Below are 135,000 nucleotides of genomic sequence, written 5' to 3' on the forward strand. Positions count from 1 at the left end.
CGTTTGATCCGCGACCCAACGACCGTTGAAATCGGCTGGGTAACCTCGTCATGTTGGCAAACCAAGACTCGCGGGGGTACTAGGCCGCAATTTGTCAACTAAACTTCTTGTTATCCTCTCAGGCCGGTCGAATTTACAATGCAAAATAACAATCGTACAGACCGCTTTCGCAAAAAGGCTTCAAAACCAAGGAAACGTAAGATCAACGGCGAAAGCTCCGTAGAAACTGAGGAGATACAATCATTTTTGAAGTGAAAGTCGTGGTAAGTTTTCTCGTTTATGTACCTTAGGTTTGTTTGTATAAAATATTCCCGAGCTGATAAACTAAATTTGCTTCTCTTAGGGTATTGTGGAATTACGAATATTGTGAGGAAACTGTAATGGAAGCCAGCAAAATTTTGTCTAGAGCATACGAAGAGAAAGAAATTGCCGTAAGCAAATTGAACTCTGTTTTGCTCGGGAGAATTTTTAATGGGGAGATGAAGTTAAATTGGTGAGGCGAGGACCAAGTAACTCAAAGGTGCGTAAACGTGAAAACTTACCATGACTTCCACTTCAAAAATGATTGTACCTCCTCCGTTTCTACGGAGCTTTCGCCGTTGATCTTACGTTTGACAAATTTGACAAATTGCGGTCTAGTACCCCCGCGAGTCTTGGTTTGCCAACATGACGAGGTTACCCAGCCGATTTCAACGGTCGTTGGGTCGCGGATCAAACGACACGGAGCTCTTCCATAGTTTTATCGTTTCACTGGGGACACGAAGAGCCGCCTGGCGTCGCTCGCAGGGCTGCGATTGTGTGGCTAGAGGACTGAAATGAAAGATCAACCTTTGCCCTTGAATTCTGCGGTGGATTTGTGGCCGTGGGTACATTTTAGCCCGGGATTTTTGACTTCGTTCAGCAGGCTGTTCCGACTGAGGTGTTTCGCCTTGTCCTCTCTTTATAAAGGGAAAATCGGAATTCAAAAAAGTCCCTTAAATCAAGTTCAATTGGTAAAATAACCACACCAGGAGCAAACAACACACGTATGGAATAAGGTAAGCCATTTTTATTGAGAATTTTTCACTTTTAACTACCTCCATGGATATCTTGTAGAAAATCCCATATAAACCCTTATAATTCGATGCCATATTGTGTTGCTTGTGTGGTTCATAGAGAGAGCTTGGGCTGCCTGTGCAGTATCAAATCGCACTTTACGAAAACGCGTATTGAACACGATAAAAGCAAACTAAAGAATCGGGATATTTTAGCACAAGAGTTCCGCTTAGATATTTACTATTCAAGTTGTTTCGTTTAGCATCCTCCTCATCCTATCGCAAGTTGTGAGAGGGTGGCAAAGGGTTTTTGCGTGACGCGTGATCGCTCCAAAATTAGCAGCGTGATGCGTGATTGAGACCAAATTAGCCGCGTGACGCGGGCCAGGACATCATAACGTGATGCGTGATTTGCTATTTTACAAGCACGTGATGCGTGATTTACCGATTAGATTTCCGTGATAAGTGAACGTTCTTTGAACTAGAAGGATAGCAGTCATTCAAAGTAAATAGTAAATAGAGTTTTAAGAAATGATCATCAAATTATGGCTGACATGACACCATTTTCTGGTCTGTTTCGTCCTTTTCTTGACCTCTGATGTCTTCGATCTTCGTGGATCTTCATGGTACTATAGGTCCAAAAAATTGTGATACAAATTATAGGAATAAGTCAATTGATAATAGTTGAACTTTGCACAAGGACTATGAACTTCAGTGTTATTTTTGTTCATTTTCTCGACCGATCATTTTTGGCAGTGCATCAGACCAGGAGAATATCCGAATCCGCCTATAATAAATAAAATATCTGAACGAATTTCGTCCAAAAGGGCTGAAACGATAACGCACGTGAGAGTTTGGGGTCATTTTATACCGCTCGAGAAGACAGTTGTGTAAGCAACGAGAGACTACACAAGGAAAACGTTTGTGTGCCACTTAATGGAGGTCGTCATAAAGACGTAACTGATTTCAAAAGCCACGTTATATCCTTTACAGACATGAAAACGTTGCCGTACAGAAAAGGATTTGCAGGTGTTAAGCTTTGACACAAATATTACCCGTATATTAGAGCATGGCAAAGGTGGCGTAGACTTCTTCTCACTTCGTATACAAGATCTCTGCCAACTTAGCCTGTGAACAGGCTCCCGATTGTGTTATAGGGGAAGGAAAAAAACAGGCGGGCAGGGATAGCCGAGAGTGGTCTGGAGAGGGGAAAATCCCACCACGCCAGGCTCGCTTCGCTCGACCCATTTTATTTTTTCGCGCTCGTCGGGAGCCTGTTCACAGACGGTGAAAACTCTTCCAGATTATCCAGGAGCCTCATGGATACAGAAAGAATCTCCCGTCTCCCGTACAGGTCACCACTTTCATTTGCGCGGGAAAATTATTGGAATAATTAATATTATGATCAATCGGGTATCAAAAGCCTTAGCGAAGTCGAGAAAAACAATTAACGGATGTGACAAGACCATTGATTGGTGGCGTCAAGCAAAGCTGTGGCGGTTGAATGTAACGATCATTTCATTAATCCCATTAATCCCCTCCATATACCTACACATCCTTTATCTCATTAATCCCCTACATATACCTACACAGCCTACATCTCATTAATCCCCCACATATACCTGCACAGCCTACATCTCATTAATCTCCCACATATACCTACACAGCCTACACTTCATTAATCCCCCACAAATACCTACACAGCCTACACTTCATTAATCCCCCACATATACCTACACAGCCTACATTTCATTAGTCCCCTACGTATACCTACACCTCATACACCTCATTAATCACCTACATATACCTACACAGCCTACATCTCATTAATCCTCTGCATATACCTATACAGCCCACATCTCACTAATCCCTCACATTTACCTTCACAGTTTGCATTTCATTAAATCGTTTCTAGAGCCATTACTCATTATATTCAGTGGTTGTCAACTCATGTAGAACCAAGTGGTCTTAAGATATCTTGGAACAAGTAAATTGACCATCGTTATTCAAATTATCCGTTCACTTGCCGTGCGTTTAGCCGTTCGAATGGATACCGTAAGGAACGTTTTCGCGTGACAGGTCGCATATTTGCCGATGCTTTTTTGTGGTTGAATCGGCAGAGTTCTTCTTTTAACGACGCTTTTAGGGTTAAGAAAGTATATTGGCGATGTACTTACTTCTTTTTCGTGACGCGTGATCGGTGAAAAAATTCTCCGTGATGCGTGATTTGATAGAAAAATTCAGCGTGATGCGTGATTGGCACCCCACCTTTGCCACCCTCTTGTGAGTTTAAACCATTTTGGTTCAAGAATGAAGCACAGCTTTTCGAGGTCTTTTTATAACTCATGGCGATTACTTTGTACATGCTAGCAGAAATTGTACGAAGTTTGTTTACTGGTCGTGGCGATCCGAGTAAATTGTGTAGCTGAACATCTTTGCCGTGTTGCGATCTTAAACCCTTTTCAAGAGTCATATCTTCTTTGGAGAGCGAATAATCCCTTTCGAGAGAGCCAAAACGAATCATGATAAACTCCATCGCGAAAACAACAGTCCTGTGACTAGGCTCAAATTGCATTGCACATAATTTGCATAAACTTTCAAGTTGTTTATTTTGCCGATAACCTCCAAGAATTTGCGACCCTTAACGCAGTTTACGAAGAAATATTCACGCTACACATTTTTATTGAATCAAGGCAAGAGTATTTTTAAAAAAGGACTCTCATTTATAACTGAAGATGCGGCATTCTGTTTTGCTACTTATTTTGGTTTCATGCTCGTCTAGTTCATGTCACGCAACATGATTTTCTTTTGCAGTCAGACACAGTTTTCTAAAAGAATTGGCGATTGCCTATTAAGACTGCTAAATATGTTTGAACTACTAGTGAAATAACTGGCTAAACTATCGTCAATACAGATTTTCCTTAGGACTTGGCAAGAACATTGGTTCGTTAATAATCCCGCACAATTGCCCGCACAATCGAAGGTTTAATTCTTCCGTACAATGTGCCTCCAAATTCACACGTTATTTTTTTTCCTGCACCCCACTTGAAAGCCAACTAACTTGGAGGTAAGATATTTTAACTCAAGCTACCGAAAGTCTTACCTTTACAACATTGGAGATCGACATATTTTGCGCGGTGCAAGAAACAAGTCACATGTTTTTAATGAGCTACGAGTCCAAAAACGTTTTCGTATCTAGCTCGTTTTATTGATTTGCTTTACTGCAATGTTCTAAATAATAACAGCAGTAGCCACATACCGTCACTGACTGCCCATTTTTTGCCAGTGTTTTCGTAGATTGAACTCATACCGCAATCGGCTCAATTAATTGTTATCTCACGAGAACGTTTCGAGCGTGAACTTTGCTTACCTGGCTGGCTTTCAAGCAATATAATTCGTGGATCGACCCTTTCTGAAAACGATCGACATCTTTGTATGTGAGATGAGCGTATAAGGCGCGATTCTTGCCAAAACTTTCTTCGCAAAACACTGCATTCTGTCACGAAGAGCGAGCAATGTCGCGTTTCTCGTCCCCAGTTTCCATGGTCTACGCATGGAACGCCTGGGACCTTGACCCCCCTTTTGGCGACCAAAACGTTAGCATTTTAAGACTCGGGCTTTCCTACGGAAGCCCGAGTAAAAACGGAGCCGAAATTTAAACCCAGACCTCACTGCCTGGGTAATAAATCCGTGTCATGGTTTGAAGTCAACCACAGGCTTACCAAGCTCAAAATACGTGGTGCATGCGACAGCTTGTGTATTGGGAAAATCACCGATAGTAAAACAAACTATGTAAATAACTATCTCATTTAAAGTAAATTTTTACTACCTCAAATGTGTCGCGTACCTGTCTCTTGAACTGATTTTAAAGCCATTCTGACGCCGTTTAGTGGAGGTATTCGAAACCGTTGTTTCTCCTTCTAAAAGAATGGAAAGGCAGACCACTTCATCGATCACTGGCCAGACGTCACTCCATAAATCGCTTTCTCTTCAAAAGGAAAAGTCCCAAATCACAATAAAACCAACAGTTCCATAAAACCCAATAAATTTCACTCCCCATACGTGTCCTTCAGCGGTCAAAAGACTCGTGAAGAACGAAAACTTTGGTTTCAAGGTAGCCTCTTGGACTTTCCTGATGTGCAGGTCCGCGCCAATGACCGTTATGCAAAGGTCAAGAAGCGGGATTCATCCTCAACTCTGATTGGTCCATTTAAACAAAGTCACGCGCTGACACACGAGGGTTCACGAGGGTCGTGTTGTCAACGTGTGACTTGGTTCAAATGGACCAATCAGAGTTGAGGATGAGACCAGCTACTTGACCTTTTTCGAATAACTTCACTAAACGGCGTCAGAATGGTTTTAAAATCGGCACAAGAGACAAGTACGCGACACATTTAAGGTAGAAAAACTTTATTTCAAATGAGATAGTTATTTACACAATTTTTTTTTTTTTATGGTCGGTGATTTTCCCATGCAATTCTTTATATACGCAAACTGTCACATACACCACGTATTTTGAGCTTGGGAAGCCTGTGAGTCAACTATTTTTTTTTTTTTTTTTGCGATAACTGCAGAATTTCTCACGCGCTCATTGGCTAATTTTCATTGTCAACAAGCGGACAGACACATGAATTTATAATTTATGCGACACATCAACGCACGAGAGCGGACGATTTGTCAATTTGTTAACGTAAAAAAACCAGTTGACGTCAGTTTTTCATGGGTCTCTCCTGTTATTGAACATGAATTTCGTCATAACATTGTCAATGTAGTCAGCTACTTTGACAATGTTATGACGAAGTGTGTGATCAATAACAGGGCAGACGCATGAAAAACTGACGTCAATTTGTTAAACATCAACAATGTGAAAATTATATATTTCTTAGTCCCTATCTATCAATCTATCTATCTATCCAAATGATTGTATTATTGTGTACGGTATCCATGGTCAAATCGTTCCGCTGTGTAGTCAGATCGTTCCCCTTACAACTAGTTTCCTGAAAGATCCTCAAAATATGTAGCTAAGAGATCGCTCCTCTTGTGAGATTTGAGTTCTGAGTACTGAACCATACATATTTCTGTAACTATGACGCATTCAGTCACTCTACATAAGCTTATATCTCCAGGTAATATTTTTAATTTTTTTTACGATAATTGCAGAATTTCTCGCGCCCTCATTGGCTAATTTTTATTGTCAATAAGTGACCAGACACATGAATTTATAATTTATGCAATGTGTCAATGAGTGAGAGCAAACTGTTATCGTAAAAAAACAAATTGAAGACAGTTTTTAATGCGTCTGTCCTGTTATTGACAATGAATTTCGTCATAACATTGACAAAGTAGTCTGCGGATCCACTCGGTGACAGCTACTTAGACAATGTTATGACGAAATTCATGATCAGTAACAGGACAGACACAAGAAAAACTGACATCAATTGTTAAACTGATGAGACCTTCATCAAGCCAGCCAAATAATCACGGAAATACCATTGTGCTCCCCATAAGTAGCCTGCGAACGCACACGTATTTCCAGCTGTCGCTTGTCTCCGCCGAAAATAACGTCTGCGAACCCGAGCCAGGAAACGATTTCTGTGACGTAATGACTTTTGTTTCTCCTTGGCCAATCAGATTCCATGATAAAATGAAACTCCAGTGCTCCTCGCAGCGAATTCCTCGCGCAGTAGTTCTGGGGCTACTTGAGCTAAACTGTGATAGGCTTAAAACTCCTACGTCAGAGAAATCGTTTCCTGGCTCGGGTTTGCAGACCTTATTTTTCGGCCGAGACGAGCGACAGCCGGAAATACTTCTGCGTTCGCAGGCTACCCATAAGTGACAGAGAGCTGTATAGGCCTTTCTCTGGTTCAAAATTTATCTGAGTATTTTTGGAAGCTGAGAAATTTTGTAACGTTACTTTCTTTCATTAGCCAGGTGATGGCCAGGGTTGTTATACTTGTGTATAATGCAATGACAGAGATTGTCAGAAATTTTGAAAAGAATGTTTAACTAAAACAAAAGGTACCACAATTTTATTTTGTGGGCATGGAGATTTTCCACATATTTGCATTTTTTAGCAAAAGTTCAACCCAAATACTTGCAAAGCACCAATTCACAGTCCGTTCATAACCTGGTGAGCAATTGAATTTCTATCAGCAAAGGGGTAGCATTGGGCCTACCTAAACAATCAAGCATTTTAGAACTGACATTAAATGTAACCTGGTAAAAAATTTATTGTTGTTAACAAAGGGTTATCTCTTGAAGTCTGTCAGTGGTAGATATATTGCTTGTGACTTTCTTAAAATCCTAAACTGGGTTTTTATATGTTTTTCCCTAATCACATGCTGTCTATTTTTTTTTCGGGAATTTCCAGAAACAGACATCAAATAGAATGACGTAGTCAATATTTAGCAAAATTTCTTGGTTGTAAATATTTAGTTACAAGTATCACAGCTTTCTGTTGTTTTTTTCTTAATTTCGAATCTTTCTTGTACTAAATTTGCATTTTTAGTAAACTTAAGCTAACGTTTTTATAGTACACTGTAATATGAAATATTGTCAGTTGTAGAAAACAACCGGCTGAATTGTGTTACTACTAGCTGGCAGTGAACAACAATAAGGTTACAAAGAAAAGCTCATTATGAAAGTTCTAGCTATCTCCATAAATGACATTCAAAGAAAAATAACTGGTTATATTTGTCCAAGCCAATTTTGCAGTATTTGTACTTCCATTGGAGCTTTAAATACTTCAAAATTAAATGTTAGCATTTTTTGGCTCAGTGGATAGAACAAATTATTCGATGAAATTAATTTGTGCATAATTATGGTTTCATGGAAGGTAGTAGTCACAGTAACCTGGATAGCAACAGTGCTTTCCAAACCACTCTGTGATGTTTCCTTAACTTGGAATTCAATGCCAGTACTAACTCAACTTAACAGTTTTCTACCTGGTTGGAAAGCTCGTTGCAAAATTTATGACTTGAGAAATAATATCCCATGAAGAAAAGAACTGGATAGTTGTGTCTAAGCCAATTTGCAGTGGTTGAACGTCCATCAGAACCTTTGATACTTAAAAACTTTATTAGCAATTTTGTGGCTGGTTTGATGGAACCATTTGTTGCAATATGCACATTTTGCCATTTGATCTCTGCTAGGGTTGTATGGGAGGCGGCAGTCACAGTAAACCCGGATGGTATCAGCCCTCTCCAAGCCATTCTTTGATGTTTCATCAAAAGGGAATATACCAATGCCATTTTGAAGGGAATTCCAAACATGTGCCCTCATTGCTCGCCTGTTGAACTTGAGGGACGTTGGGTCTAGCTTGTAGCAGAGTGCTGTGGCAAGTGCGATAGCAAATACACCACAGTCTGTTCCATTCGTTTGCTGGTCAACAGCGGGGATGAAGACTTCAATATGATCACTGTCCGGAATGAACAGGAGGGCAGCAATCTGTTCTTTGGTGAATGGCGATATTCCTCTATATAGACTGTCATAGAGTTGAACTTCATTTTTCTGCCTACAGCCAATGTTGCTAACACACACCCAATGCATACCACCAGTGTGCAGCACTTGAATAAAGTTTTTCCTCATCACGGAGAACTGTAGGGCTGTGCCACTTGCAGGTGACAGCAGTCCGTCAATGTGAGGAAATTGCTGATGCAACAGCTCCTGAGCCATTTGGATATGCTTGTATGTTAACATGGCATTTTCTCTTATGTCAACATCGTTGCCATCCAGTTGGAACTTTGGCCTTTGTATTTTAAGAATGGACTGCTGGTCCATTTTGGAACGCTTCACAAACTAAATTTCTGGATCAGCTTCTGGCCTTCTGTTTGGTGCATGTTTCTTTTTGAATTCTTTTCCTTTTCTTTTTTGCCACAGTTTTTCCAAGAACTCTCCTACTTTACTCTCGCCTCCGTTACTCAATAGATTGTCGGCCTGGTCTTATGTCATTTTCAGCTGATGACAGCACAGGGACGTGAGAGCTTCTGGGGGTAGTACCTCCATTAGGTATTTTTGCTTGATTGTTGGGAAGTGCTTTCCAATTAAATTAACCATATAATAGGTTTAACTTTCCTTGAAGTCTCCAAAACATACATTAAACTTAAGATCTTATTTCTCAGTTGGTTCTTCTCCTTCTGAAAAAATGTGACCATTGAATATTTTATGTCACCAGCTCTCCTTAGAGCCCCACAGAATTTCAGGAAGGTGGCTTTTCATCACATCATGGAAACTGGAAGTAATGTCCTCCTCTGTAATGGCCAATACCTCGTCACTTGGATCAAAGAGTGGTGGTTCTACTCGCTGCTCAGACTTTGTTGGTCTCCTGCATGGCGGTCCTGGCAGTTTGGGTGGTTTTTACTGTTTGGATGGTGCTGGCTGCTTGAGTGGTGTTGGCTGCTGCTGCCTTGTTGGCTGTTCGGATGGAGTTGGCCGTTGGGGAACTGCTGGCGGCTTGGGTGGTGCTGCCTGCTTGGTTGGTGCTGGCTGGTTGAGTGGTTCTGGTTGCCGGGGTGGTGCTTTCTCCTTGAGTGGTGCTGCCTGCTTGGTTGGTGCAGCCTGTTAGGGTGGTGGAGCTGCTCGCTGTTTGGTTAATGCTGTCTGCTGGAGCAGCGCTGCCTGCTTTGGTCGTGCTACCTGCTGGGTAGGTGCTGGCTGCCTGCATGGTGCCACCTGCTGGGTTGGTGCTGGCCGTGGAGGTGGTGCCACCTGCTGGGTTGGTGCTGGCCGTGGAGGTGGTGCTGGCAGTTTGGGTGGTGCTGGCTGCCTGCATGGTGCCACCTGCTAGGTTGGTGCTGGCCGTGGAGGTGGTGCTGGCAGTTTGGGTGGTGCTGGCTGCCTGCATGGTGCTGCCTGCTGGGTTGGTGTTGGCCACTAAGGCGTTCCTGGCTCCTAAAGTGGTGCCTCCTGTTGAGGTGGTGCTGCTTGCTGGGGAGGTGCTGGCTGCCGGGTTGGAGCTGCCATTTGGGCTGGTGTTGTCTGTAGGGGTGGTTCTGCCTGCTGGGGAGGTGCTGACTGCTTGATTTCTGCTGCCTTCTGAGGTGGTACTGCCTGCTGGGGTGGTGCTGCCTGCTGGGGTGGTGCTGCCTGCTGGGGAGGTGCTGGCTGCCGGGTTGGAGCTGCCATTTGGGCTGGTGTTGTCTGTAGGGGTGGTTCTGCCTGCTGGGGAGGTGCTGACTGCTTGATTTCTGCTGCCTTCTGAGGTGGTACTGCCTGCTGGGGTGGTGCTGCCTGCTGGGGAGGTGCTGGCTGCGGGTGTCTGTAAAACCCGAATAGCGAATAGCGAATAGTTGCCAATAGCGAACAGCGAATAGTCCCGAATAACGAATAGTACGAATAGTGCGAATAGTGGCGAACAGTCTCGAATAGTGGCGAATAGTGGCAAATAGTGGCAAATAGTGGCAAAAAGTAACAAATAGGGTACCCAGTATCTCGCAGTTAACCTCGTAGCAACTTAGGATTGGATTTTTCCGCTAAAAAGCACAGACGCTTATCAGGACAAAAGGTGTTTCTAAACGTAATTTCCTCTGTCTTAACCGCTGCAAAAGCGTAAATACGTCTTTATTAGGTTATCCTTGTGTTTTCTGTTTTCTTAATGTCGGCGATGGACAGCCTACTAGCCTGAGTCCGGAGAAGAAGAGGTAATAAATTCACTGAAATTCTGTTGCTTGTTTGGATAATTAATTAACGCTGGATATTAGATCTAAAGCGGTGACTATTGACGACTATTCGTCACTATTCGCCACTTTTCGCGACTGTTCGCCTCTATTCGCACTATTCGAGACTATTAGCACTATTCGGGACTATTCGCTATTGGCTATTCGCGACTATTCGGTATTCGCTATTCGGGTTTTCCAGACACCCGTTGACTGCTGGGGAGGCGCTGGCTGCCTGCATGGTTCTGCCTGTTGGGCTGGTGCTGGCCGCTGAGATGGTGCCGGCTGCTGGGAAGGTGCTGTCTTCTGGGGTGCTGCTGCCTTCTTTTGTGGTACTGCCTGTTGGGGTGGTGATGCCCGCTGTGGAGGTGCTGCCTGACTTTATGGTGTGGAGTGCTGGGATGATGTTGCAGGCTGCTGCAATGGTGGGTGTGCTGGCTGATGAAAGTTGGATTGGATCCTGTACATTTTGAGTTCTTTGACATCTACTCTCCTTTGAAGTAATGTACCGTGCTTTCCTCGCAGCCGGCAGGTTACCTTTTTTAAGTCTAGTTGTTCTGCAGTGTATGGTCCATTCCAGTGGCCTTCCACTTTGTGCCCGTTTTTCGTCTTTTGCAGCATATTGCGGCGAAGGACAGTATCGCCATTCTTAAAACTGTAATCGAAGCATCCTTTTCTTTTCAGGTACTGCTGTTTTTGCTTTTCCTGAGCGGCTTTAATATTTTGTTCCACCTTTGGAAAAAGTGCATCTCTTATTGCGGACATCTTTTCTATATGCTCCTGGAGAACATCCTCTGCGGTTAGGTCCCTTACCAGTGTTTCAATTTTTCCCTGATCTTCGTCAAAGTGCTCTACAAACTTTTCCACCTCGAGAGGCAAACGTGGGTGCCTACCATACATGAGGAAGAATGAGCTGCACTTGGTGGTGGTCGACCTGTTGGTGTTAAGTGCGAATAAAGTACCATCTGTGTATTCGTCCCAATCGTCTTCGTTTTCATCTATGATCGTCCTAAAAGTACTGAACAGAAGTGTTAATGTCAGGCTACGGTAATTTTACTTAACCCGTGATCCTGAAACGACGTGTAAAAGTCACACGTCGTAATGAAAAAAAGAAAGCAAGTTTACAAGCGAGTGTTAAGGTCTCATATTGTCTGGCCTATTCCAAGCACTTTGGGGCTAATCTCAATCAGGGTTCATAAATCAGTTGTGCACGCTGTAACGTCGATCGAATATTTCCAATCGATCTCGGGGTGAGATTATTTGCAATAAAATGTTTGTATTTCTTGCACTCCATACTTGACGAAACTAGTCCCCTGAACATAATATCGAAACATAAATATATAAATTGATATAAATAACGTGAACTAGCTTCTCAGAAGAACATTTTAGACAGTGCAGCTGTTCTGAAAAACGTTCAGATGCGCTCTTTCACGCAAACCGCTTCTCTAACGATGTAATTATTATTTTTGGCCATAAAATTATTGCAATGCTCACTTCCGTAATGACTGGTTTGATCTATCATCTAGGCCATTGGACTCAGCATGATATGGTGATGTGATCCTTTGCTCGACCTCAAATGTCTCCATAAGTTGCTCGCACACCTGGAAGACAAATACATTGCATCGACAGCAACTTCTTCCAACGGCTACACAGATGTCTTAGAGTGGTTCTGTTTACGACTAACCCCCTCAGACTTAACCTACCTGGTTCACGAATTCTCTTCCCTGGTCTGATATGATGTGAGCGGAGGCTCCATGGCGACAATACATCTTATAAAAGCCCTTAACCACGCTTAACACACTCTTGTCTGGCAGAGGAATAGCCTCGACGTATTTGCTTAAGTAGTCTGTCATGGTCAGGAGATAGCGTTTTCCCTTGCCAGAAACCTTGCCTGCATCAATTAAGTCGATACCGACAAGGTACCAAACTTTAGCCACCACCTTCATGGGGTGAAGCACATCGTAGCATTTGCTTTCACGCTTGTTCCGTTGACACCGGTCAAAATTTTTGATCTGTAAAGGAAAGCATGTAATAAAAGGTAGTGCTGGTATTGTAGTGGTACTCCTGTTGATTTGTCCCGTTTTGCCGCACAGTTTGCAACGTTATAATGTAATAATAATAATAATAATAATAATAATAATAACAACAACAACAATAATGATAATAATAATAATAATAATAATAATAGTAATAATAATAGTAATTGAAAATATTTGAGAGGATGCTCCCATCACTTAAAAGTGATTTCCGGGGAGGTCCTCAAACAAAAAAAGATGCTAAAAGTTTAAAATACAAGTCAAGATAGAAGTTAAAAAGTGAATAAATAAAATAGAAAATACTAAAAACTTAGGACAGATAAATTTTCACTCGTTTGTTTCACGATGGAGTCACTTTAAGATATAGACCGCGACGTTTCTACTGTTACACTGCTAGTCTTCATCAGGCGATGAGGTCAATTGTTGCGCGTCGCTATTTGTAGCACCTTGGTTCGCTGCTATTGGTGCATTTCGATCCTCATTATTATTCCGACTTTGTGACGCTGTTCCCTCATAGGTGTGCATTCTAACTGACCAGCTGTTGTGTGTGAAATAGTTTAAACAGTGACTTTGAACGTTTATTTCGTTTCTATTTGTTTAATCAGCTATTTGTTAAATTCGAGTGATTTCCGGTCAGCGGTCGTTACTGTATTTTAATCTCGTCATTGCTTACGTCACTACTCGTGAAAGTACAAAACACGTTTTCGTGCCCGCTCGCTAACTCGCTCAACATGACCGCAATCTTTGTACCGCTGTCGAACCGAAGTGAAATATAGTTGAGTTCCTATCAATGTTGTATTTCCAGCTTCCCCACATTGTGCTTTCTGATTGCAGGTATCCATGCTTCAGGAATTTCGATTCCACTATCTCTATTGATGTTATTTGGATGAAGTCTTATATGGATAGCTTCCTTGACCCTTCGTGTGTACCAGTGAGGGTCACGATCAATAAACTTGTCTTTGTCCAAATGGGTAAACGCCCCGACTCCTTGGCGTGTTCTGAAATTGCGGAGATTTGTGTACGAAACGTTTGATGCTAAAACAAATACGTTTGTTGCTAAAAACTTATTTGACGTATAAACAGGACGCTTGGTTTCTATATTTCAAGCGTCAAACTGCAAAGGTCACACCCCACCGCACCGCTCTCGCTCGAAGTATCTTCGTTAATGTGAAAATTTTTTTTTTTAAATGTGCTGGGGTGGAAAAAGAAAAAAACAGTTACAGAACTCACCCTTCCTCCCATGCTGGAGTTTTTTTGGTGAAATTTTCCCTTACCGTTTCATTTTGTATCGTCCGCACCCTCTCCCTCCCAAAGTAACATTGTAAGGCGCGAATGTTAAGCATAGTGTCACGTAACGAACTAACACCTAATCAGTATTCACAATCGCATTTACCACTCACCATTTCAACAGTTTCCTTATAGTAATCAGACCAGTAGAAGCGATCTTTAATCTTTTCGATAGTGTTGTCTCGACCAGCGTGGCCGGCGAAACTTGAAGAATGGCAATTTTTCATCTTCTTTGATTACCATGCGCTTAAACCGTGTCCATTTGACCTTAGTCCAAGTAGAATAGCGCTTGAGCTTTTTCGTCGAACTCAAATTTGTTGGCAAACCTCCTCAAAACTGATTTTTTCGGTTTTGCTTGCGCCTGCTGGGTACTCCTTATTCCTCAAATATTGAACTATAATACCATATCTTGTGGGATCCATCTAAAGAATTATCACATTGGAGACAAAACACGGGTATTGTATCTGATCGAAAGTATTGCTGGGACTTCGGAGGAGACAATAGAGATGTCACCAAATACTATGATAAGAAGTCGAACCTTTCAGGTACATTGAGAAGGGGCCGAGTTGACCGGACGTAAGGAGCAAACGGTGTTTACTGTACTATTCATACATTGTACATTTGTGTAATAAAATTTAAATATTGAGGAGTCCATTCAAGTGACACAAGAGATTTATTGACATTTCGAAGGAGTTAAGCAGTAAAGCTTTATGTAGATACAATGCACTGTAGTTGAGACTTGATGAGTGAGTAACTGACATAATAGTTACATATTGCTGTCATAGCGTGCTGAGAATGTACATATATCACTGATTGTTTATCACGTAGTTATGTGTACATCCCCATAAACACAGCCGTTATATACGCTATGTATCTATAAGAACCAAACGCCAGGTATTGTCAAATTCAATACAATATTCGCGCCCAACGGAGCAGCTTAGGATTTCTGGAGTTTAGACTGAGTTCCAACCGACTCGATTGTATATCTGACTAAACCTTCGAGCAGGGGATACACATATCACTAATTATTTCATGGCGCAGTGATATGTGTATCCCCAAACACAGCCGTTACATTGGCTACTTATCAGTCGCGATCGACCATAACTCAAAGTCAGAAAAAAGAAAGCTATGCTCATTTATTAAGTCGCCAAAGCAAATTTTTTTCTTTTATGTGGCGATGAAAAATATCGAGGTGTCCCTTACAGGCCATCGTCGTATCCCCATAAACACAACTGATATAATATAGCGCATCAACCTTGTCAAAACTGCAGGCAATATTCGCACCCGACGTTTTTACACGGCTTGGGTTTACTGGAATCTGAAACTCGATTTTTTTCACTAAAAACACGTGCACGGTTGCACGGGATAATAAGGGATACACATATGATAATTATTCGATGTTCCGGGATGTTCCGGAATGTTCCATGTTCCTGGTTTTATCGACGGCCGTTGGACAGGGCTATATGCAATATAATAGTGTCCTTAACAAACAAAAGCTAACCCCAAGCAAACATGAGTGAAACTACTAATCCCCAAGTAAAGAGTGCATTTGGCAGTTCGGCGTTCGGCGTTCTTACCCCTACCGGACGACTGAAGCAACACGATCCACGCTTCGTCAGCTCGATTCAGCTGTCGATTCAGCAAACTGCACATTGCTCCACACAAATGACTTCCCTGTACCGCTCGCTATCCACGCAAACGACACGCAAACTACCGCAAGTCAGCCTGATGGTGATGACCACTGACCAGTTACTGTGACGTCAAAAAACGTTTATACAATAACTGTCTAATTTCTAGCACGCTGATTGGCTCATTTTTATCATCAATAAGAGTACAGACGGATAAAATTTTAATTTATGCAAGCTTTCAAGTTCAACTTTCAGCTGTCAAACTGTCAACTTTTAAACCAATGAGATTTTATTGACTTTTTAAGTAGCCAATCAAAAGGCGAGAAAAGCTATTGACAATATTCGCGTCATTTTGAATAAAATTCACTTACCTTTGTTTAAGGCAACTTTACGGCGTCTTTTCCCCTCATTTATTCCCGGCATTTGACCATTTTCGGGTCTTGTTATTGTAATAACAATGTTAATGCGGAACCACTAGCCTGCGGCTCGTGTTTCCACGGCCACTTTGACAATGTTATGACGCAATTTATCATCAATAAGAGGACAGACGCATAAAAAACTGACGTTAGTTAAATTTCCACGGTGTATGGTTAGGTGTATGTTGTACAAACATCCAGCTTAATGTCATGGTGACGTTATTTAAATTTAAACTCAAGGATCAGCAAGGCAACTTTTTTATTTAACGATTTTTCGTGTTTCGTTTTCTTTCTTCTCCTTTTCTTTCGACAGAAGTAAAGCAGTGGCAAAGCATGTTTTAGAGAAAACTGTCTTAAACGAGGTGCAAATGATTATGTACCAAGTATCAATGATTGACCGACAAAGACAAATGTATTTTTTGTTAATTGTGGTTTTCAGCTGTACCGCCATTTACGTATTTCGCCATGTAGTTTTTTTTTTCCTTCTATTTCTCAACAAAGTTTTGCCAAAACAAACCTTAGTGGACTTGTTTTTCCTTCCTATCTATGCAGTGAAATAAAGTATAATTGGAATTATGTTTTAGTTTTTTACCAGGTTCAAGAAAGATTTCAAGTAGAACAAATCAACAAAACTGAGTCGGTGGACAGTTATTAACGACGCTTACTCAGCGAGAGGTAATCTTTGCAGATATAAACCACAGTTTCCTTAGTTATTCAAATTCCTGCTTGTTGCAATAGTTATCATTATCAATATAGCCAGACACCTTTGTTAAGCCATAATTGACGAGCCTTTAATGTGTTTTGCGATATTAGTTTTATATTTTGGTTCTTAAATTTGAAAAACACTAAAGTAAAAAGAAATTAAACCCGCACTCTATTCAGGCGCGATAGGTGGAAATTGGACGTACAGAGTACATTTTCGCCTCTGTGAAATAATTCCAGCAACGGAATGTCGACACCAGCTTTAGATGATCAGAGTCTTCAGGCCGAAGCAGGGATGGCCGGAATGTTTGGATTAATAGCCGTTCTGTCGTTTTTGTTGAACTCACTGTTCTGTGTGATTATGATGAAGAAGCCTGCCATGTTGAAAAGACCACACAACATTCTTCTGTTCTCTTTGGCAATCACAGATCTACTAACAGGTTTGTAGCTTTATAAGAAACGAACAGTCCCGGCTTTTGAACTGAGGCAAGTCAGTTCAGCTAGATCACGCCATGTTAGAATATTCTAGTATTAAATTCAAATCATGTCCAGCCTTGTGTAGAAAAACACATCAACAAAACAAAATAATTGTTCACTTGAGAGGAGAACAAATCGTCAAGTCTGCACAAGATTGTTATAGATTGTGCAGTTCAGTTCTTAGCTTTATGCTGCATTTAACTTTTACTATTCCGTTTGAATATATAGACGAAGCGTGTGTGTTACGGCTCAGTTCATACATGATGTTAAAAAGGAACTCATCCAATTTCTTTGGTCCGATATCAGTTACGTCAACATCAACAGCGTTTTTAAATATTTAAAATGAAGTTAAAGTTTTAGAAACTAAGGGCAGCTGGTTGATTGCGATAATTATCTCGAGAAGTGACGAGAAATAAAAGCTGTCTTTTGATGTACAATTTCCGAGATGTTCAAATAATACTCAGTTTCCTTTTCGTTATCAAATTGTTCAAATTTGCTCAGGGATATTCGTAAGAACGTTTGCTACATTAAGATGTTCGTCAGAAAAAATACGATTTTTTTGGTCATATTCCGGAATAGCAATAAACACAATAAGCCCTAATATCGGTTCCATGGTTTGAGTCACTAAAATGTTTTCCAAGCATTCTGCTCTTGGACGAAAAACACCCGGAATAATCTTGAATAATGACGTCACTGCGTTGCGTCGCCAAGCCGGTATAGTCGGAGACCTGCGATAGGGTTTTCTGCACGTACTTTAAAGGAGAATCTTGCCTGAGCTCCGATGCATGCAGACCCAGCGCTTGTTGACATGTTTATCTTGGACCCGAACGCAAGTGGGTTGATAATCGGGGCTGGCCTTTCGCAAATTCAAAATTGCATCCGGAAAGTAATTGCATACATTTCAGTAGAGCATTGAGGAGAGCAGACAGGAATTATTCACACGTCGTGAGTTACTTGTTCTGGTAGACGGGATACGCCATTTCTGATCATGGAGCTTTGCAGTGCCTGATGAGCTTCAAGGATTTGGAAGGGCAAATGGCAATATGGTAAGAAATCCTGGGTACTTATGATTGTGAAGTGGTGTATCGTTCGTGAGGTAAGCATGGAAATGCAGACGCCTTGTCTAGACGACCCTGCAGTCTTGGTGAGAGTGGATTTTGCTACAAAATTGTAGCACGGCACAAACCCGAGGATGATTCGTTCTGTGGTGCAGTCACAAGGAATGGAAATTGGGAACGTAATCTGGACAGAAAGAATAACGAGAGAAGAGCTTAACGGCTATTGGGCAAAGCTTGAGAGACTTATCCTGAAGGAAGGAGAGCAAAGCTTAAAATCAGTTCAGTATTCCTAAGAGCCTTCAAGAGAATGTGTCATTGTCTCTACATGACTCAGTTACAGTCTGACATCTGGGAGGGAAAAAGACCCTACAGCGTGTCAAGCAGCGGTACTATTGGTATGGAAACAGCCTCAAAGTTAAGGTGTGGTGCCGAAACTACCTTTAGCCCTGGCCAAAAGGACTCGCAAGTAGTAGCAAATAGCCGCGAATTGAACTTGCGTAGAGATTTGCGCTGGGTGGCAAAACGGAATCGCAAGTTTCCTCTCAAGTACATCCAAGTCGCAAAAAACCCATTTCAACAACGAATGCACGTCACTTTTCGATATTTATGTTTTTATTTTTGTACATATCCTATTATTGTGCATTCTATGTTACTGAGGCAATAGCTTCAGGGAACAGAAATGCACTACCCTGAAAATTTACTATAGATTTACTTTTAAATAAAGGGCCTATCTAACTAAACTTGTGTTGACTTGGGTGTAAGTTTGATCACGACTAAAGTGAGCACAAGTAATCGTAAGTCAAAGCAAGTGCGCACAGTGCCTGGCCAAACGGAGTCGCAAGTAGACCCAAGTTTTCAACTAGCTTCCACTTGCGAATCAGTCTGACCAGAGCTTTAAGCGCTCATCTCGAAGAAAGCCGCAGAAAAAGTTTCAAGCCCCACTAAAACTTTACAACGTGGGGCATCCCTTGAGAGGCTTGCAACCGATGTGTTGGGACCACTGCAAGAAACAAAACAGGAATTTCATGTCAATTATTGAAAACAAAAACTTCATTTAAATTATGGGAAAACGAATAAAGTGTTGTTGTTTGTTGTTTGTTTGGTGGTTATGGATTAATTTTCTTTCTCGAAATGGGTGCAGGCGTTTGTCATGCCTGAAGAATTCGCGGGTATTGTGACAGATCTCTTGCTCACTGAGGTTATTTTCAGGATTGGTGTTCCCTTGCAAATTTACACTGATCGAGGACGTAACTTCGAATCAGTGCTGTTTAAGGAAGTTTGCAGGCTACTGAGTATTGAGAAGACTCGGACAACAACCTTGCACCCACAATCAGATGGGATGGTGGAACAACTAAATCGTACATTGGAGGCTATGTTATCCAAATGTGTCCAAGAAAACCAGCGGAACTAGGATCTGCTAATACCTCTTTTTTCCATGGCTTATCGTTTAGCGATTCATGAGAGCACCGGTGCACTAATGTGCGATGCTCCTCCATTAACAGTCACACCACCAGATTACACCGAATATGCCTGGAATCTCCGGGAATAAGTGGGAACAGTACATCAGCTTGTCCGTGACCATTTGAGCATCGCAAGCCAACGACAGAAACATTTATATGCAGAAACATTTATAGGCACCATGCAAAATCCTATCGAGAGGGGGAAAAGAGCAAGAAAGACAGAAGCCCAAAGTTGTAAACTTCAGAGGACGGCCCCTGGCAGAGTCACGGAGCGAGTCAAGCGAGTCACGGACGCGGTGTATCGGATCCAGAAGAATCCCAAGTGAAAACCAAAGTTTTTGCACTATGATCGCTTTAAACCATTTCACGAACAGAACATTTCAGTGATTTTGGAAGTTGGCCAGAGCTGGTCTATAAATTAGTTAAGAGTCAGATTTTATTGAGGCTGAATGCCGTTTGTTAAGAGTCACATTTAACTTTGATTAAGACGTTTTGCATGAACGGTTCATAGTTACATTTTGAACAGTTCAAAGACACATTAGAGATATCATGGAGTGAAAGGGGAGGATTGTATAAGTTAATGGACTCTCCTTTGTTGTTGTTGTTATTGTTGTTGTTGTTGTTGTTGTTGTTGTTGTTGTGGTTGTTGTTGTGGTTGTGGTTGTTGTTGTTGAATATGTCAAACAGCGTTGTTGGTTTTAAAATGACTCTCCTTGCGAGGACGAATCACTTTTATTGGAAGGGGGAAATGTAACGAACAGATATAGTGATTGCGCGAACTAATGTATATTAAGCAATTAGATTATGAGGTCAAGATTTCTATCGCGTGATATCGAGAGCGAACCATTTAATTGTCTTACTATAAATCTACTAGTCGTTCAAAACTTTATCTATAAATCTTCTTCACAGACACTTCGAAAACGCAACGAAGCGGCCATCAGTTCGTTGACCGTGAGCGCACACTGCTACGCTACTCACTATCTATCACAGAATAGATAGTGAATAGCGTAGCCAATCAGCGAACGGCATTCGTGATAGAACGCTTGTAGATAGTCTTATTAGTGGAATTGTACTAGTATACTAATGCAAATGCTGCAATCTGATTAGCTGAGCTACTCGTATACTATCAACCATTAGAATGCAGTAGCTATCGGTCGTCCACGAAATGCGACGTTTTTATCGTTTTCCCGAAGTTTTAAAAGAACGTTTAGATGTAAATGGATAACTGAATTAAATTTCCGAGAAGACTAAAAGAAGGACATTAACGGATTCTTGACTTTAAAAACTGGAAATATTGAAAAACCGGTGCGCGCGCGTAGACAACTGCAAATTTACCGAGGGCAATTCAAAACGTGCGATTTTGTTAAATTGTAAAGTTCAAAAAATGTGTCGAAAATATTCGGAAACCATTACTTGCGTTAATTTAAGTTAGAATTCTACTAAAACAATTAGATTATTCACTCTCGATTTCTATGAGGCAATAGTTGATTCGGCCTTCGGCCTCATCAACTATCACCTCATAGAAATCTCGAGCTCATAATCTAATTGTTAATTAGATGTTTATCGCTGTATATTTTTACGAGTTGTACCGTATTTTAACGAACCCGTAGAGCGAGTCAAAATACAAACAACGAGTAAAAATATAAAGCGACATTACACACCAAAACATCTCATAAGAGATTTATTATCCAACTGCCATAGTAAACTTATCAATGAAAGAGGGAGAGTGTGACAGTTTTACGTGCACGCAAAACCTGTACGGCAAACAGGTTTTCTACTGTACAAATAACTGTACAATATCGCTGTATATTTGTACTGTTATTTGGACAGCATTCGCTGCAGTTGGATAATAAGTTCGAATATTATATTTAAATGTGCTAGCACAAGTTGTAAGAGACGGTTATATATCGAATACTGAATGCGTAATGAACTCGTGATGCGGAGTATATAAAGAAGACTCGTTTTATGTAGATGACTTTTGTGTGGGTAGACTAGTCGTGTACGAATAAGCTGTACGTTAGGAACCGATTGATTAAACTTTTGGCCGTTGAACTGTTAGTCGACCGCGTGCGTTACATTTGTAGTGGGGAGAACAGGGGGCGGGAGCCTGGGAGAATAGGGGGCTTAAGGCGGGAGAGAAAAGGGCGGGAAAAGGGCGGGAAGCAGGAGTTCTAAGAAGCGGGAATCATTTATTAAGCGTTAAAATTCTTTCAAAAACAAGAACCCAAAATGTTTTTTGACTTAAATTAAGCTTATTTTGAGACTTCTGGACCGACGGAAAAATGAAAATTTGCCCTTGGGCTGAAAATTTGAGGTCTATCTCCGATAAAATTGAAAACCCTTTTAGGGTGGTTACGTCATAGGTCATGAAATGTTGTCATTTAAGCTGACAAAAGACGTGAGTAAGAGGAGTATGGCTGAAAACAAAGGAAAATAGGAAAAGGAACGCCTAGGATTGTGCAGCTAAATGACGAGGATGTGTTTTGAGTCTTCTTGTGTTTTACCCCCAACCCCCCCTCCCCCTTTTTAATACCTCTTTTCAATAAACACCAAGAATAATAACGCAATGTTTTTGTTGTCAACAGGTATCTTCATTCCTCTTACTCCCGGCTATGTTATCAGCATCGACTCATTTCCAGTTCCTCGCGGTTTAGCCGGTGAACTCTTCTGTCGTGTTCTCAGTAGTAGGTATGTTCTTTTCACATTGGGAACAATCTCCATTTTGAAGGTCACGTGCCTGGCTATTGATAGGTGGTATTGTATTTTTCGACCCATTATGCACAAGCAGTACTTCACTCGAAAGAGAATCTTTCTTTGCATCCTGGCTATTTGGGTTTCCACTTGTCTTCTGCAAAGCTACAAATTTTTTGAGTGGAAATTGTCAGGAAGTAAATGTTCCTATGTCGAAGCGCCTTATGGAGAAAAGGGAACTCAAGCCATGATAGTTATCTACTGTCTGATTGGGTTTTATATTCCATGTTTGATTACGTGGGCCTCGTTTGCCCATATCACACTGCTGTTCAAGACATCACCAATGGCAAGATGCTATGGTGAACGACAGAGAGCGCAGCAGAAAGCGTTACTGCGCATGTGCGCTGTGACCTCAATAACCTTGACATTGTGTTGGCTTCCAGCTCAAACCATTTACGTTCTTTCTCCTTTTGGCGTCACTCAGATTGGTAGTACATTACAACGTGCAGGAGGAATTGTTGCTATGTTTAATTCGTGTGTCAATCCTTTGATTTACTGGATGACAAACAGCGAGTATAGGGCTGGTTTGAAACGTTTCAGGAAAAAAAGCTCTAAACCGCCAGTCTAAACAGGGGAGTATTTATGCATTCCCAAGCGGTTCTCTGCTTTGTGAGATTTCATTGTCAGACGCATTTCTGGTTGTGGAGAATGAATACAAAAAACTTGAAGATTCTGGACGCTTACTTGTCAGTAGCGACAAACAGTATTTTCTTTAATAATTTTAAAATAATCACGACGTGGTTGTTGTAAATATGGAATTTGTCTTTCGTACTCTACCGCTTCCTGCGTGCTTTACAACGGAACAGAGCACAGTCGAGGCTTCATTATTTGTTAATTACTCAACTTCGCGAATTATGCTCTCTTTTGAAGGCAATATTGAAGGCAAACATTTTTGTCCTTTTTCGACATAAGGGAGTATTCAAGCGATTTTTTTAAATTACACAATAAGTGCTTTAAATTAAAAGGGAAAATAATTTTAATTTTCAAACCCTTTTGCCACATTTTACTTTTGAATAATGGTGTTTTAACAGCCAAGATGACGGATCCAAGATGGCAGACGGATATTAATTGAAAAACAATTTGATCTGTCATTGGTTGCGAATCACTTATTATCTCCTGCTTCTGTTTGCCGAAAATTCTGCGAGATCAACGCATTAAAAAAGTACTTAAAAGTTTTTAGTGGTGAAATTTAAATATTTTTCAGCGTTGCCATGGAAACAAAATCCTTAAAATCCTCATGTAAGTTTTAGCTAAGTGGTTTAAAAACTCATCTGGAAGAAATCTCCATAAGTTTCACATAAAAAGTACCGTTAACGTTTGATTGATAAGCAATGTAAGACTACTTTTAAGCAGTTATTGTTTGTATTCTGAAGATTCTGTAGAAATGAGTGACGTCACTTTGTCACGTGATAAATTCTATTAAGCCACTCATTTAGCATCGCTATCATACATAATATGAAACCACTCCACTTCGATGTAGCGAAATACTTTTTTTTATATATATATTATAAATGATCGTGTAAATTCGGGCTGGCACGAGGCACGCGCGCAAACACGATAGCGAGGCTAGCGCTGACTCCACGGTTGCTATTTCGACGTCGAGGGCGACGCCTTGTAAAAAGGAATTTATATTTTACCAGCGAAATTCGCGACTGTATGCCAATGGCTCTAAAAACGTGCTTAAGCTAAATATGCAACGACGGCGTTCAATTCCAAATGGGAATACGAAAAATTAGTCGTCGTCGTCCACGTTCCGTAGACGACGCAGATATTGGTCCGTTTCACGGCCAAGAAATGTACAAAGATTTATAACGCACGTGCACAGCTATTGTTTTGCTCATTTTAAAACGTTTTGTTTGGTGACGTGGATTGCTTAAGCTTCCTAATATGGTGTCGGGCTCGGTTACTATTCCAACATGGCGTCGGGCTCCCGTCGGGCTGGGCTCGCCCAAAAAATCTTTTAGGAGGGCCTTTTTGGGGCCCGCTTTGGGACCACTTTTCGACCGAGCTTGGTAACCGTCCACAAATGTGACGGTCGAGACCTGGGTACAACTTTACTAAAAATGGCGGCGGGTTCAACTCTGAGCGGCGCGGTGAAATATGTTTATCCAGATCGACATTTTGTAGAGGGAAAGCGAACGAATGAACTTCACCGTGGCAAAAGGCGATAAAAACATGTGTGCTGAAGCAACAGATGTTACAGTTATTCTACAAGATGTGGTCCCAAAACATGTTGACAAAACAGCAAGCGATATTTTGGGACCACTTTGGAGTCAGCGATTCAATTATGGAGAAGGTAAGGACTATTGTGTCAGAACCCAGCCTTGATTTCAGTAAACTGTCCAAAGCAATTAAACCTGCCAGCTGAACATGTTACTAGCATTACTACTGATTACTAACAGATTTAATTAATATAAAACTAGTAGTAATCAAAGATTATGAACGCGTTCGTCTTCTACTTCTTGATATAAATTAAATAGCTGTTTGTTGCTGAAATCAAATCTTTGTGAACAGCTGAAGTTTTACAGACAGATGTTGCATAATGTCAAAGTCCACTATTTTTCTGTAGATTACAGTCGAACATCTATTTTAAAAGCAGCCACTCTAGACAAGACAACTGGTATAAAACAAAACAAAATCACCCTAGGGACGACAAGAAGCTGACTGCGGCTGCTTAATAGTGGTGGCCGTTGACAGAGCTCCCAAGTCAATTTATTGGCATGCAAAGAGTGAGATCTTTAATGCTGTAGCTGTTGTTTGTGACGCCGCAGGCGGCACCACGCTACGGGGGTATGGGGGCATGCTCCCCTAAGAAATTTGGAAAAATTGAAGTAGCTAACACGTGTTTTCCTTCATTCTGAGCAGAAATGTGATGCTTTAAAAGCAACTGTTTAGATCGCAGAATTTTCTTTTTATTGGACCAATATCAACTCTTTCTTAACATTCTGACTTACATGTATCTAGAAGTCAAATTAACATGTTATAACGCTTGTTCTACATGCTATCAGTCTAATCACTGACCGAACAAGAATGAAATTATATCATAAAAGAAAGTTTATCATGAACGAACTTCACTAAAGCAGCAAGGAATCTTAAATGCGTGAGAAATAATAGTTTAAGCGTGAGAGCGTAAGATTGAATTTGTTAGCGTGAGTCTCATGCCCAATGGGTGAGACTTGAGAGCTGTGCGTTGAATAGAGGTTTTTATTACAGTGTATAGCTGACAATTTTTTCCGGGATTTTGGTAGCCTGCGAACAGGCTCCTGGGGAGGACGGAAAAAAATTTCGGAGAGCAAAGCGATCGGGGCGGGAACAGGGGAGCCTGTAGACTTTGTTTTTGATCTGCCTATCTGCCCTTGGTGATAAACCTGTAACAAATCAGTCAATGAGGTAATTAGACCTGTCAAGATGCTACATTTTCGGTACTTGCAAACAGTTCTAATCGCGCTAATCAAATAGCTGGGCAGGGCATCATAATATAGAGTGCAAGTAAGCAACATGTTAACGAAATATTTCAAACTTAACTTTGTCCCTCCAGAGCCATTACTTAGAGAGCTTAAGGACAGTGCCTACTTTTGTTAGTGCGCACACGTTCTGCGCATCACGCAAGGCATGGTTGAAACGCAACGCACGCGCTGGGTTGACATGACGCAATCAACTACGCTACCAAGTACACGACTAAATTGAAAGCAAAATTTTCCTACTGTGACCAGATCAAGTTTAATGAACCTGTACTTACACCAGGAACACCAGAACAGCAGCATGTCGCTAACCACTAACTGTTAACGTCTTCCAGCTGAAAAACTAGCTGTTATCTGTCGAAAATTATACTAAAATCCATCTGTAAACATGTACCTGCAGATGGCGTAGTGCGCGCGCAAAACAAGTGCGAGATACGCAAATGTTTTACTTACTAGGAAGGTGACAGGAAAAAATGTAATGGGCACCGTAAATAGTTTCAAAAAGGATCAATAACTTTAAAAAACGCGTGGTTACCCCTATATTTTATGTTATGAAATGGAAGCGGCAAGCCTATTCAGCACGTGATTAGTTTTTGGTTGCGAGCAAAGGATATTTAGACTGTATTTTAGCTGAAACAGAGAAAGGCTCTCAGAGACGCTAATAGTGTTGTTGCAACGATTTTGTTATTAAAAACATACCAAAAATGGTTTATATGTTACCATTTACCATGTAGATCAGATCTTTATAAATGTGTTTGCTTTTCTGTATGTAAAGGCGAATTCTAAAGAAATCTGTGAAGAAATATCCTCCCCTTCTATATTCAGAAAAATGCTGATGTCAGCATTTTTGTTGAGATTCAAGGCTAATTATCTCGAAAATATGCGTGGCTACCCTCTTTTTTCTTTGTGGATTCCGATAGGCCTTACAAAGATCTATTCTTTCCGCGTGGTCCTAACCTGGTGCAAAAACCTTTGTATTTAGTAGGCACCGTCCTTAAAACATATTTTGCAATACTGAAATGAGCCTAAAGAAATTATAAGCACATGATAGAGGTGTCAAACTCTGCGAAGCGACAAGCAGATAACCGCGCAAAGTCCGGAAACCATGCACTTGACCTCTTAAAAGAATTGCTATAGCACCGCCAAACGGCTCCACTCCACTAGCTTCTACTTAAAATTTCTCCTCGTAACAGAGCATAAAGTATAATAAGAGATCGAGAGACCGAAACTTAAAAGAGAACGGCAATGCACTATTGTAACGAACCGCTGGAGTCGTATAATTTTACAAAGATCTGTCAAATATTCATCTCAAAGATGTCAACAATCAGCGATTTAACAAGTCATATCATGATACCAGGAGCTGGTATCATAGAACGGCAGCATCAATAGAATGTCTACAGGCTCCCTCCCTTCGTTCGGGCTCACCGGGAGCCTGTTCGCAGGCTAGGAGTTTGGCCGCTGGCTGCCAAATAAAAGTTGGCCGCTTAATAGAGGTTCTGCTGTCTTTTGATTTCCTTGCTTTATTATTGACATGTTGCGTGACGGCTCCAGTTTCGGTAAGTCACAAGTTTAATAGGACATTTGCCTTCAAAATTCATGCTAAAAAACTCATTTTTACTTTTACTGGTAATTTTAAGCATAAAGGCTAATTTTCAAAAGTACACCTGTGTTACATCTAGTATTCTAAGCTGGAAGCACAAATATCAGCTAGCATTTGCACTCGCGTGCCAGTTTATCTGTGGTTTAGCATAAACAAACTCTGTGCAATTGGCAACTGATTTGAATATTTCCACTGATGAATAGAAATAGTCAGCATTTACATTGCTGTTCCTTAGTTCTGGCTTGCTCTTATAGATCTTGGCTTCAGAGCACTCTTCCATTGATTCAATTTTGAGCTCTACTGGATACTGAACTATTTGTGCCCACGGGAACTAATTCAAGTCAACAAAATTTCAGTTAATGTAATCAAAATATAGCCAATGAAATATAGCTGTTCCCACGGTTAACATCCCTGTAGTGTTTCTGTTGTGACGTGTCAGTCACATGATCACTTGTCTATTATGGGATGCGGTAAAAACCGAAGCATGTGGTCGGAGAAATGGGAGCAGAAATAAATCTTGTTGTTGTTATTGCATAAGCTCTTTTGGTCTACTTGCGCCCGAACCACCACATTTGGCGACGAGGAAAACCGGATAAAAAGTGGATAACGAGTTTAAACAGTGGAAAACTCGCACAGATGGCCGTATCCTTGAGCGGACTGCCAGGTTTACAAACATTCAACGCTGTGGGCGAGCCAGCTACACTCGCACAACGATGGCTAACTTGGAAAGACGAATTCGAATTGTACGTGACTGCCTCGGGAATCAGCGACCCAACACAGAAGAAGGCGCTTCTACTTCACCTCGCCGGGCCCCAAGTCAGAGACGTTTTTAATAACTCAATTCCTGCCGACAAACGAGGCGAAGCGAAGGATTACGAGAAAGCTATGGACAGCCTATCCGAACATTTCAAACCGAGAAAAAACGCGCCGATGGCAAGACAGGCGTTTCTCGCAGCTCAACCAACCGCTGGAGAAACCATTAACAATTTCATCACACGCCTGCAGAAATTAGCCGAACATTGTGAATACGAAGGTGAAAGGGACAACCAGGTGAGAGATCGTGCGATTTCTTTCATTCAAGACAAAAACCTCAAGGCCAAGTTGTATCGCGAAGAAACATTAACATTGAGCAAACTATTGGAAATCGTTAGTCAATACCATGACAAAGAAGCCCTCGTTCTTATCCGTGATGGCCGAGTGAATAACATATCTCCAGACGCCAAACAAGGGGGAAAATGTTGGCGGTGCGATAAAGCGGGACACTTCGCGAAGGAATGTCTTCGTTCGCGTGACCACAAATGCGGGAAATGTGGCAACGTGGGTCATTTCGAAGTGTGCTGTCACTCCAAACAGAGTAAAGGGCGAGATTCTAGTCGCAGTTCGAGTCGTGGTCGTGGAAACGAATACCGTGGAAACTCTGGAAGAAAGCAAAGCCGTGGACGAAGAGGAGGAAGTTCACAGGGCCAACGTGATGTACGCCAAGTAACCGAAGACGTGACTACTGGAAACTCCGCAAGGAAGGATGATTTCTACGTGTTCTACACTGGGGAGACAGATGACGGGAACACTCTGAAGCTGGAGATTGCAGATAAGACTATTAACGTTATTATAGACTCTGGTGCTAGTTGTAATTTAATGTCCGAAGAAGTATTTAACCTTGTAACGGGGGGTAATGTTAAATTGTTGGAGTGCAACAAAAGAGTTTTTGCTTATGCATCTGAAGAGCCACTCCAAATCAAAGGAAAATGTAATCTTGATGTACGTGTGCCACAAACCCAAAAGTCCCTGAATGTTGAGTTTTATGTTATGCTTGGCAAAGCTGCGACGCTATTAGGCCGCGATGCATCTGAGTTGCTTGGTGTTTTAAGGGTAGGTGTCCCTGTTAACAGCTGTGATGTTGAATCTGATGGTGCTAGTAACAATCCAAAACAAGCAGATAGAAAGGCCTCCCTAAGGGCAAAGTTTCCCAAAGTTTTCCAGGGCCTGGGGAAGCTCAAAGGATACCAGCTCAAGTTACACATTGATGAAAAAGTACAACCAGTTGCTCAACCCCCACGCAGAATTCCTTTTAGTAGACGAGAAAAAGTCACGGAGAAATTGGAAGAGTTACTGAAGCTTGATGTTATCGAAAAAGTAGAGGGACCTACCAGCTGGGTCAACCCCTTAGTAGTGGTCGAGAAGCCTAACGGCGACATTAGAATCTGTCTAGACATGAGACAAGCGAACCAAGCCATTGTGCGGGAGAAACACCCAGTCCCCACCGTAGAGGAAACACTCCAAGAAGTCTCGAATGCCAAAGTTTTCTCTAAATTAGATTTAAATATGGCTTTTCACCAAATTGAGTTACACCCAGACTCAAGGGACATTACAACCTTTGCTGCGCCTAATGGCCTTTACAGATACAAGCGCCTGCTTTTTGGTGTAAACATGGCCACGGAAAAATTCCAGCAAATTGTTTGGCAGATCATCCAAGACTGCCCAGGGGCATACAACCTGCACGATGACCTACGAGTTGTTGGCACAAATGATGAAGAGCATGACGAAAACTTAGAGAGGGTCATGCGCAAGCTTGAAGAAAGTGGGCTTACGCTTAACTATGATAAATGTGAAATTGGTGTTGGCAGCATGATCTACATGGGTGATGTACTCTCTGGGGAAGGGCTGAAAGTGTCTAGTCAACGTGTGAAAGCTATTGTTGAGGCACCAGCACCCCAAAACCCATCGGAAGTAAGAAGTTTTCTTGGCTCCGTGCAGTTCTGTTCAAAGTTCATCCCCAACTTTGCATCAATATCGAGTCCATTGTGGGACCTCACCACAAAAGACATCAAGTGGAAGTGGGGAGTAAAGGAAGCAAAGTCATTCCAAGAGATAAAAGACCGGCTGACTCGTGCACCAGTGATGGCATATTTCAGACAGGGCGCAGAAACTCGTCTGACAACCGATGCATCACCAGTGGGAGTTGGGGCGATTCTGGAACAGAAGCAAAAAGATGGAAGCTACAGGCCAATATATTATGCCAGCAGAAAGCTGAGTAAGATTGAAATGAGGTACTCCCAATTTGAAAGAGAAGCTCTGGCTGTAAGGTGGGCTTGTGAAAAGTTCTACTTGTACCTCTATGGCATTAGCTTTGAAGTCTGCACTGATCACAAGCCTCTTCTCATCGTACTCGGAGCAAAGTCAAAGCCCCCATCAGCACGAATAGAGAGATGGCTTCTCTACTTACAGCAGTTCCAATACAAGTTGACACATATACGGGGCAAGGACAATGCTGCAGACGTCCTGAGCCGCCTACCGGTGGGTACTACCCATGATCACGAAACTCAAGCTACAGAAGAGTTTGCGTACAGCGTAGTAAGTGAGGCTGTACCAGCTGCGTTGGTGCCAAAGGAAGTTGAAATCGCTTCTGAAAAAGACCCAACGCTAAAGATGTTACGGCAGGCTGTAATGACAGATGATTGGAGCCAGTTACAAGGCACAATTTACAAAGCAGTTAAAGATGAACTGTGGGTGATAGGACAGGTGGTGATGAGAGGAAGCCGCATCCTCATTCCAGAGAGCCTTCAAAAGCGCACCATAATGTTGGCTCACGAAGGACACCAAGGTATGGTCCGAACTAAAGCCAGGTTGCGAGAGAAAGTATGGTGGCCACGAATGGACAAGCAAGTAGAGCAAGCAATACGAACATGTCACCCCTGCCAGCTTGTCGGACCCCGATCCAAACCAGAGCCGGTGAGATCAACCAGACTACCAGACTCCCCGTGGCAAGAAATCTCAGTTGACCTTCTCGAGATTACAAGTGGAGCTCACCTCCTGGTAGTTGTAGACTACTATTCTCGCTGGATCGAAGCTGTCCTTCTCAAGAAAACAGATGCACAAAATGTAATCAAGTCCATGGAGGCTATTTTTAGAACACATGGTCTACCAGAGACTGTCCGTAGTGATAACGGACCTCCATTTGCATCCAAGGAATTCGAGGGATTCCTAGAGTATCTAGCAATTGAACACAAAAAGGGCGTGCCCTATTGGCCCCAAAGCAATGGAGAGGTGGAGCGTTGCAATGAGACCTTACTGAAAATCGTGAGAATCGCGCGCCTAGAGGGTAAAGATTGGCGAAAAGCACTCGCAGACTTTCTATTCCAGTACAGAGTTACCCCTCATACTGTTACTGGGATATCACCAGCAGAACTACTGATGGGGAGGAAGCTACGTGACAAACTTCCAAAAGTCCAAATCCCCAAGGATCGAGCCACTGAAGCACAGTGGCAGCTGCTCTTAAAAGAGAGGGATGCTCAGGCTAAACTTAGACAGAAGGAGTATGCAGACAGAACACGCGCTGCCAAATTCAGCGACATTGAAGAGGGTGATCAAGTCCTACTGAAACAGGCTCGAGAGAACAAACTCTCACCCAGTTATGAACCTGAGCCATACAAGGTCGTTCACAAAGATGGAAATGCCGTCATACTGGAAGATACCAATGGGAACAATAAAATGCGAAACATAGCCCACATGAAGAAATTTGTTGCACCTGAAACCACTGAAAAGGAAGACCAGGTACAGCCAGCACAACTACGCCAAGAGCCAGACCAGGTGGAACAAACGCATCCAATGACAATTGCAAGCCAGCCAGCAGAGGTGCAAGAGACTCCACCCAACCCTTTGCCGGGCGATTCAGTTGTTTTGCGACCTGCGCGCTCTAGACAACCACCCGCCTATTTAAAAGACTACGTATGCACTTAGTTTTAGAATGTGCAAGAGACATAAAGAGAGAGACTGTTTGTTTTAAGGACTATTAATTAGATTTGTAATACTGTTCATTTAGTTTTCTCTAGTGCTGACATTTGTAATAACTTAGGGGGAGATGTAGTGTTTCTGTTGTGACGTGTCAGTCACATGATCACTTGTCTATTATGGGATGCGGTAAAAACCGAAGCATGTGGTCGGAGAAATGGGAGCAGAAATAAATCTTGTTGTTGTTATTGCATAAGCTCTTTTGGTCTACTTGCGCCCGAACCACCACAATCCCAAAGCCAAGAGTTATGTAACAAAAGCATGTCATGTCGCATCCTGACAAAAGAGGCCGCTCACGGTCCAGAATCAAAACAACAAACAAGCGATCGTGAACGATCTAAAAAGTAAATCATCTTGTATATACATGTTTTGCGATGATGTAATTTGTTTTCACCCGGCCAAAACATATCACTCTAGTCTGCATTGGGACTGCATTCACTGTTTTGTCAAATGCAATCAGAGTGAAAAAAAAGTTCAAAGTTCAAAGAAAACTCCAAAACATCGAAAACAATGAAAGAAGCCACAAAAGAGAACAAGAATGATGTTAGCAGATGGACACAAAATGTACAGCACATGGTTTGGCCATGATGTCATTCATTTTTGCCCCTGCTGCGGGGCGGCCAAATTGGTGTCACAAGATCGAACCAAGGTTAACCATCCCATGAAACTTGGCTCAAGTCTGCATTAGGACTGCGTTCTACGAACGCAATTAAAGATTAAGCTATTTTTGAATGCGTACACATCTAGGTCCGTAATGTGTCCATACAACAAACCTTACATTGTGTTGAATGCTTTTGTCCTTGTACCACAGTGGAGTAAACAGATGTAATGTTCTAGGGCTGGTAGAGCAAGTTTAGGTAATGATCTCAATCCTGGTCACATTGGTATTAGTCCTTGTTGATATTTGCTTTTCGATTTCGGCCTTGTTTTTCACTATTGTTAAGTAAGTACTAAAATACAAAGGTTCTTCATTAATGCTACAACAGTATATATAGTATTTCGCAATTAGTAAGAGGTGATTAGTTAACGTTCAAAGGCGGTCGTTATCTATGATACCATATAAGATTTGCACGGTTGACAGTTCTAGGTTTATTGCTGTAAGAGTCTCATACCATTGCAGAAAGATTTTCCAGAACTCTGATACCACCGGACATGAAACTAGCATATGCTTTACATCTTGTTTTGTTTTTGAGCATAAATAGCAAATATCACTGCTCGCAAGTTTAGCTTTAAATAATTTGCTTTTTGTAAAAACTATATCATGTAAAGTTTTGTACTGGAACATAGTTAACTTCGCTTCTATAGTGATAGAGAAGGCTAAGTGGAAGTATTTGCTTATTTGGTCCGGTGTTAACCCATTGGCAATAAGGCGTTGTTTTGTGGTGGGTTCTTCAAATACGTGCTTCGCGAAACTTTTATGTATGGCTTTGGTTGTTTGCACTTTCAAGTTCTCCCATGGTTGTGTAAGATGCTCTTGTCGTGCAACTTTTCGCTTTATTGCCTTTTTATATTCTTGTGGAAAAGCGTTTATTACTCCACAATAGGTCAAGAAATTTGTTTGCAGCTGATACCGGAGTTTAAATTCTTCGTAGGTGAGGAAATCTAGATTCTTGTCGAGAAGGTCTTTTAAGGTGTAAACTCCTTTATCAAACCAAGTACGGAAAAAAATTGTCTTGTTATCAATTTTGATATCTTTGTTATTCCATACAATCGTTTTCTTTGTGCATGGCATTTTATTATTCTGCACATCCTTAAACTCAAACCAGTATTGTAACATTCACTTATAAAAGAGTGGTAGCTCTTTGATGTTAAGATCCTTACTGTTACAGTTACAGGTTGAGAGGAAGGTTAATGTGGCTAATGTTGAGAGGAAGTGTAATGTGGCTTCATTGGGAATAACCGTCCATGCCGAATTCCCGCTCAGGTGAAATCGCTTTATCCAAATAGACTTTAGGGCTTTGTTCATAAAATTAAAATCAATCATATTCAGACCCCCGTTTTTGCGTTCGCCAGTAATTGTGTTTTTTCTTAATTTTGGCTATTTTGTTGTCCCAGATAAAATTAAAGGTGATTTTGTTTGCCTGATCACAGAAGTTTTCAGGGATTGGCAGTACAGATGCATGGTAAAAAAGCTTTGAAAGGCCCACAGATTTAACAATGTTGATCTTGCCTAATGAAGTTAGTTTCCGTCTCTTCCAATAGTTTAAAGTCTTTTCCAAAACATCCAATTTTTCATAGAAGTTAAGTTTATCGCTAACGTTTTTCGAGTTTGAGAAGTGTATTCCTAAAGCATAAACAGAGTCTTTCGGCCACTTAACGTTGAACGGGGTATCTTCTCTGTTTTTCCATTTTCCCAGCCACATTGCCTCTGACTTCATATGGTTAATTTTTAATCCTGAGCATCTTTCAAACTTTTCCAGAAGGTCAAGAAAAAGACTCATTGATTCGGGTTTTTTTAGAAGAACTGTTGTATCATCCGCATACTGTGTGATTTTTATTTCGCGTGCTCCTACTCTGATGCCTTCAATTTTCGGATTTTTTTTTAATCGCAAGTACAAGAATTTCAATACCAAGGACGAAGAGTATGCCTGATAGTGGACAACCCTGTCTGACACCTCGCTCCAGGTTGAAAAAATCAGAGGCATAACCATTGTTTGTCACACAACTAGTTATGTTGCAATAGAAAGTTTGTATCCAATTTTTGAAGTCAAAACCAAAATTACGTTTGTCGAGAGCCTTAAAAGGAAATTCCATTCTATAGAATCAAATGCCTTTTCAAAGTCGAGGAAGACAGCAAGACCGGGGAGGTTTTTTGCTGCGGTGTAGCTAATAATATCACTAATGAGTTACGTTTTCACCAATATACCGTTCTTTGATAGAGCCAGTTTGATCAGCGTTTATCAAAAGCGGCAGAACGGCTTCCAGTCTTTTTGCAACTGCTTTCGTGGCAATTTTGTAGTCTGTGTTTAAAAGTGAGATAGGCCTTAGGTTGCCAAGGAGATTGGTCGGTTTGTCTTTTTCCGTACTAGTGTTATGATACGTCTTCTTTGACATATTGATAATTGGCGTTTTTCAAAGCCATAATTTATGCTTGCAATAACGTTTTGTTTAACGTAATCCCAGAAGAATTTGTAAAATTCGCATGTGGAGCCATCAGAACCCGGGGTTTTACCATTGTCCATGTCTTTTAAAGCTTGGTAGCATTCCTGTTCGGTTAGCACGCCTTCACAATTCTTAGATTGCTCCTCATTAAGGGGTGTTAACACGTTGTTGTTAAAGAATGCATCAAACTCGGAATTATTGGGATTAACATTTCTAGTAGAATATAGACTTTTATAAAATGTTTTCTCTTCTTCAAGTATTGTCTTGGCGTCGTCAGTTTCTTCACCGTTAGATAATTTTAGCTTTGATATCTTTTTCCTTAAGAAATTCTCTTTTCTAGATTGAGAAAGTACTTAGAATTTTTTCTCCGTTCTCATACCATGGCGCCTTACTGCGCAGAATCGTACCTTTAATTTTTCTGTTCAGTAGTTTTTCTAATTTTGCTTTTAGTGTATAATACTCGTTCAGCAGATTAAGGTCATTTCTCGAGGAACATAGTTTTTCTTGCAGATCATTTAGTTTTATTAGTAGCTGATTTTCTTTGTCCTTTTCTGATCTAGCTGTTCTCTTAGAGTACTGCAACGTGAAGCTTCTAATTTCCATCTCGATGACATCCCATTTCAGGCCAAGATCTGTAACATCCTTGTACTTTTCTATGAAAGCCGGAATGCTTTCACACATTTTTTCGACATATTCTTTATCTTCTAACAAACTTGCGTTAAATTTCCAGAAACCAGGGCCTGATTTTTTGCGTTGGTCGAACGACTGTATATTCAACATAATAACAGAGTGATCTGAGAAAGGATTGTGTATAATATTACTCTCTTTTGTTAGATAAACTAAATCAGCTGTGATTAGAAAAAAAATCTAGTCGGCTCTGAGACTTGAATGCTTGGTCACGCCACGTAAACGACAGAGCTTGGGGATTTAATTCGCTCCAAATATCCGTGAGAGCGAAGTTTGAGCATAGATTTCCAATTTCGTTTATAACAGCATGTTTGTTCGAACTTTGTTTCACACTTTTTCTGTCTTTGGGGGTCAGCGCGCAATTGAAATCCCCTCCAGTTATCAAGTTGCTATCTGAAAATCCACTTAGAGTTTGATTTAAATCTTGATAAAATTTGATTTGTTGTGGAATGTCATTCGGAGCGTATACATTGGCAAGGACAAGGCTTTGATTATCTAGCTTGATTTCCAAACTTATTGATCTTCCATTTTTGTCTTTGGTACTTCTTGTCACCTCTAATTGATATCTGGGGTTAACAAGAATCATCACACCTTTGCTACGGTTGGATCCATGACTGTAGAAGATATTTCCACCCCATTCCGATCGCCAAATGTTTATAGATTGTTCGGTACTGAAGGTTTCTTGGAGAAAATAACAGTGCGCGGTCTGCCTATGAAGCCACTTAGAGATTTACCTACGTTTGATAGAATTATTTAAACCTCTTACGTTTAGGGAAATAATTTTAAAGTTAATTGATGAAATTCCGTTATCCATCATGCATTAATGTATTAAAGCGGTTACTAATTGACCTGAATTTGTTTGGACTTATCTTAAACCTAGGCTGTCGTATTTGACTCGCTTGCTGTAAAGCATACCTGTATCTAAAAAAGCAGGATGTAAACACAAAATATATGCAAGTGGCAAACAAAGTGTTTCTGTCGCTTCTATACATAAAAGGAAAGCACATACAAAACAATAACAACAAGATGACACCTATTGCGAAAAAACGCTCCTATTAAAGGGAGTGTTATGGTTAGCTGGTGTATGCAAATTCGGCTCTGCTTAGCCTGTTTAGAGCTATACATGTATATAAAACTGTACAATGCTCTTTCTGTTGATAAAGGTAACTGTAGATTGAAAATTTTATGAGAAAAACAAGGAATAAAGCTTTAGGGTTAAAGCATAGTTCCAAGAGGCAGAAATTGACTTACGTTGTAATTTCGGTCTCCATGGGTGTCATGGAATGCTTAATTACATCCCATAGGAACAGCTTGTTTAGAATCATATTTATTCCGTAACACTCGATTGTGTGATTTGTATTCTTTCATTACGTAACCAGTTCTGTTCAATACTTTTGTAATTAGTCCTTAACCGATAGTTTTCTTTTCCTTTCTTTGATTGTAACACCTTGCGTTTGCATATTTAGGGTTTTTTGGGGTGATACGTGTTGAGAGGTTTTTCTGTGTGTAGAAGAAGCAGGTTGAAGTGTAGTTACGAGCGAGGCTAGAAACAACCTCGTTCCCAGGGTCTCTCATCTTACCGTCCCCTGGAGCGAGCGAAGGGAGACCCTGGTTGGGTCTGGTCACGTGTCTCCCAGAATCTGGGAGATGACAATTAAATTATTGAAGGGATGGGCGGCCTAGTAGGAATTTTGTCTATACTTAGCCCACGGGAGTGCGGGATGTGTTGTCACCAAAGTAATCCGTACCAAGAACGATATGATGTTCTGCGGCAATGTCCGGCGGTAATATTCTGAAAACGCTAAGGAAAACTTATCCATCAGCTGATAGCGGAAATCCAAGTCGCTGAAGGTTGTATGGTTCAGTGAAGGACGTTACATATTGTAAAAATCTCCTCAAGAAGGCGAATGGAGAATTGCACACCGCGGCCGAGGCTGTGTATGGAAGATGTTTGACTCATCTTTACCTCAGAATGAAGTGTAGGTCTTGTTACCGGCGATAAAATATTTTTAGAGAATTCAGGGCCTTTTAATTGATCACTGAAAGCCAAAGTCACTTCGAAAGGAGCGAAAGGATGAAAATTTATTGAGGTTTCACCGCGCCGTCGGCGCCCCGAACTTTGCAGAACGCGAAGGATAATACAACGAACTCGTCGCGGTATGCATTTCGCCGTCGTTGCTGATAAAATGGATTTATCTTCGAGCGAAAGGAGGCTAGAAAGAGAAAAATATAATTTTTATTGTGTTGTTAATAAATTAGTGTACGTGACGCTAACGGTTCGAGAGAATTGTGCACATTTTCATTCAATTTTCGATCTCTCGACCCTTCTTTGCTTCAAGCGTGTTTCTGAGGGGCACTTTTTATGCCGTGTTATTAGAAGAAATGGAAATTATAAGTAGAGCGGAGTCGCTTGAGTTCGTAGGTCTGCATGGTTTCCGCTGTTTACTGCACGTCGCTCGCGCTTCTCAGAGTTTGACACCTCTGTAATTTGCCATGCCGTGCTTATACTTTGTTTAGGTTCGTTTCTATTGGAAGATATGTTTTTAGGTTCTAAGTATTGGCTCTCCAGGGACAAAGATTAAAATATTCCGTGAACAGATTGCTTACTTGCATTCTATATTGTGACGCCGCAAGTGACGCCGGGCCCGGCTATTTCATTAGAGCTGTTTGCAAGCACAGTGCGTTGCACGAATATCATATTTATCTTCGTCCAGCTTTTCTTCAGAGACTGCCGTAGCTTTACTTTGAGAAAGCTATACGTTTTCCTAGGGACGTTCTTATGTTTTTTGCATCAATTTGATCGAGTGCATCCAAAGAAGAAACAACAATTACTACGGGTTGAAATTGCGCTGCTCGACGTCCACAGGTGAAATATGACTGACTTTCCATAAATCCAGTGGGTAAGACGGCAACACTGAAAATCACGACCACTAAATTGCCTCGAGACAGACTTGCTTAACCTTTAGGTAAACGTTGGAACAGATATTATTCGAAATTTCAGCCTGAAAGCTAAGTATTGATAAACGCCGCGGGTCGCAGCGCGCGACAAAACTCAACGCGACAAACTGCTGATTTCAGAGGACCCCTCCCTGATGCTCTCAATTGTCAAAGTGGCACGTGACCAGACCCAACCAGGGTCTCTCTTCGCTCGCTCCAGGGGGCGGAAAGATGAGAGACACTGGGAACGAGGTTGGGCTAGAAAGTGGCAGGAACACGTCCGGAAGCACATTTTCATTACTGAGAAGTCATCAGTAAACCATTCCTAAATTCACGACAAAGAGCCATTTGCCGTGGAACGTGAGTGCTAAATAGCTGGTCGAAGCAATCGAAGGACAAGCGTAAAGTTCTGTCGAAGCCATCGAAGGACAAGCGTAAAGTTCTGGTCGAAGCCATCGAAGGACAAGCGTAAAGTTCTGTCGAAGTCGGCCGTTGTAAACCGGACAGCTGGAGTAAATCGGAGAAGTCAAGTTGAAATATACCGGACTGAGTGAAGACGTAATCGGAAGAAGTAAGTTGAAAGGTGGGAGTAATAAACGGGAGTTTGAATTGGTTCGTTGTGTGTGTCATGTGTTGGTGGAACGTTGTTGGGGTCAAGTTCATGGACAAGGACTTCAGACGCAAGGTGAACTGAACTGAACTACGGAAACGCCTATTTTTTTAAAGGAATATTCTTGTAAATAGATTAAGTGTACTGAAGTATTTAGCTTGTTTATTATATTCTTGTAAATAAATTAAGGTTAATTATTTAGCTTATTGTATTATTGTTAGTTACCCTATTTAAAGTATAGTGTTATTTTAGTGTAATTGTTATAATAAATACTTGTAGACTTAGGTAGTTGTTGCGTGTTTTCTCGGGTTCGTTTATGCTTAGTTTTTTTTTGTTAGAGAGAGCCCACCTTTGTGGCGCGGTTTCGTCACAATGGGGCTCTCTTTTAAGTGCTCCGGAATGGCTCCACAGGCATATATTTCTCCACCTACAACAAGATGTCGATCAATAACTTTGGAATCAAATCCGAGTGCTCTGGCTTTTTTCATTGCTTTGATCAAAGTGCGACGTTCCTGCTGAATGGCTTTAGCATCACGGTCCTGCGTGATGTAAGCATCATGATAGGTTGTGGAATTTTTCAGATCTTTTTTCCTTGACCATACCAAGTCTCTGTCTTCGCGACACACAAATCTCGCAATAATTGGCCTCGTTTTTCCAACTGCAGGCTTTCCCACTCTGTGAACGGCATGGAATCTGACATTAGTGACATCTATTTTCAGATCGTTCTGTATTAGGTTAGTAATCATTCCTTTGCAATCTTCTCCACGATCTTCAGGTAGATTCATGAATTTCAAGTTTTTGCGACGCGTGTAGTTCTCTAAGGCAATCTTGTTTCCTTTTTCCACATTAAGAAGCAGCGTTGTTTTCTCCAATTCAGACTTCAGCTCGTCAATTTCCCTTTGTTGAGAATCTTTCACGTCTTTGTGGGCTTTCAGCTCGGCGGTATGATCGTCGATACGCTCCCAAGCTTGCTCCAGAGACTTTTCAACGTCGCTGATGGTTGCTTTCAGACCATCCAAGTTCTCTTTTATTTCGTGGCGAAAGCAGTCCATGTCTGTCTGGAGTTGCTCTATTTTGTTCTCCAATCTGTCACCCAAAGATTGAATTGAATCGACGATTTGTTTCAGGACATCATCAAGGGGAACGCTATGTTCTTTTCCGACCTCGTGTTCTTTGCTTGTTGGCATTGCCGCCATCTTGGGTTTCTTCTGGTCGCTCGACGGGAGGCTATAAGAAAAGGACCTCTCAGCTATTTTCTTGCTTTTTTTCTTCATAAATGGAAACGCATTGACTGCTTTTTGAAGGTTCAGTTTGTTGTGGACGACATGGCTGTTTGAGAGCCGAATAATCCGGCTATATTCTAGGAGCTCTCACAAACGTGACCGTCCGCCATTATTCCGTCACGTGTTTCTCACATCACATTGGTATTTGTTATGCCACCTGGTTTTAATTTTTTGAGGCATAGAAAGTGATTAGCATGCATTTGTAATATTGTGTAGAAACACTGTGAACTTTGAGAGATCATCCTTGGCTAACATTTCCTTTTTCTCCTAGTATGCACCCCGCCCTCCCAACCCCCCACCTGCATTACATCTTGATTACTTTTAAACAACTTTCGTAAAACTAACTTACATGTAACTGATCACCACCCCAACCTCAATAACCTTGTACCAGATGGTACTGGTGAAAATAGCTGCAGTAACATCGTAACCATTAGAGACATAATTATTGGCGGTTAAGTTCAATATACCTGCATAAACATCAGTTTTGTTACTTTGACAGTACCTAACGAGTGTGCCCAGCATTGGCAAGGTTCAGTTTCACATTTCTGGCCAGATTATGCTGGCGTTTTGTGTTTGATGTTTGTGTCTTCCGTAATTTCAGCCAGTGTTTTCCATTAGTTTCTTCCCCTTTACTCCATTCAAAGATGGCTTTGGACCACTTGTTTGTGATGTTGATGTTTTTAACTTTGATTTTCTTCTTGATATTGATGTGGGTTGTACTCTGATTTTGGCTTTGCTGTTGTGAAGAACAAGCAGTGTAAGTCCATTTTGATATTTACCAAAGTGTACAAACGCTGTTGCAAGTGCAGCAACAGGTGCCTGACCTCTTGCTTTTGATATTATCTTTCTATAAACTTCTAAGTATTTCATATAGCATGCCCTATTAGAATTATTACCAGTTGTTTTTAGCTTTAGTTCGATGTCATCTTGTACTTGCCTGTGAACTCTTAGTATGTCTTGTAATTGAATGTCTGCCTCAAATCTAGATTCTTTGTCAGATGGCTGACTGCTGAAAGTGTCATCTTGGGTTGAAGGGAGATCAGAATCTACTTCCATGGGGAAACAATAGTCATTGGTTTCCATGTCAATGTCAGCATGTTTGGTTCCATGGAGATGAACAAATTTTTGTAAGTGGAGTTCCTTATGATCTCCAATTGCAAGTTTTGCCAGACTGACCTTCCCTCTGGTCTCTGAGTTGATTCCTGCAATACCATATTTGAGTGCCACGGCAGCTCGATGTGCACAGGGGTTGCCATTGCTCCCCAAAGGATACGTCTAGGTACACATTCCAGTTCTGCAGTCCACGTCATAGTTTACTTCTGAATTAGTTCTGCTGGGTAGAGGAATTTTAAAGAGTCAGAAGTGCTTTGTTTGACAGCACTGAGTTGGATTTTTTTGAGCCTGTTGCACCAAACCACCTCGGAGCGAGATGGAGATTTTCAGTTTTGCAAAAGGCAAGGGCAAGTAATTTTCTTTGAAGATACATTTGAAGGTCTTCCGTAATGAACTTGAAGAGTTCAGTCAAATTGTATGCCCTCATTCAGTGTAGAATCACACTCTTGGAAATGTTGATCATTGACTCAGTGTAATTATCAGAGTTATTGCCTCTGGTAATTAGGTTCTTTCTCTGACAGAGAGCCCAATCTTGCTGTCGCTTTAAGGATTTTTTAAGGTATTCCTGATAATGGGGGTACTTTACAGTTGTAACCTTATCTGTAGAAATTCTTTCTCAGAGGAAGAGAAAACAAGTTTCTGAAAATGTCCTATCAAGTGTTGGCGATCTTCTTTGTTAATGTTGTAGTTGGAGTTAAAAGGCCAACGCCAGACAGCCTGCAGGAAATGAAATGTACAGAGTAGTAGTAAAGCATCTTTCCAGATGTCTGAAAGAGCTCCCCTTTGTCCAGAGTCGTCATCAGTCATAAAAATCTGTGGTTCTGCTTTTGGCCCTGTAGCAATAAAGGCATGTGGTGACAGAACGTTTTGTAGTTTTTTTTGTTTTTGTTTTTGTTTTTGTTTTGTTTTGTTTTTTCATGACCCTTTATTTTATTTATTCACTGAAAAAAGGTAACATACAACACAATTTCAAAAAAAAATTACAAAAAATTAAAATGTGACAAACTAGTGAAAATAGCTAACTGAAACGATCTACGAATTACGGTCTTATAAACACTCACAAGAATCGAACAAAACAAAAGTGCTCTAAAGAGTAACAAGGCTTCAAATCTTCTTTTTGTCTGTCCCGAGCTTGTTTTTTAAAAATTTGAGATAGGAAGCAAAACAGAAGGGGTCTTCATTTTTTGCAGAAATATAGATTTAATGCCTAAAAAAGCCTGTTTTTCGGGATGAAAAGCAAATAGAGCATCGCGGTGTTTGAGTTTGATTTGCATGTTATATTTACAATTCCACCAAGAAGTGAGATCGATCCAAAATACTTAACTAAAATCACATTCAACAAAGAGATGGGTCAGTGTTTGACTGCCAATGCAAAGGTAACATTTGTCGTTCTCTCTTATCTTATCTCTTAAGAGTCTACTTTTTGTGCACAAAATGTTGTGGTTAATCTTAAATTGAAAAACCGACATTTTGACATCGAGAGTTAGTTTGAAAGGAGGTTCATAAATATGTGAAATTTCATCCGCAGAAAAACCTGCGTGCCTGGCTATTGACAGGTGGTACTGTATTTTTCGACCCATTACGTACAAGCGTTACTTCACCCGAAAGAGGGTCTTTCTTTACATCCTGGCTATTTGGGCTTGTTCTTGTCTTCTAAAGATCAACAAATTTTTTGAGTGGAAATTGTCGGGAAGTAAATGTGTTAATGTTAAAGCGCCGTTTGGAGAAAAGGGAACTCAAGCCATGATAGTTATCTACTGTCTGATTGGGTTTTATTTTCCATGTTTGATTACTTGGGCCTCATTTACCCATATCACACTGCTGTTCAAGACATCACCAATGGCAAGATGCTACGGTGAGCGACAGAGAGCGCAGCAGAGAGTGTTACTGCGCATGTGCGCTGTGGCATCAATCACTCTGACATTGTGCTGGCTTCCAGCTCAAACCATTTACGTTCTTTCTCCTTTTGGCGTCACTCATATTGGTAGTACATTACATCGCGCAGGAGGAATTGTTGCTATGTTTAACTCGTGTGTCAATACTTTGATTTACTGGATGACAAACAGCGAGTATAGGGTTGGTTTGAAACGTTTCGGGAAAAAGAAAAGCTCTCAACAGTCTAAACAGGGAAGTGATTATGCATTCCCGAGCGGTTCTCACAGAACTGAACTTTGACGACACTGCATTGTAAAATTTTTGCATTCTCATGTGGGTTTTCAATTACGTTTTTCATTACTATGACCATAGTAACTATGCTATGACAAATTTGCAAACTCGTTATCATGCGTCACTGTTATTCATTAGGGAGCTTTAGCAACGACGACGGCCAGGCCTAGTCAAAAATGAATTAATATTTTACAAGTAAAATTCGCAATTGTCTAGATCGGTTCAGTACGCCAATTGCTTTAAAATCATACTCAGGCTAAATATGCAATGACAACCTTAAATTCCAATGGAAATACGATAAATTAGCCGTCGTCATTGGCGTTCCTCAGACTACGCAGAACTTGGTCGTTTCACGTTCTTGTTTTGCATAGGACGGTGAAGAAATTTGCAAAGATTTATAACGCACGTGTACAGCTATTGCTTTGCGCATTAAACTTTTTGTTTGGTGACGTACTCGTTGCCGTTGTCGTTGTGGTTTGTTTAAGCTCCCTATTACTGATAAGGATACGGTGTCTCAAATGTAATTCGGATGCGTGCATCGAAAGGCTGGACATAGTCATGAAGATATACGGACAAATGAGGTACTTTGAACATAGAATTACAATACCGTGAAATTGCGATGGCCAACAGAGATACATTAAGAGTTCTGGAGTACGTTTGTAGCTATAATTTACGTTATAGGATAATTGTCGTCGATGGATTAAATGAATAATTAATTAGAGTGGCTTTCTTATGAGCAAGATCTAAGCTACTCAATGAAATCTCTGAGCACACCTAAACCCCCTCTTACATCCAATCTTCCCATCATGCGCCGCGCGTATCTCGCATTGATTGTGTTGGCCACTTTATTGTGCAAATGACAAAATTACTTCATTGTGATTGGCTGAGAGCCGCCCAATTTATCGTTAATCTTTAATTTGCACTGCAGTGTAAATTCATGCGCGCGCGTTCCTAATTTTCCCAGTCATATAATAAATGACTAATCGTATGGAAGCTCAAACTGATCGTGATATTTTCAAATGTCACTTGTAGGATAACTATATTGTAACGCGCGCGGGCGACAACAACTTCCAGTCAAGGAGTCCAACAGCCAACGGTTTAATTACTCGACTCTCAACGTTTAGCTTACTTGTACATAGCAAGTCTACTAACACACACAGGCCACTCCATCACGTGAGTCCCTTATATACGCTGTATTACGAGTACATTGCGCATCCCGTACTCGCCATATAACCGTCTCTTAGTCTTAGAACTCTTGCGAGTATACATTCAAATACAACCGTTATACATCTTAGCACGCGCATCATAGCTCGTGCAATCACTATATCAGTTTTATTACAATATGTTCTTTGCCGGCTGGGAGGTCTGTACAGTGAAAAACTGTGACCAAGGTCTTGAAAATGCTGCCCGAGGCCGCAGGCCGAGGGCAGCATTTTCAAGCCCCACATCCATCGCCGATTAGTCAACGCAAGTTTATCTCTGTTCACTTTAAAATGGCAAGGAAAGTCACTGTAAGTAAATTCAATTGAGTGTTTTGAAGTTGTGAGAGTTTGCTTGGTTGTTTGTAGCTTGGCGTTGTGATGGCGCTTAATCCTGAGTTTCTCTCGCCGTAAAATTTGAGTCAATTTCAGTCGAGTTTACCTCTCTGATCGTTGCTGTATTTAGGAGAATTTCTGTGGAATATACTTAACGAATTTCCTCGCTTTCTGCTATTCAATTTACAGTAGAAAAGTCTGATTTCAAGTGATTTTAATAGCAACGACTGACAGAAATTGTTTTTGAAGTAAAACTTCAAACTTCGCACGAAATTTCACACCGCAAAAACAATTTTGGAGAACTTAACTGGTAAAATAAATGCAACTAACATAAAGTGGTTCGAAAAAATCTGTTCTTTAATACATCTTTCTTTGTCTACCATCTGAGTTACTCGCTAGTTGCCGAGAATTTTTACAAATCGTTAGTAGACGGCGCGTAAGCCGATATAATGACAAGAGTTGCGTAAACAAACCCATTTGTAATCTGTAAAACCAATTTACTGCAGGAAAAAAAATAAACATGTTATTTGCCGGCTTAGGGTCGGTCCGTATAGTGAAAAACTGTGACCTCGGGCTTGAAAATGCTGCCCTCGGCAGCATTTTCAAGACCTCGGTCACAGTTTTTCACCGCTACACGGACCTCCCAGCCGGCAAATAACATATATAATTGCAATTGCCTTCATATGATTAGCTATGCATATTTTCTATGGCATGATGTAAAATAGTTATGCAATGATCTCTCGTGGTTTACCATGGAATGCCCCACTAGTCACTTGTATTTTCTTGGTATACACATTCGCATTAAGGCTCATATGTGTTCTGAGAAAATGTAAGTGACCCGTGGAATATTCCACGTTATACCACTCGAAAGTGTTGCATAACTAGTATAAAAAGGATACAACACTGCGTAATATGTAGTTAAGGAAATTCCTCTGAAATAAAAGTGACAATAGATTTTTGTTCAAACTTTGTCCACTGAATATTTGTCATATGATAACTTCAATTTTGAAATAAAAAAGGGGGGTGCCCATGCTCATTAAGGAGCAGTGAGGCATTGAAAATGCCCCATTTTGGCACTATCTAATGCTTATTATAAGAACGCATTCCCAGTAATTGTAACATCTTTGTAAGCCCGGACTCATAAGAACAACGCATTAAACTACAGTCAATACATTGTGTCGGACACAAATAAACATTTAAATTTGATTCAGACAGAAAGCCGAATCCTTGATTAAAAATTTGAACCAAATTTCTTGACGTGGTTACCGACTGCAAAATAGAAAAGACCACAGTGTATCTGCTATTTTTCTTATTTATTCAATTTTCAGCAATAGAAATTAGATCAGTCTTTTCTCAAGCAAAGCTTATGATTAGTTGATGACAACGATTAGAAAAAAAATTGGGGTGCCCATGCTCGTTGGTGAGCTAGAGCCATTTTTCAACTGACAGAGCTCAATATCAAGGCAAATCCGTCATGTTTTCAATATGCGCGTGCACAAGCGCGCGCTAATGACGCCATGAATTATGCGCAGTAAGGATGCGCAATGCAAATGTGAGGAATGACCTTAATTACAACATGACAACAAACAACTAAAGTGACAAGAAATGTAGAAAATGTCATTAATTAAGGGGTGAAAAAGTGTTTACTTATTGACAAACAAAGCTAAGTTGCCAGTGAAAGATTGACATGAGAAATTTGCCTCTTGAGTAAGGGTTTTTCCCAATCAATACGCAGCGCCTCCTTTTAGATGAATCAATTCATTTAACTATTCAGTATATTTTATTGTAAATGGTTTGAACCCAGGAGTATCAGTAGTTCGTATGGTGTGATCGTCCGGGTGAGTGTAGTTCTGAAAAGAACTCTTGTTGGTGACTGACGTTTCGACAACCTGAGCGGAAGTCATCTTCAGAGTCAAGTGAATAGTGTTTGTCAGTCGATGATGAACGACAACAACATTGTTATACTACCAGCCGACAAAGGACGTGTCTCTGTTGTTATGGACAAGACTGAATACTTTGAAAAAATGGACACACTTGTTAACGACAAACAAACTTTCGAAGAACTTAAACGCGACCCGACGCCAGCAATTCAACGTAAACTTAACAGCAAAAGTGACTTAGGCTTAAAAAGACTCACACTATTGACACTCAACGCTACAATCGACTGAGGTGCTCAGTACCACAACCATCGAAACTTTACGGACTACCGAAACTGCACAAACCTGGTATACCGATGCGACCTATAGTGTCATTCTGTGGGTCCCCTACGTATCAACTGTCTAAGTACTTGACGACCATTCCAGTGTACAAGCTAAAGCTTAAGTTAATTTAGTATTCTTAGAGCTGTAAACAGTGTAGTTTGAAAAAGGATCGAAAGACGAAAGAACAGCAACTCCTCGCTCGAGTTACCAATTTTTCGCCCTTTTGAATTGGGAATAAATCCATGTCATGGTTTGAAGTCAACCGCAGGCTTCCCAAGCTCAAAATACGTGGTGTATGCGACAGCTTGTGTATTGGGAAAATCACCGATCATAAAAAAAAAAAAATTAATAATCACAGAAATACCATTCTGCTCCCCATAAGTAGCCTGCGAACACAGACATATTTCCGGCTGTCGCTTGTCTCCTCCGAAAATAACGTCTGCGAACCCGAGCCAGGAAACGATTTCTGTGACGTAATGACTTTTGTTTCTCCTTGGCCAATCAGATTCCATGATAAAATGAAACTCCAGTGCTCCTCGCAGCGGATACCTCACGCAGTAGTTCTGGGGCTACTTGAGCTAAACTGCGATTGGCGTAAAATTCTTACGCCAGAGAAATCGTTTCCTGGCTCGGGTTTGCAGACCTTATTTTTCGGCGGAGACGAGCGACAACCGGAAATGCGTCTGCGTTCGCAGGCTACCCATAAGTGACAGAGAGCTGTGTAGACCTTTCTCTGGTTCAAAATTTATCTGAGTATTGTTGGAAGCTGAGAAATTTTGTAACGTTACTTTCTTTCATTACCCAGGTGATGGCCAGGGTTGTTGTACTTGTGTATAAATGCAATGATAGAGATTTTCAGAAATTTTGAGAAGAATGTTTAACTAAAATAAAAGGTACCACAATTTTATTTTGTGGGCATGGAGCTTTTCCACATATTTGAATTTTTAGCAAAAGGTCAACCCAAATACTTGCAAAGCACCAATTCACAGTCCATTCATAACCTGGTGAGCAATTGGATTTCTATCAGCAAAAGGGGTAGCATTGGGCCTACCTAAACAATCAAGCATTTTAGAACTGACATTAAATGTAACCTGGTAAAAAAATTTATTGTTGTTAACAAAGGGTTACCTCTTGAAGTCTGTCAGTCGTAGATACATTGCTTGTGACTTTCTTAAAATCCTGAACTGGGTTTTTATATGTTTTTCCCTAATCACATGCTGTCTATTTTTTTTTCGGGAATTTCAGAAACAGATATCAAATAGAATGACATAGTCAATATTTAGCACAATTTCTTGGTTGTAAATATTTAGTTACAAATATCACAGCTTTTTGTTGTTGTTGTTATTTTTTCTTAATTTTGAATCTTTTTTGTACTAAATTTGCATTTTGAGTAAACTTAAGCTAACTTTTTTATAGTGCACTGTAATGTGAAATATTGTCAGTTGTAGAAAGCAACCAGCTGAATTGTGTTACTACTAACTGGCAGTGAACTACAATAAGGTTACAAAAAAAGCTCATTATGAAAGTTCTAGCCATCTCCATAAATGACATTCAAAGAAAAATAACTGGTTATATTTGTCCAAGCCAATTTTGCAGTATTTGTACTTCCATTGGAGTTTTAAATACTTCGATCAAAATTAAATGTTAGCATATTTTGGCTCAGTGGATAGAACAATTTGTTGAAATTTATGCATAATTATGGATTCATGGAAGGCAGCAGTCACAGTAACCTGGATAGCAACAGTGCTTTCCAAACCACTCTGTGATGTTTCCTTAACTTGTAATTCAATGCCAGCACTAAGTCAACTTAGCAGTTTTCTACCTGGTTAGAAAGCTCGTTGCAAAATTTATGACTTGAGAAATAATATCCCATGAAGAAAAGAATTGAATAGTTGTGTCTAAGCCAATTTGCAGTGGTTGAACGTCCATCAGAACCTTTGATACTTAAAAACTTTATTAGCAATTTTGTGGCTGGTTTGATGGAACCATTTGTTGCAATATGCACATTCTGCCATTTGATCTCTGCTACGGTTGTATGGGAGGTGGCAGTCACAGTAAACCTGGATGGTATCAGCCCTCTCCAAGCCATTCCTTGATGTTTCATGAAAAGGGAATATACCAATATACCCATTTTGAAGGGAATTCCAAACATGTGCCCTCATTGCTCGCCTGTTGAACGTGGGGGACGTTGGGTCTAGTTTGTAGCAGAGTGCTGTGGCAAGTGCGATAGCAAATACATCACAGTCTGTTCCATTCGTTTACTGGTCAACAGCGGGGATGAAGACTTCAATATGATCACTGTCCGGAATGAACAGGAGGGCAGCAATCTGTTCTTTGGTGAATGGCGATATTCCTCTATATAGACTGTCATAGAGTTGAACTTCATTTTTCTCCCTACAGCCAATGTTGCTAACACACACCCAATGCATACCACCAGTGTGCAGCACTTGAATAAAGTTTTTCCTCATCACTGAGAACTGTTGGGCTGTGCCACTTGTAGGTGACAGCAGTCCGTCAATGTGAGGAAATTGCTAATGCAACAGCTCCTGAGCCATTTGGATGTGCTCGTCTGTTAACATGGCACTTTCTCTTATGTCAACATCGTTGCCATCCAGTTGGAACTTTGGCCTTTGCATTTTAAGAATGGACTGCTGGTCCATTTTGGAACGCTTCACAAACTAAATTTCTGGATCAGCTTTTGGCCTTCTGTTTGGTGCATGTTTCTTTTTTAATTCTTTTCCTTTTCTTTTTTGTCATTGTATTTCCAAGAACTCTCCTACTTTACTCTCGCCTCCGTTACTCAATAGATTGTCGGCCTGGTCGTATGTCATTTTCAGCTGATGACAGCACAGGGAAGTGAGAGCTTCTGGGAGTAGTACCTCCATTAGGTATTTTTGCTTGATTGTTGGGAAGTGCTTTCCAAATAAATTAACCATTTAACAGGTTTACCTTTCCTTGAAGTCTCCAAAACATACATTAAACTTAAGGTCTTACTTCTCAGTTGGTTCTTCCCGTTCTGAAAAAATGTGACCATTGAATATTTTATGTCGCCAGCTCTCCTTAGAGCCCCACAGAATTTCAGGAAGGTGGCTTTTAATCACAACATGGAAACTGGAAGTAATGTCCTCCTCTGTAATGGCCAATACCTCGTCACTTGGATCAAAGAGTGGTGGTTCTACTCGCTGCTCAGGCCTTGTTGGTCTCTTGCATGGCGGTCCTGGCTGTTTGGGTGGTTTTGACTGTTTGGATGGTGCTGGCTGCTTGAGTGGTGTTGGCTGCTGCTGCCTTGTTGGCTGTTGGGAAGCTACTGGCTGCTTAGGTGGTGGTGCCTGCTCGGTTGGTGCTAGCTGCTTGGGTGGTTCTGGTTGCCGGGGTGGTGCTTTCTCCTTGAGTGGTGCTGCCTGCTTGGTTGGTGCAGCCTGTTAGGGTGGTGGAGGTGCTGGCTGTTTGGTTGATGCTGTCTGCTGGAGTGGTGCTGCCTGCTGGGGAGGTGCTGGCTGCCTGCATGGCGCCACCTGCTGGATTGGTGCTGGCTGTTTGGGTGGTGCTGGCTGCCTGCATGGTGCTGCCTGCTGAGTTGGTGTTGGCCGCTGAGGCGTTGCTGGCTGCTGAGGTGGTGCCTCCTGTTGAGGTGGTGGCATTGCTGGTTGCTGGGGAGGTGCTGGCTGCTGGGTTGGTACTGTTGTTGTTGCTGTTGTTGTCCGTAGGGGTGGTTCTGCCGGCTGGGGAGGTGCTGATCACTTGATTGCTTGATTTCTGCTGCCTGCTGAATTTGTGCTGCCTTCTGAGGTGATACTGCCTGCTGGGGTGGTGCTGCCTGCTTGGGAGGTGCTGGCTGCGGGTGTCTGGAAAACCCGAATAGCGAATAGCGAATAGTCGCGAATAGCGAACAGCGAATAGTCCCGAATAGCGAATAGCGATGACTATTGATGACTATTCGTCACTATTCGCCACTTTTCGCGACTGTTCGCCACTATTCGCACTATTCGAGACTATTCGCGCTATTCGGGACTATTCGCTACTATTCGCCCTTCGCTATTCGGGTTTTCCAGACACCCGCTGGCTGCTGGGGAGGTGCTGGCTGCCTGCATGGTTCTGCCTGTTGGGCTAGTGCTGGCCGCTGAGATGGTGCCGGCTACTGAGGAGGTGCTGTCTTCTGGGGTGCTGCTGCCTTCTTTGGTGGTACTGCCTGCTGGGGTGGTGATGCCTGCTGTGGAGGTGCTGCCTGACTTTATGGTGTGGAGTGCGGGAATGATGTTGCAGACTGCTGCAATGGTAGGTGTGCTGGCTGCTGAAAGTTGGATTGTATCCTGTACATTTTGAGTTAAACATTCTTTGACGTTTACTCTCCTTTGAAGTAATGTACCGTGCTTTCCTCGCAACCGGCAGGTTCCCTTTTTTAAGTCTAGTTCTTCTGCGGTGTATGGTCCATTCCAGTGGCCTTCCATTTTGTGCCCCTTTTTCGTCTTTTCTAGCATATTGCGGCGAAGGACAGTATCGCCATTCTTAAAACTGCAATCGAAGCATCCTTTTCTTTTCAGGTACTGCTGTTTTTGCTTTTCCTGAGCGGCTTTAATATTTTGTTCCACCTTTGGAAAAAGTGCATCTCTTGTTGCGGACATCTTTTCTATATGTTCCTGGAGAACATCCTCAACGGTTAGGTCCCTTACCAGTGTTTCAATTTTTCCCTGATCTTCGTCAAAGTGCTCTACAAACTTTTCCACCTCGAGAGGCAAACGTGGGTGCCTACCATACATGAAGAAAAATGAGCTGCACTTGGTGGTGGTCGACTTGTTGGTATTAAGTGCGAATAAAGTACCATCTGTGTATTCGTCCCAATCGTCGTCGTTTTCATCTATGACCTTCCTAAGAAAACTGAAAAGAAGCGTTAATGTTAGGCTACGGTAATTTTACTTCACCCGTGACCCTGAAACGACGTGTAAAAGTCACATGCCGTAATGGAAAAAGGAAAGCAAGTTTACAAGCGAGTGTTAAGGTCTCATATTGTCTGGCCTATTCCAAGCACTTTGGGGCTATTCTCAATCAGGGTTCATAAATCAGTTGTGCAGGCTGTAACGTCGATTCAATCTTTCCAATCGATCTCGGGGTCAGATTATTTGCAATAAAATGTTGGTGTTTCTTGCACTCCATACTTGACGAAACTGTTAACTAGTCCCCTGAACATAATATCGAAAGATAAATATATAGCTTCTCAAAAGAATATTTTAGACAGTGCAACTGTTCTGAAAAACGTTCAGATGCGCTCTTTCACGCAAACCGCTTCTCTAACGATGTAGTTATTATTTTTGGCCATAAAATTATTGCAATGCTCACTTCTGTAATGACCGGTTCGATTTCTCATCTAGGCCATTGGACTCAGCATGATATGGTGATGTGATCCTTTGCTCGACCTCAAATGTCTCCATAAGTTGCTCGCACACCTGGAAGACAAATACATTGCATCGAAAGCAACTTCTTTCAACGGCTACACAGATGTCTTAGAGTGGTTCTGTTTACGACTAACCCCCTCAGACTAAACCTACCTCGTTCACGAATTCTCTTCCCTGGTCTGATATGATGTGAGCGGGGGCTCCATGGCGACAATTCATCTTATAAAAGCCCTTAGCCACGCTTAACGCACTCTTGTCTGGCAGAGGAATGGCCTCGACGTACTTGCTAAAGTAGTCTGTCATGGTCAGGAGATAGCGTTTTCCCTTGCCAGAAACCTTGCCTGCATCAATTAAGTCAATACCGACAAGGTACCAAACTTTAGCCACCACCTTCACGGGGTGAAGCACGTCGTAGCATCTGCTTTCACGCGTGTTCCGTTGACACCGGTCAAAATTTTTGATCTGTAAAGGAAAACATGTAATAAAAGGTAGTGCCGGTATTGTAATGGTAGTCCTGTTAATTTGTCCCGTTTTGCCGCACAGTGTGCAACGTTATAATGTAATAATAATAATAATGATAATAATAACAACAACATTAAAAATAATAATAATAATAATAATAATAATAATAATAACAACAATAATTGAAAATATTTGAGAGGATGCTCCCATCACTTAAAAGTGATTTCCAGGGAGGTCCTCAAACAAAAAAAGATGCTACAAGTTTAAAATACAAGTCAAGATAGAAGTTAAAAAGTGAATAAATAAAATAGAAAATACTAGAAACTTAGGATAGATGAATTTTCACTCGTTTGTCTCATGATGGCGTCACTTTAAGATACAGATCGCGACGTTTCTACTGTTACACTGCTAGTCTCCATCAGGCGATGAGGTCAGTTAATGCGTGTCGCTATTTGTGGCATCTTGGTTCGCTGCTATTGGTGCATTTCGATCCTCATTATTATTCCGACTTTGTGACGCTGTTCCCTCATAGGTCCGCATTCTAACTGACCGGCTGTTGTGTGTGAAATAGTTTAAACAGTGACTTTGAAGGTTTATTTCGTTTCTATTCCTTTAATCTGCTATTTGTAAAATTCGAGTGATTTCCGGTCAGCGGTCGTTACTGTATTTTAGTCTCGTCATTGCTTACGTCACTACTCGTGAAAGTACAAAAGACGTTTTCGTTCCCGCTCGCTAACTCGCTCAACATGACCGCCATCTTTGTAACGCTGTCGAACCGAAGTGAAATATAGTTGAGTTCCTATCAATGTTGTATTTCCAGCTTCCCCACATTGTGCTTTCTGATTGTGGGTATCCGTGCTTCAGGAATTTCGATTCCACTATCTCTATTGATGTTATTTGGATGAAGTCTTATATGGATAGCTTCCTTGACCCTTCGTGTGTACCAGTGAGGGTCACGATCAATAAACTTGTCTTTGTCCCAAATGGGTAAATGCCCCGACTCCTTGGCGTGTTCTGAAATTGCGGAGATTTGTCTACGAAACGTTTGATGCTAAAACAAATACGTTTGTTGCTAAAAACTTATTTGACGTATAAACAGGACGCTTCGTTTCTATATTTCAAGCGTCAAACTGCAAAGGTCACACCCCACCGCACCGCTCTCGCTCGAAGTATCTTCGTTAATGTGGATAATTTTTTTTAAATGTGCTGGGGTGGAAAAAGAAAATAACAGTTACAAAACTCACCCTCCCTCCCATGCTGGAGTTTTCTTTTGGTGCAATTTTCCCGTACCGTTTCATTTTGTATTTCCGCACCCTCTCCCTCCCAATGTAAAATTGTAAGGCGCGAGTGTTAAGCATAGTGTCACGTAACGAACTAACACCTAATCAGTATTCACAATCGCATTTACCACTCACCATTTCAACAGTTTCCTTTTAGTAATCAGACCAGTAGAAGCGATCTTTAATCTTTTCGATAGTGTTGTCTCGACCAGCGTGGCCGGCGAAACTTGAAGAATGGCAATTTTTCATCTTCTTTGATTACCATGCCCTTAAACCGTGTCCATTTGACCTTGGTCCAAGTAGGATAGCGCTTGAGCTTTCTCATCGAACTCAAATTTCTTGGCAAACCTCCTCAAAACTGACTTTTTCTGTTTTGCTTGCGCCTGCTGGGTACTCCTTATTCCTCAAATATTGAACTATAATACCATATCATGTGGGATCCATCTTAAGAATTATCACATTGGAGACAAAACACGGGTATTGTATCTGATCGAAAGTATCGCTGGGACTTCGGAGGAGACAATAGAGATGTCACCAAATACTATGATAAGAAGTCGAACCTTTCAGGTAAATTGAGAAGGGGCCGAGTTGACCGGAAGTAAGGAGCAAACGGTGTTTTCTGCACTATTCACACATTGTACATTTGTGTAATAAAATTTAAATATTGAGGAGTCCATTCAAGTGACACAAGAGATTTATTGACATTTCGAAGGAGTTAAGCAGTAAAGCTTTATGTAGATACAATGCACTGTAAGACTTGATGAGTGAGTAACTGACATAATAGTTACATATTGCTATCATAGCGAGCTGAGAATGCACATATCACTGATTGTTTATCACGTAATTATGTGTGTATCGCCATAAACACAGCCGTTATATACGCTATGTATCTATAAGAACCAAACACCAGTTATTGTCAAATTCAATACAATATTCGCGCCCAACGGAGCAGCTTAGGATTTCTGGAGTTTAGACTGAGTTCCAACCGACTCTATTGAATACCTAAAACTTCAAGCAGGGGATACACATATCACTAATTATTTCATGGCGCAGTGATATGTGTATCCCCTAAACACAGCTGTTACATTGGCTACTTATCAGTCGCGATCGACAATAACTCAAAGACAAAAAAAAAAGCTATGCTTATTTATTAAGTCGCCAAAGCAACATTTTTTATGTGTCGATGAAAAATATCGAGGTGTCCCTTACAGGCCACCGTAGTATCCCCATAAACACAACTGATATAATATAGCGCATGAACCTTGCCAAAACTGCAGGCAATATTCGCACCCGACGTTTTTACACGGCTTGGGTTTACTGGGGTCTAAAACTCGATTATTCCACTAAAAACACGTGCACGGTTGCATGGGATAATAAGGGATACACATATCACTGATTATTTCGTGAAGTAGTGATATGTGTATCCCCATGGACACAGCTGTTATATTGGCTGTCTACCCTGGAAAAAAAATTGTCAAAACTGGCTTGCTAGGAATATTCATACCCGACATTTATTCACAGCTTGGGATTTCTGGAGTTTCACTGACGTCGGTTGTATACTACCGCATGCAGGGGATACACAGTATCACTAATTATTACATCCCCTGAAGACAGCCGTTATGCATCAGTTAATTCCAGCAGTGCCCATCCCCCCCCCCTCCCCGGGCTAACCCCCGGGCATTAGCATTTTTTTGGAAAAAAATGGGCAAATTCCCCGGGGTGGGGACACATAAACTGTCTAAATGTCCCGGGGTGGGGACGAAGAATGAGGGCAAATGCCCCGCCCCCGGGATCGTCGCCTTCCAACACCTCTGCAGTTTTTTTAATTAATCAGTGAATAAAACGGTCAACTGTTCAGTATTTTAATGCAACGGTAAGACTTTAAGGACAACAGCACGTGTTAGTTGACTCTGATTATATTTATTTCTTTATATTTGTTTTTAACAGTTTGCTAGGGGATAGCTGGGATTGCGGCGGACGTGCCCCCAGCCGCGAGCGATGATAGGCGCCTGTATTCGCAGGCTACTTTTTCTGTGAAGAATCAAGACATTTTAAATGATGATGCATTGCATTTTAAGCTCGCAAGATCTGTCTTGAAGATCGCTTCATTTGAATTCGCAAACCTTAAGTATTTTAACTCCACTTTCATGAATTTAAAAAATGCTAGGCTAGTTTTGAATGCGAAATGCGAAATAGTCGTGTTCACGTTAGTGATTGTTTCGTGATAAACAAAATATAGTTCACCTTGTCGCTTATATTTATATGCTTACAAGTAATGAAGAAATATCTAACATTGAGAAAACATACCTTTAAAAACATCTGCAAGTTTCTCTAGTCCCTGACGGACAAGCCATTGTTCGACAAATGCCTCGTCTTTCCCGATGATCTCATCCATGGCACTTTCCAAAACACGTGTTTCGAATGCCCGGGGATCGCCCCGGGGTAAGCAAATGCCCAGCCCCCGGGCCGCGATAAAATTGCGGATGCCCCATCCCCGGGACTGACAACGTGAGCAAATGCCCCGCGGTTGCCCGGGGGGGATGGGCACTGCTGGAATTGACTGATGCATTATCTAGGCTATCTACCGAAGAATAAACGTCGATTATTATGAAACTTTCTGGCAATATTCGCAGTATAGCAATATATACAGCTTGAGACTGAACATATCTTATAAACAGTCGAACTGGAAAGCGGGTGAAGGGATACACGAGTATCACCACAGGTGAACCACTCTATGTGTTCGTATGAAACGTACAGTATCTATGAGGGTTATGGATAAAGCTCTGAAAATTGCATATCTAAATTACACCTCGGTCTGAATATCCCACTAAAGTTAAATGAAACGTTAATCGACTCATGTGTGATGTATTTTCGCCTTCCTGGGCCGTCTAAAGCATCTTTTTATGAAATTAGTTTTTGCCGGAGACCGGTAAGACAAGAGAGGGAGACAAGGCTTTCAACAGCCGTGACCTTCTCCACTTCCACAGGCGGCCCAGACGTTGACGTTTAAAATGGCTTACCTTGTGTTTGCATTGCGTTATTTTGATGTCTCTGGGTTCCTAGAAGTGGTTTAGGGCCATTTTGGCGAGTTTTACTTTCAGAGAGTAAAACTCGCCAAAATGGCTCTAACCCCCGGGGGGGGGGGTACACCCGGAGAAATTCGGCGGGGGTGTGCAGCCCTACCCTATTTATGACCCGACCAAAAATTCGAAGCCCTACTTCTGACTTGACCCTTAAATCAAACACCTGTTTCGGACCTGCGTTATAATTAGTTCCCTAGTTGCGGCCAATGTTAAATTACCGTAAACATAATTTGTGGAGAGCTTTTGTTTATTTTCTGTTCGATGATGATGAAAAAGTGGCATCTTGTTAAAAACAAACCCTTATCAAGCCTAGAGAGCAAAATCCATACCCTATTCAAAATCAGCTAAAATCGATACCGTATTTATGACCCACAACGGCTGAAACCATACCCTTTAGGGCCGCACATACCTATAGAGCCCATATAAGGGAGACCCCCCCCCCCCCGCTACGGGCTCTAAACCTCTTCCAGGAACCCAGAGACATCAAAATAACGCAATGCAAACATAAGGTAAGCCATTTTATTCAAATTATTTTCTACACGTAGCATTTAGAGTAATTTTCGAAGCATTCTTATACATTGTCTCAGCCTGCTGTCTTCAAAACGGCTAAAATTGTAACGCAATCACCAATAGCATAAATGTCACGTATTAATCGTATTCAACGTCTGGGCCGCCTCTACCACTTGAATCAACGCCAAAACACTGAAAATCTCACCTGAATGGCGACGGTTGCTGATCGATGGGAATTTTCTCTGTCTCTTCGCCGAATTTGAGCTTCATCCCTCCAACATTTTCCGAAAAAATCGATGCTGAAATCACGAAAACAGCTTTCCCAATATGATCGCCAAACTCGGCGACCAAAGGAATTCAAGGCATGCAGACCGTTTCAAATCTACCAAATCAGTTCTTGGCATCGCGTTAGGCTGCCGTGGGATGCCATGCATTGTCTTACAATAACATGCATGTATTTTTAATTACCCTCTTAAAAGCTTTGCAAGCCTTCTTTAGATGATCAGATGCAATACCTCATGTGGGTTTTTTTAATCTCTTGCAAACCCCAACACCTTTGCAACTAGTTTAAGGCAATTTTCACACTTTGGAGGCGCTAAAAGCAAAATAAAGGACTGTAAGAATTCGAAATTATGTGAAGAGACAAAAAAACAAAAATAAATGTGTTAAGGGAATATTTTATTTTCGCCAGCCTTCCTGAAGTACAGTAGCATTAAATTGGATATTTTATAGTAAAACATACCTCAGAGAATTCTTCCTCTGAACCTGAACCCTTTGGGGGCTTCAGTCCTACACCTGTTGCAACAACGTGCCCCAGATTTATACGTGCTCCCCCCTCCCCGTCCTGTATTTACACAACAATCTTTTGATTATAAGGCCATCCAGGTTATGAGCCTACCCCCTTACAACATGTGCCTTTGAATAACTTTATAAACACATTTACATATTAATATTATACTGTGGGATTTCCCAAAAGAAAACTTGTCCTATTGTACATTTTTTTTCTACTTTGGCTTAGCAGAAATCCTCTCAGATACTGTCCATGGTTGAATTCCACAACATCAATGCTGTTAACACACCAACTGAGAGAATACTGACCAATGCTGTCCATATGGCAACTCTAGCCCTGGACATTCAGCCATCTGTTGATGCAGTACCTTGTCCCTAACCCTAACCCTAACCCTAACCCAACAAAAATGAGTCTATTTCAGCTAAGTTTACCTCTTTGATTGTTGGTGTATTTGGGAAAATTTCTATGGAATATACTTAATGAATTTCCTCGCTTAATTCTGCCTTTGAATTTACTGTATGAAAGCCTGATTTCAGGTGATTTGAAGTGACTGACAGAACTTGTTTTGGTAGGGCAACTTCAAACTCTGCATAAAATTTCACACTGGAAAAAACAATTTTGTAGAACTTAAGTGGTGAACTTTGGGGGAACTGCAGGGCCTCATGGTTAGTGTGCTCATCTCCTGATTGAGCGGTCTGGGTTCAAGACCCGTTGGGGACATTTTGTTCTCTTCTCCAGCAAGACACTTTACTCTCACAGTGCATCTCTCCACCCAGGTGTATAAATGGGTACCGTCAAAATTAATGCTGGGGGTAGCCCTGCGATGGACTAGCATCCCATCCAGGGGAGAGTAGAAATACTCCTACTCGCTTCATGCTAGAGAAACCGGGATAAGCTCCAGCCTAATAGACCACTTGGCTCCTATGCAGACTTAACCTACCTAAGTGGTGAACTAAATGCGATAAATATTTATTTGGAACAAACGCATCTGTTCTTTAATACATGATTTTGTGTCTTAGTCGTAGTGAAAAATGTTTCGAATGGTTTTTAGACAGCACATAAGCCAATTCAGAGACACAGCGGCGTAAACAAACCCACTTGTAAGCCAATTTACCATAGAAAAAAAAGATAAACATGTTTTTTATATATGTATTGTCATCAGGTGCTATAATGTCTTGTAATAAAGCGGTTACAAGTCAAGTAAGAATCTTGCAGAAGATAAATACAATGTTGTGAGGGAGGATGATGCAATATTATTACTAATAAGGATCATAATTGATTCTCAAAGCATGTGATGTGTATGCTTTATTGAGCACACACAATGAAAAAATTATTTTGTAGTGATCGAGCAAAGCTAATCTGGAAAATTAAATGAATGGAAAACAACAACAGTTAATTATTTGTTATAAGTTGATACAATGTGCATGTAAGATAGTCAAACAGACGTCAAGTAAACATATATATATATATCTGTGAAAGTTTCAAATGACCTAGTAAACAAAATAAACCAGTGGGCTTCATTGGAGAGTGGGTGGCTGCCTCTCTTAACTGTTGAAAAGTCTTTTCTGCATCAAAGGAAGTGAAACTTGACCACATCTCACAAGTGGAAACGGTTTAGTGTGAAGAAATACAGATATTTGGGCACTTAAAAATATTAAGTTGTTACATGTACATGCATGTGCAAGGAAATGAGTCTTGAATCTTTTGCAAAAATTTGCATGTACTTTCAACATGTAAAACAGTAAGTTTGTAAACCAAACGACTTCAAGGAAGGAAGAATATTGTCAATGAACCGAAGATATTATTCATTATTTTCAATTTACAGTGGCTGTGAATTGCCTTGAATAATCTTTGTCCAGCCTTCGCAGCGGCTAACAAATCAAAATATTTTCGATTTCTTTCTATTTCCCTTCGCAAACATCACCATAATTTAAGCTTATATGGGCTTAAACAACCGCACTTCAACCCTTAATGATAACTTGTGAGCGAAATCAACAAATGTTTTATTTTGACTACGAACGGCCAGCACAAAAAATATTGTTTCACCCGTTCCGAAAGGCGTAGAAAGTCAGAAAGGTGATAGAAACATCCACAAGCCAGTCTTTAAAGACAAATTTCTTATCAAAGTTTCTTTGCGAGGGCGAATTAAGTTTATTTCTTAAATGAAATAACAAGCGCCATATGTCGGCGCAAAGTGAGTGTGATTATTTTCACAACACAAAAATGGTTCCGACTGACATGTACCTCTATCACTTCGTGGAAATTACACTTTAAATCCAGCCAGTCTTCAAACCCCTTGCAAAAGCCGCATACAGAACCAATCTTCTGCTTTGCCTGGATACCCATCGTTGTTGTTGACAACTCTCAAGATGGCGACTGACGCAGACTGACGGGTGATTTGCAGAACGCCGAATGCCGAATGCACTGTTTGCTTGCGGTTAGTTTCACTTATATTTGGTTGCGGTTGGCTTTTAATTGTTGGACAGGGCCATATGCAATATAATAGTGTCCTTAACAAACAAAAGCTAACCCCAAGCAAACATGAGTGAAACTACTAATCCGCAAGTAAAGAGCGCATTTGGCAGTTCGGCGTTCGGCGTTCTTACCCCTACCGGACGACTGAAGCAACACGATCCACGCTTCGTCAGCTCGATTCAGCTGTCGATTCAGTAAACTGCACATTACTCCACACAAAATGACTTCCCTGTACCCGCCTATCCACCCAAACGACACGCAAACTACCACAAGACTGCCTGATAGTGATGACCACTGACCAGTTACTGTGACGTCAAAACACGTTTTTACAATAACTGTCTAATTTCTAGCGCGCTGATTGGCTCATTTTTATCATCAATAAGAGTACAGCCGGATAAAATTTTAATTTATGCAAGCTTTCAAGTTCAACTTTCAGCTGTCAAACTGTCAACTTTTAAACCAATGAGATTTTATTGACCTTTTTAAGTAGTCAATCAAAGAGCGAGAAAAGCTATTGACAATATTCGCGTCATTTTGAATAAAATTCACTTACCTTCGTTTAAGGCAACTTTACGGCGTCTTTTCCCCTCATTTATTCCCGGCATTTGACCATTTTCGGGTCTTGTTATTCTAAAAAGCAAGTTGACGTCAGTTTTTTATGCGTCTGTCCTCTTATTGATGATAAATTTCGTCATAACATTGTCAAAGTTTACTGCGGAACCACTCGCCTGCGGCTCGTGGTTCCACAGCCACTTTGACAATGTTATGACGCAATTTATCATCAATAAGAGGACAGACGCATAAAAAACTGACGTCAGTTAAATTGCCATGGTGTATGGTCCGATGTATGTTGTACAAGCATCCGGGTTAACGTCATGGTGACGTTATTTAAATTTAAACTCAAGGATCAGCAAGGCAATCACTTAATTATTTAACGATTTTTTGTGTTTCATTTTCTTTCTTCTCCTTTTCTTTCGACAGAAGTGAAGCAGTGACAAAGCATGTTTTAGAGAAAACTGCCTTAAACGAGGTTCAAATGATTATGCATCAAATATCACTGATTGACCGACAAAGACAAGCAACATGTTTGCATAAGAGTGGTTGCGGCAATCGTTCGTTGATGTATTTTTTGTTAATTGTGGTTTTCAGCTGTATCGCTATTGACGTATTTCGCTATGTAGTTTTTTTTTCCTTTTATTTCTTAACAAAGTTTCACCAAAACAAACCTTAGTGGACTTGTTTTTCCTTCCTATCTATGCATTGAAATAAAGTATAATTGGAACTATGTTTTTAGTTTTTTTACCAGATTCAAGAAAGATTTCAAGGAGAACAAATCAACAAAACTGAGTTGGTGGACAGTTATTAACGACGCTTACTCAGCGAGAAGTAATCTTTGCAGATATAAACCACAGTTTCCTTAGTTATTCAAATTCCTGCTTGTTGCAGGAGGTATCATTATCAATATAGCCAGACACGTTTGTTAAGCCGTAATTGACGAGCGTTAAATGTCTTTCACGATATTAGTTTTATATTTTGGTTCTTTAATTTAAAAAACACTAAAGTAAAAATAAACCCGCACTCTATTCAGGCGCGCTATGTCGAAAATGGACGCACAGAGTACATTTTCGCCTCTGCGAAATAATTCCAGAAACGGAGTGTCAACACCAGCTTTCGACGATCAGAGCCTTCAGGCTGAAGCAAGGAAGGCCGGGATGTTTGGTTTAATAGCAGTTCTGTCGTTTTTGTTGAACTCACTGTTCTGTGTAATTATGATGAAGAAACCTACCATGTTGAAAAGACCACACAACATTCTTCTGTTCTCTTTGGCAATCACAGATCTACTAACAGGTTTGTAGCTTTATAAAAAACGAATTTAACAGTCCCGGCTTTTGAACTGAAACAAGTCAGTTCAGCTAGATCACGCCATGTTAGAATGTTCTAGTATTAAATACAAATCATGTTCAGCCTTGTGTAGAAAAACACATCAACAAAACAAAATGATTGTACATTTGAGAGGAGAACAAATGGTCAAGTCTGCACAAGATTGTTATATATTGTGCAGTTCAGTTCTTAGCTTTATGCTGCATTTAACTTTTACTATTCCGTTTGAATATATAGACGAAGCGTGTGTGTTACGGCTCAGTTCATACATGATGTTAAAAAGGAACTCATCCAATTTCTTTGGTCCGATATCAGTTACGTCAACATCAACAGCATTTTTAAATATGTAAAATGAAGTTTTAGTTTTAGCAACTAAGGGCAGCTGGTTGATTGCGATAATTATCTCGAGAAGTGACGAGAAATAAAAGCTGTCTTTTGATGTACAATTTCCGAGATGTTCAAATAATACTCAGTTTCCTTTTCGTTATCAAATTGTTCAAATTTGCTCAGGGATATTTGCAAGAACGTTTGCTACATCAAGATGTTCGCCACAAAAAGTACGATTTACTTGGTCATATTCTGGAATAGCAATAAATACAATAAGCCCTAGTATCGGTTCCATGGTTCGAGTCACTAAAATGTTTCCCAAGCATTCTGCTCTTGGACGAAAAACACCCGGAATAATCTTGAATAATGACGTCACTGCGTTGCGTCGCCAAGCCGGTATAGCTGGAGACCTGCGATAGGGCTTTCTGCACGTACTTTAAAGGAGAATCTTGCCTCAGCTCCGATCCATGCATACCCAGCCCTTGTTGACATATTTATCCTGGGCCCGAACGCAAGTGGGTTGATAATCGGAGCTGGCCTTTTGCAAATTCAAAATTGCATTTGGAAAGTAATTGCATACACTTAAGTACAGCATTGAGGAGAGCAGACAGGAATTATTCACACGTCGTGAGTTACTGGTTCTGGTAGACGGGATACGCCATTTTACCTCTATGGCCGGAAGGCCACTGTCCGAGCTGATCATGGAGCTTTGCAGTGCCTGATGAGCTTCAAGGATTTGGAAGGGCAAATGGCAATATGGTAAGAAAACCTGGGTACTTATGATTATGAGGTGGTGTATCGTTCGTGAGGTAAGCATGGAAATGCAGACGCCTTGTCTAGACGACCCTGCAGTCTTGGTGAGTGTGGATTTTGCGACAAAATTGAAGAACGGCACAAACCCGAGGATGATTCGTTCTGTGGTGCAGTTACAAGAAATGGAAATTGGGAACGTAATCTGGATAGAGAGAATAACGAGAAAAGAGCTACGAAATGAGCAACGATGTGACCCTTTTTTATCACCCGTAATAAGCTGGCTGGAACCTTGACAGGGCGACCAAACTGGAGCAGATTTCTTCTCTTTCTCCAGAGCTTAACGGCTACTGGGCAAAGCTTGAGAGATTTATCCTGAAGGAAGGAGTGCAAAGCTTAAAATTGGTTCAGTATTCCTAAGAGCCTTCAAGAGAAAGTGTCATTGTCTCTACATGACTCAGTTACAGTCGGACATCTGGGAGGGAAAAAGACCCTACAGCTTGTCAAGCAACGATACTATTGGTATGAAAACAGCCTCGAAGTTAAGGTGTGGTGCCGAAACTACCTTTAGCCCTGACCAAAAGGAGTCGCAAGTAGTAGCAAATAGCCGCAAGTTGAACTTGCGTAGAGATTTGCGCTGGGTGGCAAACGGACTTGCAAGTTGCCTCTCAAGTACGCCCAAGTCGCAAAAAGGCCATTTCAACAACGAGTGCACCGGTCACTTTTCGATATTTATGTTTTTATTTTTGTACATAGTACGCTGGAAAAAACTGTTCTGGATCGATGTTTTACGACAAAAAGCCAAAACAAGCAAAACGATGCAAATATTTTTTTTTGATTTTCTTAAACCTTATTAAACTCCACACATGGAAACTTATTTTTATATAGATCACGCAAGGAGGATTTGCGTCATAGGGTATCTAAATTTGCGTACTGAAGCACAAATGTGCAGAACATTGCGCGATTTCTGGGAAAAAAAAAACAGTTGTGGTTTACATCGACATCGTAGTGTTAGACCAGTGCTGTTGTGCGAAGAACATCGTTACGTGTTTATGATTTTTTTTTTCCATGAATTCGACGAGATGGCATGAGGAAGGAGCGATAATCCGTCTAAACAACACTATAATCCTGTGATATATTAGCGGTTTGGAGAGTCGAAGATTCAAGTTGTGATGCTACCACTGAAGGGCTACAACAGGCCACGAAGCAAACCAAACAAAGTTATTCCAAGCTGTTATGCGACAAAATGGCAAGCTCCTGGTAGATGAGCCCAGAAAAAGGTCTGAAAACTTTCCTAAAAGGACAAATACCAGTGTCTGAGGTTCTCAGCCGACAGTGCTTTAACACTGCAATATCTTGTACATTTGTGGCTTGTACTAAGCGCGAGCTAAAGGCAGTCATCTTCAAACCATGGGGAAGACCGATGCGTGGCAAGAACAGTTTCGAGACTTCGATCAAGATCAGTTTCTGAAGATAATATTGTATTTCAGCGACCAAATAAGTTGTAAGTCCTTGTTATGCTTTCTTGTCAAAATCTTGACAGAAAAAATTGACCAGCACGTCAAGAGTTTCTTCGCAAAACAACACTCCAAATGTGACTCTTCTTTCTCACAGAAATGACGTCTTTTGCATACTTTTGTGACTCAGTCACCAAATTTGGACAAGGTGTAATGCAAGCCTTTAATTTCTTCCGTGATCCATCTAAAAAAAAGTTTCCATGTGTGGAACTTAGTAAAGTTTAAGACAATCACAAAATTATTCGTGTCACTTTGTTTGTTTTAATTTTTTGATGTAAAACGTCGATCCAGAACAGTTTTGTCCCGCGTACTATCCTATTATTGTGTATTCTATGCTACTGAGGCAATAGCTTCAGGGAGCAGAGATGCTTTGTAAGCTCCTTGAATGGACTACCCGAAAATGTACTATAGATTTTACTTTAAAATACAGGGCCTATCTAACTAAACTTGTGTTGACTTGAGTGCAAGTTTGATCACGACCAAAGTGAGCACAAGTGATCCCAAGTCAAAGCAAGTGCACACAGTGCCTGACCAAACGGAGTCGCCAGTAGACCCAAGTTTTTAACTTGCTTCCAGTTGCGAATCAGTCTGGCCAGGGCTTTAAGCGCTCATCTCGAAGAAAGCCGCAGAAAAAGTTTCAAGCCCCACCAAAAGTTTACAACGTAGGGCACCCCTTGAGAGGCTTGCAACCGATGTGTTTGAACCACTGCAAGAAACAAAACAGGAAATTCGTGTAAATTATTGAAAACAAAAAATTCATGTAAATTATGGGAAAAGGAATAAAGTGTTGTTGTTTTTTGTTTGTTGTTTGTTGTTTGTTGTTTGTTTTTTTGTTGGTTATGGATTAATTTATTTCTCGAAATGAATACAGGCGCTTGTCATGCCTTAAGAATCCGCGAGTATTGTGGCAGATCTCTTGCTCACTGAGGTTATTTTCAAGACTGGTGTTCCCTTGCAAATTTACAGTGATCGAGGACGTAACTTCGAATCAAATCCTGCGCTGTGATTGGCTACCCGAGCGGTCAAGATGGAGCTATCTTGCCCGCCCGGGACAACCTTAACCCTAAGAAAAATTTCCCCGAAAGCCATATAATAAATTCTTTGTTGACCAAGTTTGTTCGGTCAAGATGGCTGGATATTGGCCTCGTTCTTTTTTTTGCGAGTTTATGGACATCGACAAAGTCCGTCTCGGTCCATAAACACGCAAAAAAAGAACTTGGCCAATATCCAGCCATCCTGACCTCACACTTGGTCAACAACCCATACATACCGCGCGCTATCCACGCAAACTACCACAAGACAGCCTGATGATGATGACCACTGACCAGTTACTTAAATTTAAACTCAAGCTTAAGGATCAGCAAGGCAATCACTTTTTTATTTAACCATTTTTCGTGTTTCATTTTCTTTCTTCTCCTTTTCTTTCGACAGAAGTAAAGCAGTGACAAAGCATGTTTTAGATAAAACTGCCTTAAACGAGGTTCAAATGATTATACACCAAATATCACTGATTGACCGACAAAGACAAGCAATATGTTTGCATAAGAGTGGTTGCGGCAATCGTTCATTGATGTATTTTTTGTTAATTGTGGTTTTCAGCTGTACCGCCCTTGACGTATTTCGCTATGTAGTTTTTTTTTCTTTTATTTCTTGACAAAGTTTCACCAAAACAAACCTTAGTGGACTTGTTTTTCCTTCCTATCTATGCATTGAAATAAAGTATAATTGGAAATATGTTTTTAGTTTTTTACCAGATTCAAGAAAGATTTCAAGAAGAACAAATCAACAAAACTGAGTTGGTGGACAGTTATTACCGACGTTTATTCAGCGAGAAGTAACCTTTGCAGATATAAACCACAGTTTCCTTAGTTATTCAAATTCCTGCTTGTTGCAATAGTTATCATTATCAATATAGCCAGACACCTTTGTTAAGCCATAATTGACGAGCGTTTAATGTGATTTGCGATATTAGGTTTATATTTTGGTTCTTTAATTTAAAAAACACTAAAGTAAAAAGAAATCCGCACTCTATTTAGGCGCGCTATGTCGAAAATGGACGCACAGAGTACATTTTCGCCTCTGCGAAACAATTCCAGCAACGGAGTGTCAACACCAGCTTTAGGCGATCAGAGCCTTCGGGCTGAAGCAAGGAAGGCCGGGATGTTTGGTTTAATAGCAGTTCTGTCGTTTTTGTTGAACTCACTGTTCTGTGTAATTATGATGAAGAAACCTACCATGTTGAAAAGACCACACAACATTCTTCTGTTCTCTTTGGCAATCACAGATCTACTAACAGGTTTGTAGCTTTATAAAAACGAATTTAACAGTCCCGGCTTTTGAACTGAAACAAGTCAGTTCAGCTAGATCACGCCATGTTAGAATGTTCTAGTATTAAATACAAATCATGTTCAGCCTTGTGTAGAAAAACACATCAACAAAACAAAATAATTGTTCATTTGACAGAAGAACAAATGGTCAAGTCTGCACAAGATTGTTATAAATTGTGCAGTTTCTTAGCTTTATGCTGCATTTAACTTTTACTATTTCGTTTGAATATATAGACGAAGCGTGTGTGTTACGGCTCAGTTCATACATGATGTCAAAAAGGAACTCATCCAATTTCTTTGGTCCGATATCAGTGACGTCAACATCAACAGCATTTTTAAATATTTAAAATGAAGGTAAAGTTTTAGCAACTAGGAGCAGCTGGTTGATTATGATAGATATGTCTAGAAGTGACATGAAATAAAAGCTGTCTTTTGATGTACAATTTCCGAGATGTTCAAATGATACTCAGTTTCCTTTTCGTTATCAAATTGTTCAAATTTGCTCAGGGATACTTGAAAGAACGTTTGCCACATTAAGATGTTCGTCACAAAAAGTACGATTTATTTGGTCATATTCTGGAATAGCAATAAATACAATAAGTCCTAGTATCGGTTCCATGGTTTGAGTCACTAAAATTGTTTCCAAGCATTCTGCTCTTGGACGAAAAACACCCGGAATAATCTTAAATAATGACGTCACTGCGTTGCGTCGCCAAGCCGGTAGGGGATTCTTATAGTCGGAGACCTGTGATAGGGCTTTCTGCACGTACTTTAAAGGAGATCAGAATCTTGCCTCAGCTCCGATCCATGCATACCCAGCCCTTGTTGACACGTTTATCCTGGACCCGAACGCAGGTGGGTTGATAATCGGAGCTGGCCTTTCGCAAATTCAAAATTACATTTGGAAAGTAATTGCATACACTTAAGTACAGCATTGAGGAGAGCAGACACATCGTGAGTTACTTGTTCTGGTAGACGGGAGACGCCATTACCATCTTTACCTGTATGGCCGGAAGGTCACTGTCCGAGCTGATCATGGAGCTTTGCAGTGCCTGATGAGCTTCAAGGATTTGGAAGGGCAAATGGCAATATGGTAAGAAATCCTGAGTACTTATGATTATGAAGTGGTCTATCGTTCGTGAGGTAAGCATGGAAATGCAGACGCCTTGTCTAGACGACCCTGCAGTCTTGGTGAGTGTGGATTTTGCGACAAAATTGAAGCACGGCACAAACCCGCAGGATGATTCGTTCTGTGATGTAGTCACAAGAAATGGAAATTGGGAACGTAATCTGGATAGCGAGAATAACGAGAAAAGAGCTACAAACGGAGCAACGATGTGACCCTTTTTTATCACCCGTAATGAGTTGGTTGGAACCTTGACAGGGCGACCAAACTGGGAGCAGATTTCTTCTCTTTCTCCAGAGCTTAACGGCTATTAGGCAAAGCTTGAGAGACTTATCCTGAAGGAAGGAGTGCAAAGCTTAAAACTAGTTTAGTATTCCTAAGAGCCTTCAAGATAAAGTGTTATTGTCTCTACATGACTCAGTTACAGTCGGACATCAAGCAACAGTACTATTGGTATGGAAATAGCCGTAAGTTGAACTTGCGTAGAGATTTGCGCTGGGTGGCGAAACGGACTCGCAAGTTTCCTCTCAAGTACACCCAAGTCGCAAAAAACCCATTTCAACAACGAATGCACCGGTCACTTTTCGATATTTATGTTTTTATTTTTGTACATATCCTATTATTGTGCATTCTATGTTACCGAAGCAATAGCTTCAGGGAGCAGAAATGCTTTTTAAGCTCCCTGAAGGGACTACGTTATACCCAGAAAATTTACTACAGATGTTACTTTTAAATACAGGGCCTATCTAACTAAACTTGTGTTGACTTGAGTGCAAGTTTGATCACGACCAAAGTGAGCACAAGTGATCCCAAGTCAAAGCAAGTGCACACAGTGCCTGACCAAACGGAGTCGCCAGTAGACCCAAGTTTTTAACTTGCTTCCAGTTGCGAATCAGTCTGGCCAGGGCTTCAAGCGCTCATCTCGAAAAAAGCCGCAGAAAAAGTTTCAAGCCCCACTAAAAGTTTACAACGTAGGGCACCCCTTGAGAGGCTTGCAACCGATGTGTTTGAACCACTGCAAGAAACAAAAGAGGAAATTCATGTAAATTATTGAAAACAAAAAATTCATATAGATTATGGGAAAAGGAATAAAGTGTTTGTTGTTTGTTGTTTGTTTGGTGGTTATGGATTAATTTATTTCTCGAAATGGGTGCAGGCGCTTGTCATGGCTGAAGAATCCGCGAGTATAATGGCAGTTCTCTTGCTCACTGAGGTTATTTTCAGGATTGGTGTTCCCTTGCAAATTTACACTGATCGAGGACGTAACTTCGAATCAGTGCTGTATAAGGACGTTTGCAGGCTACTGAGTATTGAGAAGACTCGGACAACAACCTTGCACCCACAATCAGACGGGATGGTGGAACGACTAAATCGTACATTGGAGGCTATGTTATCCAAATGTGTCCAAGAAAACCAGCGGAACTAGGATCAGCTAATACCTCTTTTTTCCATCGTTTATCGTTCAGCGATTCATGAGAGCACCGGTGCACTAATGTGCGGTGCTCCTCCAGTAACAGTCACACCACCAGCTTACACCGAATATGCTTGGAATCTCCGGGAACAAGTCGGAACAGTGCCGTCTTGCTCATGACCATTTGAGCATCGAAAGCCAACGACAGAAACATTTATAGGTACCATGCAAAATCCTATCGGGAGGGGGAGAAGAGCAAGAAAGACAGAAGTCCAAAGTTGTAAACTTCATGGGACGGTCCTTGGCAGAGTCATGGAGCGAGTCAAGCGAGTCACGGACGCGGTGTATCGGATCCAGAAGAATCCCAAGTGAAAACCAAAGTTTTTGCACTACATGATCGCTTTAAACCATTTCACGAACAGAACATTTCAGTGATTTTGGAAGTTGGCCAGAGTTGGTCTATAAATTAGTTAAGAGTCAGATTTTATTGAGACTGAATGCTGTTTGTTAAGAGTTACATTTAACTTTGATTAAGACGTTTTGCATGAACGGTTCATAGTTACATTTTGAACAGTTCAAAGACACATTAGAGATCTCATCGAATGATTACAAGCTTTAGGGGAGGATTGTTCAAGTTAATGGACTCTCCTTTGTTGTTGTTGTTGTTGTTCAATATGTCAAACAGCGTTGTTGGTTTTAAAATGACTCTCCAAGCGATGAGGCATCACTTTTATTGGAAGGGGGGCAATGTAACGAACAGATATAGTGATTGCGCTAGCTAATATATATCAAGCAATTAGATTATGAGCTCGAGATTTCTATAGCGTGATATCGAGAGCAAATAATCTAATTGTCCAAGTATAAATCTACTAGTCGTTCAAAACTTTATCTAAATCTTCTTCACAGACACTTCGAAAACGCAACGAAGCGGCCGTCAGTTCGTTGACCGTGAGCGCACACTGCTACGCTACTCACTATCTATCACAGAATAGATAGTGAGTAGCGTAGCCAATCAGCGAACGGCATTCGTGATAGAACGCTTGTAGATTTATACTAAGTCTTATTAGTAGAATTCTACTAGTACACTAATGCAAATGCTGCAATCTGATCGGCGGAGCTACTCGTATACTATCAACCATTAGTATCACCCAACTAGTGGACTAATGCAAATCCTGCATTTTGATTGGCTACGCTACTAGGGGACTATTAGTAATAGTCATCGAGTAGCGAAATTGGCGCCATCGAGCGTGACGCTTTCTTTCCTTTTATTTCCAAATAAATATTTCTTCAACTTGCATTTGCTAACTTTATTATTACCTTTTCTGTCCGACTAGTTGGGTGATACTAAAACAATTAGACCCTTCGCCCTCAAGGGCCATGGGTCAATAGCCCATGAGGCGAAGCCGAATGGGCTATTGACCCGTAGCCCTTGCGGGCTACGGGTCTAATTGTTAATTAGAATGCAGTAGCTATCGGTCGTCCACGAAATGCGACGTTTTTATCGTTTTCCCGACGTTTTGGAAGAAAGTTTAGATGTGCATGGATAATTAAATTTCCGAGAAGACTAAAAGAAGGAGATAAACGGAAGCTTGACTTTAAAAACTTGAAATATTGAAAAACCGGTGCGCGCACGTAAACAACTGCAAATCTACCAAGGACAATTCAATACGTGCGATTTTGTTAAATCGTAAAGTTCAAAAAATGCGTCGAAAAATATTTGGAAACCATTACTTGCGTTAATTTAAGTTAGAATTCTACTAAAACAATTAGATCATTCGCTCTCGATTTCTATGGGGCAATAACATCTAATAAGAGATTTATTATTCAACTGCCGTAGTAAATGTATCAATGAAAGAGGGAGAGTGTGGCAGTTTGCCTGCACGCAAAACCTGTACGGCAAACAGGTTTTCTACTGTACAAATAACTGTACAATATCGCTGTATATTTGTACTGTTATTTGGACAGTATTCGCTGCAGTTGGATAATAAGTTCGAATATTATATTTAAATGTGCTCGCGCAAGTTGTAAGAGACGGTTATATATCGAATACTGAATGCATAATGAACTCGTAATGCGGAGTATATAAAGAAGACTCGTGTTATGTAGATGACTTTTGTGTGAGTAGAATAGTCGTGTACGACTAAGCTGTACGTTAGGAACCGATTGATTAAACTTTTGGTCGTTGAACTGTTAGTAGACCGCGCGCGTTACATTTGTAGTGGGGAGGACTGGGGCTGGGAGCCTGGGAGAATAGGGGGGCGTTAGGCGGGAGAGAAAAGGGCGGGAAAAGGCGGGAAGCGGAAGACGAAAGGGCGAGAAGGGGAAGTTCTAAGAAGCGGGAATCATTTATCAAGCGTTAAAATTCTTTCAAAAACAAGAACCCAAAATGTTTTTGACTTAAATTCAGCTTATTTTGAGACTTCTGAATCGACGGAAAAATGAAAATTTGCCCTTGGGCTGAAAATTTGAGGTCTACTTCCGGTAAAATTGGAAACTCTTTCACAGTGATTACGTCATAGGTCATGAAATGTTGTCATTTAAGCTGACAAAAGACGTGAGTATGAGGAGTATGGCTGAAAACAAAGGAAAATAGGAAAAGGAACGCCTAGGATTGCGCAGCTAAATGACAAGGATGCGTTTTGAGTCTTCTTGTGTTTTGCCCCCACCCCCCCCCCTTTTGTGATAACTCTTTTCAATAAACACCAAGAATAACAACGCAATGTTTTTGTTGTCAACAGGTATCTTCATTCCCCTTACTCCCGGCTATGTTATCAGCATCGACTCATTTCCAGTTCCTCATGGTTTAGCAGGTGAACTCTTCTGTCGTGTTCTCAGTAGTAGGCATGCTCTGTTCACATTGGGAAAAATCTCCATTTTGAAGGTCACGTGCCTGGCTATTGATAGGTGGTACTGCATTTTTCGACCCATTATGCACAAGCAGTACTTCACTCGAAAGAGGATCTTTCTTTACATCCTGGCTATTTGGGTTTCCACTTGTCTTCTGCAGATAAACAAGTTTTTTGAGTGGAAATTGTCGGGAAGTAAATGTTGCAATGTTGAAGCGCCGTTTGGAGAAAAGGGAACCCAAGCTATGATAGTTATCTACAGTCTGATTGTGTTTTATATTCCATGTGTGATTACTTGGGCCTCGTTTGCCCATATTACACTGCTGTTCAAGACATCGCCAATGGCAAGATGTTACGGTGAACGACAGAGAGCGCAGCAGAGAGCATTACTGCGCATGTGCGCCGTGACCTCAATAACCTTGACGTTGTGTTGGCTTCCAGCTCAAACCATTTACGTTCTTTCTCCATTTGGCGTCACTCAGATTGGTAGTACATTACAACGTGCAGGGGGAATTCTTGCTATGTTTAATTCGTGTGTCAATCCTTTGATTTACTGGATGACAAACAGCGAGTATAGGGCTGGTTTGAAACGTTTCAGGAAAAAAAGCTCTAAACCGCCAGTCTAAACAGGGGAGTATTTATGCATTCCCAAGCGGTTCTCTGCTTTGTGAAATTTCATTGTCAGACGCAATTCTGGTTGCGGAGAATGAATAGACAAAACTTAAAGATTCTGGATGTTTACTTGTCTGTAGCGACAAACAGTGTTTACTTTATTAAATTTAAAAACAATCACGACATGGTTGCTGTAAATATGGAATTTGTCTTCGACTGTTCTCTTCCACAGGTGATCTGAGTTGAACACGAGGAGTCATTCCATATCTATGTGCGCTCTTTGTAAACACCCACAGATAAGAACAAGTGGATTAAGAACATCAGGCTGAAAGTTGGCCAATAAAGCACTATAAATATAAGAACCAGTTCAGCCTGATAAAGAAAACATGAAAGAGGATGCCAGAATAAGGAAGCATTCATGTTAAAGTACTATGGTGTGCTGGACCATACAAACTCTTAATGTTTATTTATATTAGTAATAGTATTTATTTATTTTTTATTTGAAATTTATTTTTTAGTGTAATCAATAAAACATTGTTTGTTAATTAAACCTCTGATGTATAATGTTTAGTATTTCTGAAACAAATTTTAAGAACATTTTAAGAACATTTTAAGAACATTTTCCATATAAACAATAACCACAATCTGCTGCGAAAATGTACAATGACAGTTGTGTGAAGCCATTGTTTTCCAAGATCGAGGCCCTGGGAAAAGTGTGATTTACGGGAAACGGATAACGTGGGACAATTATCCATGCGCATTTTGAAACCAGATACGATTTTCCCTAGTTTTCACATTTTGCGTTTTAAGGCAGTCGCATGTTCATTGAATGAAGTTGAATGGTTTCAACAGTTTAGTAATATCTTTTAAAAACCAGCAGAATTATTTTGACTTTTAACTACTTGGAATAAAGATCTCTCAAAAAAGAAAAGTGTTGGAAATAATAATTGAAGGATGAGAAACAGAATATATAAATATGTATGCATAATTGCCCTATGACGTTATCCGTTCCTTAAGATGATAGTTTTCCTCACTCGATTGCGCGGCGCTTATTAAGAAAAGAGAAGCACACTATAGCTCCGCAAATATGACTGTTGTTTCAAGCAAGCCTTTCGAATCTCAGTCTTTCCAGCGATTATCAACAAATCGTCCCGGGGGGTGGAACTCCGATATGAAAAGGTCCGGGGTGCTCGTCATCTCGCTTAAGGATTCTGGTCTCGCTTCGGGTGTTGATAACGAAACCCAAAGTATATTTAAGGATAAACCCAAAAAAACGGTCTAATTTCCGTCTTTAGGCTCGATTCGATTTCCCCCGGTCCCTCGAGTCCAGTCTACTAGCACGGGTTCCTTCAGTACCGTTTTAAGTAGTATCTTTTAGGGGTCAAAAAAGCTTGAGCCACGTTCAGATTGCTCTCCTTTTGGGGTTTAATTCAAATTTCCCGACAAGCATCCTTGACCTTTTCATACGGGAATCCCCACCCCGGGGAAATCGTCGTCAGTACCAATTTCAAAATACGTAATGCAGGTGAAATTCGACCGACGGTTACTCCAAATTCACGCATTTAGGGAAGGGAAGCATTTAAAATAAGGTGTTAAGAATTCGATTCCAAAAAAGAACGAGACCAACTCCTCTCTAACAGAAATTAAAGCGTTCATCTTGCGCTCTTTTCACCTGGAATATTCGTAAGTACATCAATGTTTTCTTAAGACGATGTCTTGTTGATGGAACCTGCATCTAAAACAATGAACGTTTGATGTTAGCTACATTTTCTATTTCAGTTCGGAGATCAATTAAAAAAAATTCTTCGTCAGAAGCTTTTTCTCGCCTAATTTTGTCCCACAACCAAACCTGATATAACGGCGTTGATTATAACGAAATGTAGAGGCGGCAAAATGGCGTTACGATCGCGTTTGTCGAAAGATTTACACTTATCTCGTGTTTTTTAGCCATTACTAGCTATTACTCAATTTCGTGAATTATGCTCTCTTTTGAAATCAATATTGAAGGCAAAAATTTTTGTCCTTTTTCAACATAAGGGAGTATTCAAGCATTTTCTTTAAATTACATAATAAGTGCTTTAAATTAAAAGGGAAAATAATTTTAATTTTCAAACCCTTTTGTCGCATTTTGCTTTAGAATAATGGTGTTTTAACAGCCAAGATGGCGGATTTAAGATGGCGGATCTAAGATGGCAGACGGATATTTGTACGGGTCCGCAAATGATCCCCAAATTGAACCACAAATGATCCCGGACCGGAAATGATCCCCATATTGGACCGCAAATGATCCCGATCAAAAAATAAGGAATGGCATGGATTTATATCAGAGGAAGGTGGGAACATATACAAAAATTATGAACTAAAACACATGTTTTACCATTTTACAAAAAAAAAATATTCCACAGTTGCTGTTTTGTTCTTCGAACGGTTCAGATCGTTTTCACTGTCACGCAATAAAAAAAAAATAATAAATCGAAAACCAACCAATGGAAAAAGCTAAGACATTGTGATGTACGCTCTAGAAGATAACTAATTCTTCTAACTAACTTCTCCAAGTTTTAGGCCTGCGCGTTTCCCCAAACTTCAGAAATTCGTAGTAAATGTTTCCCAGAAATTTACAGAGCCCAGTAAGAAAACGCCACGTTGGTATACATCCGTGGTACACCAATATGGCAGGCGAAATATAGTGTAAACATCTAGAACTTACTTTGGGCGACTGATTATCAGCACTAAACAAACAAGCATTAACATAAGCACTTTTTCTGATGCTCTAACTTCCAAAAAGGCTCAAAATCATGAGATAAGTATATATTTTTCAACAAACTCGATAGTAGCCTTGTGTGACGCGACCTCCATAACCCTGAAATTCAAAATGCTCTGGTTTCCAAACGAAGCACGCTAATTGTAAACAGATATAAATATACCGCCTCTTATGCCTGACCTATTGAATTAGAATTCTTAGAAAAGCACATACTTGTAAACATTCTCGAAATCCCGGGGGCGATAGTATCAAACATCTATCAAACAGCTAACTTGTCAAAACTAAGCGCAAGCCTTGGCCTTACTTGGTCATGAAGCTGAACTTCATAACTGTAGCTTGGAATTTTGGCTTCTTAGAATACTCAAGTAGTCATTTCGGAGGAATTAAAGCCAAAATACGACCAAGGAAAAAATAACAAAATAAATTTGTTCAAATTTCCAGTGCTATACACTAGGTGTTTCACAGAGTGATGAAGCGATAGGCCTGTAGGTCTACTCAGGTGACAGCGTCTTCCTTAATAGTTGCTTCATGGTTAGATTTTAGTTTAAAACTTTAGACGAGTGGCGTTAGTGGCTGATAAAATGTGATTTAACTATAACACCGAAATATCAGTGTTTAACAAAGGAGGATATGTAGCGTATGTTGCACTGATCATAATTTTACTGAGAATTGCAAAGAAATGCAAGCCAAGTCGCGTTTTGATGGTTGAGTGGTGATATTCATAACATCGTAGTTAGCAACAAAATTTAGTCGAAAATATGAAAAAAAAAAAGCAAGTTGTAAGCCTCATTTTCTCTCGATTATAATTGTAAGATGGCTTTAATAAAAACATCGGCATTCACGTACGCCAATTGCCTATCCACACCATCCCACCATCCATGCCATTCGGTATTTTTTAGTCGGGATCATTTGCGGTCCCTATCGGGGATCATTTCCGGTCCGAGATCATTTGCGGTCCAATTTGGGGATCATTTGCGGTCCGGGATCATTTGCGGTCCTGGGATCATTTGCGGACCCGTACATATTAATTGAAAAACAATTTGATCTGTCATTGGTTGCGAATCACTTATTATCTCCTGCTTCTGTTTGCCGAAAATTCTGCGAGATCAACGCATTAAAAAAATACTTAAGAGTTTTTAGTAGTGAAATTTAAATATTTTTTCAGCGTTGCCATGGAAACAAAATCCTTAAAATCCCCATGCAAGTTTTAGCTAAGTGGTTTAAAAACTCATCGGGAAGAAATCTCCATAAGTGTCACATAAAAAGTACCGTTAACGTATGATTGATAAGCAAGGTAAGACTACTTTTAAGTAGTTATTGTTTGTATTCTGAAGATTCTGTAGAAATGAGTGACGTCACTTTTTCACGTGATAAATTCTATTAAGCCACTCATTTAGCATTGCTATCATACATAATATGAAACTAGAGTAATTGCAGTTTTCAAAAATGTATGGTAGCATTACTCCCCTAAGTGGTACCGAAATGTTATTTTTGGGGGTCCTGGCCCATGGACTATATCAGACAAAGTGTTTATGTAAATAGATGTTTGTGTAGTACAGGTTATCAGTGACCTAGATAATCAAAGTAAGTTCCAGAAGGTTACACTATTTTTTGGCCTCCATATTGGTGTACCATGGAGGTACACCAATATGGCGGCACCACACTGGGCTCTGTAAATTTATGCGAAACATTTCGACAAAATCCTAAAACTTGCACAGACCTAAAACTTGGACAAGTGTCTTATTACTTACTTATCTTGGAGAAGTGCCTCATTATCTATCTTCTATAAGATCGCATTTTCTTCACCTCATCCACCGAGTGGTTTTTGAGTTGTTTTTTTTTTTATTGCGTGACATTAATCAACTAAAAGGAGACCTATGGCCAAACTCGTGGATTAAGTAATCTAGAGATGAAACATGTTGGTAAACTTGCAATTATTGTTGTTTTATATAAGGCTTTTGAAACAAGCCGGGTTCGTTCCACGCAACGTCGGCATTATTTCACAAAGCGTAGCCTTTTTTCGTTGTTACAAACACATATGTCCAGAATAGCTAGTGTACCAAAATTGCAGCTGAACATGGAGTGGTAAGGGTTCTTGGGTCACAGAAGTCACTCCTTCCCAAAAATTCATAGAGTACTTCCCCCACTCCCCCCCCCCCCCCAACACAAACACACACACACACCCAGATCTTGATGTTGATGTTTGTCTGCCTGCTGTGAAAATTTGCCTGTATTCAAGTCGTACGAGCTTACAAACCTTTTCCGTTGCATTTCACTCAAGGCTGTAGGTAAAAATCATTTAAGCTTTAAGTTATCAAAATCAAGTATTTGGGAATTTCTTTCCAAGTTTATGTGCATTTCACATCCCACTCGGAGTTCAGATCGATGTACTACAATAAACAAGACAAGTATAGAGAACACAACTTTAATCTAAACTTAACTCGATGTCGGTTGATCGTGGGCAACGCAACATGAAAAACTTACGTGCTATAAACTACAAAGCTGTGAACGAAGGTCCTGCTTGATTGAACGTTGGATCAGGTTTAGATGGTACTAAACTATAAAATGAAATTACAGTATTATATAATGGTGCCGCTGTTTGTCCTGTGTTCATTAGCTGTTTCGTTCATTTAAAATTGTTCGTTCCGCTCATATAAATTCATTAAGGTCGACGGATAAGACACATTCTCATCAAAGGTTACCACATTAGCATGAGATTTACTCATTTTCAGGTCACTTTCCAGCAAACAAATAACGCTCATCTCTTGGTCATGTTTAACGCCTGGACAAGTCAAATGCTCATGAAATTCAGCCTTCAACTTGACCATAGTACTAATTCGAACATTCGAAGTCAACGCCACTCCAATGTAGCGAAATACTTTTTTTTTAAATATTATAAATGGTCGTGTAAATTTGGGCTGGCACGAGGCACGCGCGCAAGCACGATAGCGAGGCTAGCGCTGACTCCACGGTTACTATTTCGACGTCGAGGACGACGCCTAGTAAAAAATGAATTTATATTTTACCAGCGAAACTCGCGACTGTCTAGATCTGTTCGGTACGCCAATGGCTCTAAAAACGTGCTTAAGCTAAATATGCAACGACGGCGTTCAGTTCCAAATGGAAATACGAAAAATTAGTAGTCGTCGTCCACGTTCCGTAGACGACGCAGAAATTGGTCCGTTTCACGGCCAAGAAATGTACAAAGATTTATAACGCACGTGCACAGCTATTGTTTTGTTCATTTTAAAGCGTTCTGTTTGGTGACGTGGATTGCTTAAGCTTCCTAATATGGCGTCGGGCTCGGTTACTATTCCAACATGGCGTCGGGCTCCCGTCGGGCAGGGCTCGTACAAAAATCATTTAGGAGGGCCTTTTTGGGACCCGTTTTGGGACCACTTTTCGACCGAGCTTGGTAACCGTCCACAAATGTGACGGTCGAGACCTGGGTACAACTTTACTAAAAATGGCGGCGGGTTCGACTCTGAACGGCGCGGTGAAATATGTTTATCCTCATGGACATTTTGTAGAGGGAAAGCGAACGAATGAGCTTCACCGTGGCAAAAGGCGAGAAAAACATGTGTGCTGAAGCAACAGATGTTACAGTTATTCTAGAAGATGTGGTCAGAAAAATGTGGTCCCAAAACATGTTGACAAAACAGCGAGCTATATTTTGGGACCACTTTGGAGTCAGCGATTCAGTTATGGAGAAGGCAAGAATTATCGTGTCAGAACCGAGCCTTTATTTCAGTAAACTGTCCAATGCAATTAAACCTGGCAGCTGAACATGTTACTAGCATTACTAACAGATTTAATTAATATAAAACTAGTAGTAATCAAAGATTTTGAGTGCGTTCGTCTTCTACGCCTGTAGCTGTCTGTTGCTGAAATCATTATTTTTGTGAACAGCTGAAGTTTTACAGACAGATGTAACATAATGACAAAGTCCACTATTTTTCTGTAGATTACAATCGAACCTCTATTTTAAAAGCAGCCACTCTGTGGGACGAGACAACTGGTATAAAACAAAACAAAATTGTGTCGGCAACAATCTAGATTCTTTGTCACATGACTGACTGCTGAAAGTGTCATCTTGGGTTGCAGGGAGATCAGAATCTACATCCATGGGGACACAATAGTCATTGGTGTGCATGCCAATGTCAGCATGTTTGTTTTGATGGAGATGAACAAATTTTTGTAAGTGGCGTTCCTTATGATCTCCAATTGCAAGTTTTGCAAGACTGATCCTTTCCTCTGGTCTCTGAGTTGATTTCTGCAATACCATATTTGGGTGCCACGGCAGCTTGATGTGCATAGGGGTTGCCGTTGCTTCCCAAAGGATAGGTACACATTCTAGTTCTGTAGTCCACCTCATAGTTTACCTCTGTATTAGTTCTGCTGCGTAAAAAAAATTTTAAAGAGTCAGAAGTGCTTTGTTTGACAGCCAGCGAATACCAAAGGGAGTATCGGTTCTGCTCTTGTTTGAACCTAACCATAATGCCTCTGTTTTGGACCTATTCAGCTCGAGCCCTGAACACAGTCTAAACAAATCCAGCTTTTAAATAGATTGCTGACTGATGAAGTATCTTCAACCAGGCAAGTAATGTCATCAGTATACTGCGATAATTTAAATTCTTTAGTGTAAAGCGATAGACCTGTTATCGATTTGTCGCTTCTAATAGCCCTTGCTAGGAGCTCCACGCCTGTAACAAAAGGGATTCCAGACTGAACCAAACGTTTCTAGTGCCTTGAATAAAAACGACCATTCGATGCTGTCAAAAGCTTTCTTAAAGTCTTTCTTAAAGATTTTTCTTTCTTAAAGTCCAGAAATAACGCAATGCAGGAGTCTTCGTGTATTCACAACGTTCAATAACATCTGAAATCAAGCGAATATTCTGCTCGATAAAACGTTTTTTATTATAACTCGTTTGGTCACTGTGAATGATGCCCGGTAGGATTTTAAACATTCTAGAGGCTATTGCTCTAGTAGCAATTTTATAGTCAGTATTGAAAAGTGAGATAGGTCTCCAGTTGTCCAGTAGCATTTTATCTTTATTCTTCTTTGCAATAAGAGTAATTATTCCTCTTCTTTGGGAAATAGTTAATTCTCCGCATCCGAAAGCATGATTCAGACTATCAACTAGTTCTCGCACCAAACTTTCCCAGAACGCTAAGTAAAACTCCGCCGAGAGACCATCCGAGCGAGGAGATTTACCTTTTGCCATTTGCTTCAGAGACGTAATACACTCATCTTTTGTTAACAGGCCTTCACAGGATTGCCTTTGATCCGCACTGAAATATTTCAGGCAAAGCCGGATTGTTAAAAAAGGCGTCAAAACGCTGGTCATCTGGACATGCACCAGAGCAGGTGTAAAGCTCTGTAGAAACGATACTCTTCATTCACGTAGGGGCCAAACCACCCCCCTAATGTTTCATTAAGGCTATATTTGCTTGGTTTACATATTTCTGAGCCAAGTTTGGCAGATGAGCTTTCTTTGTTCTCCAGTTTATTTTAATTTAGAAGTTGTGACAAAATGTCAGATTATGACGTCATAATTGATGACGTCACCAAAACGTGCTATAATTTTTTGTAAACTCTGATGTAAATATTATGTCATTGGAAAGGCGTTGACCTGAGGAGTAAAATGCCGGAAACCGTTTTTTGCTATGATGATTACTTTTTGAGATATGGTAAATTAAATATTTTTTTGCTGTCCCCCCGGAATTTGCTTAACCATACTGTCCTTCTTAAGTCAGTCTCTCTGGTTTATTTTTTTCAGTTTTTTTCTAGGAAGGCTAATAATCTAGAAAAATAGAAAGCTTGATGTTGTCAAAAATCGTTTGGTTTTAGAAATTTGATTTTCGGCTTTGTTAGGATGGTATTAACAGTAAAAAAACGGGTGACGTCACAGGTTAGGACGTAACAAAACTAATTTTAACGCAATAACACTAGAGGGATAATTTTTTATTCCGATTTTCTTCTTTATTTTTGCTTTAGTCATCTGGCACATCACATGTGCAACATAGCTACATTTGCTGGAACAAAATTACGGCTCCAATTTGGGGATTTTTCTCAAGGGGGGGACCCCATATTTTGCAGAGTTATTTTTCATACTTAAAAATGCCATATTTCATTTAATTTTTGAGATATGGACAAAATTTTGTTCAGGTTTCAGCTCCCCTTGATGTGCTCTTTCGAACACATTGTAAAAAATATGCATATCAAAAACTTCAAAAGTGGCAAAAAAACATGACGTCATCACTGTGACGTCACAACTTTGACATTTACTGACATTTTTCACATAAATATAATTGGCAATATTTCTCCTGGTCATCTGCCAAGTTTGGTGTAGAAAGAGTCAACACTTTTTAAGTAATGCGAAATAATGTGAAATATCCAAGAACTGACGAAACATTTGGGGGGTGGTTTGGCCCCTACGTGATTTAAAATTTCCTTGGGTTTAGTTGTAGTTGTTTTATCTGAGAGTTTCAGTTCACCTATGTACTTAGTACTGTGATTTCTTCTCTAGGCGGTAGAAGTATTTAGAATTGCGTTCACCCTGTTCGCACCAGCGAACTTTGCTTCACGCCCTTAGTTTTGAGCAACGATAACTGATTCAATTTAAATTTAACATCATAAAATTTAGACACATTTTCTTGATTGATCGAGACCGATTTTTCTTTGCAGGTTACACAGTTCCTGTTGCAACATTTCTTCGTCATTTCTGCGCTGTTTGGCTCGTCTTTTGGAAAAGAATAAAGTGAAGCTTCAAATTTCCATCTTGATCATTTCCCAATAATAGTCTTTTATCAGTCAAGCAGCGATAGTTTTCTTTATACTTTTCTATGTTCTCCTAGAGTTCTTCAACAAAATTTTTATCATCTAAAAGGGAATTATTATATTTGAAAAATCCTGGTCGGCGCTTTTCGTACTCTTTGGACAAAAGAGAGAAAGAAACTGCCGCATGATCTGAGAAAGACACTGGAATTTTGCATTCTTGTATCTGATTAATAATGCCATTGGAGAATAGAAAATAGTCCAATCTGCAGTGGATTTTTAAAGATTTATGGTGCCAAGTAAACAATGACTCATTTGGGTGTATGTATCGCCAAGCATCCTTAAGTCCCGAATTCTACAGAGATTACAAATAGCTAGCACCACTGCTCCCTTTTTCTCAACGGGGCAGGCACCCCTTTTGTCACTTGGTGTATGTGCGCAGTTAAAATCACCTACAACAATATTTTCATTTGCATACTTTACAAGCTTACTCTTAAGACTATAAAAAAAATTCAGTTGTTGTGCTAAATCGTTAGGAGCGTAAATGTTTACAAAAATAAACTTCGTGTCATCAAATCAGGCTTCTAGTATTATAATTCGGCCTTTTTCGCTCGTTGTACACTCAATAATTTCAGCATCCAGAGACGGATTAAACATGATCACTGTTCCTTTGCTATGTTTTGAACCGTGACAGAGAAACGTTTCGCCTCCCCACTCCGCCGATCAGAGTTTTTCAGTTTCACTGGAGCAATATGTTTATTGTAAAAAAATTACTTGAAATTTATTTATGTGCAGCCATCTTAAAACTTGTCTTCTTTTTCGCGCGTTATTAAGACCCCTTGTGTTAACTGTGACGCAAGAAAAAGAGTGTAGCATAATGACAATAAGAGAAATTGACTTACCTCAGTAGACTTTTTAGCTCATAAACAGACAGCAGAACGACACAAGACCTTGTGAGCACCTAAAATAAATTCTATCTCTATTAAAGCCAAAAACATTGAACAAAAACAAAACCAAGGAGCTATTAATACACACAAGAAAAGATTACACATAAGATAGCCTTATTAATTGCTAAAAAATAAATCATTTATTGCAGAACTCGTTTTAAATTTGGGCGCTGAAATTGACCGGAAAAAGATACAACTCATTAGACTTGCTTAAACGGGCGCCGCGTCTCAGCCGAGAGAAAATTGAAGTGAGACAAATATAAAACCAGAAAACCAGAGTGCTATATTTAAATGTTTCTTTATAATTATTTGTCGGCTTCCTTTGAACTTGTCGTACACCAGCTTCGCCGCGCATCCACGTTTCCTGGCAGCTCTTAGATGTGGTAAGAGCGATTTCCTGATGTCGACAATTTCTTTTGGGAAGTCCGGGGACTTCTTAAGCTCCGGTAAAATAGTCTATAGATCGTTTTCACTGTCACGCAATAAAAAAACAAATCGAAAACCATCAGTTGGAAAAAGCTATGAAATTATGATGTTATAGAAGATAACTAAATAAGACACTTCTCCAAGTTTTAGGCCTGTGCGTTTCCCCAAACTTCAGATATTCGTCGAAATGTTTCGCAGATATTTACGGAGCCCAGTATGAAAACGCCATGTTGGTGTACCTCCGTAGTACACCAATATGGCGGCCGGAAAATAGTGTAAACATCTGGAACTTCCTTTGGCTATCTAGGCGACTGATTATCAGTATTGATCAAACAAGCATTTACATAAGTACTTTTCCTAATGTTCTAATTTCTAAAAAGGCTCAAAATCATGAGATAAGTGTATATTTTTCGACGAACTCGATCGTAGACTTGTGTCACGCACCTCCATAACCCTGAAATTCAAAATGCTCTGGATTCCAAACGAAGCACGTTGTTGAGCTGTAAAATTGTAAACAGATATAAATATACCGCCTCTTATGCCTGACGAGGATAAAAACTTTGGTGGCTCTTTAGTTTTGGAGTTTAGAAAGCGATGACGTCACGTGAAAACGATCTATACGTACAAGGACTTTACATTGTGGACACCGAAGAAGACTATCTGGCTAAAGTTTACTTAGTTTAGACGGCAGGAGCAAGTAATGTCCACTATGTTAACTTTATACAAACATCCGACAAACATCCGGGTTAACGTCATAGTGACGTTATTTAAGTATCAGCAAGTCAATAATTATTTTAATGAAACGATTTCTCGTGCTAATTTTCCTCTTCTTTTCTTTCGGCAGAAGTAAAACATGCTTTAGAGAAAACTGTCTTGAGCGAGGTTCAAATGATTATACACCAAATATCACAAAGTAAGTAAGTAAGAGTAAAACCGGTAAAGTAGAGTCTATTTATACACGATAAAAATATAACAGCAGTGCTGATGTGGTCGTGTGTACAAATTAAAAACCTAAGAGACCATCTAGAAGATATTTACAACGAAGAGAACTATATGATTACAGAAGTAATGTGATAAATTATTAGGGAAAACTAAAAAAAGGTTTAAAAGCCATGTAGATCCGTATTTAAAAACTGTAAAATTCACATGGCATTTTCCCAATTGTTTTTTTTTTTTTTTAAGCGTCAAGTGAGTCATTATTTCTAACTTCATTGTCAAGCTTGTTCAAAGTTTGGCCCTAGCGTAGGCGATGTACTTCTTTATTGTATTGGTCTTGGTGCGCGGAATATTAAAACAGAGTTTTCGCCTGAGAATGTAACTCGTCTCACGTTTAGATAACGACAAATCCGGCAAAGATAACAACAAATAAAGACAATTTAACTGCAATGATTGACCGACAAAGACTAGCAAGATGTTTGCATTGGAGTGATTGCGGCAATCGTTCGTTGATATGTTTTTCGCAGGAGCCATAATCGGGGACGGAGACCGTAAGCGCGCGCCATTTCAAGTATTGGGGTTGTCCCCATGATATGGGACAATAATTCTATTTTTAGAACAAATTGCGCCATCACCTGCGGCACACGCGCGTACATGCTGCGAGGATTTTTGCGGATGTCGCGCGGGGGAAATGGCGTCCGAAATTCCCGAAATGTTTCATGTTTTTGCCCCACAACTCAACGCGTTTACGTCTGTTGGAATTTTGCTTAAGTATTTTCGTCGTAAGCTGCTCCAGTTTGAGTGAAGTAAGGCCCAGTTCAGACGTCGTGCTTCTGCCGTGCCGAACTAAATTCAGGAATTAAGTGCGACAAAAGCACGGCAGAAGCACGGCGTCTGAATCAAACTTTTGAATTAAGTTCGGCAAGCAATTAAGTTCGACAAGCTCTGCCGTGCTACACGACTCTGGCACGGCAGCGATTCAAACGTCGTGCTTCTGTCACGCCAAACTAAATTCATAAATTATGTCAATGTGTTTTGGCGAGATTTCGTTCCCTCGGGAAGTTAGGAGGAGAATTGTTGCGAGGCTTCAGTAAACCCTGGATTTGATTCGACTCTGGCACGACGTCTGAATCAGAGTTGATTTCCTGCCGTGCTACAGTCGAACCAAATTGCAATTTAGTTCGGCACGACAGAAGCACGACGTCTGAACTGGGCCTAAGACAGTGTCGAATTTAGGTATGTTCCGCTGTAAGCTTATATATATCGCTGACCAAGTTGTGTTCCGACTGATGCTTCTTTTGCATGAGTTGTACATTACTCCACTTTTATTATATGGCTTTGGCTTGTGGCCGATATAACGCGCGCTCTGATTGGTTAATTGTCACTGAATTGTAGGGCATTATTCTCCCGTAATGCCCACGGGCCGATTACGGATTATGCAGATTAGGAAGAGCCCGGTTCTGAAAATTCAAGCGCATTGAAGCGATGAAAGCCGATTAAAATCAGTACGAGAATATCAGTAGCTAAAAGTTTAGAGATGTTTCTTTAATAAAATTTATATAGATGACTTACCAGTCGGTAACCTTGGCGGGCACTAGTGAAAAACAATCAAAGTTTGCCTAGTCTTAAGTAAAGCTAAAATCGCTAAGTAAAAAACACCATCGGCAGATCTGCCATGCATCCTAAATAGAACACCACAAAGAAACTTATAAGTTATCATCTTAGTCACAGCAATTACCGAAGTATTGAACTCCGTCAAAGTTCTCGTCAAATAGATTCCCTCGCTTTGACACAAGCAAGTGTAAATCAGTTTCCAGGATCATCAGACGTAAACAATCGGGCGGTTTCTGTCGGTAGCAGTGTTTCTGATAACTGCAGACGTTCACAAGGCTTGAAATGTTCATCCATAAATCCCAGAATGAAGAAGGCGAAGATACGTTGTCGAAAGCGAATGCGAAGATCGAGTTAAGCTTATTTTGAGCAGTGCATTCTGAAGCATTAGTAGTTTCTTTCACCGAAAGACGGTTGGTTTGGACAATTTTGAAGCACTTGCTGTCTTTTCTATATGCGTTGACGTTTCGCCCCAAGAGTCGGAAAAACTTCCCCATCAACTTGTGGTACCACGATACTAAAATACGTTTTTGAGGCTGTGACAGTGACTTTTCCGTAAAGAAATGAGTGTTTTTAACGGAATACGTAATACAGTGGTGAAATTCACTGACTGTGTAGTTTTGCCCTAGGTTTGAGACGATGAATGAATCGGTAAACGCGCGCATCGCCGGATGTAAATTGACGACTTCCGCTCGAATGATTTTTCTCTTTATTGATGAGCCATATAATAAACAACTTAATAACCTCGACCGTTCGGTCGTTACGGGAAAATCTCAAACCTCGGCCTACCGTATTGACCTCGCTATCGCTCGGTCAATACGGCAAGGCCTCAGTTTGAGATTTTCCCGTAACGACCTCACTCTCGGTTATTAAGTAGTTATTAATTTCACATATGTTGAAGATTAACAGCTTTTCCATTACACAGCAAACAACTAGCTGGATATATTTAGATATAGCAGAGCTTCAGGACTTCATAGTTTCCTAGCTCCTCTTGCCACACGCTTGCGAGGAATTTGTCAGTCTATCGCGACCGAAAAGTAAAACAAATAATTGCTAGTTTGAGTTTCGCTTGAATTGTAAGCAACGCTTGATGTTTCATCAAGGCTTAATAACTTTACGTCCGGAGATACTGCTCAGTTTTTTTCGTGTAAATCCAGTAAATTCTCTGTTGTCGATGAATGAGAGCGCCCGCCGATGCGTGTTTTGTACAGTCAGTAAACATGACAAATTGTACTTCCGCCGCACTTTCGTGTGAAAGCGTACATGGAACTCAAACAATAGCTCTATAGTTTTTAAATATGTTTAAGATTGATAAATGTTTTAGAACATATTAAAAGCTAAGCTGAAAATATGTGAATAAAGCAGAAACAATCAGTAAAGTTACGATGACGCTTTCTTTAATCAACTTGGAATAACGATTTCGATTTAGATGATCGAGTTATCAAAACTCCTTGTCTATTTTCATTTTCGCATTGTAAAACTTCACTATGCTTATGTTGAAGAAACACACATGATGTTAGTAGCCTTTTTTGCATTCGTGAAATTTGTTGCAGCATCTCAGCACAAAAGATAACGAAAGAAATCTTTGTCAAGATTTGTTGACAATTGAAAACACCGACTCGGACTTGAAAGTGCACGAGCTGCATGCACTATGCAAATGAGCTAATTGTACGCGTCAGACTTTCCTTTCAAAAACTTTTGCAAACTCACCAAACAAGCAGAGACAATAAGAAACCATCAAAACAGGTTTTGGTTATGATTAAACATTGTCTGAGAAACTCACAAATTAACTGGATACCAGAGTAGAGAGTTTTCTTGCTATATTCTTAAGCATACGCGTAAGCTTACAACTAGCGTGAGCAGATCTTATTATTCATTCCCCGCGCGAGATTGAAGTCTTGTTTTCGACCCTGAAAAACCCACCTTTTCAGTTAGCTCAGAGCATAAAACCACATATAAGCGCCCTGGTTCGTATTCCCTGCCTTATTCCCTGCCATCGCTGTGAAAAATACGCAAGAGAATCTCTCAACTCTCACCATTTGATCACGGAACGTGACAACATCCACGCGAGAGCCCCTGACATGTGCGTGAATAGCACACAATTGATCTTTCTTCACCATATTTAAACAAACTTTTTGGTCCATATTGAGGATACCATACCACCTTAAATCATTAAGGGTTTATTTGTGAATCCCTTCAGAGTTTCATCTGGATAAAATCAAAAAAAGAGGCTTTAACATGACCAATTTCGACAATCTTTATCCCGGGACCCGCAAATGTTCTGCCAATTAATATGTTGAGTCTAACCCTCAACAATCGTTCTTTATGTTAAGTCCGTTCCACTATACGTTCTTTGTATCCCAGAATACTGCGCGCGCTCGTCATGCTGTTGTGTGAAGCAAAAAGTGTTAGAGTCATGTGCTCCAACTTGTGTCGCTTATCCCGGTGGTCTCATCGTGTAGTAAGAATAAGATGTCTTATGCGTTTGAAGTTCCATGCTTTCATAACACCAGCGTATTTTCGTGGATTTTTACGGCAGTTCGCCTAAGATGAAGCGTCGTGTGTTGTAAACATGGCGATTCGAAATTAAATTTCGCTACCCTTGTCCTTTTAAATGACCTGGCTTTATCTAGGAAACGTTGTCGCGGAAACATTATTTCTGGCTGTTTACGGGGGCGGCTAAATTGGTGGGAAGCAAACAAAATGTTTTGCGGCCCCGGTGGCTTAACGAGTAAACATTGTATCAAGTGTCACGCATGCGCACAATGTAAACTGACCTCCGAAGAAGTCGAGAAGACTTTTTGCTTTTCGCCGATTTTCTTTTGCAATCGTTGCTTATCATCATGCCACATTTCTCTGACGTCTGTGAATCGATTTCACAATAAGCCACTTCCTTTGCGGAGGGAAATGTTTCCAAGTTTAGCCGCGCGGAAAACATATGTTCCGGAAACACATTTCGCTGCTCGAAAATAAGATAATGTTTTTGCTTGGGGTCAAAAACATTTTTGCTTCTCGGACACAAATTGCTTCCGAAACATATGTTTCCCAGTTTAGCCACCATGAAAGAAATCAGTTGAGTAGTTTCAAGTTCTGCTCATTAAAAATGTTTCCCCACAAAACAATGGCTAACCGCCGAAACGTTGAAGTAGAGGAGCCACAAGCAGGTTATAGGAAAGGGAAGGCAAAGTGGAAGGACGAGAAGATATACTTACTTATTACCTTGTACGAGGACAGAGCCTGTTTGTGGGATGTAGCTCATGAAGTGCATGAATAGGGACAAAAAGAAAGTGGCTTTTTATATAGTGTGATTTTCCGGGTGAGGATAGTTCTGAAAAGAACTGTTGTTGGTGACTGACGTTTCGACAACCTGGGCGGAAGTCATCTTCAGAGTCCGTCTTTTGTCAGTCAAATTAAGTCGCTCTGGGATCAGTTTTTGTTTCTGGGCAACCGACCTCGGTTCTGAAAAACTGTCCTCGGAAAAAAATCTGTCCTCGGTTACAGAATGTACGGTCGGTAAACTGTCCTCGGTTGGTGTCCACGTAACGTCCACGGTATTAACCGAGCCTGGGATTTACGAACCGACTTCATTTTATAAACCGTACAGGGTTGCCTTTATCCGACCTCGGTTTTGTGTCGTTTCATAACCGTGCTCGGTTTCCAGATTACGTCCACGGTGATAACCGCCGACCCTAGAGAATACACAAACCGTATTCGGTTTTGATTTTACATTAAACCGAGCTCGGTTGTATATGCATTCGTGGCCCAACTCGGTTTAATAATTGTCTTGACCGTACACGGTTTCCTTTTTTAAAAAAAATTAAACCGAGCTCGGTTTTGGACCGTGTCCCGGCGATCTGAGTTCATGGCTCTAGCCTAGTCCGGCTGAGAGATTTTTGACTGGACCCCCCCTACCCCCCTCCAAACCCTCAGGTTGCAAAAAGAGACGGGATGCATGATATGTTGGTCTTGCCTTATAAATTTGATGAAAGTAACGCGAAACTAACTTTAACTTTATTTATTTGTCTCGACCTATTTTATGTTATATTTTACCATTTGTAGGTCCATAAAGCACATGCTAGTTGTATAATTGATTTCATTCGACTGAATTTTACAATCACACCTTTATAACAATTGATTTTCATGAATACACCCTTTTGCTAATGCTGGCTCCAGTCTCTTGTGGGGGCAAAATATGATCTATTTAATGAATTGATGAAGCCATTTTTGACCGAGTGATCACTTCTTGCCCCCACAAGGAAATGGAACTGGAAAATATTTACATTAGCAAATTGGCCTATTTAATCATCGATCAATTCAACGCATTGCTTCCTTTTTGATTTGCGTGTCATTAGTTTTTGTTTCTCTATTACTCCTAATTTTGCGAAAACAATAAATTTTCTTACGTACCTCTTTATCATTAATTTGTTTGAAATGTTGGAGACTGGAAGTTTCGTAATTTTTAGAAAAAAAAGGAATAAATCCAGTCGCATTCGCAGTCGCGTCGTCCTCACTGCTTAAGCTCCCAGTATTAGTCAACTCAACTGGAACCTCACAAATTTAACAAATTGACGTCAGTTTTTTATGCGTTTGATGATAAATTGCGTCATAACACTGTCAAAGTGGTTCCCCAGTAAACGTTGACTATGTTATGACGAAATTTATCATCAATAAGAGGACAGACGCATAAAAAACTGACGTCATTTGTTTCGTACATTAACAAGACCCCAGAATGGTCAAATGCCGGGAATAAATTAGGGGAAAAGACGCCATTAACTTGTCCTAAACAAAGTGAATTTTATTCATAATGACGCGAACATTGTCAATAGCTTTTCGCGTTTTTTGATTGGCAACTAAAAACAGTCCATAAAATTTCATTGGTTAAAAAGTTGGCAGTTTGACAGCTCGAAGCTGAACTTGAAAGCTTTCGTACATTAAAAGTTCATCCGTCTGTACTCTCATTGATGAAGAAAATGAGCCAATCTGAGCTCGAGAAATTGGACAGTTATTGTAAAAATTTAATTGTACGAAATTTAAACTTTCGATGGCTTGCCTTCGTATTATTTTTTTTTTTGGTCCATTCCTTACATGACCGTGAAAGTTATGTCATTGTGATTGGCTGTGAGGAAGCCAATTTATCGTTCGCAATTTTCTCAGTCACGTAATTAATGGGTAATCTTGAGAAAGCGCGTTGAATATGCTTACTTATATGTTTCAACTCTATTAAAAGGCCAAAATGGACAGTTACCGCTTAAAAGGGTTGAGCTGAATAGAGTTTAAAACAGTATAAAAGACCTTATCGGGACTTTGATCACTGGCCGCCTAATAGGGGTGGCCGTTTTTGTAGACTTAAAAATGATTTGAATGTAATTTGTTGTTTTAGTTAATTGTTACTTCTTAGGGATGAAAAAAAATTTCAAGGTAAGTCCATAAATCAAGATCTTGGTACTTCTAAGGGATTATGTTCAACTTTTTTTTTCACAAGCAACCCCGTTCTTTCTTATGAGATTCCCACCCGGGTGGTTTTTACCGTGCTTTGCAGTTAGTATAAGTTTAAAGTAACGGAATATCGGTTGGAAACTGTAGCGGGAAAATGGCAAGGAAATTGCGCATAATTACTTGATAGTTGCCCCCTCTCCACTGCCGCCACATTCTCTCGTCCAGGTAGGATTGTAGATCTTCTCTGCGCAGCCCCTTTCTCCTTTTCTGCCCCAGTTTCAGCTGACTCCACGCGGATTCCACCTCCTGTGTGTGCACCCCTGTTCGTGGATCCACAAAATTGTGAGCGTGCACAACAACTCGGTGCCTATTGACATGGGGCAAAAGTTGCAGTCTTCTGTATGCGCCCCAATCATCACTGTGCACTTCTGTACCTGGCAGAACGCATCTTTGAATGATGGGCAGAAGAGTTGCCGCATTCCTTCTACCCACCACTTGGAAATAGCCTCTTGCGGGACTGTACTCGCATGAGACTATGCCAAACACCCACGAGTCACGAGCAGCCCTCCTTCCCCTGTTGTTCTGCAAAGATATTAGAAATGTTACTTGATTATTTGTTTCTTATAAGGGCAATATTGCAAAAGATGGCATAGTTACTAAGCCAGAAAACAGCATCATAGCTGTCATTTTTTTATGTATTCTAGTAAACTGCGTATTATAGTACACTGTGAAATTTATTTTTGTTGGACTTAATTTTCGCGATTGGTTGAGTGTATAGACCATAAAAATGAGGTTACTTGAAACGCAAAATATGTCAATTAGAATATGTGGCCTTCAACCGTAAAATCTGTGACCTTATGAGTTGTCTATCGTACGTGTGCGGAGTTAAGCTCTACTAAAAGAGTTGAGACCATAAGAGTACATGGTCGCGTTGTTAAATTTACCAAATTACTCCCAGAATGATTCAGTACAGTACCGTTTTGAAATATAGCTTTGCAAACTATTCCATTCATTATTTTGACTCTTTCGAGAAATTTTGCAAATTTTCAAGATAATCATTTATCAAATATTTAAATCGAATTTTCGCGAAACTTTCCTCTTCGGAGGGTCCTGATGGGGAAAAATTGAGCTGGGATTCTGGTCTACTTCAGTACCCCCTCAGCAATTTTTACGATATTTTAAGTTTCCGCTCAAACAATTTACAAGGAGGAATTTAATTTCGTTTTGAAAAACATTAGCGAAGTAGAATTGGTTTCACAACGTCAAACCTCGGTAGTTCGAAGGCTGGATAACGCTATCCTTCGGATAAATCGCTATCCAGTGAATAGGCGTTAACTAAACAAACCACGCTATTCACTGGATAGTGATTTATCCAGTGGATAACGTTATCCACCTTTGGAACAGCCCGTACCCGATGCAATGTAATGATACAGATTAAACGATGCGCTCATTTCTTTTTGCATAGCGCTTACCTTTGCTTTGTGGTTAAATTTACTTTCGTCACATTTAACTACAGCACCCGGACCACCAAATGGTATTATTGGACGAGTCTGCAGGTCCATGGAGCACACATCTTGTAGACGTCTGCATATTCGTGAGACCAAACTTGCTCTCAAATTCAGGGTTCGCAAAATTCTTCTTTGCGAGTCATCCAGAATGAAGTAATAGATGACCTTGAGAAGCGTGACAAGTGGCACCTTTGGAAATTCAGCGAAGAAAGTATTGGTTCGTAAACTCCGTCGTTTTCTGCAACCACTGCATCGCCTGAAGAATATAGATGTTAACTGGTATCAACGAAAAAGTTTTACACTTCAAAATCAAACTACAGAATCAGTAGAGTTGTCAATTTGTCAATGGTTTGTTAACTTTGACATATCATCTGTGCGCATCTCAAAAACAACTTTTCCGCTTTCGTTTCGCCTTGGCCAAGGAGACATGAGACTCATACAAGTCAGTTGGTGCTGCATTTTTAATTCAAAAGTTAATGGCGCGCTTAAGTGTTATTTGTTGAAATCTTTTTTTATTTCGGCACAGTAAAAACTTAAAATTGGCTTTCTGTGTTTACGGATTTATTAAAGTACTAAAAAGAAAGCGTTCTTATTGTTTGTGGCTGATGTTCGATTTTCTTCAATTCAATTCGGTTAAATTTTCCAATACAGCACATCCATACTTTCTCGATACCTATTTTAAGCAGAGAGCTTCTGTGATATTAGTAGTTTTTTGCGTGGAAACTATTCAGATACTCGATTTTCTTGACAAACTGTCACCGCGTAAATCCAAACACTGATTGTAACCCCAGTGCAAACAATGGGATTTGAGGGAAATACTCCCAAGAAAGCCTATGCGAAAATCGTCAATTTTGCTCCATACATTTACCACAATTTGTGAAAAGCAATTGCGTATGCGTCGTCTTTGCAACAATACATTATAACTGAGCTTTCGATGCAACTATCTAGCCTTATTTAAAAATCTGTGATGGACGGAGTTTTCATTTTATAAAATATAATCCCGTGGTTGACCATTTTTTCTCAAGCTTCCGTCGGCTCGCGCGCTAATGAACAGATCCCGAAACTTTGCATCATCAGAGCGCGCACGGTAATGAAACGGCTGTATCAGGGATCCACCTTCACATTTAAGACAACTTAAAAAAACACCCGTACTAGCATAAGCAATTCTCAATCCTTATCCTTGCCTTATAATTGCTTTTGGCCATATTTATGCAGATGGCAACTAACAGATATTCTGTGGTAGCATCTGTTACTCTCGTGTCATGCTCGCATTATTCGCCGTACTGCCACTTTAATATTACAAGCGAAGCAGCGCATTATATTGCGTGGAATGATCCATGGTGTGTCCAGGCCCTTACATTACGTTCTCACTTAACTAACAATAAGACCCAACTCATCTTGATTTAAAGTGCAAGCAAACGACAACGCTTAACTTACCACAGAAATCCATCTACATGGTTACCGGTCCTCTCTGTCAATTCCATTTCACGATTACACTGTGCGCATTGTAGAGGATCAGGTAGTAAATAGCATCTTTGAAGCCACTGTATCACATTCAATGGAGGTTCCCTTTCGAAGTCGTTGAGTTCGCTCAAGTTCATGTCGTTGTACTATCGAGCTCCGTGCGATTTGCCTCCACTATTGGTGTTTCAATTTTTAGCCACGCTGCCACACGCCCGCTTATGACCCTTCTATAGACCGAAGTACTGGTCCCGAGGGACCAATCTCTTTTATCATTTCGAACCGACTCCACACTTTATTATTTCGATTTAGTTTTTAATTTAAAAAAGGCGTATGTTTTGCTCTTTTCACTTTTACTTGTGGCTGCCTTCACCTCTCAAACCCTGGTGTGAAATAAAAAACACATCGGTAACAAGACAAGACAGTCGCGCTTGTAAACTTAAAAAACAAAATAAAACAGTTAAATCTAAAACAAAAGAATACGATCGAAGCATAATGTCTCACCTCTTTGTTTTCCTTGCCTTCTGCGGCGTGTACGGAAATAATTTGCATGATAGATAACCAGCTGAATAAGTTCTCCTCCCTGACTATTCAGGGCTTGATTACGTGGCGAACTTCAGTCTGGTAAGCTTTGATAATAACTCTTCTAAAAAGGGGCTTTCGAGTTTTCAGCCTGGACTAAAATTGAAATTTGGAATTTGCAGTGAGCAGCTTTTTCCGCGAAAAGCTTTTCTGATTTTAGCTACTTCGTTGACGCAAATGATTTAAATACTTCTGGCCATCTTTATTTCTTTCTGCATAGTCATCCATAGGATGTGCACTTAGTTTTCTCTTACTATTTCGCGAATTTTCATGAATTTCACTCTGTTCATAAACTTAGTCCATGACATTATTTTGTCCAAAAACATTCAAGCCCACCTGAAATTTTTCAGGAATATTCTAAATGCTTTAATGAAATCGATTTCTTGTGAGTGGTCAGTTACAGATTTGAGTTTCGTTCACTTCGTGGTTTACGTCACGCTCGATTTACAACGGGTTCTATTTAACAAATAAAGAAGCCTAAGCCATGTATTACACTGTGATAAAACACGACGGGCATTTGATAACACGAGGGAAATGTAGAAAAGACTCGCCTGCGGCTCGTGTTTTCTACATTTCCGGCGTGTTCTCAAATGTCCAGAGTTTTTTATGAAAGTGTAATACACGGCTTACGCTTCTTCATTTGCTTTATGATATAGAGGTAATGTGGCAAAAAAAAAAAAAAAAAAAAACACGCTTTTTCTATGTTTTATATTCTGATAAAACATGGGTTTTTGACCAATCAGAGCGCGCGCAGGGTCTTATCTATATTATAAAAATGTGCACGCATGCTAAAGGACAAAAGCCCAATAAGTAATCTGCGCGGGCTCCAAGGAAAACATCGGTGCTTTTCAATATTTTGTGACCTCACCATGAGCACAAAAAGCAAAACATCGCGAAACCCGAAAAAAGGACCAGGGTCTTTCATTACATTCACTTGAAGCAGAGCAGAAGTTTAAAAGATAGAACCTATATATGTTTTTATATACATACATATTTTTTGCAGTTCTACCTATGCATGAGTATTTGGTATCGTTTCCACGCAGTTCACCCCAGCACGAGGAAATTTCCAAATCGTGCGAAGACGAAATGCGGCAACCCACCTGCCTATTATGAAAAGATACCTCCTTCCCGGTACTGAAATACATATAGACGACTGGCAGGCACATGCAAGACTGCCCATTGTCTCTGCTCATCGTGTCGTGGTACACGCCCGTCACATTTCGTAGACCCAAGAACAGGTGTTCATACTCAGGAGGTTGAATCCTATTGGAGTCAACCTAAACTTGGTCAAAAGCGAAAGAAAGGACTTAGAAGGGAGGTCTTACAATCATACATCGACGAGAGAATGTGGCGTCAGAGAAGAGGAGGAAGTCATCGGTGCTTCATGCGATATTTTCTTGCAATTGTCCCTCCACGTTTTCCTACCGATAACCCAGTGCTCTGATAAATTATAGTTATTATTTCCTTCTTAAGTTTGACCTTACGAAAGTTGTTTCTTTCTTACTCTACTCTTACTATCTAACTTGATTGAACATTATTGAGGCCCTGTTAGGGGTTTTAGGGATAAGGGAAAACTGAGTAAATAATTATAGGGTTACGGGATGACTGAGCTAGTTTTAGGGATAACAAAACATCGCTTTGATTTCTCAATTGACACTTGTTTGGTCGCTTTTGCCAATGATCTGCATCACCGGCGACCGGTGACTAACAGTAACGGGTCATTTATCAGTCCAAATTCAAGCAAGATGGGTCAAATGTAGATTTGCTCCCAGGGTCTTTTTTTCGGTCAACCACTGACCTCATGGCGCACGTGTAACACGGGCATCACATGATCACTCATCACTGAGAGCCCAAAGGGGGGGACCGCTGAATGTTAGTTTTTAGCCGAAAATCCTCCCAACCCCCCCACCCAGGCGATAAATAATGACCTGTCCCTTATCTTTTAAGAAACGGATCACTTAACACTTTAAAATTGTCACCTAAATTCCCAAGATAAGTAATTTTGGGGATAACAATCTCGGTAATTGTCAGGTTAAGGGATACCAGCCCATGGAATTTTAGGGAAAAGGGAATACTACGCCTCCCGCCTCCCTAACAGGGCCTCGTTAATTAGAAGCTTGACGATGTACAACGTAGGTGTCCATACATTGGGATCACCCAATGGGATCGGGGAGTCAATTTCGAATTTGCATTTGATGTTCGGAGAAGCTGAAGTTCGGAACTTTTTAGTCATGCAAGTTCTGCTTCAATGCGTATGCCCGTTGCTTTTCAATTGGTGACTTTAAGGGACCGTTCATTTATTTCTCATTACCCTCTGCTTTCACTGTCAGTCATAGCCCCATTACTTGTCTAGACTTGTTTGTAAGAGAGATATCTCTCCAACAATAGAGAGAACGGTACACTGCCTGAAACTGTCCAGTAGCAGAACAGTATTTGTCTAATAGGTGACAAAAAATCTGACCGGTTTGTTTCCACGACTATTTGATGAAACCTTTGCCACCCCCCAATAAAAATACTTCATAACATGGCATGACACTGAGTTTTTATTTCAAATTCTCGATAGCTGTTCCTACTTCCTTAATAAACTGCATAACACTTAAAATAATTTTAGAAAAATATGCATTCTAATGTATCATTCAATGTGTACCCCTATAATCGTGCTAAGTAACAGGATTAAAAATGTTTTGGTTTTTATTTCAGAAACCTTGTTCACACATTTCAATAGAAAAAAAAAACGTACCTAACAAAAGAGAAATTCAAAATTTAACCTATCTCATTGTTTGAAACTTGCAATTACTGATCACATTGATCTACGTATCAACTGACATTTTAGATTATTTAACATAATCAATAGTAATAAAGCATTTATCAAGTTATTTAATATGGAGCTATAGTCAATATAACACAGAAAATTATAGGCTCTAAAAACATACACACAATATATCCCCCCCCCCCCCCCTCCAAAGAAAACGTACATATAGGGCATTCCAGGGAATAGGCCCACTAATGAAAAGGGAATTTTCAGAAACTAAAGCCCTGAGGGCTTACTTGAGAAATTTAATAGTAGTCTACTATTAACATTATTTTTAACTAAACCTATCGCATAAACTATAAACAAGACATACAGTCCTCAGCGACTAAACTAATTTCAAGACAATGAAAACTCACACCTAGAAAATATTGATTTCCTTCGGTTTTACAGTTTATATACATTATTTGTTGGATGGACTAATCACGGATCATGCGCAGTGATATTATTATGCTGATATTATTAGTAATGCCAAATGTAATAGTAACTAAGATGTTACTATCACATTTTGTGGGGTAACAGGTATGCTAGAGTTATATACAGGAGATGCAATCCTGTTCCTGCAAAACTAAAATCATTCTCACCAGTTTGGCAAACTTAATCAGCTCACAACAAAAAAACCTAGTCACCATAGAAAATTCAGATATGTTTCTTTTCTATACTTTACTTTGTTGGGTGTCAACTAATCACATATCACAGTGATATGCTAAAATGATAAACACAACATACAATGCAGGTCCTGTGACAAAACTCATATTCACCAGTTCACAATGATGAAAATAACAAGGCATTTAGGTTGGTTAACAACTTGTTTGTTTTTTTTTTGTTTTGTGAGCTAATACAATATCACACTAATTTTGGTTTAATATACTCTTTCAATTACACCCACCTTTCTATAAATAAATTTAGGTTTCTCAGGTTCAATTTTACTCTGATGGTTTCAATGTTGTTATCCTTTGTTTCAAACACATTATCGTGCATCAACTACAACCAATAACAAAGGAAAATAAATAGAAAGAATAACCACCACATATACCATGAACTGCTGCTTATAAGCACCAGACTTTACAACTGCAGATGGACAGGCTTATAAACGGAGGGGCTTATATCTGGTTGAGGGAGGGGGAGGGGCTTTCAAGATAAATGAACACCATTTTGTAATTATGGTATTTAAATAGGTTGCATTCATTTCATTTTAATCCCAAGGGGGCTTATATCTGGGAGGCCTTAAAATCGGAAATAAATAGACCTATAGATAGGGGGCTTGAAGCAGCAGTGTATGGTATATCTGACTGGAATGAGAAAATCAGTTACAGAACCAAATATAAATAAGGCAAAAGTAAAAAAAAAAACATTTGTAAAAGTTCACTCATTCGCCATCTCCAGGGCAAATCCTTTTCTCGGATGGCTCATCAAACTGGCTGTTTCCCTTATTTTTTCTTTTCTTATTTTTCTTCTTCTTCTTCTTTTTATTTTTTTTCTTCGGGTTTAAGTTTGTCTCGTCTGTAAGAAAGAATTGATACTCAGTTAATCATATATACTTCATAACATTTCTTGCATCCTTTCCTATTTTCGGCAGCTGGGCACAAGCAGATTACTTGAGTATGATATTTTTGGGTGCATACAGTTTGATAGATAAAAATACAATTATTGCACTTTAAAACAACACTCTGAGATAAACATGAAATGATTTAATATGCCATAAATACTTAAAACCCTTGTTAGCATTTTAAAGAGTTTGATCTAAAAGTCAAAATTGTTTTTTTTCGATTTATTGAATCAAATTGAATAGCATACCTTTAGGGTCTTCAAGAGTGTCTTCCAACAGCTCTCCATCCACTGCCACACCTGGCCCAAACTGAACCTTAAGACACGAAATCCATAGTGGAAGTATGACAGTAGAAAAAATGCTAACTGTCATACTCCCACTAAATATATATAGCAGCTGGACTGCTGGTTCATGCATTTAATGTTTTATCTTTATTTATTTATTCATTAGTTTTGGTCTGGCCAGTCCAGTTCAATCTGATCCAGTCTAGCCAGACAAGTTTGATCCAGTCCAGCCCTACTAGTCTGGTCAAGTAGAAATTAAAATTAAGCTAATTAAAATTAAGCTAATTCCAGTCCAGTCCGGTCCAGTCCAGCCAGTCCAGTCCAATCCAGTCCAGCCAGTCCAGTCCGATCCGGTCCAGCCAGTCCAGTCCAGTCCAGTCTAGCCAGTCCAGCCCGAGTCAGTCCAGCCAGTCCAGTCCGGTCCAGTCCAGCCAGTCCAGTCCGGTCCAGTCCAGCCAGTCCAGTCCGATCCAGTCCAGCCAGTCCAGTCCGATGCGGTCCAGCCAGTCCAGTCCGGTCCAGTCGAGCCAGACCAAACCACTCCAGTCCAGCCAGTCCAGTCCGGTCCAGTCCAGCCAGTCCAGTCCGATCCAGTCCAGCCAGTCCAGTCTGATCCGGTCCAGCCAGTCCTGTCCGGTCCGGTCAAGCCAGACCAAACCAGTCCAGTCCAGCCAGTCCAGTCTGGTCCAGTCCAGCCAGTCCAGTCCGATTCGGTCCAGCCAGTCCAGTCCGGTCCAGTCCAGCCAGTCCAGTCCGATCCAGTCCAGCCAGTCCAGTCCAATCCAGTCCAGCCAGTCCAGTCCGATCCAGTCCAGCCAGTCCAGTCCGATCCAGTCCACCCAGTCCAGTCCAGTCCAGTCTAGCCAGTCCAGCCCAAGTCAGTCCAGCCAGTCCGGTCCGGTCCAGTCCCGCCAGTCCATTCCAGTCCAGTCCAGTCCAGTCCAGCCAGTCCAGTTCGATCCGGTCCAGCCAGTCCAGTCCAGTCCAGTCCAGCCAGGCCAAACCAGTCCAGTCCAGCCAATCCAGTCCGGTCCAGTCCAGCCAGTCCAGTCCGATCCAGTCCAGCCAGACCAGTCCAGTCCAGTCCAGCCAGTCCAGTCCGGTCCAGTCCAGCCAGTCCAGTCCGATCTGGTCCAGCCACTCCAGTCCAGTCCAATCCAGCCAGGCCAAACCAGTCCAGTCCAGCCAATCCAGTCCGGTCCAGTCCAGCAAGACCAAACCAGTCCAGTCCAGCCAGTCCAGTCCGATCCAGTCCAGCCAGTCCAGCCAGTCCAGTCCGATCCAGTCCAGCCCAAGTCAGTCCAGCCAGTCCGGTCCGGTCCAGTCCTGCCAGTCCATTCCAGTCCAGTCCAGCCAGTCCAGTCCAGTCCAGCCAGTCCAGTTCGATCCGGTCCAGCCAGTCCAGTCCAGTCCAGTCCAGCCAGGCCAAACCAGTCCAGTCCAGCCAATCCAGTCCGGTCCAGTCCAGCCAGTCCAGTCCGATCCAGTCCAGCCAGACCAGTCCAGTCCAGTCCAGCCAGTCCAGTCCGGTCCAGTCCAGCCAGTCCAGTCCGATCTGGTCCAGTCACTCCAGTCCAGTCCAATCCAGCCAGGCCAAACCAGTCCAGTCCAGCCAATCCAGTCCGGTCCAGTCCAGCAAGACCAAACCAGTCCAGTCCAGCCAGTCCAGTCCGATCCAGTCCAGCCAGTCCAGCCAGTCCAGTCCAGTCCGGACAAAGTACATCCAGTCTAGTCCAGTCCCGACAAAGTCCTGCCAGTCCATTCCAATCCAGTCCAGCCAGTCAGTCTAACTAGTCTGATCCGATCTAATCAAGTGAGTCTAGTCAATTTAAGCTAAGTCTAGCCTGAGCCAGTCCAGTCCAACCAGTCTAGTCCAATCCAATTTAGGCAGTCCGGTCCGATCCAGCCAAGCTGTACACACCTCTTCTTTACTTTCATCATGTGAAGATTCTTCATCGTCATGCTTCTGGAAAATATTTGACATTAACTGTTAGCCTTCTGTTTCCCCAACTGGACACAAGTGTATATTGCCAGAGAACTCCAGCTCCTTAAAATATACCGCAATTAGACCTTTAGCTCCTTCAAATACCGTATTTAAAATCCCATGTTAAAGCCAACCCCTGGTTATAAGCCTGACACATATAAGCCCTTCTATTTGCTAAGAAAAATATTATTCCAGACATAAGCACCCACCCCCTCTCCCCGATATAGCCCATCTAATGCATAAGTGCACTCCTTTTCCATTTCTCTACAAACATCAAAATTTTAGTTGAAAGTTATAGGCTAATAGCTAAGGATAAAAGGCTATTAATAGGGTAGTACGGTAATATGGTAATAGGTCTAAATGAAATGACATTTCAGCTTTAAATTGTTTGGCAGATACGTTTTATCTCATCATTCCGAAAAATTTAATTTAGTACGATTATACATACCCCCACCAAGCCCCCCCTCCCACCCCTAAGGGAGTTAGCCCTCAGGGCTAAAGCGTGGGATTTTATAGTATACTGATTCACAGGAAAGGAGTCAACTTATTCATACTTGATTTGAAGATGCCTCTTCTGGTCTAATGTTGGGGTTGAATCTATTAAAACAAAGTGAAATACAGATGGAGTCAACACTTAATGCAACACTTGTGCTCAAAAATCATAAAGTAAATAAACTTGACTTGCAGGAAAACTATCCTAGGTAGTTTTATTGATTTACACCTGGCCACCTTCACCATAATCCCATTCCTTTTCCATCATCCTCATTATGAAATCTCTTATTTTAACTCGTAACTGTACTGGGAGAATGTTTATAGGGCCATTACATTCTCACAGTATAGCTGCACTTGGTTATTGAGATGTATATGTATTACTTCCTGTATAGATCAACAAAGCAATCTTCATCTTGCCTTGCTGTTTCAGTTCAAAGGAAAATGTGCATAAGCAAGAGAGCAATTCTAGTATTAATTTTTTTTAGTTGGGCAGTAATTTTTGCATTTAATCTAAACAAGTTGGAACATGAATTACCACGTCTCACCACAGATTATTGAGACATGCATACAATGGACCTGTCTACAGAATTAATGTAGACATATTGATAGCGTATGTCAATCTTGTGTTAGAAAACATTCAAATTTGGTATTAATGTTGATTTTCTATGTCTTCCATGAAACAGAAATAATTAAACATTTAACTGGATTGGAAATTTTTAAACCAAGGACAGTAGTTAATCTTGCATTGTAAGATATAATGACAGAAAAACATGTACTCACTTCAAAAGTTTACCTATGTTGGACGCTTGCGAATGTGTTGACAAAACAGTCAATACACAAACAGCCACGTCTTGTTTTGATTGTTTCATCAACTACAACAGAAAGCAGAAAACAAAACTGAATAAGCTGAACATGCAATTATTCAACAATCTTCTGAACCCCTCGATCTAAGGATCAATTAAAATTTTATGAAAATTTCACATCCCCTTGAGCATTTCCAAAACTTATCAGGAAGAGGGTCTTCTTAATTAATTTAATACAATTGGGAGGGGTGTACAGTAGGTGCAAAATTCAAGAGCAATGTTTCGAAAACTGAATGGCAATATGCAGATGTTGGATGGATCTACAGTCTAATAAAGCACTTAATCATCATTGTGGCATCACTTGTTAAACAGTGATGGTATTCATCCTTCTAAGTATAGCTAATAAAAAAAGTGCTCCAAACTGTTGCGTGCTTCCTTAAAAACAGCACAGACTAGAATATACATGAACTGTTTGCCATATAAAATTACCCATGTGTACAGCCACAACATTTAAAGATCTCAACATTATGTTTCCCTGAAAGCCTTATGTCAATCCATTCTGTTCGCAGCCACATGGCAATCTCAAAACATTATAATTTTTTACCGTAATTAAATTATGCTTGATCTCAAATTCAGAATATTAATGTGGGAATTTTGTCTGTTAAATGTGAGGCGGGGAAAAATGGAAATGTAAATTATGGTTGCATTTCAAAATGCTTTTTAAGTTAGCATCTGCAACAGGGAGAGTTTTAATATAGGTGCTTGCAGTGACAAGTAAACTTTGTTGTAAGCTACTTCAAAGAACGGAGTAACTCAGGTGACATATAGTTAATAAGCAACCAATTTAACTGTTATCAAAAATCAGTCCCCAGAATGTATTGCAAACCGTGGACAATTAATTTGAAGGAAAGTTTAGAAATCCACTACACTTACCTCGTCGAAAGTGTGCGTCAAAAAAGGTGGCAATGTGTTGCTGGCTGTCATTTTCAACATCAACATTGGCAGTGATGCCACCTCCTCAGTGCGACCTTCGTATTTTCCGTTAACTAGGAAGATTAATAAATACTTGCACCTTAAAGTTAATTTTTTGAGCATTCACTTTCTTGATTATCAGATCTACACAAATGGACATTAACTGTCACCTCAAAACCTTCTAGGTTACAATATGGTATTTCTTCATTTTAGCAAGGTACAATCCGCCCATAGGAAAGAAATAATTTCAATTTCAAAATGTTTCACTGCAGTCAGGTAACTAAACCAATTTCATAAAATGCATCAGTCAGTTGTACAGATTATTCTGTCAAAATTAAGTTAAGACTGTAAAGCTGTCCACTGTTTATAATCTTTGTACCTCTGTCCCAAGGGATAGGAGGGGTGGGTCAAAAGTATACGTTCCCTAATTATTTCTCAAGTCAATTGGATCATTTGAAAGCTCTCTCCACGCCCCCTCATTCATTCATGGAAACCAACTAATTAATACCAAACTCACATTACCAGGCAGAATGACAGAATATGCACAGTGTAATTTAAGAGCTCAGCTAACATTATTGTGTTTCAGCTTACCCTTTTCGTCCATTCCAAAAAAGGATAGATTTTCGGACAAAGTACCCACATCTGAAAACACACACATGTACACAAATGTTCAAATCAATCGGCTGCATGATAGAAATTGCCATAAAAATAAATTATCACCTTTTCTGCAATGTTGACCAGTTATATCTATTTATTTTTTTATTTAATGGATGTACAATTAATAATTTAAACTTATTGTTATTCTAACCTGCTGGAGGTTCTTCATCAAGGCAAAATATTGCTGATCTTTCATCTGAAAATATTAAATATTAGTTACCAACCAAACTATTATTGGTAGTGTGGCTTATATTTAACTACAAAGAAGAGAAATCACACCAGCAATAACGTGCAGCAAAAATCACAACTTTTAAATTGGAATCAAAGTTTGTCTGTTGCGCTCTTTCTTCTTGAAAAATAATAGTGAGCAATAATAAGGACATTGAGGATTAAGTCTGATTGTAAAGTTTTCCATTTCAATTACATGAATGACAACATTACCTTGCCTAACACCACTTGGCCCTGCTGAATTGTCATCCTCGTCGTCAGCTGTAACTGTAATACGATCTGGAATATGTATGTATGTAATGAATTGAAATCAATTTTTAAAAAGCAGTTCTCTTTTCAGTAGCATTGCAACTTGTCTCCAGTTCTATTAGGTACATAGTTTAGGTCTTTCATCATTTCTAGCATATTTATTGTATAAGTATTAATAGTATTTTGTTACATTTATGTTCTCGAAGATATTAGCTAATTTAAGCTACCTAAAATGTGAGAGGCATTATCATGTATGCATGCATGTATGTATGACCGTATGCATGTATGTGTGTATGTAAATATTGCAGTGAATTTCAGTTGTTAATTTCTGTGACCAGGTTTAGTTTAATTGTCTCCCTAGTATAAATAGGGTACAATACTAAAGTCAAACAGTAATAATCGCTAACACTTCCTAATTATATGTACTAACAAGTGCATCATTCGTTAAATGGAGGTTGTGTGCCTGACACAGCCATGCAGCTCCTAGATAGAGACCGCTACTTTGCTGGCAAATTCTGGAAACCGGGCCATGAGACCATGGAAGGGGAGACAGGCGCCCATCACAATGAACTGTCTAAAAGTGGAAAGAGGGAGGGTGGGAGTGGAGGGGGAAAGGTTGAATACATGCTTCCATGCAAAACAACACTCTCTGCAAAGGCTAAAGCTGTGAAGGCTGCCAACACGTCTCAGTACAGGAGCACATGGAATCCTAGTGCATGGACATATCAAAAACACTGCTGTCTACCACAGGCAATCACATGCACTCATTGATGTTAACTCTGTTAAATTGCATTGTCCATTTACACCAAGAAACAAGTTAGATTGTTAAACCTAGACTGACACCTACAGTGAAGACTAGAAGTATCTTACCCCTTTAAAAGTATAATGTTCAGTTCCAGAATATATCCATACTCCCCGCACAGAAGGGATTGGAATTCCCTGGGGGGTTGGGGGGGGGGGGTTCAATAAGACCAAATAAATTAAAGAAATGTATGAAACTCAATCAAAATTTACATAGGGGTGGAGGGGACTTACAAAATTCCATTCCGTGAGGGAGGTATGGATATTTTCTGGAACTACAAAATTTAGGTTAAATAACTCATCACCTAATTTAGATGAAACAATACAGTGTACATGGTAGGAGTCTAACCTTTGTCATTTGCCCGCTTTGCCATCCTCGTCAGGAATCTCCGGGTTGATTCTTATAATAATAAACAGTCAAGTAATTCAGATGATGTCAAATGCATTCTTATTCAGGGCCCCTTATATCACACATTCGTTAAGATATTCTGCATTAAGTCATAAATTTGAAATACACGCTGTAATTGAAAGAATGGCCACTGTGGTTTTTACATCTTAGTCATTTGTGCTGGTACAAAATGAAAAAGTAGGACAGGAGGAATGGCTGTTCATGGTTGTCATTGACATCCCTTTTCAAAATTCCCAGACTTTTTTCTGATAAAAATAAAAGTCTCCTTACCAAATAAATGAAGACTAATTCATTAAGAGTGTAAATTTTCAACTGATTTACCTTCTTTATTAAAGAAAGATATTATGAAATCACTGCTGTGACCCCATATGTTTCTTGCAGCCTTCAATGGTTTGAAATCAGTCATTAATTAAATTATTTTAATTTCTCCTGATATTTTAATTTTTCCAAATAAAATATCTGAGTTTTTTCTGATCTTGATGGAATTTTTTTCCCTGAACATTTTTGGCCTGTTGCAACCCTCTAGTAATATACTGCATGTACATGCAAAGATGACACTTTCTTCCAAACTAATGTAAATTACACAAATGTGTAACAGTATGACTGCACAAAGTAATCAACCCTTTTAACTTACTTCCATCCTTGGGAGGTGGCGTGATGGTCAAATCAACCATACATGATTGAGAGGTATTAGTGGCAGTTGCTGTGATAATCAACAATAATATCAAAGCTCAATGTACTGATTTGTGGTTATTATCTTTCGGTACTTATATGGCTAGGCTACGTTGCTTATAAAAAGGGAACCATGGTGCTCACAAATTTCTCTTTATAACATTAGATGTCATTTATTATTGCAGAAAAATCCAAAACCCATTGTACACAGAAGCTTACTAAGCGTTTGTGTTTTATCACCCTCCACAAGACAATTCAAACTACATGTACCCTGTTTGTAAAACTAAACAAAGAACTAGGTTGACATGCATAAAGATTAAATAAGTCTGTTTCTAGAAATCACTATGATTGTTTACTCTGGACGCAGGCTGCCAGACTAGCCTTTGAGTGAAGAGGCCTATTTAGTTGATGACTAAAACTGGCAAATCGGTCATTATTACTTAGAAGCAAGGCCATTTGAAACCTTGCAGAAAGTATGATTTGTTTACAAATCCCTGTGCTTTAACCCATCGACTACTGGAGCTCTTTGCCAAACACACATTATTTTTCAGGACATTTTGGAGATTTTCAGCCTGGATGACCCAAATTAGCTTCAATCTACTTGAAAAAACACTTGCAACATGACAGCATGCCTTTCTTCCCACTAACATCTCGTTTTACGACATTTTCGCTAGGTCCACATACTAATTACTGTTAATATTGGTTTTTGTTTCATGAAACTAGTATTGGACTCACCCAATATCAGAGTACTAATTCTGCTCCCAAAATCTAATAACACTCCCCATACTTACGCAGGTAAGGATCAAGAACAAAAAAGATCTTTGTGGCAGAATGAGCAGTTGAAAATTCATTTACTAACTCATCTCCAGACATCAGCCCACTGTGTACATCGGCCATTGCATGACCTTTATTATATGATTTAATAAAGGTGAGTCTGCAAATGAATAAAAGGAAGTCATATCAATTTTTAAAATAGTCTTATTTACAACAAATGGAAAATATCTGTGTATGTGGATTTCAAAGTTGGGTTATAAAGTGCTGACAACACTAAAAAATGGAAAAGTTCATGGCTTTTAAGATGCCTCCACACAGTTTCGAGCACTTTCTGAGACATAGATTTTGGTGGGTCGTTATTACCACTCTTTAACAGTCACTGCTACAGTATGGTATCAAAAATTGGTTAACCTTCGATGAACACGTTGTTATCATTTTCGTGACACAACAGGTTGCCATAACAACGGTTAGACCTGCTAACAAAACCCTTAATTTTGGATTTAAATACGGATCTTAACATCTTATGTCAAGTAAGTGATAGGGCGGTTTTTTGATACCGTTATTGGAGCATCAACTAACAGAGTGGTGATTAACGACCAAACAATATCATCGGTTTGGAAAGTGCTACGAAATGTGTTAACCCATGGGATATTTCCTGCCCGCCGCCATTTTCAATTTTATGTAGTCAGAGCCTGGCTGTCCGTATTGTTATTCATTCAAGATGGTGCTTTGTGTGAAACAACTGGGCAACACACTGAAAACATAAGATCAGAATGGCGATGATAATCTTCTTGGTAGCCTGTTTAGCCGGCACGATTCACGAGCGAGTGATTTTTAATCGCAATTCCGCTAAATTCAACTCGACTATTCACCAATCCCCTCACGGCTGTACTGACACAAAAGCACGTGTCAGCCTGACGATCGAAGAAACTACTGTTCACAGAATATCAATAGATTGAACAATAGACGCTCTGATCATCCTATCACATGAGTTGAATTTCATTTGTTGAGCAAACTGTCTTGTTTGGTGGTTTTGCAATAGTTACTCTTCTTTACAAGGCTTACCTGGACAAATCCTTCCCCAACAACATTGGGAAAGAAGCCAGGAGAAGACGACCAATTTCTTTTGGAGTGTGTCGCCTCTGAAAGACGACCTCCTGTATTCGTCCCTCCTTCTGGAGACTCTCGAGTCTACTCTTTTGAGGGACTGAATCCAGCCTTTTGTGCAGGAAAACAAACGGTCTACGGAATGTCTTTCCGCTAGTCTTCTTTGCCCTCTCGTTAAGGACAGGAACGTTTGTTTCTCGCTCGTCATGGTCACTTTGATCGTTTTGATCAAGGTGACTGGCATCGTCGTTCATGGTCGACATGTTCACAGGACAGCGAGCAAAGACAGATAAATATAGCAAAAGTGTTTGAAATTTAAGACAGAAAGGGTTACATATTAGATCAATACAATAGATGCTTTTGTAGTAACACCTTGTGACAATAAACAGGCATAATTTCCCAGGTCATTGATTGGTCGAAAGGCTGGCATTTCTCAGCTGGGTATGGGAAACGTTGCCGGTGTTTTATAGCGGAGAAGGCCTTTATTTTCTGGAGCAGCCACGAGAATACAGTTTCTTCTACAGAGAATACTTAAACTACATCTGTTTCATAGTGTCTAACCCGACTGTTCCTTTGGTCAACCATAATACTGATAACAATGGATAACCATGTCTTCAACTGTGCGTTTACAGCTCCCCTGGTTGGAAATTTAGAATGCAGTATATGGTGAGTTTAAAAACATATCCTACGCTCCTACGTACGATCGCCCTGATGACAGGATAACGAATTCCAAATTGCACAGATTGTTTCCAATAACACTGAGCGGTTTGTAGCGATCTTTTCGACACGTTCACTACAGAAATATAAAAAATTCAAGTGGTCGTTGTAGGTTTTGCTAGCCTGATGATTTGCCTTTGCGTAAGTAAAGTTGACAATACAGTTTAATACATGAGGATAACTAGGACCGACGTCAATGATCGAATTATTCGGTAATCAAACTTGATCGAACGATATGGCTCGATCAGTTCGATCATGTATTCGAACAAAATCGAACCAAAAAAAAAATTGTGAGAGAATTCGATTGCGTTCGAACCCGATCGAACTAAATCGAACACGATCAGAAATATCTATAATTCGTAGTAATGTCTTAATTGAAATAAAACCTCGGCGTCAAAAATACATTGAAATGGGAAAGTCATGGCCTAATGTGACACCTAGCAATGAAACCGAGACACAAAGTTCAGCGGAAAGCAGAAAGTTATTCTTATTTCTCTGTAGTTCTATTACATTTTTTGAGACTACGAAGTTTTGATTAACCCGAGTAGCCCATGCAGCCGGTGCTTTCCGTTGGGAGCAAGCGTGCTCGCTGCCTTCCATTCCCGCGAATTTGCCACCAACGCGCCGGCGGCTAGTGAGAAAACTGCAATCGCCTGTGACGAAGTATTTCGATAAGATGAGGTAAGTTAATTGCAAAAAACTAGTCGTTTATGAGTTATTCACTAAAGGTTATTCATGAGATAAAGTGTGATAAAAACCGCCATATATGCAAGTAGAAGGCACTGATACCGACCTACCGCACATTCAAACTCGACCGTTTGTAATCGATCAACATGCCAAATAACCGGCACATAGCCTCAAATCAAACGCAGACTGAGTTCGATTGCTCTGTGAACGGCTCGACGGGGTCTTTTCCTCGAAAACCGTAGGGAAAAACGCAAAACAAGTAAGTGTGCGAGCGTGGCTGTGAGAGTGACGTGCGCGCTAGCCGTGATGCCGCGAATCGCTACTAGCGCACGCACGCTCACAGCCACGCTCGCACGCTTCATTTTTTTTGCGGATTTTCGAGAAAAAGAAAGACTGCTTGTAGTCTGGAGGGTGTTTGATCAAAGAATTCAATCAAACCCAATCAAGTGACTGGTGTGCAAATAGCTACTTTGGTAATTCTTGATTTTCTTTTTGTTATCGAATGTTTTAAAAATACATACACAATCGTACTTTAATGGAGGGTGGAGGTTGTTTATCATTAAGAGAGTAATCCTGCTATACTGTGCACTTCCTCTCTATTCAAGCACGTAAAAAACAAACAAACAAACAAACAAAAAACAGCGTGCGAAGCGACCGCGAAGCATGCTTGGTCCCACGCGAGCAGCTTGGTCTCATCTACTACCCAGGCAAGTCTTCCGTTTCGCGCTAGCGTCCAGTTCTCTCGCGATCCTATCCGCGCATGCAACGATCAAATGAAAATATGAGAAAATAGAGGCCTGTGAGCAGACTATAATTCCTCTAGGAATTTAATCATGGCAGCGTAGTCACGCTATTAGTAGAGGGGTAAAATTGTTGGAGTAAGTAAAGCTTTTTTTTTGTTGTTGTTCAAGCTTTGGACTTTGTGGTTTGGCCGGGAAAAAGAACTAAAATGTTCTCACTTCGTTCCAGAATATATCCAGTTACAATCGCATATGTAACGTGCATTCATGCTTTGCTTTGTGAGAGTTAACTTTATGTATTGAACAAAACTGGATTGTGTACTTTTATAACTGCAGGAGTCAGGTTGCAATCCACTTGAGTTCGTGCCCAATGAAGGTTGTAACTTGCAAAGTAAAAGGATGCAACCTGATGTTTCAGAGGGCCTTGTGGGAGGACCACATGATCTCGTGTGCCCTAAGCCACTCAGTTCTGTACGAGGGCGAAATACGGAGACTACGTCTTCAACTATCCGGCCAGAAGGTATGAAATGATTCAGAATACACACTGTCTCACCTACCATCTGATTGTGAAAAGGTCTATTGTTCCCTAAATGGTTATAATTATCAGTAATGCAATCAATGAATCTGTTGGTGGATAGATCAATCACTTAATCAAACGTTCAATCGCGCCATCATTTAATCCTTCAGTTTTTGTCATCAATAAAGCAATAGATTTATAGGTAAAGGGACTAAGTGGAGCCCAACTCCATACGAGTGATTAATAAGATAGGTCGATCGCGAAGCGGGAGTCCGATTTGTTCAGTAATGAAGAGTATCAGAGACCAGACTGGACGACACAAAGTCCGGTTGTCAATTGTCTGAACAGTGGATTCAACCTGAATTTTATTTTTCAAACAGAACGACGTTAACGTAACCGAGCAGTTAAGAGAGGAAAACGTGTTCTCTTTCACCTGGAAGGTAGACAGGGGCAATGCCACGGTGGCAAGCCAGTCACACAGGGTGTGCAACACTAAATGGAGGGGTGTGCGGAAGGAAGGAAAAATATTCCTCCAATTAGAGTGTTCCGTAAACCCACAGAAGATAAAGGCCAGGTGAGTGATGAGATCTTGTTAGACAATTATCGAAGCCTCAAAATACTGTCAGTGAAAATTGAAAATCAAACTCTCCATAAAACGAACACCTCCATAAGGAGGCTGCGGTCATCCCAGGGGGAAAGGGTACGATTTCAAACTGTTCATTCGAACAGAACGTCAAAAGTTTTTTAGCTGTAATAGCGAACGTAGAGGGGACGGAAGAAACGGTAATACCCAGAGATATGAAGGATTACGCGAATAAGATAACTAACTGAGTAACCATGCGTTTCTTTCTTTCTAAACAGTATCATCCTAATGCCCGGAAAAAAAGCGGAAGTAATAGCTGTTGTTCCCATTATTGACATAAAAGAAGGGGAGATGGTGGGAAATGTGTCTGAAGATAAAACAAGAAATGGCCAGCCAAGTGACCAATTAACAGTAAATTTTTTTGTCACTACTTTTGTGCACATATAGGTAAATTAAAGTAAGAGTGACAAGAAGCACTTCATAGCTGGCTCCACGGGAGAAATTTAGTTTTGTTTCCCAGATACCCTCAATGTTCCCCGAGGCAAAGCAGAGAAAAACACTTAGGTCGAGGGGAAGCAAAACTCAATGTTTTTCGCGGAGCCAGTCAGTAAGTGTTTTGTTATACTTCCCAACTAAAACAAAAAGAAAGCAAAACTGCGAAAAATCGTTCGCTTGACGCTCAATGGCACACAAATTTGAAGCAGTTTCAAGGAGCTCGGCCTGATCACGTGCGAGGCGAAAGTTCAAGTCAGTTGTCGTTTTCCTAGGGAGTTAGTGAGATTTGAGCGACCACACGTGACACTTTCTCCTTTGATCGGAAAACGTATTTGAGTTGGGAGGTATAACAATCAGGGGCCCGCTTCCCGAAAGCCCCGGAAACCTTTCGGGCCCGTAGAGCCATTTTTAGTTCATCTGTATCTAATGACGGAAAAGTCTATATGCCTTAAACTTCTTGTATGAAGTGAACCTCTGTTCATATTAAGAAAATGAGAATAAAACAGCTCTGTAATCGTAAGGTTAGAAACTTTGCTATGGCTCTCCGGGTGCGAAAAGTTTCCGGGGCTTTCGGGAAACGGGCCCAAGGTTTTTCCCGGCTATACACATGCGCATAATTGAATAAAAACTTCCTTTTTTCCCTTTTTCTAACTTGGGCTATTTCTGCAAAATTTTCGAAATAATATGATTTTCGTTCTTGTCTTGAATTTCACAGATCTTGTTGAAACGTTTCGAGCTTTTTAAGAAAGTTATCGAATTAACTCAGTTCCTTAGCAAACGTACAAAGAAATCAGAAACCATAAAGTTTAAATTTCATACAATTAAATATTTCTGAAGTTCCAGTTGAGTTGACTAATACTGGGAGCTTAAGCAATGAGGACGACGCGATTGCGACAGCGTCTGGATTTATTCCTTTTTTTTTCTAAAACTTGGCTCTGGTAGAAGATTTAGGAGTCGTGTTGTAACTAAATCCAGAGTAATCAAAAGTAGGTCAATTCACGCAGCTATTCCGCATAGGAGCCAGAGAAATGTGCAGGTATTTAAAATGCACAAACTATTTTGGTATTCTTGTCGTCCTAATTTGCTTAAACTCCAAGACACAGCATAGCAGATTGTTTGCCCATATCTCTTGTCGTCCTTCCTGTTTGGGAATTTGGCGGACCCTATAATGGGTCAGTAGACATGGTGTTGAGTTAAAACCCTTTTTGGGTGGCCTTCGGGTTCGCCAGAGACTTTGCGGAAATTTTCTTCCTTAGGTAATGATAATGGCAATCATAATGATAATCAAATTAATGTACAAACGTGTGAACGAAAGTAGAAAATTTGCCCCGTTTACTAGAGATATAGCTGTAGCAGTGTCAAACGATAGAGTCGACTTAATTTACGTGTAACTGTTTTATTCCTCTATCGCATTAATTCAATTACACCGGGTGTGTAAAGAGCTATTCTGAAGACTAAATAATGACCTCCTATTCTTAGAGTTATTTTAGGCCATATGATTGGATGTTGGATGTTGGTCGCGTCCATTATAGAGATAAATCAGGGTGACATGTCACTCTTTCCGATCATGTTCATTGTAAATGGAGACAATTAAACAAATGTAGTAGCCTCACGTAACTTCCAGTCTCTAACATTTCAAACAAATTAATGATAAAGAGGTACGTAAGAAAATTTATTGTTTTAGCAAAGTTGGGGCTAATAGAGAAACAAAAATTAATGACACGCAAATCAAAAACGAAGCAATGCGTTGAATTGATTGATGATTAAATAAGCATAATGTAAATATACTTCTTATAATGTAAATATTTCCAGTTCCATTCCCTTGTGGGGGCAAGAAGTGATCACTCGGCCAAAAATGGCTTCATTAATTCATTAATAGATCATATTTTGCCCCTACAAGGGACTGGAGCCAGCATTAGCAAAAGGGTGTATTCATGAAAATCAATTGTTATAAAGGTGTGATTGTAAAATTCAGTCGAACGAAATCAATTATACAACTGGCATGTCCTTTATGGACCTACAAATGGTAAAATATTACATCAAATAGGTCGAGACAAATAAATAAAGTTATTTTAAAACATAATCTAATCTCGCGTTACTTTCATCAAATTTATAAGGCAAGACCAACATATCATGCATCCCGTCTCTTTTTGCAACCTGAGTAAAAATTAAAAGAAAAGAAAAATTCGGGTGAATACTATTAAAGAAAATGGAAATTAATAGAAAAACAAGGTTTTTTTACTGTTTTTTTTTTTGGGGGGGGGGGGCAGTCAGAGACCACCTAGCCGGACCGCTACGTGGAAGGGTTTGGAGGGGGGTAGGGGGGGTCCAGTCAAAAATCTCTCAGCCGGACTTTATTTATGGACTTACCTTGAAATTTTTTTTCATCCCTAAGAAGTAACAATTAACTAAAACAACAAATTACATTCAAATCATTTTTAAGTCTACAAAAACGGCCACCCCTATTAGGCGGCCAGTGATCAAAGTCCCGATAAGGTCTTTTATACTGTTTTAAACTCTATTCAGCTCAACCCTTTTAAGCGGTAACTGTCCATTTTGGCCTTTTAATAGAGTTGAAACATATAAGTAAGCATATTCAACGCGCTTTCTCAAGATTACCCATTAATTATGTGACTGAGAAAATTGCGAACGATAAATTGGCTTCCTCACAGCCAATCACAATGACATAACTTTCACGGTCATGTAAGGAATGGACCAAAAAAAAAAATAATACGAAGGCAAGCCATCGAAAGTTTAAATTTCGTACAATTAAATTTTTACAATAACTGTCCAATTTCTCGAGCTCAGATTGGCTCATTTTCTTCATCAATGAGAGTACAGACGGATGAACTTTTAATGTACGAAAGCTTTCAAGCTCAGCTTTGAGCTGTCAAACTGCCAACTTTTTAACCAATGAAATTTTATGGACTGTTTTTAGTTGCCAATCAAAAAACGCGAAAAGCTATTGACAATGTTCGCGTCATTATGAATAAAATTCGCTTTGTTTAGGGCAAGTTAATGGCGTCTTTTCCCCTCATTTATTCCCGGCATTTGACCATTCTGGGGTCTTGTTAATGTACGAAACAAATGATGTCAGTTTTTTATGCGTCTGTCCTCTTATTGATGATAAATTTCGTCATAACATAGTCAACGTTTACTGGGGAACCACTTTGACAGTGTTATGACGCAATTTATCATCAAACGCATAAAAAACTGACGTCAATTTGTTAAATTTGTGAGGTTCCAGTTGAGTTGACTAATACTGGGAGCTTAAGCAGTGAGGACGACGCGACTGCGAATGCGACTGGATTTATTCCTTTTTTTTCTAAAAATTACGTAACTTCCAGTCTCCAACATTTCAAACAAATTAATGATAAAGAGGTACGTAAGAAAATTTATTGTTTTAGCAAAATTAGGAGTAATAGAGAAACAAAACCTAATGACACGCAAATCAAAAAGGAAGCAATGCGTTGAATTGATCGATGATTAAATAGGCCAATTTGCTAATGTAAATATTTTCCAGTTCCATTTCCTTGTGGGGGCAAGAAGTGATCACTCGGTCAAAAATGGCTTCATCAATTCATTAAATAGATCATATTTTGCCCCCACAAGAGACTGGAGTCAGCATTAGCAAAAGGGTGTATTCATGAAAATCAATTGTTATAAAGGTGTGATTGTAAAATTCAGTCGAATGTAATCAATTATACAACTGGCATGTGCTTTATGGACCTACAAATGGTAAAATATAACATAAAATAGGTCGAGACAAATAAATAAAGTTAAAGTTAGTTTCGCGTTACTTTCATCAAATTTATAAGGCAAGACCAACATATCATGCATCCGGCCTCTTTTTGCAACCTGAGTAAAAATTAAAAGAAAAGAAAAATTCGGGTGAATACTATTAAAGAAAATGGAAATTAATAGAAAAACAAGGTTTTTTTACTGTTTTTTGGGGGGGGAAGGGGGGGTGGGGGAGATGCAGTCAGAGACCATCTAACCGGACCGCTACGTGGAAGGGTTTGGAGTGGGGTGGGCGGGGAGTCAGTCAAAAATCACACAGCCGGACTAGGCTAGGGCCATGAACTCAGATCGCCGGGACACGGTCCAAAACCGAGCTCGCTTTAATTTTTTTTTTTTTTTTTTTAAAAAGGAAACCGTGTACGGTCAAGACAATTATTAAACCGAGTTGGGCCACGAATGCATATACAACCGAGCTCGGTTTAATGTAAAATCAAAACCGAATACGGTTTGTGTATTCTCTAGGGTCGGCGGTTATCACCGTGGACGTAATCTGGAAACCGAGCACGGTTATGAAACAACACAAAACCGAGGTCGGATAAAGGCAACCCTGTACGGTTTATAAAATGAAGTCGGTTCGTGAATCCCAGGCTCGGTTAATACCGTGGACGTTACGTGGACACCAACCGAGGACAGTTTACCGACCGTACATTCTGTAACCGAGGACAGATTTTTTTCCGAGGACAGTTTTTCAGAACCGAGGTCGGTTGCCCAGAAACAAAAACTGATCCTCGCTCTGTTAGATGTCCGATTGTCGGTTTCGTTTCCGTCGTGGATAAGTCGTTTGTGAGACGTCGGTAGTTTTTGACATCTGTTAAGAGGCTTTTTTTCTAGGTTAGTGTACCAGCTTTCTAGAGTCAGTCGTTGAAAATAGTTTGTGCTGTAGGTTAAGCACTGAGCAGAGTCCCACTCAATGTTGTGGTTTGTCAGTTGATGATAATGTAGTAAATGGTTTGAGCCCAGGAGTATCAGTAGTTCGTATAGTGTGATCGTCCGGGTGAGGGTAGTTCTGAAAAGAACTGTTGTTGGTGATTGACGTTTCGACAACCTGAGCGGGTCATCTTCAGAGTCAAGGGAACTATGTTATTGACCTATATTATTATCATGTCTTGACCTATATTGAGTTGAAATAGACAAAGAGCTGATAATTTCGAAATGTTCTAACCTTGTTTGCTGTAAAAGGCAGGTCCAAAAGCCGATTTAACAAGTTTCCTCACCATTCGTCGCATATAAAGCAGCAAATTTGTTTCTGTTTACACTATGTCCGATGTACATCGACAACTGTCAACGTGTTTAATGGTCGAATACCATGAGCGCCTTCAATTCGACCAAAAATTCCGAGATTTCCGGTTCGAGATTGAATGGAACGGTAAAAATTCCGGGTAAAGTTTTCGAAAATTGAGGAATACGTTTTGAATGCACCCTCTTTGATGGAATTTCCGGAATTTTCGAAAATTTTGTGTTCCATTTGCAAGAGATGTCGGGTTTAGTCTCCCTACCGAGCGTGAGCTCACGTGGACACTTGAAAAAGCAATAATGGCGGGCGGAGTAGCGTTTGCCACACTCCAAAGGAACAGCAGTATTTGTTTTTGTGGCAAAATTGCGGGCCGCCCAGATGAATAGACCTTTTTCGACTGGGCGGTTTGTTGCCCCATTTCAGACCGTGTGATGATACTCTTGAGAATTCTTCCATTCAAATTTTCAAATAGTCGCGTGCATATGAATAAATAATTTTTAGAAGGATAAAAGAACAAATCTCTAGAGAATATCACGTGGTCTGTAATGGGAAAACAAACCGCCCAAGCGAAAAAGGTCTATTGCCAGTTGGAATCCGCCCAGTGTGCATTATTTCTTGTGTCAACAACTGACACGTTTCCCTAGTCAACCAGAAATGGTTTTCGAACTCCCTCGACAAATACGCTGGAATAGTTACCTCGAAGTACCCATTTACACGAGTTAATTTCCTCTGCATAAAGCAGGTAACTGCAGCCAGAAGTATTACGTCGTTGTTGCTATCGAGAATGGTACAACTTATTGTTTCACACTCATCCTGCTCTAAAGCCGCGAAAATGTTCAAAAAGTCCGCCATTTTCAGACACAACAAAGTTTCACCCAGCAGCCCCGGGTTGCAGAGCACGTGACCTCGAATTCTGGGAAGCGGTCAGACGCGTTCCATTCGACCAGCGAAAATTCCGAAAATTTGAACCGGTGATTTTTGTTGAATGGAAAGCGCCCCATGAATCTGTGATCATCTTTCGGCGCATATGATCGCCACTTCACCTAAGTCAAAAACGGCTAAGTCATTTGTAAATAGTTGTTTGCTTTGCATTGCACCAAAATATAATTACGTTTGATCCAGCTGATGATCGATGGCCGTCGATAAAATCCGGAACATGGAACATCCCGGAACATCGAATAATTATAAACTGGTTTCAGTTCGGAATATAAAAAAGTTTAAATGTAAAAACAAAACAAAACAAAAAACTAAACAAAAACATAACAAAAAAAAGGGAAAAAAAATGAAAAGGACTGAAGACTCGCAACTTAGAAGACTAATCCATTCCTTCCAGTCGTTCGCCATCAGTTTTATCACGTGACTGTCCCCTATTCCCAGATTTCGTTCTTCATAGAAAATCAAGATGGTGGCGTTCGAACTCTTTAATCACACCGAAAAATATGAGTACACGAGTGTGATTTCTTCATTCATTTCATTACGTCAATTCAAAGATATGCGTACACACGATTTCTCATGAAGAAATAGTTTCTCCATGAGATAGAAATAGAAACTCTTCGGCATTGAGTTTCTTGTCTAAACTAGTTCGGACTGCTCGAGTTCTGATGATTTATTAATAATAACTTGCTTGTTACTCGGGCGTCTGTTAATCGTCCATGTTGAAGAGACTTTGAGTTACCGTGACACGTTATGTGACATATGTTAAATATTAAGTGTCATTCGAATTTCGTACTTTGAGCCGTCGTCCCGCCAGCCGTATCGAGATATTGTTCTTCGAAGAGTATTAAAGATCGAAGAACGTTCCGTTATTATCGCTTCTCGTGTTATTTTTGACCGTTCCCGACAATTCCGTACAACCGGTTACAACAGTATATGTTTGTGTTGAAAAAACAGTGCTATAAAGCCATGTGACGCAATGGGCGCGAAAGAAGAGGAGCCTGTATCCATTGTGGTCAGTTGAATGAATACCCAACGCTACATACCCCTAGCCTACCGACTCTCCTCCCTCCTCTCCCCCCCCCAAAAAAAATGTATTTTCATATTTCGAGCTGATACCAGTTTATTTTTGTAAATTTTAGTTTAGAAAATTTCATTTACACATTTTTTTCTCATAATTATTATAATTATTCGATGTTCCGGGATGTTCCGGAATGTTCCGGAATGTTCTGGGATGTTCCGTGTTCCGTGTTCCGTGTACCGTGTTCCGTGTTCCGTGTTCCTGGTTTTATCGACGGCCATGATCGATTGCTGCTTGAACCTTGAATCCTTTCAGCGGTTTCCTTATTTGTTCGTCACGCAACTCCTGTGTCATCCCATTTTAGGGGGTAGGGGTAGGACAAGTTTCTATCCTCGAGCTTGACAGGAAGCGAGCACACAATCTTGTTGAGTAGGAAGAGAGTAAATAAAGGAATGAAAAGAAGGAATAGTGCGTTATTTTTTTATTTTTTTTTTTTAGGTTTACATATAATACAGTGGAAGCCCTGTTAAGCGGCAACCCTCGGCGAAATAGAGGCTGGTGCCGACCTTGAATATTTTTCACCATCGAGTTAATTTCTTAGTGAACATGGAGTCACGTCAAGACAATCATGATATAAAGAAACGTGTGTTTGAAGTATCACTCGCCACCTTCAATTTCGGACTCTTATCTGCAATCGCCTTTCCTAAAGCAAAGTTTTTAAATTTTGGGTGGCCCTGGCCGTTTGATAGGGGTAAAGGCAATTAAAAAAAACCCTCATCGGGACGACCAAAAGGTGACCGCCGCCGCTTAATAGAGGAGGCCGTTTGAAATAAAATTTTACAGTTTGCACGAAACCAAATCAACACAAAACGAAGTCGTCAGATTTTTTTACAACTTAGCCGAATTTGTTTTCAAATACTTTTACGACAGTCGGAGAATTTTAGCGTCTTTTGCAAAGTTTTTTTTCGGAAATCGTTTTTCGCAACATGATAGTACCCTAATCCCAAACGCGTCATCCAGCGCGCTCGCACTTTTCTCCCTCTCTCACACATGCTATTTGACACGACAAATCTTCACAAACCCCTCCCCCAGTTTGCAGTTTTTCTTAGTGTCCGATCTCGCCCGATCTCCGCACGGAAACGTCGCAAATTAACGCCTGAAGCGTCTTAGTGAGATTCTACGATCACAATTGGGAGCTGAGAAAGGATTTTTTAAAGACTTGTCAGGTTAGAAAACATGTGTTGGAGAGGGAGGAGAGCGCGAGCGCGCGCTGAATGACGCGTATGGTACCTGACCCAACTTATACGTAGGAACAGGAGTCATAATCGGGGACGGAGTCCGTAAGCGCGCGCTATTTCTAGTATTGTGGCGGTCCCTATGATATGGGACAACTTTTCTATTTTAGAAAAAAATGCGCCATCGTATGCGGCACACGCGCGGATATAGCGCCGGGGAAATGGCGTCCTAAATTCCCCGCTTATGGCTCCTGGTAAGAACCAATTTTGCGTAAGATTACCTCAGACTCTTTCTTTCCCAACCCTCTTGCACCTTTCAGCCACGGTCATTTGCCTTTGCCATGGTGGAAATGTCTTCCAGAACCCTGAACCTGGTGCTAGACCCCCGTGGGGGGGGGGGGGCGGGGGCGGTGGCGGAGAGGGAGGAGTGAGCTCCCATATGAAAATGACGAAGGGGTTAGAAACGCGATTTTCGTACCTCTTAGTGTGTTTAGTGTCAAAATTTCCACAGCGGGAGCTTTAGCAGTACCTTTTAGGGTAGTGAGCCGAAAAAGTATGACAGGAGATAATGTGCTATGTAAGAATTAGTACCTCTAAGGGGAGAAAGAAATTTCAGGCCAAGCCTACAAAACAGGATCTTGGTACCTCTTAGGGGTTGCTTTCAAAATTTCCAACGAGAGCCCCGTCTTTTTTATATGGGAGTCTCCCCCCCCCCCCCCACCCCTCCGGGTGCTGGACCTTCTGCTCCACCCTAATCCAAGTTTTGTACGATGGTTTAGGACATATTACGGTCATGGTGCGCAAACTTTCGCTTTTGGTGAACTTCGCCGTCCGGCATAAAATCATTTCGACTTCATCTTCTAGACTGCTCACAGCCTCTCTATTTATGCATGCGAAAGAAAAAGCGAGCGAAGCGAGCGCGAAGCACGTTGGTGTGGGGGTTGGGGTTTGCGAGCGAAGTGAACAATAAAAATATTTATCTTGGTCCCCACCCCCCACCCAGTCAAGTCTTCCCTTTCGCGCTAACATCCAGCTCTCTCGCGATTCTATCCGCGCGTTCAACGATCGAATACGAGAAAATAGAAGGCTGTGAACAGTCTATCATCTTCAGGCTCGGTAAATTTATTAGTAAACTTATGATTATTGATATCCTTATTGCACGAAAGCAACGGAACAATTTCAGTTTTACGCCTCCGATATTTAGTGTTATAACCACGAAGTCCACTAACAATAACTTTAAAAGAACAACAGCCCTCCATTTTCCGGCAGGTCTTTTTTGCAGGGTGCAGGGTGCAGGTTGCAGGTTGAAATTTAATTATAACTAGAAAACCGCATGCACTAAAAATAATTAATAACTTATATACTGGTCAGGGGCTCTTAAATAAAGTAGTTCGCCTCTTTGACATAGTGAAAACACGATCGATCCGCTATAAGTAGTTATCGATCGACACACTGAGACCAGTGAAATCTCTTCAAAGCCATCTGAATGGCCGCTCCACAGATGTTTCCATCGATTCCAGAATTGGCTCGGGTCTTCCTATAGGACTCCACGTGCGAATTTTTATTTTAGCTTGCCATTTATGTATGCAAATTAGGACTATTTAAACGCTACGGTTTCCTAGAGGACGTAACATGTTGATTATTTCGATAGTCGATAAAAATCGATCGTTGTCGATCGTTGTCGATCATTGTCGATACTAATTAATCGACAAATATCGGAAATCGATAAAAGTCGATCTCACAATTTATTGTCATCATCGACTTTGTTCGATTATGATTGATTTTGATCGATTTTGATCGATTTTGATCGATTTCAATCGACAAGTATCGGAAATACAAAAGACGATGTATGGCGTACGCATACGTAGGTCGTGGACTGGTACAACAGTCACAGGTGCAAGGAGAAGCAAGGGGCATACAAACCCGACGAATACAACATACCTAGCGGAGAGGGAGGAGAGTCGTAGCAGCTTGTATTTGTCAAATGTTGAACTGAATAAAAACACTGATGAAATAAAATGTCAATTTACTTTACGTTACTTCTTAATTACTTTGCTGGCCTCGATTTTTTCCCCGCATCTAGTCTAAACTTTGGCCCGTTCTGTCCACCCGAAGAAACACGACTTCGAGTTACCAGGATCTCTCATCTCCCCCGCCTAGAGAAACTCTGGGAACTAGGTTGGCTCGAGTTATGTTATAGATCACGATTTAGTTCAGCTGAAACTGTTAATCGATCATTTCTCGAGGTAATTTAAACATTCTATTCTGTGATGAATAACAGACCACTTGGTTGTTCAGGTTTTTATTTAAGTTTATTGTCATACAGCTTTACTTTAGAGCTGTTTAAACTCGGCATAAAAAAGTCATTGGAGCTATTATTGGTTTGGTTACTTGAATTTTGTAGCTGATTGAAACATTTGTCTGCATTTTTGTCGATAAAATCGATAATCAGTTGAAAACCCTGTGATTATCGACTTTTATCGACAAACGTAATTTGTCGATTGACAATTAAAGACAAATGTCGAGTACTATCGACTTATCGACTACGTTTTCGATGATCGACTTTGATCGACATGTTACGTCCTGTTTCCTAGCGCGCTAAGTTAATATTGTTGCGGAATCTATAATCTACCTAGCTTCACCGTCATCGCTAAAGTCAGGAAACATTTGTAAGTCTTTATATTCTGTCCTGTATTTTTCTTATCGCTCGGCTCTTCTTCGCATGTATTTTTATTCATTTTTCTAGTCGAACCTCGCTCGATCTTTCAGTACTCAACGGGCTCCTCGAGTCTCTTCAACAGAGTGTGAGTTCGAAATCTCTAGGCGTAGCGTCAACAAGCACTGTAAGCTACACTTCCCTTAACAACAGAAGATTGCCATCACAAATGAAGCAAATAAATAAAGAAATGAAATAATATAAGATTTTAACCGTCGGAATATACTAGCACAAGCTCAGTGTGCTTTCATTTTGGTACAGTCACAGGCAAGAAACCAAATTCAGCAGATATTTCAGATGATATTTCAGATGTTTCTTCCAAAACAATAATTCATTGCAGGCTTAAAATCATAGGAATATACCCTCCTCCCATCGCTTCGGCGGGTTCGGCACTTATGTAGAAGCCACATCTCTGAAGTCCCTCTCTGAGCGATTGTAACCAACGTCATGTAACAGTCACAGTAAGTCTACCACCTGAACGTTTCTTTTAAGTGCCAGCGGTTTTCCAGTTATAATTAAATTTCAACCTGCAACCTGCAACCTGCACCCTGCAAAAAAGACCTGCCGTCCATTTTCTGTCACAAAACTGAACTAAACATACCAATACTCCGCCACCAAGTAAACAAAAGACGCCGAATATAGTGGCATGGGTGGCGGGGTTTGTTCACTCAAGTAACTACTATTTAGTCTCAGTTTTTCTCACGAATTAGTCACGCTGTGATTTCCTATTTTTATCTTGCTTCTTTGATCTATAATTTGTTTTTTTAGCGATTTTTGAACAAAAGTGGTGACTTTCTTAGTGACTTTCTTTCTTTCTTGGTGACAAGGTCTTGCCACAAGTAACCGAGACTACGCGCACTAGAGAACGCGATTAACAAACAATACATATAAACATATATTATAACAGATGACGTACTGATCAACTGTAGATTTGACTTGGCGTTTTATTACTATTTAGTTTCGTACTACACAACTTGTGTGTAGCACAAATATGTATGCAAACGATTAAACAATGAATAAATTGTTTCACTTGTCCCAAGAGTGCTCTATAAAAAATATGCAGACCAAAATACAATTATAAAAACAAATATTTATATTTGTATTTATATTATCTACTCCTGCCCGCTAAAATAGGATGCCGTGACAGCATTGCGAGACGATAAAATAACGAACGGCTGCAAAGGATTGCGCTGCGTCGACACGCTTTATAGCAGCATGCAGTAGTCAGCAATGGATCAAACGTAATATTTTGGTGTAAGGCAAGGCAAGGAACTATCTGACTCAGCCGTTTTTGACTAAGATGCAGTGGTAATCATATGCGCCGAAAGATGATCACAGATTCATGGTATTCGACCATTAAATACGTTGACAGCTGGCGATGTACATCGGACGTAGTGTAAACAGAAACAACTTTACTGCTTTATATGCGACGAATGGTGAGAGAAACACGTTAAATCGGCTTTTGGACCTGCCTTTTACAGCAAGCAAGGTTAGAACCTTTCGAAATTATCAGTTCTGTGTCTATTTCAACTTAACATAGGTCAAGACATGTGGCGTATGCTAATATATGTCTTACCGGTGAATTAAACTTTGACGACGGAAGGTTAAATATTTGCATTTTTAACGTACTTTGAAAAGCTCTCGCGTCGCTCACAAACATTTGCCCGGAGAAATTTTTACAGGAATCTATAGACCACCCTTCGACGATTCAACCACCAGAAGCTAAAAGTCATTTGAAGGTTTCGCACATGGTGAAAATTAATTATATTTACGAAGTACTTTTTGGTGAATGAAATACATGTCTTCGAAATGTAATTATTTTGCACCCAAAAAGACAACGCAACATTCCCCAAAATCAACCCAGTTCACATTTCAACATTGTACAAAAATATTTGAGTGGTTTAAAGACGAAAGATTAATGTGGTTTTGCATGCGACGCCCTCGAACTTGTTTAATAAAATGTTGCGTCAAATGACGATTTTAACGGAATTTGGTAATTTGCATTTTTCTTTGAAATAAAAAGATAAAAAAAAACAAACAAAAAAAAATACCCAGGCCTACTAAAGGCCAAAAAAAACCTACCCAGTGGTTTTTGTCATGCCCTAGCCTATCTCCCTTAAAAATATGAGCGAAATCGAATTTTCGACCCTTGCCGAGTTATTTTTCATATTTATGGACAGAGACTCTTAACAGCTGTTAACAGTAAAAGGCGTTGAATTTGAAAGTCTCACGATAAAGATCGTAAGGAGCCACGTCACCAATTTTCAGTATTTTGCAAAACCAAAACTGAAAGCGATCTTATGTTCAAACTGGGGACTCCCCGCGGAACACACTCTGATATAATCGCATGATCATCCAAGACCGCAAGTTGCAAATATCTTAGGAAAAAAAAAACAGGATGTCGTATGGAGAGCGGGATTTTACCATGAATTTTTGTTTTCAGTTTCCAAGTTAAATGATCATGTCATAAGTGGGCGGTGTGGCCTGGGTTTGATTCATATAAGAGCAGAATCCATCAGTTGTCATCATTTCGGCGTATCGCTTCCAGTGACTCGGAACTGCAGCTTACCGCAACAAGTGAAGTTAGGAACATTTCTTAATTTAAGCTTCCTTTCACCGGTAGGTCATGCACTTTTGCTTGATATTTTTAACGTTTGCAACTGTTGTGCGCTGTTTTGGAGTTTACGTTGTTTGTGAATGTCGGGACACCGCTTATCCGGTTTAACAGCGCTCCTCGCGTCACGGTTAATGGAAACCCCGAGCGAGTGATTAAACTTCTGGGATCAAACTGGTACGGGAGAAAGCGCTCATCAGGGAATGAGTAAACGCATAAAAAATCGGGTGGTCGATGAATAGGATAACTTTAAATCATACAGATGAAGGGATCTCTTTGTTTATGGAATTGACTGCAAGTATTTATCACTCACGGCTGGGTTTATCCTTGACGTCGGGCACAACCGGAAGGTAGAAACACATCTTGAGAGCAAATTAGACTACATAAACTTGAAGTGAAGCTTGGGGCTAAATTTCGCCAACAGTTTTGAGCCAAATGAATTCGATTTATCCGGTTCGCATGGATGAGCCATGTAGCATTGGTCACTGGAGAAACTCGCGCAATCTAGTATCCAAGGTAGTCACAAATAGCCTAAGAGATTACTCTATTTTGTCGGAAAATGGGCAGAACTACTCTTCTACCTTCTCAGTCAAAACACGCACGAACGCAATACGCTGTGTACAATACAAGAACCAGAAATATTTCAGTTCCTACTTCCGGGCTTCTTTTAGGGAGCTACACTACTAAGAGACTTAACAGCTGATAACAGTAAAAGGCGTTGAATTTAAGTCTCACGATAAAGATGATAAGGAGCCACGTCACCAATTTTCAGTATTTTGCAAAACCAAAACTGACAGCGATCTTATTTTTAAGTTGGGGACTCCCCACGGAACACACTCTGATATAATCGCATGATCATCCAAGACCGCAAGAATTTGCAAGACTGCAAATTCTAGGAAAAAAAAAACAGGATGTTGTTGTATAGAAAGCGTGATTTTACCGTGAATTTTTGTTTTCAGTTTCCAAGTTAAATGATCGTGTCATAAGTGGGCGGTGTGGCCTGAGTTTGATTCATATAAGAGCAGAATCCATCAGTTGTCATCATTTCGGCGTATCGCTTCCAGTGACTCGGAGTTGCAGCTTACCGCAGCAGGTGAAGTTAGGAACATTTCTTAATTTAAGCCTCCTTTCGCCGGTAGGTCATGCACTTTTGCTTGATATTTTTAACGTTTCCAACTGTTGTGTGTAGTTTTGGAGTTTATGTTGTTTGTGAATGTCGGGACACCGCTTATCCGGTTTAACAGCGCTCCTCAGGGTTAATGGGAACCCCAAGCGAGTGATTAAACTTCTGGGATCAAACTAGTACGAGAGAAAGCGTAGAGGGTGTTGTATCTGATGAAACTGAAACCTCAGAAGGATAGGTAATTTCTTATTTTGGAATATGGCAAAGCCACATAAAAACCAGCAATACACATCTTGGCAGCGAATGCTTTGCGGCCTTACGATAAAGCGAATAGCAATCCAAACGATTTGTTCCAAACAAGGTTTTCTTTCCATCTCTATAGTCAACTGGAAAACTACGAAGGTACATGTTTGTCGTACAAAGGTTACTGTAAAAAACAAACAAAACAAAACGATCTCTCAAAGAAGTCCTCTTGTTGCTGTGTTATGCAATTAAACCGTCGCGATTACTGCAAATACTTGGAACGTGTCCATTATTGAGTTGAACTTTATTGAACATCGCGCGTTCCACGGTATCGTTCAAAACCATCAAATGTTAACATTACTCAGACAGTCATACAATCACTGACGCATTGTCCATTGAAAACATACAAATTATCTCTCTTAGACTTCTCCAATGAGTTCCTATGGTTATTGGTATGGGTGATCAGTTAATAGATTCTCTAGACCTGAACAATAGACTTAACCGAGATACGTCGTAAGAAATAAGATGCTGATCTGTCTATAAGGTGAAGCCAGATTGAAGCAGTTGCCACAATGATAAACCGAGCGCTTTACTTAAAAGACCGTGTTTTAGTTTTTACTTTTTTCCTCAAGCCTACTTTTTCTACAACGGTCCAGTACTTAACAAGAACATAATGCATACATACATAAATCGGTGAAAAAACAAATCATAATTTTTTTTATTGTTTTGGGCCTAAACAGGAAGGGAAGTCAAAATGTAGGGCAGCGAAATACATGTATAGTTATGGAACGTTCTAGAACTTTGATCATCACTTCCTGTGCTGACCTTTTTGTTGATTAAAGCATTCTGAGATGACAAGTCATTGAAATTGCAGAGAGTTCGGAATGTGAGAAGATCAAAAAACGCTTCGCAGAGCACATTCTAATTTCAATCTCGTTTGCTTTACAATTTGGATTTACGGCATTAACCAAAGAACAAAGTAAACTTTAGAATTTCTGGGACGGTCTTACTGATTCCGCCATACAGGACGATTGTAAGAGTACAGTGCATACAAGCTACTCGTCTCGCTATCATTGCAAATTATCCCAAGTGTGTATACGAACTCCAGAGATGTCGTGTCAGTCTCTGCAAACACAACGAGAAAATTTCGAAGTCTTTGAATTCTCAAATTTGCCGTGCATAAATTGATTTTCCAGTCGGAAAGAGAACCGTCTGAGAAAATTGCGAATTTTAGGCTTTGCCAGTTGCGGATTGCGCAGTGGGCTTTGTTGATCACATTTTGGTGATTTCCTGCAGGAAATAAACCGGCGAAGAAAACTCTGGCATTGTAACTCTTTTAGTGGAAAATAAACAATAGATAGAAGTACGAACAGTTGTAATTGGTAAGTTTTCGTTCGGTCCTGATGTGACACACAAATTCTCCCTACTGGTGTATATGTATTTCTTACAGTACGAACTGGGAGAATTTGTTTTAGTAACAAAATAATTTCGTTGATGGCAATTCCATATTTCATCCGACCTGCAGGCTTGAGTTTGCATTGTTGTTATAACGAGAGATTAGATCTGATCACTGTAAGGTAAATTAATGGTAAATAAGTGCGAAACACAAAGTTAGCAAGGGCCGGAATTAAATCAGAATTCTTCAAATGAGACGGAGAGCAATTTCAATCCAAGCCACAGCATTTTTTTCTTTTTTCGCTTCCTGACAAAAACCACATAAAGCAATGAAAATCAAATCAAAAATAACAGAAAGTGGAGAAAAGATAAAGGAAATCGATTCGTGTTTTGGCAGGATGCTAAATTTAGTGAAGGGAAATTCTAGATGTCTACCAAGTTCAAAAATAGCCATCTATACGGTCTGCCGGTTAAATGTATTGTAAACAATCTTTTGTCGTAAGGGCTTTGATTTATCGCTGAAACTACGGTCATCGGATAATTGTTATTCTTATAACGGCAACAGAGGTCACGTGACTACACAGGAATAAACTGTCAAAAGTAATTAGAGTATGAAGAGCGAGTCACTCTTAAGTTAAAAATTGCTTCATTAGAACTTTCACTTTCCTCTGATCTGACGTTGAAGCTTTCAGATTTATTCACAGGTGTTTGGTAAAAAAGAAAAAGGAAGAAGTAGCGATTACTTGGTGCTGATTTGAGCCGAAACATCACAAGGTAAAACCTCTGTCATTTGCTTGACAATTTGGCAAGAGCTTTGCATTTTTTAAGAGTGGATGTCTGAATAAATGTTCGTTCGTTTGCTGTTTGTTTTAAACACTTTAAAAGTCTTAGAATGAATCTATTTCCCCTAAGGGTGATCCAGGAAGATTGTATTAATGTCAGTGTTCATTAGATTTGTTATTCCAGACTTTGATAGTTTTAAGAAACAACAGAAGAGCAAATTTATCAAATCAATTAAGTGGGGGACAATTATGTTTGTGTTTCAGGTATTTTGCACATTTGTTGTTCAGAGGCATTTTATCCTACTACCTTGCTTTCGCGCTCTCAAGTCTCACTGGCTTTGCTAAGATATTTATTTTGGCCTTGATCACCCCACGGCAGGAAAACAATCAACCTATTATCTCACAAATTTACACATCTTTTAATCTTTGCTTCTTTTTAGATTAAAATTTCTCTATTTTTCAGTGTCCACTGCACTATTATGCAATGGACTATGTCGAGCATATTTTAGTTGGTAATTTTTTGCAGCAAACAAAAAGGCCAAGAAAACTCCGCCATTAAAAACCAAGTGTTTTGGTCAAATAACAGCGATAGAAGTACGAATCAATGGTTTTAATTGGTTGGTTTTGACACTGTCCAGATGTGACACACAAATTCTCTCAAATGGTGTATATCTATTTCTATGAACTGAGGGAATTTTGTCTTGGACAAAAAAATATGTTGATGGGTCTTGATGGCAATTCCTTAATTTTATTTTATTGTTTCAGTCGACCTGCATGCTTAATTGTGCGTTGTTGTTGTTGTGAAGAGGATTAGATCTTATCACTGGAAGGTACTGAACGCACTTGTGAAACACGACGTTTTTAGAGGGTGTTGTATCTGATGAAACTGAAACCTCAGAAGGATAGGTAATTTCTTATTTTAGAATATGGCAAAACCACATAAAAACCAGCAATACACTTCTTGGCAGCGAGTGCTTTGCGGCCTTAAGATAAAGTGAATGGCAATCCAAACGATTTTGTTCCAAACAAGGTTCTCTTTCCATCTCTATAGTCAACTGGAAAACTACGAAGGTACATGTATGTCGTACAAAGGTCACTGTAAAAAACAAGCAAAACAAAACGATCTCTCAAAGAAGTCCTCTTGTTGCTGTGTTATGCAATTAAACCGTCGCGATTACTACAAATACTTGGAACGTGTTCATTATTGAGTTGAACTTTATTGAACATCGCGCGTTCCACGGTCTCGTTCAAAACCATCAAATGTTAACATTACTCAGACAGTCATACAATCACTGACAAATTGTCCATTGAAAACATACAAATTATCTCTCTTAGACTTCTCCAATGAGTTCTTAAGGTTATTGGTATAGGTGATCAGTTAATAAATTCTCTAGACCTGTACACTAGACTTCACCGGGATACGTCGTGAGAATTATTTTTTTTAATTGTTTTTGGCTTGAACAGGAAGAGATGTCAAAATGGAGGGCAGCTAAATACATCTACAGTGATGGAACGTTCTAAAACTTTGATGATCACTTCCTGTGCTGACCTTTTTAACTTGGAAAATATATTTTCGAAGTTTTAGTGCTGGCACGATTTCACCCCATCACTCCTTCACTCCTTCACTTCCCGTTAGACATTTGGAAACCCGGCGGGAGGAACTCCCATATGAAAAGAATCAGGGATTCTCTTCAGAAAATTTACATTTAACTCCTAAAGGAGACTAAGGCCCGTTCCAAACGCCGCTCCATTCATGCGCCGAACCTAACTGATGAGTTAAGTACGGCAGAAGAGCGGCGTTTGAATCAGTTTGGTTCAGCAGGTTAAGTTTGGTGCGGCAAACAACATTAAATTCGGCAGGGTCTGTCGCACTATGCGACGTTGGAGCGGCAGCTGATTCATACGGCGTTCTCCTCATGTGTCGAACCTAATGCATAAATTACTGTAATTTATTTTTCATATAACGGGACTCGTGATTGGCTCAAAATTGAGTGGCGTGACCAGTCATGCATGAAGCTCAAAGTAGCCGCTAAAAATAAAGACAACAAAATACCAGTATGCTTTCGATTTAGAAGAAACGGGACTGTATGAGCCAGTTTCTTTAGCGCAAATTCATTTTTTGCTTGTCTTCGTGATAATAGCCCAGCTTATTAGATTTCCCTCTGACAAGTCGATTTAACCGGGAGAAAACCTGTCTAAATACAAATACTGAACCTCGAGATTGAATTTGCTTCCCTAAATATTGCTATAACAACATGATAACAGCGAAATGTTAGTCACAGCTTTTCTATTTGGACGGAGTTCGTGAATTCAGAACGTATATTTTCTCGTCGAAAATTGTTACCACCGGCTTCCCGAATTAAGTTCGACGCAAATACGCCGTCTGAACCAGCCGTCGCTCCAAAGTCGCTCTAAAGTCGAACTTAATCAAGTTTGGTTCGGCACATGAGTGGAGCGGCGTTTGGACCGGGCCTAATGTGGACGTTGCTTCAGCTTCATTAGACCCCTAAAAGATACCACTTAAAACGGAATAGGTTTGATTACTAGCCACTGTTTAAGAAAGGATCCCGTGCGCACTTGTGGAGCCGACTCGCGTACTCGAGAGATCAGCGGAAATCAAGCCTAAAAACAGAAATTAAATGAGAGCGTTTCTTTCGTTATTTCTTCGAGTGCACCCAAAGGATACATTGACAGCTAACAATGGTGACTTTTCGTCGTCATCAAGCTAAGTGAAACCAGAATCCTTGTTGATTTGTACCTGAGGCGACGAGCATCATATAGGAGTTCCCCCCGGTTTCGAGCATCTGTCCTCTAAGGCCGTTTTACAGTCCCTTGCACCGTGTTAAGTTAGTTATTTTCGAGAGGTAGGAGATGAAACGATTTTTCCATTGTCAGGAAAATACTTATGGTTCTTCCTTAGCGATTCGATTTAGAGAAAGTCTCCGCGGTTTTTCCTTGGCAAACCTACGTGACATTGTGAGTTCGACAACAATCGATATAGCCGGATGAACGATTAAAAGTTCCAGACGAGTTTTTAAACACAAGAAAGGGAAAGACAAACGCTACCTTTCGGTAAATGATTTCTTGACAGAAAAAGAAAAGAAGAAGAAAAGGAAAAACAATATTAAGTCATCGCTGTGACTCGAACTCCCGTAG

The 135,000-nt window shown here is 40.4% G+C and overlaps 7 protein-coding genes, 1 long non-coding RNA gene and 2 pseudogenes across 17 annotated transcripts in view; 6 read left to right on the top strand and 4 right to left on the bottom strand.

The window, feature by feature from the left end:
- The first annotated feature begins 16,987 nt into the window (after window positions 1-16,987).
- LOC145467763 (allatostatin-A receptor-like) lies at window positions 16,988-23,262 on the top strand. Its single transcript, XM_081451361.1, has 2 exons — window positions 16,988-17,196; window positions 22,337-23,262. Exons 1-2 carry the CDS (start codon window positions 17,004-17,006, stop codon window positions 23,068-23,070), a joined length of 927 nt encoding a protein of 308 aa, XP_081307487.1. The 5' UTR covers window positions 16,988-17,003; the 3' UTR covers window positions 23,071-23,262.
- Window positions 23,263-43,429: 20,167 nt separating this feature from the next.
- LOC145468619 (allatostatin-A receptor-like) lies at window positions 43,430-44,274 on the top strand (annotated as a pseudogene).
- A 6,062-nt stretch (window positions 44,275-50,336) lies between these two features.
- LOC145467222 (uncharacterized) lies at window positions 50,337-51,626 on the bottom strand. Its single transcript, XM_081450778.1, has 2 exons — window positions 51,501-51,626; window positions 50,337-51,404 (listed from the first exon to the last, which is right to left on the bottom strand). The coding sequence occupies exons 1-2, from the start codon at window positions 51,624-51,626 to the stop codon at window positions 50,976-50,978; spliced, it is 555 nt and encodes a 184-aa protein (XP_081306904.1). The 3' UTR covers window positions 50,337-50,975.
- An 11,944-nt stretch (window positions 51,627-63,570) lies between these two features.
- Window positions 63,571-74,895, top strand: LOC145467223 (allatostatin-A receptor-like). The gene is made up of 2 exons (XM_081450779.1): window positions 63,571-63,823; window positions 74,053-74,895. The coding sequence occupies exons 1-2, from the start codon at window positions 63,571-63,573 to the stop codon at window positions 74,784-74,786; spliced, it is 987 nt and encodes a 328-aa protein (XP_081306905.1). The 3' UTR covers window positions 74,787-74,895.
- A 25,277-nt stretch (window positions 74,896-100,172) lies between these two features.
- LOC145467767 (uncharacterized) lies at window positions 100,173-104,708 on the bottom strand. The gene is made up of 4 exons (XR_014042107.1): window positions 104,399-104,708; window positions 103,782-103,826; window positions 101,825-101,891; window positions 100,173-101,530 (listed from the first exon to the last, which is right to left on the bottom strand). It is a non-coding gene; the product is annotated as an uncharacterized LOC145467767 (long non-coding RNA).
- Window positions 101,920-102,724, top strand: LOC145468621 (uncharacterized). Its single transcript, XM_081452343.1, has 2 exons — window positions 101,920-101,925; window positions 102,244-102,724. The coding sequence occupies exons 1-2, from the start codon at window positions 101,920-101,922 to the stop codon at window positions 102,721-102,723; spliced, it is 486 nt and encodes a 161-aa protein (XP_081308469.1). The 3' UTR covers window position 102,724.
- Window positions 104,709-104,875: 167 nt separating the features above from the next.
- On the bottom strand, window positions 104,876-111,271 carry LOC145468622 (uncharacterized). Its single transcript, XM_081452344.1, has 9 exons — window positions 110,967-111,271; window positions 109,919-110,061; window positions 109,090-109,158; window positions 108,396-108,446; window positions 107,210-107,275; window positions 106,920-106,964; window positions 106,703-106,753; window positions 106,073-106,185; window positions 104,876-105,208 (listed from the first exon to the last, which is right to left on the bottom strand). The coding sequence occupies exons 1-9, from the start codon at window positions 111,269-111,271 to the stop codon at window positions 105,113-105,115; spliced, it is 939 nt and encodes a 312-aa protein (XP_081308470.1). The 3' UTR covers window positions 104,876-105,112.
- A 1,671-nt stretch (window positions 111,272-112,942) lies between these two features.
- LOC145468623 (uncharacterized) lies at window positions 112,943-114,699 on the top strand. Its single transcript, XM_081452345.1, has 4 exons — window positions 112,943-113,290; window positions 113,489-113,672; window positions 114,050-114,243; window positions 114,531-114,699. The coding sequence occupies exons 2-4, from the start codon at window positions 113,523-113,525 to the stop codon at window positions 114,697-114,699; spliced, it is 513 nt and encodes a 170-aa protein (XP_081308471.1). The 5' UTR covers window positions 112,943-113,290; window positions 113,489-113,522.
- Window positions 114,700-126,833: 12,134 nt separating this feature from the next.
- Window positions 126,834-135,000, top strand: part of LOC145467657 (uncharacterized) — a 31,697-nt gene continuing 23,530 nt past the window's right edge. Inside the window, exons 1-4 of one of the 10 annotated variants that reach the window (XM_081451244.1) lie at window positions 127,755-128,306; window positions 129,261-129,394; window positions 131,767-131,836; window positions 132,610-132,750. The gene's annotated coding sequence lies outside the window, so the exon portion shown is untranslated. Of the gene's footprint in view, window positions 127,177-127,754; window positions 128,307-129,260; window positions 132,751-135,000 lie in introns of those variants that run through there. The other 9 variants (XM_081451238.1, XM_081451243.1, XM_081451242.1 and 6 more) reach the window with 9 other exon arrangements.
- The window catches only part of LOC145467732 (uncharacterized protein KIAA1958-like), a 6,038-nt pseudogene continuing 3,781 nt past the window's right edge, over window positions 132,744-135,000 (bottom strand).

Source organism: Orbicella franksi, chromosome 14 (assembly GCF_964199315.1).
Source record: "Orbicella franksi chromosome 14, jaOrbFran1.1, whole genome shotgun sequence".
NCBI lineage: Eukaryota > Metazoa > Cnidaria > Anthozoa > Scleractinia > Merulinidae > Orbicella > Orbicella franksi.

Bases quoted from the DNA above. Each gene is read 5' to 3' on its own strand.
- LOC145467763 (XM_081451361.1), top strand. From the start codon at position 17,004: ATGTCGACACCAGCTTTAGATGATCAGAGTCTTCAGGCCGAAGCAGGG. The intron at 17,197-22,336 runs GTTTGTAGCTTT...TGTTGTCAACAG, and splicing joins AATCACAGATCTACTAACAG to GTATCTTCATTCCTCTTACT.
- LOC145467222 (XM_081450778.1), bottom strand. From the start codon at position 51,626: ATGCCACCACCTCAACAGGAGGCACCACCTCAGCAGCCAGCAACGCCT. The intron at 51,405-51,500 runs GTGGCGCCATGC...CCACCCTAACAG, and splicing joins AGCCAGCACCAATCCAGCAG to GCTGCACCAACCAAGCAGGC.
- LOC145467223 (XM_081450779.1), top strand. From the start codon at position 63,571: ATGTCGAAAATGGACGCACAGAGTACATTTTCGCCTCTGCGAAATAAT. The intron at 63,824-74,052 runs GTTTGTAGCTTT...TGTTGTCAACAG, and splicing joins AATCACAGATCTACTAACAG to GTATCTTCATTCCCCTTACT.
- LOC145468622 (XM_081452344.1), bottom strand. From the start codon at position 111,271: ATGTCGACCATGAACGACGATGCCAGTCACCTTGATCAAAACGATCAA. The intron at 109,159-109,918 runs GTAAGTATGGGG...TGATTATCACAG, and splicing joins TGTTCTTGATCCTTACCTGC to CAACTGCCACTAATACCTCT. The intron at 106,965-107,209 runs GTAATGTTGTCA...TAATATTTTCAG, and splicing joins GCCAAGTGGTGTTAGGCAAG to ATGAAAGATCAGCAATATTT.
- LOC145468623 (XM_081452345.1), top strand. From the start codon at position 113,523: ATGAAGGTTGTAACTTGCAAAGTAAAAGGATGCAACCTGATGTTTCAG. The intron at 113,673-114,049 runs GTATGAAATGAT...TTTTTCAAACAG, and splicing joins TTCAACTATCCGGCCAGAAG to AACGACGTTAACGTAACCGA. The intron at 114,244-114,530 runs GTGAGTGATGAG...CTTTCTAAACAG, and splicing joins CCACAGAAGATAAAGGCCAG to TATCATCCTAATGCCCGGAA.